This window comes from Hoplias malabaricus, chromosome 1 (assembly GCF_029633855.1).
Source record: "Hoplias malabaricus isolate fHopMal1 chromosome 1, fHopMal1.hap1, whole genome shotgun sequence".
NCBI classification, from domain to species: domain Eukaryota; kingdom Metazoa; phylum Chordata; class Actinopteri; order Characiformes; family Erythrinidae; genus Hoplias; species Hoplias malabaricus.
In genome coordinates this window covers 57,769,399-57,911,192 of record NC_089800.1, presented here as the reverse complement: position 1 = coordinate 57,911,192, position 141,794 = coordinate 57,769,399, and the positions used below count along the sequence as shown (strand labels likewise).

The 141,794-nt window shown below is 37.5% G+C and overlaps 12 protein-coding genes and 1 non-coding gene across 23 annotated transcripts in view; 8 read left to right on the top strand and 5 right to left on the bottom strand.

Moving 5' to 3' along the window:
• Positions 1-1,701: 1,701 nt before the first annotated feature.
• Positions 1,702-3,428, top strand: bdkrb1 (bradykinin receptor B1). The gene is made up of 2 exons (XM_066645939.1): positions 1,702-1,810; positions 2,233-3,428. The coding sequence occupies exon 2, from the start codon at positions 2,234-2,236 to the stop codon at positions 3,296-3,298; it is 1,065 nt and encodes a 354-aa protein (XP_066502036.1). The 5' UTR covers positions 1,702-1,810; position 2,233; the 3' UTR covers positions 3,299-3,428.
• Positions 3,429-14,099: 10,671 nt separating this feature from the next.
• LOC136664891 (psychosine receptor-like) lies at positions 14,100-19,319 on the top strand. Its single transcript, XM_066642373.1, has 4 exons — positions 14,100-14,221; positions 15,416-15,517; positions 16,023-16,067; positions 17,332-19,319. Exon 4 carries the CDS (start codon positions 17,342-17,344, stop codon positions 18,254-18,256), a length of 915 nt encoding a protein of 304 aa, XP_066498470.1. The 5' UTR covers positions 14,100-14,221; positions 15,416-15,517; positions 16,023-16,067; positions 17,332-17,341; the 3' UTR covers positions 18,257-19,319.
• A 4,429-nt stretch (positions 19,320-23,748) lies between these two features.
• On the bottom strand, positions 23,749-34,374 carry kcnk10b (potassium channel, subfamily K, member 10b). Its single transcript, XM_066686317.1, has 7 exons — positions 34,320-34,374; positions 32,013-32,422; positions 28,064-28,181; positions 27,314-27,474; positions 26,917-27,109; positions 25,919-26,061; positions 23,749-25,381 (listed from the first exon to the last, which is right to left on the bottom strand). Exons 1-7 carry the CDS (start codon positions 34,372-34,374, stop codon positions 24,719-24,721), a joined length of 1,743 nt encoding a protein of 580 aa, XP_066542414.1. The 3' UTR covers positions 23,749-24,718.
• Positions 34,375-38,634: 4,260 nt separating this feature from the next.
• On the top strand, positions 38,635-44,219 carry spata7 (spermatogenesis associated 7). Its single transcript, XM_066684624.1, has 11 exons — positions 38,635-38,863; positions 39,770-39,862; positions 40,028-40,075; positions 40,182-40,297; positions 40,385-40,836; positions 41,029-41,074; positions 41,723-41,829; positions 41,922-41,972; positions 42,308-42,385; positions 42,727-42,784; positions 43,312-44,219. The coding sequence occupies exons 1-11, from the start codon at positions 38,821-38,823 to the stop codon at positions 43,801-43,803; spliced, it is 1,584 nt and encodes a 527-aa protein (XP_066540721.1). The 5' UTR covers positions 38,635-38,820; the 3' UTR covers positions 43,804-44,219.
• Positions 44,220-47,432: 3,213 nt separating this feature from the next.
• ptpn21 (protein tyrosine phosphatase non-receptor type 21) lies at positions 47,433-65,981 on the top strand. Of its 4 annotated transcripts, none has more exons than XM_066667969.1 (21): positions 47,433-47,474; positions 49,413-49,588; positions 50,741-51,023; positions 51,776-51,945; positions 52,089-52,186; positions 52,945-53,012; positions 53,097-53,167; positions 53,619-53,706; positions 54,865-54,953; positions 55,861-55,948; positions 56,107-56,186; positions 56,300-56,407; positions 57,139-57,199; positions 57,357-57,441; positions 57,635-59,064; positions 60,223-60,363; positions 60,830-61,048; positions 61,243-61,371; positions 61,493-61,727; positions 62,288-62,448; positions 62,844-65,981. In XM_066667969.1, the coding sequence occupies exons 3-21, from the start codon at positions 50,844-50,846 to the stop codon at positions 62,970-62,972; spliced, it is 3,630 nt and encodes a 1,209-aa protein (XP_066524066.1). In that variant the 5' UTR covers positions 47,433-47,474; positions 49,413-49,588; positions 50,741-50,843; the 3' UTR covers positions 62,973-65,981. The 4 variants fall into 4 exon arrangements, with proteins under 4 accessions (XP_066524066.1, XP_066524058.1, XP_066524075.1 ...); XM_066667961.1 differs by having other exon boundaries at positions 47,451-47,603; XM_066667978.1 differs by lacking the exon at positions 49,413-49,588 and having other exon boundaries at positions 47,451-47,603.
• Positions 65,982-66,529: 548 nt separating this feature from the next.
• Positions 66,530-73,389, top strand: LOC136694415 (akirin-2-like). The gene is made up of 5 exons (XM_066667948.1): positions 66,530-67,252; positions 69,285-69,428; positions 69,698-69,847; positions 72,510-72,581; positions 72,687-73,389. The coding sequence occupies exons 1-5, from the start codon at positions 67,078-67,080 to the stop codon at positions 72,695-72,697; spliced, it is 552 nt and encodes a 183-aa protein (XP_066524045.1). The 5' UTR covers positions 66,530-67,077; the 3' UTR covers positions 72,698-73,389.
• Positions 73,390-74,461: 1,072 nt separating this feature from the next.
• On the bottom strand, positions 74,462-83,806 carry orc3 (origin recognition complex, subunit 3). Of its 2 annotated transcripts, none has more exons than XM_066667930.1 (20): positions 83,705-83,806; positions 81,436-81,490; positions 81,217-81,314; positions 80,982-81,126; positions 80,737-80,841; positions 79,169-79,326; positions 78,927-79,051; positions 78,677-78,836; positions 78,459-78,572; positions 77,491-77,624; positions 77,310-77,373; positions 77,097-77,213; positions 76,912-76,991; positions 76,617-76,750; positions 76,305-76,393; positions 76,086-76,183; positions 75,441-75,582; positions 75,225-75,341; positions 75,055-75,134; positions 74,462-74,710 (listed from the first exon to the last, which is right to left on the bottom strand). In XM_066667930.1, exons 1-20 carry the CDS (start codon positions 83,726-83,728, stop codon positions 74,605-74,607), a joined length of 2,145 nt encoding a protein of 714 aa, XP_066524027.1. In that variant the 5' UTR covers positions 83,729-83,806; the 3' UTR covers positions 74,462-74,604. The 2 variants fall into 2 exon arrangements, with proteins under 2 accessions (XP_066524027.1, XP_066524034.1); XM_066667937.1 differs by having other exon boundaries at positions 74,490-74,693.
• Positions 83,807-84,684: 878 nt separating this feature from the next.
• znf292a (zinc finger protein 292a) lies at positions 84,685-98,022 on the bottom strand. 3 transcript variants are annotated; one of them, XM_066667903.1, is made up of 8 exons: positions 97,870-98,022; positions 94,809-94,963; positions 94,565-94,643; positions 94,061-94,196; positions 93,725-93,927; positions 91,615-91,751; positions 91,339-91,477; positions 84,685-91,245 (listed from the first exon to the last, which is right to left on the bottom strand). In XM_066667903.1, exons 1-8 carry the CDS (start codon positions 98,020-98,022, stop codon positions 85,072-85,074), a joined length of 7,176 nt encoding a protein of 2,391 aa, XP_066524000.1. In that variant the 3' UTR covers positions 84,685-85,071. The 3 variants fall into 3 exon arrangements, with proteins under 3 accessions (XP_066524000.1, XP_066524005.1, XP_066524014.1); XM_066667908.1 differs by having other exon boundaries at positions 94,809-94,983; positions 97,870-97,983; XM_066667917.1 differs by lacking the exon at positions 97,870-98,022 and adding an exon at positions 97,043-97,140.
• Positions 98,023-102,544: 4,522 nt separating this feature from the next.
• cga (glycoprotein hormones, alpha polypeptide) lies at positions 102,545-103,118 on the bottom strand. Its single transcript, XM_066667889.1, has 3 exons — positions 103,012-103,118; positions 102,710-102,897; positions 102,545-102,619 (listed from the first exon to the last, which is right to left on the bottom strand). The coding sequence occupies exons 1-3, from the start codon at positions 103,106-103,108 to the stop codon at positions 102,545-102,547; spliced, it is 360 nt and encodes a 119-aa protein (XP_066523986.1). The 5' UTR covers positions 103,109-103,118.
• Positions 103,119-108,261: 5,143 nt separating this feature from the next.
• syncripl (synaptotagmin binding, cytoplasmic RNA interacting protein, like) lies at positions 108,262-116,699 on the top strand. Of its 3 annotated transcripts, XM_066667859.1 has the most exons (13): positions 108,262-108,471; positions 110,249-110,409; positions 111,042-111,160; positions 111,988-112,095; positions 112,401-112,514; positions 113,049-113,225; positions 113,349-113,484; positions 113,612-113,817; positions 113,922-114,071; positions 114,179-114,300; positions 114,405-114,765; positions 114,975-115,001; positions 115,223-116,699. In XM_066667859.1, exons 2-13 carry the CDS (start codon positions 110,262-110,264, stop codon positions 115,262-115,264), a joined length of 1,710 nt encoding a protein of 569 aa, XP_066523956.1. In that variant the 5' UTR covers positions 108,262-108,471; positions 110,249-110,261; the 3' UTR covers positions 115,265-116,699. The 3 variants fall into 3 exon arrangements, with proteins under 3 accessions (XP_066523956.1, XP_066523973.1, XP_066523965.1); XM_066667876.1 differs by lacking the exon at positions 110,249-110,409 and having other exon boundaries at positions 108,265-108,471; XM_066667868.1 differs by lacking the exon at positions 114,975-115,001 and having other exon boundaries at positions 108,266-108,471.
• Positions 116,700-117,720: 1,021 nt separating this feature from the next.
• On the top strand, positions 117,721-133,441 carry LOC136694346 (sorting nexin-14-like). Of its 3 annotated transcripts, none has more exons than XM_066667830.1 (30): positions 117,721-117,884; positions 117,999-118,140; positions 120,470-120,590; positions 120,963-121,036; positions 121,120-121,198; positions 121,289-121,332; positions 121,426-121,513; positions 121,758-121,842; positions 121,981-122,137; positions 122,227-122,302; positions 122,386-122,430; positions 122,584-122,664; positions 122,846-122,960; positions 123,051-123,206; positions 124,015-124,139; positions 124,435-124,493; positions 126,249-126,389; positions 126,968-127,100; positions 128,733-128,919; positions 129,364-129,447; positions 129,569-129,669; positions 130,121-130,232; positions 130,358-130,398; positions 130,492-130,611; positions 130,721-130,844; positions 130,964-131,128; positions 131,858-131,953; positions 132,281-132,372; positions 132,456-132,512; positions 132,604-133,441. In XM_066667830.1, the coding sequence occupies exons 2-30, from the start codon at positions 118,010-118,012 to the stop codon at positions 132,640-132,642; spliced, it is 2,928 nt and encodes a 975-aa protein (XP_066523927.1). In that variant the 5' UTR covers positions 117,721-117,884; positions 117,999-118,009; the 3' UTR covers positions 132,643-133,441. The 3 variants fall into 3 exon arrangements, with proteins under 3 accessions (XP_066523927.1, XP_066523934.1, XP_066523943.1); XM_066667837.1 differs by lacking the exon at positions 126,249-126,389 and adding an exon at positions 124,882-124,908; XM_066667846.1 differs by lacking the exon at positions 126,249-126,389.
• A 970-nt stretch (positions 133,442-134,411) lies between these two features.
• On the top strand, positions 134,412-134,497 carry trnay-gua (transfer RNA tyrosine (anticodon GUA)). Its single transcript is given in 2 exon segments — positions 134,412-134,448; positions 134,462-134,497. It is a non-coding gene; the product is annotated as a tRNA-Tyr (tRNA).
• Positions 134,498-137,355: 2,858 nt separating this feature from the next.
• The window catches only part of LOC136706322 (otoferlin), a 20,311-nt gene continuing 15,872 nt past the window's right edge, over positions 137,356-141,794 (bottom strand). The window contains exons 34-41 of the mRNA XM_066680150.1: positions 141,759-141,794; positions 140,481-140,623; positions 140,236-140,324; positions 140,020-140,118; positions 139,670-139,911; positions 139,311-139,489; positions 139,060-139,160; positions 137,356-137,655 (exon numbers count right to left, since the gene is read on the bottom strand). The exon at positions 141,759-141,794 is cut by the window's right edge and continues 125 nt beyond it. Coding sequence (XP_066536247.1) covers positions 137,475-137,655; positions 139,060-139,160; positions 139,311-139,489; positions 139,670-139,911; positions 140,020-140,118; positions 140,236-140,324; positions 140,481-140,623; positions 141,759-141,794 — 1,070 coding nt within the window. The 3' untranslated portion in view covers positions 137,356-137,474. The remainder of the gene's footprint in view (positions 137,656-139,059; positions 139,161-139,310; positions 139,490-139,669; positions 139,912-140,019; positions 140,119-140,235; positions 140,325-140,480; positions 140,624-141,758) is intronic.

Below are 141,794 nucleotides of genomic sequence, written 5' to 3'. Positions count from 1 at the left end.
CAAAATACTTTGTAATGCTAGATAAACTTTTACATCCCTGTAAATATGATCTATTGTGGATAGTCATGTTTAATCACACACTTAAACATTTAGATTTTGCTTAGATTCTAAGATCACCTTAAAGGATTGTGACATTTTTATGTTGGTAACTTATTTCTGAAATATTAATTCATTCATTCATGCAGGGACTCGCTGGTTCCAGAGTTTACCCAGAATCACTAGGCGTATAGAGGGAACACACCTTGTGGCGGGGCACCAGTCCTTCACACACATGCACTCACTCCTCACACATGCACTCACACACTCACCCCATGAACACTTTTGAGGAGTCTATATACCTACCAATGTGTGCTTTTGTACCGTGGGAGGAAACCAGAGAACCCACATGGACGCAGGGAGAACACAGCACACTCCTCACAGACAGCCACCCAGAGGAAACCCAAATGGACGCAGGGAGAACACACCACACTCCTCACAGACAGTCACCCGGAGGAAACCCACGCAGACACAGGGAGAACACACCACACTCCTCACAGACAGTCACCCAGAGGAAACCCACGCAGACACAGGGAGAACACAGCACACTCCTCACAGACAGTCACCCAGAGGAAACCCACGCAGACACAGGGAGAACACAGCACACTCCTCACAGACAGTCACCCGGAGGAAACCCACGCAGACACAGGGAGAACACAGCACACTCCTCACAGACAGTCACCCAGAGGAAACCCACGCAGACACAGGGAGAACACAGCACACTCCTCACAGACAGTCACCTGGAGGAAACCCACACAGACACAGGGAGAACACACCACACTTCTCACAGACAGACACCCGGAGTGGGGCTTGAACCTACAACAACAGGACCATGAAGCTGTGTGACTGTGACACTACCTGCTGCGCAACAATGCCACCCTTTCTCAAACATGCATTTTACATACTGAGGGATTACTCCATATCAGTAATCCTTCTAATATTCTCAGTCGGCTGGTTCCATTTATGAGGGGCATGGTAGCTAAACGCTGCCTAAGTGCATTTGTTCTGGACAGCACCTTTCTTAGTACGAATACTACCTTAGTAGACAACATTTTCAGACACAGCCTTGGTCTTGTCAGTTTTCCCACTGTTTCCCTTAGCCATGCCCTCACCTTTGAACTAGGTCACATGACCAACTCCAGTTCACAGGTGTGGCCGTGGCTAAGTTGTGTCCGACCATTTATGCCATGTCAGAGTAGTCGAGCGCTGAGGTTCAATGATAATGTCTGAGTTGTCACTACCACAAGGGCATTTACAAGTGAGGTTCACCTCAGCATATGCTTCTGCTTACTTGCTCTTCACACTCACATTCTGACACTCCCAGTATAAGATCTTTAAGTGGCTGTTAAATGTGGTTGTCAATATAGCTTAATATTATTTTTGTGCAGATGGAATAAAAAAAAAAAACTAAAACATTTTTATTTGTCTCCCAGACTTACTTTGTGTGTGAAACAAACAAAATGTTGAGAATTAGTTTTTTTCCATAGGTTAAATAATAGAAATGTTTAGATACATGTAAGCCCACTAAAATGTTATGTCCTGTTTAATTTGCTGGAAAAAGTGTAAAGCTTGAACTATAAACAAGATAGCACTTTAGACTTGTGGGTGTGGAAGAATGCAGTCTTGTACACATAGCTGTTCACTCTCTACTTCACTTGCTCTCTCAAAGGAGGCTCTGCACGGAGCAAAATCTGGGAAACTGCACTTCATCTAAACATTGTGGATTCATATTATCAATATAAGCAGATAAGGCGCCATAAAACGTGCTCACGAGGTGAGTAAAGTTCATGATTTTTTTGTTTCTTTGTTTGTTTATTGCCTTGGGGAGTAATGATTTACATTTGTGTGTTGTGCGGCTGATAGAGAAAATATTTTCCTAATTTACATAGTTTACAAACACATAATTAGGAGTGTAAAATGTTAGCCTACAAGTGAATAACTTAAGCAAAGATGTGCACAGCAAATTCACCAGTGTTACATCAACACTTTGAGTGTTAAATTAACACTGAAGAGTGTTGACCAGTTTACATTTTTTACACTAAAAGTGTTGATTTATCTCTGGTGAATTTGCTGTGTGATCTTAAGCAAATTTGCCATAACAACAGCTCTGGAACATATTGAGCTCTGAAGTTCAATAACATGTTATGTAACTTCTTAAAGATGTTCTCTTCAAAAGTTGCATTTGTATCTCTACAGGATGACCCACGAAGAATTTGTATCCATGGCAACACCACAGTTCCAAAATACCACAGATCCTCCTTCACCTCCTATGCTGTTCAACACATCAGACTGGCACCTAGTTTACACCATCGTACCTCCATATATCTTTATCCTGTGTTTGACTGGGATTCTAGGTAACACTTTTGTTCTGTTAGTGTTCTTCTTGCAGAGGAGTCACTGGACAGTGCCTGAGATATATCTGGGCAACTTGGCTCTAGCTGACCTGATCCTGCTGGCAAGTCTGCCATTCTGGGCCATGAACATCCTCAACTATTTCTGCTGGCTGTATGGAGAGTTCCTCTGTAAACTGGTCAACCTTTCAATTGTTGTCAACATGTACGCTAGCATTTACATGCTAGTGATGGTGAACTTGGACCGATATCTTGCACTTGTGCTGACGATGAAAGCAAGATGGTTGAGGCGGAAACGCAATGCCAAAGTCATTTGCTTTTGTCTCTGGCTCTTTGGACTGGCCTTGGGCATACCCACCACGATTTACAGAACAGTGCAGTATTCTCCAGCACAGAATCACACAGTCTGTGTTATCATCTATCCTTCAAATGCCTTGAGGCTGACCCACAGCCTCCAGCTGAACTTGCTGGGCTTTGCCCTGCCTCTTCTGGTTATTGTCTTCTGTAGTTTTAATATTGTTCGAGCCCTGCACAAGAGAAGGGAACAGGTTGGCAATGACCATAAAGCCACGGTGCTGGTGTGTGCTGTGACTCTGCTCTTCCTCCTTTGTTGGGGCCCGTTTCACATTATAACCTTTCTGGATATGCTTTGTGATCTCAGTGTCTTGGATGAGATGACATGGTACCACATCTTGGACATCGGATCTCAGTTTTCCACCTATTTAGCATTTCTGAACAGCTGCCTTAACCCACTGCTGTACGTATGCACAGGCCGCTACTTCAGAAGGAAAGTCAGCGAAATCTATAAGAGGAGAAGAAGCTCGGCTGGATCTGTGGTCACCACCCTGCAGCGCTCAGTCGTGTCAACTTACTTCCAAAGGCTTGATCAGATAAAACCAGTCGTCTTGTAGGATAGGATCTACAGCATGTGTACATTACTATATATGGAAATAAAATGCTAACACTGTAGCGTCAAGATGCATACAATACAGAGGATCCAAGACAGAAATATTTAGATAGACATTATACAGTGCCGGAATAATACAAACCAGTTCTTTGACATAATAATGTTTGTCACGGCAACTTGTGTGTGGTTGGAACACAGGCATTAGGAGGGATATTAAGCCGTATATACAGATACCCTACCCTGCAGCTAACTTCTAACAGTCTTGCTATTCGGTATCAACTCTTGAATGTACTGTGCATAAATGTCTGAACTGGGTTGTGTAGACTAAAACCCTGAACTTACATTACCTTTTACTGCATTACTGAAACAATAACTCAAGTAGAAGTAAAGTATCTATAGATCTTTAGTAAGAGTAAGCACTGAGTTCTCAGCAGAGCTGAAGAGGAGACAGGGATAGGGGCAGTAAGGTGCTAAAGGTGCTTTCAGGTTAGTTTAAAAGTAATAGTTCATAATAATGATAATAAATCACTTCCCTCACCAGTTGTTTACTGCTTTGGTAGGGTGCGGAATCTTAAGCACGCTGAGTTGCACAAAGACAATATATACACAGTTGTAGGTTAGTACTGTTGGCCAAATCGAATTAAAAAGATTTTAAAACTGTAATATATATTTCAGCATAATAATGCCCATTTATTGAATATAATTTAATAATTGTGTTTATGTCATTTTTTAATTAAATATCGAATCCTGTCAATAAAACTTTAAAACAACGATGCTTTTTGGAACTTCTAGCATAGCATTAATCATAAAAACTGAAAGTGAGTTCCTTCTCTTTTTTTTTTTTTTTACAAAGCAGTCCAGGTGCAGTTCTAAATGAAACCCAAAACAGGAATTGGGAATTAAATATTACTCCAAAGTGGAAGAGGGTAAAATGTTTATTTCCTCACAAGAATACTTATATAACAGTGGATGTGGAAAGTATAACCTTACAAAATACATCTTCATGAAAATTTACGAAAATGAGTTACTACTCTCCTCTTATTCTGGATTAAGAGAATTTATGTTAACATGATTTCTTTAAAATGTTATATTCTCAAACATATTCAATGGAATACTTTTTGTATTTTTGTTCATTAATAAAGTGCATATATCACATTTGTTTTGTGTTTGCTGTAACGTTTTTCTTCCCAGAACTTTGCTATAAAGACTGTTACCGATTTGTCTTTAAAGGCCCCATAGCAAAAATGTTTAGTCTCAGAAGCTTCATTAAGGAGAGGTCACATCTGTGTTACAAAAAACTGCCTTGCGCTGGTAGACTTTGTTTTCCTCTCAGCAGTGAGGAAACTCTGAATAGAAGAACTCCAAGGAGGTGAGGAGTGAGAATAAACAGGCCCCAAATACACACTGTTACCACAGGCACAGGGCTCTTGTGTTTCTGTGAGGTGTTCAAGCAAAACTAAATATAGGAATTTTATACAGAGAATAATTTTTAAATTGTGATTTTAAATTGTCATTATTTCTGTAACAGCTTTATCCTATTCAGTGTCACAGGTCTGTAGCTTAAAATGAATGAACAGAGCACATGTCCATCACAGAGAAGCACATATTCACACACTTCCAGAGCTGGACAGGAATCATGCCATTACTCAGACCACACACATACACACAGCTACTGTATATTATGCAAGAATGTGATTAATATGGGTTTTAAATGTGTACATTTAAGTCAATACAAAATACTCTCTATAATTTCCCACTCATTAATTACCAGCACATTCACATTAACTGTGCTCTGTCCTAAAACATTTTTTCTCTCCTCCACATGAGCAGGTGCTGCAAAGTGAAATGAACATTTTTAACAATACACAATGTATACTATATTATTTAACAAGTTTAACGTTCTTCAATTATTATGTAAACTTAATATAAGCTGTACCTGAAGATCTGCCTTAAATTGCAGGTGTTCTGTGCTTTGATTCTGTTTGTGTTTGTACAGCAACAAATGTAACATCTATACTTTTACACAGAAATAAAATGCTAATTATCAATTTATATATATATATATATAAATTTTTTCCAGCAAGTATCTGTAGCTTCACCAAATAATGCATGCTATTTATACAAAGTGGCTGAAGTTTAATGCCAGCATAGAAATAAATAAATAAATAAATAAATACGCAACCACAGTCTTTTACTGGTCTTTCCCGGCTCTCCTTCCTCTTTAAAATCCACGCTTTAAGACCACTCTATTTTCATACCAGTACTGCCAGAGCTTTGTATTTTAGTGCATGTGTATATTATGTGTGTAGGCATTTCTTTACTTTCCTGTCAAACATTAAAAACAAGTTCTATATGACAGAATGACACAGAAGCACCAACAAATAAAAAATTAAATCAAGGTTTTTGATATGAAAGGTCTTTTAATATAAGCGACAGTAAAACGATTATGATCAAAACAAAATCCCACTCAAATCTTTCCATTTCCCTTGTTTCTATACTGCCCTGATCACAGAACAAACAAACGTGGGCAGGGCCAAGGTTTCCACTGTCCTGATGATGAAAAACAGGCTGAGAATAAGACAACAGAGTGGGTGTGTGGCTTCTTTGCTCAGGACACCTTTGCTTCATCATGTATTCACATTGAACTTAGTTGTTTGCTGCCATATTAAAGGAAGAATTTCACCTACAATGAATGTGCACAATGTTTTCCTTTGATTTTCGGTTTTAAAAAATAAGACTCCTGACCATTGCACATAAAATACTTTCAGCTCAAGTAATTTTTAATTGCAGAGGCTTACTGAGAAATAAAACCCATGAAAAATGTATTGACTGTAAAAAAATCACTAACTGTGTATCTTCACGCGTTTTATGGTGTACTTTCTCTGGATTTAAAGTGTATTTACCCGATACGTACAGTGTACCTTCCCGTTACTTCCTTATATGCATCAGTACATCTAAAATACTTACCGCGTTTTAATGTGTACATCTTCTTGTGTTTTATGGTGTACAATCCAGCATTTTAAAGAGGAATAATTTCCGATATTTACCATGTAATTTCTCAGAATTTATGGTATAATTTCTATGTGTATGACAGTCATTGTTTTTTGTGTTTATTCAGCGGGCAAACTCAATTCACTCACAATCCAGGGATTTATTATGCTTCTAATAAATTCTATTCTATACTTCATTGTATGGTGCGGATTATTTATGATGAGCAGGTTCTGTACTTTTGTCCTGCAAGGTCTGTAGGTTAAGTTCTACAGCAGCTCATGGCAGGATGAGTAGAAAGGAAGCTTACCTCTCATGTGCACAGCTAAGGCTTGTATTCCAAGGTCATCCAAGGTAAAAAAATGAATCTGAATGCAGTGATATAAATATTATATATTTATAGATATAGTTTAATGACACTATAAGGCATGTAAAGTTTTATACAAATGTTTTTATTCAGTATTATAGAAACCAGAAAATAAGTGCTGCTCTCTCCTTCTTTCTCTGTAACAACAGTGAAACAACAGGGAATGGGCTGGATTATGTAGTGGACCACTGTTATCCATTTTTTGTTTTATAAATACACAAAACAACAGAGAGTGACCTTTACTTCTCTGTTTTGTTGTTCAAGATTTGCTCTGCCATTGGATTGAAGACACCCACACACCAGAGTAGTATAAAAGAGCCTTTTTTTTTTCCTTGAATGCATAAAGATGGTTAAACAAGCCTCATCTCCCTCTGTCACACCTTCTCTTAAAATGGAGTTTCCAAAGAAAACACAAAAGTAAACATATAAGAACATATAATTCACTCCATATTAAAAATGTATACTAATAATTAAATGTGAGAAAGCACATGAGTTTCACAACGCAACTCAAAATTCTTCCACAAAGTGCACAAAAGACAGTTAAACCAAATATATTGTAGTATCACTTTAAGCAAATTATATTCAACAAAGAACATAAAACAATCATGTACAAACAATTAGTACCTGCAACCTCAATTCAGGGCAGCATGGTGGCGTGGCAGGTAGTGTCGCAGTCACACAGCTCCAGGGGTCTGGAGGTTGGGGGTTCGATTCCCGCTCTGGGTGACTGTCTGTGAGGAGTGTGGTGTGTTCTTCCTGTGTCTGTATGGGTTTCCTCCAGGTGCTCCGGTTTCCTCCCACAGTCCAAAAACACACATTGGTAGGTGGATTGGCAACTCAAAAGTGTCCGTAGGTGTGAGTAAGTGAGTGTGTGTGTTGCCCTGTGAAGGACTGGCACCCCCTCCAGGATGTATTCCCGCCTTGCGCCCAATGATTCCAGGTAGGCTCTGGACCCACCGCGACCCTGAACTGGATAAGCGGTTACAGATAATGAATGAATGAATGAACCTCAATTCATATTTTACATTCCACCTTAAATGACACTTTAACGTACTTTGCACTCATTTTTGTGAGTAAGATAAAACATGCAGATATTTTTACAGATATTTCTGTTCCTGGAAGCAGGATATAGTGTGTTTGTACTGTAGATCCCTGTGTTGCTGTCAGTGTCCTCTCTGAGAGGCTGGATAAAAATGTCAATGTGGCTTAAAATTGATCAGAAAGCAAAGGCAAAACAAGTGTGAAAATGCTGTACTCAGTTATTTGATCATTATTTCACATGAAAACAATTGATCAGTTCATTTCTGTGGTGGAATGAGAGGTCAGGAAGGCATTGAAACAGCTAAAGATTTCCAAACAGCTTGCTCTCACTTGTACCTCCTTTAAAGGTTTTATATTCAGATAATTAAACCCAAAGGGTATTGACTGAAGTGAGCTATTTCCCTTTTCAACTTATTCAGTGCGTATATTGTACCAGTCAAATAAACAAGAGAAACATCATACTGGCACGTAAAAGATTTTACTATTGCTGTGAAACACAGTACAAACACAGTGCTATTACAGTGTCTGGAACCCAGTCAATTGAGAGTAATTAAGTACATAAATAAAAAGTATTAACATTAAAACTGCAATGGGTACTAACAGAGGTGTTATTGCATAATTAATATATAAATAAAGGCTATTGAAACTCCACCCCTTTTGACAAGTTTCTCTAATAAGCCCATTTATTTACTTATTATTCACTGTGGTGAACTACATTATCCAGCCCGCTCCCTGTTGTTTCACTGTAGCTAGAGTAAAACTACAAAACTACAAAAACACAGAACCTAGATGTCTGATATATTTCAGCACTGAGGTACTGTCTGTCCAAAACACTGAGTCTAGGAGAGGAAGCCTTATCACCCTATTCCATAATCTATCCATGTGAGCTGCCACCACAGCTGCAGTCAATTCCATGCAGGAAATCGTGACTAGTTTTAAGGGCATCACCCTAGACTTCCCCGTTATGAAGGAACTGTGTGTGTGTGTGTGTGTCTGTGTGTGTGTGTGTGTGTGTGTGTGTGTGTGTGTGTGTGTGTGAGCAACTGTTACACAGCAGGTAGGTAACAGCACCATATTCTTTCTCACTTGCATCTGCAAAATGGTGTAACTGGTCATTAGTCATCTCTCCAAAGACTGGAGGTTTTAAACATCATCTGATGCTAATGTCCAAGAAATGAAATTCTTCCACCCAGTCTTTCCACTCTTGAGCAACTGTGAGTGGTATAATGTCATCCCACCCTACCACTCTGGCACAGATCTTGAAGAACCTTCTTGGCTGTGAATATGATGGGAGCCCAGGGGAGCCCAGAGGGTCATAGAAGGAGCTCACTGTGGGAAAGATTCCTCTGCAGGTCAATGGTCTGTTTAGGATGGATATGCAGAACTTAAACACATCTGACTGCACACACCACTGCACTCCCAATGCTTGCTCAACAGGCAAGAGATCACAGTCCAAGTCTAAGTCTTTAAGTTCCTTTGCTGTTTCCTTCTCAGGTATTATGGCAAGAATGTGGTGGCTGTTACTTATCCACTTTGTGCACAGATGTCTCCAAGGTCCTTGTAAACCTTCCTCTTCGGGGACAATTGAAGCAAGACAATCATCCACATAAAAACTGTATAGGATGGACATAGCTTGGAGAAGAAGTCGCCCCAAACAAATCTCAACAGGTCAGTATTTTTCTCTGGCACATCCACCTGGTGAAACATGGCTTATATGTCAGATATCAACACAACAGGATTATTGTGAAGATCAGAGCGTTTAACTATATATGGACAGTGTGTGAGGAGTGCCCTCTAGAGGCCAGCTGGTAAAAATTGCATTAAAGTAACTGGAAATTTCCGGTGTGTTTGGTTATGTGAGAGACTGTATTGAAGACATTGGGAATGCTGTGTTTCCAAAGACAGGATATGTAGCAATTTTAACTTGATGCCCAAGAAAGAAAGCAATATTAATGAATGTAGCTCTGTGATGTTGCCTCTCCTGGATGTCACACACGAGTGTTCACCATTTGTCTTGCAACATATATGGCAGCTTTTTAATCACATCAAGCATACTGCTAGGTGTGTTCAATTCAGAGAGGCCACGAACCTCTTCCATTGCATTGCAACATCCACATAAGAACAGACTATACGCCTGAAGAGACTTTCCATCCTCTGATCTGATTAATGGCCATTAAACGGCAAAAAATACTTTGCTCATATAAGCAAGCAACAAAAACTTTGTTCAGATAAACAGATGCAATCCCATGTTCATTTCCAAAATGATCATACAGCAGAGTCTTTGCTTTTATATAGTCAGCACCATCAGACATATGTTGACAGCTCTTGACGAGTTCATTGGACTGCCCCTTGGTATACTTTGCAATGCCATGCAGGCAATCGTCAACATTGCTGGGTTTTGCTTCTATGACCTGTTCGAATGAACGCAAGTGCAGAGGATTGCCATCAAAGACTGGAATGTTGTTTTAGGCAATGATGAAAAACTTTGTTGATAGACCAACATATTAGATCATTCACTTTGTTTCTCTTACTTGTTTTACTTTAGGCTTTGCATGTCCAATAGCTGTATTTTCTTTTGCATTTACATTAAGTGTCTGTGGAACAAAGTTCTCTGCATCAGCATTCAGGATTTCAAAAGTTTTTTCCTTTGTTTTAAAACATGATTCCATTCCATTGGAATTCTGTGAAGTGGTACTCCACGCCATGGATCCAATTCTCAGCACATTGACTTTCACAACAGTTGCGGCTATGTCTGCTTCGAGCTGAATTTGTTCTTTCTTTCTCCTCAATCGCTCCTCCTGTTCTTCAATTTCATGTTTTTCTTTGAGCATATGTTGACGTGCAAGCAAGGTAGCCATTTCGGCTTCTGCCTTGAGATGTGCAGATGTGGCTGATGATGCCCTTGAGCTTAACCTACTGCCTTGATTTGATACACTGTCAGATGGCAACACATCATCATGAATGTCATGCTGAAGATTAAGAGACAATTGTGGTTCCCTTTCATCATGGTTTTGAAAACCCATTTCCTACTCTGATGGGGTTTCCTGGGATGGCACAGTGTCAAAAAATGTCCTGCTTAAACATTTATCAGCCTCAGAAAGCCATATTGTAACATCCTCAATAAAGCCTTTATTGTACTTAGTGATGCTTGAAAACCATGAATTTGGTTTATCTTTCTCAAGTGCAGTTAAAGGCAGCAGAGATTCATGCAATCCACTGGCATCCTCAAACAGATGTATTAATTCGTCAAGCTGTGATTTAACCTGTGAATCATTTTTATCATCTTTCATTAGCTCTTTTAGAGACACAATTACCCTTTTCTTTTTGTTTACATGCCTTTTTCTTCCTGTCTGGATGGTTTCAATTTAATTTACAAGAGCTTTCCCAGTAAGAACAATTGATCTTTTATCCTGACCTGGTTTTCCAATGACAGATGTAGCTTGTGATCCGATCATTTTAAGCATTCAAGACAAGGAGCATATGAAACCAACTTAAAGGCAACTTCAATAGCAACTGCAATTTCTTAACAGCTTGCTGAGCACACACAGAGCCACAACACATACCAAATGTCCAATAAACTTCAGACCTACACACAGCACTAAACAGCAGTAGCCACGATCCAACAACAAACAAAACAACAGGTCTGTCACAACAACAACATATTCTTGTGGAAGTAACCAAACTGTGTTCAAACAAGCAATAGTCAATACAGCATAAGCACAGGTTATATACCACCGCTGTCTTCCCCGTCTCTGTCAGGCAGGCTGTTTCATTGGCTTAGTGGCAGTGGTGTGTGTGGGCTCACATTGGCATTCAAACTGTGCACTGAATCTGGGAACCTCAGTTGCAGTATTTTTTGCTGGCAACTTTTGGCGACTGTCCAAGAAACTTTGGAGTCACAGAGGGGAAATTAATGCCCGATACACTAGCTGTTCAAACAAAAGTCTGAGCTTCAGTTAACATTGCTTTATTTTGGATCAAAATCCTCAAGTATCCGAACATTAAAAACGTCAGTGCATCAGTCCAAAGACATCCATGATATACAAAAGGCATAAAAATCCAAATTCAACCATTAATTCACAGGCAAAAAGTTCACATCAGCAAAAGCTACAGCAAACGGTAAACGGTCAGCAAAAAGTAGGCTTCCCCCATTACCCACTCACTACCCACTCTCAACTAGCGAATGAACAGGTGATATTAAGAATCACTACATCCACCACTGCCACTTGACCCAGTTATTGCACATCATCACTTTGGTGCACACAAGACCTAAAAACCAAGCCTACGCCTGTCCACAACAATAACATTTGTATAAAACTTTGCATGTCTTATTATTGTGTCATTAAAATATATCTATAAATATATACAATTTATATCACTGTATTCACATTCAGTTTTTTGTCCTTGGATGACAATACAAGCCTTCCATACCCAATGGGCTTAGTTCAGTTGATTATGGAAGGTCGTTGGGGTCAGAACATGTTGGGCTCTACACATAAAGTATAATTTAATGTTAACATGCAAAGATATTTACATGTTAATGCATTTGAAAATGTTAATACAATATTATTTTGCATGTTAACACGTTAAGTTTGTGTATTTGGATTTTTTCGCTGTTGGGAATGATGATGTTCATGATTCCTGATGCTTTACTGTCACCTACTGGTGTATGGTGTTATTGCTGAAACAACATATATTCTGAGCAATGTCTTTTCGGGGATTTTGTAAAAACATAAACACATTATATTGTTGAACATTTTAAAGCATAAAGCATTACCCACACATGTCATGAGCATATATTTTTTCAAAGAGACTCATCAAGGCTGTTTCTCAATACAATGCAATAAACAAACTGTATTTTTGACTATTCAGAATTGCTTTTAAGATATCTTCAAATACATTACAGATATCTTGAACTTATTTGTCTTTTGTACTTCCAATATCTTAAATGATAATATTGATTGATATGTGAATGTGATTCTAGATCTTAAATTATTATCCTGACTTGTCAAAATGTACTTGACTTACATAGCCCATTTTAGCGCCATGTAAAATTAGCCAGGTCTGCATATTATAGTGGACTTTAGTTTTACATTTTCAGTAAAGTCACTTAAAAATATTTGTAGTCGTGGGCTGCTTTTTTGAGCTTGTTTCTAAAATGTTATTGCCTTTTTGGGCTTGCTAGATAGAGGTAATTCCCATGAAAATAAGCCAATATTTCCACAGTATTGAAGTCATGTTCATATGTTGCCATCTATTGGCGAGAAAATGCAATTACTGTACCATTTAAGATGGAACAGAAGATCTGAGGAAGAAGCTGGCGAATAAGAAGCCAACTTCAGCATTGTAGATTTTTTTCTATATTTTGCTGACATGTAAATAAACTTATGTACAGTTCTCATTAATGGAGCATCGGCTGGTGTTATTACGATGTAAGCGTCACATGGGGGGACTAATACACACAATGACTACAATTCAGATATCTGAAAATGATTGTAGTAGTTTTAAAGTCCCTCATTTTCTACCTATTATATCATTTTCTAGCCATTAATTTCTATTCAATTTCTTTTAAATTTCACTTTGAAATTTGTCATTATGTCAGTATCATACATTACAGTAGATAAATTTAAATGGCTGTATTTTTAAAAAGATGCATAATTTCTGAAAACAGAGACCACCATGTTATACAGGAAGGTCAGCCAAGTCTACACACTTGGTATATCAGAAATTTTTACTGTCAGGTTTTTTTTTATTTCACTTTGAACTTTGTCATTACGTCAATATCATACATTACAGTAGCCAATTTAAATGGCTGTTTTTTTTTTAAATCCATATTTCCTGAAAACAATCACCACAATCTTATTCAGGAATGTCAGCCAAGTCCACACACTTGGTATCAGAAATTTTTACTGTCAGGTTGTTGTTTTTTTTTCAATTTCACTTTGAACTTTGTCATTATGTAAATAACATACATTACAGTCGCTAATTTAAATAGCTGTATGTTTAAAAAGATCCGTAATTTCTGAAAACAGAGACCACCATGTAGTTCAGGAAGGGCAGCCAAATCTATACACTTAGTATCAGAAGTTTTTACTGTCAGGTTTTTTTTTTATTTCACTTTGAACTTTTATGTAATGTCATTATGTAAATAACATACATTACAGTAGCTACTTTAAATGGCATTTACAATTTGAAAAACACGTTCTTTTTATGTAGAAACAAATAAAATCCGCCATTTTTAAAGCATTTAAAAACAATTCCGTAAGCAAACAGAAATATAACGGTAATAAAATACAGAAAATATACAATATGTTAGATATCAAAAGCAGTGAAAAACAATTGCCTTTTTCATCAACTCTTTTGAGCTCGTTGGCCTTCCGTATCGGCAGTCGCCGTGTAACAGAGAACGTTTTCCTTTAGTGTAGTGCTGTGTGCGGCAAAAGTGACAACATGAGCAGTCTAGCTTCACATCGTAGAACAATGTGAACTATTTAAGGCCTGTCAGCAACATATTGTACCATTTATAGGCGTGTAAGTGACATTTTTAGCCTCAGACAGCTGATTGCTCCTTAGCGTCTGATAGCGAAACCAAGAAAATTGAGTGTCGGATGGCTTGACCGCAGTGTTGTGGTCGTGTGTATTTTACAGATCAGGAGAAGTGAGGCATTTGAGAAGTTTAATGTGAAGGAAAACAATAAATAAAATAACGATAGCAAAGCCATGAAATGTGTAGGAATGTTAACAGAAATGATGTACATAAAAACTAGATCCAAAATTTAAGCAGAATTTTAGGGGCAACCCCAACCAAAATTCAACATACTTCTTAAAATGTCTACAAACTCATGGCTCATTTCAATGTTATGTCGACGTCAAATTCACAACCAAAATCTCGCATACGTTTATAATGTTGTAAATTAGTTGTATTTGGGCTATGTGACGTCGCGACCAGAATCCAACCAATAAAGTCCCATCGTTGTGTGCCCACTCGGTGTCATTGCTGGTGGCGGTACTGCTAGATGTTGCTAATGCCATGTCTTTTTTTATATTTTGATGTTTAACTGCAAAGTAAACTTGTGTATAAGGTGTATACATTACATTTAATTTTATATTATTATTATTATTATTATTATTATTATTAATTAAACAGTGCTATTTTAGAACATTTCCTTTTGGTTTTCACCGTAATATCTAGAAAAATGTAAAAGAAATATTGTATGCCTACAAACATGTCTTGTGCAAGCTCTATAACCACATAGATTTTGCCACAGACCACAGGATTCGGGTTTGGCAGCTTAGATAAAATTTGCATGCATGAGACACATATAGTGTAATTGGGGTGTAGTGTAACTGTGATGTGCACTTACGTTTTTAAACTCAAAAAGAAAATGCATTAAATCTCAATTTTACATTCACCTTTTACGGGATTTTACTTTCACTTTCGGTAACGTCGTGACTTACTAGCTCAATAACTATAGCTCTTATAACCTATTACCCACACATAAATGTAACGATATTTCGGTGTTTTATATATAAACCTTCGCTTGGTATATTTACTGCAGTATATGTTGCAATAAAAGATGTTCTTAACCAGTGGAAACAGACAAATGTGACGTACTCTTGCAACAAGTCATCTTCCTCTACCCTTGTGGGTAGAAAGGAAATCTGAAAACAGCACAAAAAAAAAAATCACACAGGAAGTAAAAACTCTTCCCATTTCTATTTCAGACGAGCCACGAGCTGAGAAGAGTCACAATGCTGAGATGCTTTATAATACTTTTTAAATCCTTTTTCACATTTTTTTTTTACTTTTTCTGACTCAATAACCATGTAAGTTCTTCCTGTATTATTGATGTGTTTATTATTTGCCATTTTTGTGTATTTGACACCTATAAATAGCAGGAAATTTTTCTTGTAATGTTCTGATCTGTCTAGTCTGGCTTTCAGTCAGACTGAAGATGGGTTTAAAGTATCCATTGTCTGATGTCATATTATTGTAAAATTAACTTATAATTGTCAAGAAGTATGGAACTGTGTCCAATCAGACAACATTGAAAAAAAAATGAAATCTGCCATACCTAACTAACTAACTAACTATATAAGTAAATATTTTGGCTACCTAAACGAACCATGTTTAAAATAAAGATTTTGAGTGTAAACAACCTTTTACGTTATGGGACGGTTTACGCTTTTATAAATGTGGTTCATCAGGAAACTAAAATGTTTCTGTATTTATGACAAACAACTCTTTTTAGAATTGTGTGTAAGTGTTTTTGTGTCTGTGTCTTTGTGTGTCAGTTTGTACAAATTTTTAGAAGTAAACTTATTTTCTTAGCTTTTAGGCTCATACAGCTACCAAGTGTCAGACCAGTAAAGACAGGTGAGAAGATCATATTTGATTAAATACAATTGTGAATTTAATAAATCGCTTATTAAAATTGATCATGTTAATGAATGTAGGTGTCGCAGTCACACAGCTCCAGGAACTTGGAGGTTGTGGGTTCAATTCCCGCTCCGGGTGACTGTCTGTGAGGAGTGTGGTGTGTTCTCCCTGTGTCTGCGTGGGTTTCCTCCGGGTGACTGTCTGTGAGGAGTGTGGTGTGTTCTCCCTGTGTCTGCGTGGGTTTCCTCCGGGTGACTGTGAGGAGTGTGGTGTGTTCTCCCTGTGTCTGCGTGGGTTTCCTCTGGGTGACTGTCTGTGAGGAGTGTGGTGTGTTCTCCCTGTGTCTGCGTGCATTTCCTCCGGGTAACTGTCTGTGAGGATTGTGGTGTGTTCTCCCTGTGTCTGCGTGGGTTTCCTCCGGGTGACTGTCTGTGAGGAGTATGGTGTGTTCTCTCTGTGTCTGCGTGGGTTTCCTCTGGGTGACTGTCTGTGAGGAGTGTGGTGTGTTCTCCCTGTGTCTGCGTGCGTTTCCTCCGAGTGACTGTGAGGAGCGTGGTGTGTTCTCCCTGTGTCTGCGTGGGTTTCCTCTGGGTGACTGTCTGTGAGGAGTATGGTGTGTTCTCTCTGTGTCTGCGTGGGTTTCCTCTGGGTGACTGTCTGTGAGGAGTGTGGTGTGTTCTCCCTGTGTCTGCGTGCGTTTCCTCCGAGTGACTGTGAGGAGCGTGGTGTGTTCTCCCTGTGTCTGCGTGGGTTTCCTCTGGGTGACTGTCTGTGAGGAGTGTGGTGTGTTCTCCCTGTGTCTGCGTGCGTTTCCTCCGAGTGACTGTGAGGAGCGTGGTGTGTTCTCCCTGTGTCTGCATGGGTTTCCTCTGGTGCTCCGGTTTCTTCCCACAGTCCAAAAACATAGGTTGGTAGGTGGATTGGCGACTCAGAAAAGTGAAGGTGTGTGTGTGTGTTGCCCTGTGAAGGACTGGCGCCCACTCCTGGGTGCGCCCAATGATTCCAGGTTGGCTCCAGACCCACTGCAACCCTGTACTGGATAAGCAGTTACAAATAATGAATGAATTAACAATTCTTAATCTGAAATCTGCATACTACATATTTTACATTCTATGCACCTCTTTATATGCATAGAGTTATGTATACATTTAAAGAAGTGTGTTTATCCAGTTTATTTCTAAAACGTCTCGTGTTCAGACTGTTTTTGACTATTTTAATAAACTGGTTATTTAGCTTGAATGCTGTTTCCATTTTTCTTCAGCTGGCAGACAATGAATATTACACCTGCTACTACAAACTTCACTGAAGAACCAGAGTGCTATCCCATAAATGAACTGAGACACGTCTTCTTCATTCTCCATTTGGTGGTCATCTTAGTAGGAATCCCTTCCAATGTATTTTCTCTCATTGTGTCTTGTCAGCATATCAAACAAAATAATGAGCTGGGTGTCTACCTGTTTAACCTGGCTCTGTCTGACCTCTGTTTCATCGCTGGTTTGCCTGTATGGATGGACTTTACATACAATAATTCCTGGCGCCATGGCAGCACACTGTGTACTGTCTGTGTCTACTTCCTCTTTATTAATTACTACACTAGTGCTCTGCTGCTGAGCTGCATTGCTATAGACCGCTATTTTGGAGTTGTTCACCCACTTAAATTTGCTTTCTTTCGTACACCCAGCACTGCTACCACAGTTAGTATTGTAGTATGGATCTTAGCTCTCATATTCAATGCCATTACCATATCACCAAACAATATCTATGATGACGATGCAGAGGTTTGCTTGGACATTTTCCCACTGTCCCCAGCACAAAAAAGAGTGATGGTGGCACGCTTCACAGTGGGTTTCCTCCTGCCAGCTGTGGTGATAGTGTTTTGTTACTGTAGGATTTGTGTGGAAATTTCTTCAAACAAGGCCATGAGTCTTCCTGAGCGCAAGCGAGCCTTCAGGCTCCTGGGCAGTGTACTGCTGACTCTCTGCATCTGCTTCGGCCCCATACATATCTCCATGGTACTAAGGGCATTTCTGGAGGACTGTGAGCCTCCCACCTGGCTCTACATTCTTTATAAGTTTGGTGGGGCTCTCTCCACTCTCAACTGCCTGGCTGATCCCCTTTTGTACTGCTTCATTACAAGGACTGGACGCACATGGTTCACCCAAGTCTTTATGCGATTTCAGAGATAAGGATGTTTATTAATAAACGGTTCACATGCAGTCATTCGGCTAAAAATGACATTTGCAATGTTTCCCTTAACTCCAAATAGTCAAAGACCACAGAACATCGCTATGTGCCTCGATCTGCTACTGCATGCAGAAATCATCAGAGCGTCAAACACCTTTTGTCTGTTTTTTTTGTCTATTTAGCCTTTTCTAAAAAGGCTATTTTGTTAATTAACCATTGAAAATTGATTGTATCCTGTACATAGGTTTCCTTTTCATATTTTAATTTTTTTCTATGTATATATTTTTCTTGTTCAATTCTATGAAATTTGTTTGTATTTATATATAAATTAAATATAGGTACGTTATGGACAGGGGAATGAATGATATGTTTTGAAATAGTTTAAAAACTGTTACATTTTTACTTCAATAAGTAAAGGGTTGGATTTCCATGATATGGGCACATTACTTTTTTAGGTCACTTTTTTAGAAGATGAATACATGGAGAAATTCTCAGCTCCAGTTTGATTACCTGAAAAGCAGTAATAAAAGTAGAGAAAACACAGGAGCACCCTGAAATATACAGACACTTACATTTTTTAACCTTGATATTCATTATCACAGAGGAGAAACGGTCACTTGCACCATCAGACTGCACTCTTTGACTGTGAAGGAACAGTTGTCTTGGCTGTTTGCCATTCACTTTCCCATGAGCAGTGGAGCACTATAATGAGTCTTAAACATTGCCAGTGCCTTTAATGTATGAGGTTAAGTGATGCAGCAGTCTCCAGCCCTGGCCAAATGCCCTACCTTCTATCTCACAATGTGCAATATCAGCAGATTTCTGGAAACTGAGGTCTAGTAATCTTCAGTTGTCCTTGGTAATAAAATAAGTAGTTTCATCAGGAAGGCATCTACTGTGGCATATAACCCCTGTTAAAAAGGGAATATCAGGATTCATTCTTTAGTCAAACTGCACAGCTATTTTGTCAGATACAGAATGGCTTTTCTATGTGAAAATTCCTCTTAAACTTGTATTACTTTTAAGAAAAAGTGCTATGTTAATGATTGCTCTAAGCTGCTGGAATTACATTCGTTGGTAGAAGGATATTTTGTACTGAATTGCAATAATAAAATATTTATTTGAATTCCTTGCTTTAAAACAGTATTATGCTTAAATAATCAACATCAACATTGATTCAGTCATACAAAGTAGTTGTTTAGTGTGAACTGGTGGTTTCCAGCTTATGATGTTAAAGGTTATATATATATAAAAATACATTTAAATCCCCAAATTTTCTCTTTAAACTATTGCATATATCAATGTCTTAGGCATAAGAAGCACATTCTGAAACTTTTTATGCCATAACTTTCTGTAATTTATAACGTCCAGGGTCATTGCAGGTTCAGGTGTCTAGTTTCTACCAGTGAACAATTTAAAGTCTGTCTGTTTATTTGAAATGCACCAGTGCACATCAAATCACTTGGAATTTAATGTGGTTTCACTTTAAAGATTTATAGAAATGAAACAAAATTTGGAATTCCCCTTTGACCAACGGGAAGGTGTAACACATTGTAGAAGGCTTTTCTTACATCTTTGGCTTGTGTTGTTTCTCCAAGAAAGAAGGTGTTACTGGTAATGATGATTCACTTGCCTCACACATTAGCAGCTACAGTCACAACAGCTCTGGGATTAAGCCAAAAACCAACAGCAGCACAAGCCACTGTACATAACACACCAAATAATCAGCCAAGTTAAAAATAAGAACAAGAGCTGTGAATACAATTAGTTAGGATGGAAATGCCATTACATAACAAAGCATAACACTTCAGGAAATGTTAAAACATTGGAATGACTGCAAGAGTTCGAAAGCTATGATTTCCAAAGGTTTCATAATGCAATTTCTGCAGTGCTGAGCCCAGAATATGAATGGCAGAGGCTCTATTCTCTCTATTACAGGTCAGTGAGGCATCACAATGGTAATGAAGCTGTAAAAGGGTTAACAGAGCAATCAATAACTTCTCCTATAATTCTTATTTCTTATTCATGATATTAAAAGTGGCGGCATGGTGGCGCAGCAGGTAGTGTCGCAGTCACACAGCTCCAGGGACCTGGAGGTTTTGGGATCTATTCCTGCTTCGGGTGACTCTCTGTGAGGAGTGTGGTGTGTTCTCCCTGTGTCTGCGTGGGTTTCCTCCAGGTGACTGTCTGTGAGGAGTCTGGTGTTTTCTCCCTGTGTTTGCGTGGGTTTCCTCCGGGTGACTGTCTGTGAGGAGTGTGGTGTGTTCTCCCTGTGTCTGCATGGGTTTCTTCTGGGTGCTCCAGTTTCCTTCCACAGGCCAAAAACACACGTTGGTAGGTGGATTGGCGACTCAAAAGTGTCCGTAGGTGTGAGTGTGTGTGTTGCCCTGTGAAGGACTGGCGCCCCCTCCAGGGGGCATCATTATTCCTGCCTTGCACCCTGTGATTCCAGGTAGGCTCTAGACCCACCGCGACCCTGAACTGGATAAGCGCTTACAGATAATGAATGAATGAATGAATGATATAAAAGTGTCCTGGACCTTTTTTTTAATTACTTAATTACCCTTGCTCTTTTCTACACCCCCACATTCTGTCATTCAGTGATATAGTCACCTCAGTCATCATCAATGTGCAGCATCTATCTGGATGATGATGATACGACAGCCAATCTGTTCAAGTATGCTCCCCACACATCAGCTAATTGTTAGCAATGTGAAAGACCAAGGCAGGAAAGACACCCTGGACAAGTTGCCAGTCTATCACAAAGAAGCGAGTCTCACAATATTGACAAGTTTCATGGCAATTTAATTGCATCAAGCCGTGTGTGTGTGTGTAAGCCTGTTTCCACCACATAAAATAATAAACAAAAAGGCACCACATTTTTTGCTATCTCAATATTTTAAGACACTATCTTATTATATTGAGATACTAAGTCAATACATTGAGAAATCTCAATATATTGACTTATCTCAAAATAATGAAAAAGTACCTAAATATATTGACTTAGTATCTCAAAATAATAAGATAGCAACTTGCATATTAATGAAAAAAAAATACTGGGCTTTTTTTTAATGTGGCGGAAATGGACTTCCATATGTATGTGTGACGTGGGCTAGGTGTGAAGCGAGACATGGTGTTCTGGGAGGGGTTCACAGTTGCTTGCTCCTTCCTGCCTAGAAATGTGGCTTGTTGCAGTGATGGTTGAGTCTCTTTTTCCGAACTCCTGTGATGTTGCAATATCCACAACAATACTGTTTACTTTGGTAGCTCTAAGGACAATTACTCAGATCACAGTGTACTGGATTTTTAATACTTCCAAGAAACCCCCCACCTCTGGAATGATCTTCCAGAAAATGTTCAGGACTCAGTCACGATCTTCAAATCTAGGGTAAAAACTCATTTGTTTAGATTAACTTTTGGTAGTTGATGCTCCCCCGTAGATAACGTCAGATTGTCGGCTGATAACCGATAACGGCAGATCCAGCCACCATCAATTACTTTGGACCTGCCCACCCTACATTAATGTTTTCATGGACTCCTAACTATTATTACTAATAGGTTGACCAGAGGAGGATAGGTCCTCCCTTGTGAGCTTTGGTTCCTCCCAAGGTCACCCTTGGCTTGCTCACCTGGGGATTTTTACATTCTTACTGGAATTCTGTGAAGCTGCTTTGTGGCAGCTGTAAAAAGCATTATGCAAATAAATTTGATTTATGAATAAGTAGTTCACAATACTCATTTAAGTATTACATGTAAGTGTTCCCTTAAGGTTTACTTTTGTGTTTAAAATGAGTACTGAAAGACTCACTTACCACAGTTCTCTACTGTAAAACCATAGATCTACAGTTAATATCCAGGCTGCCAGCCAGAGGGGTCAGAGGGTCCTGCTGTGATTTAAGGCAAGGCTGATCCTGTAGAGCCCTGCAGTAGTTTTCATTTTCAACTGGTTCTTTCAGGAGAAACAGGTCAAGGTCCTTTTAGTCTGGCAATCTTTCTTTCCAATTGCATAATAAAATTAATGGTATTGTGGCACTGAGTCCTAATTAATGGCTACAGTTTGCCGTTTGAGCTTTACAGTGTGTGTGTGTGTGTGTGTGTGTGTGTGTGTAGGAGAGAGAGAGAGAGAGAGAGAGAGAGAGAGAGAGAGAGAGAGAGAGGAGAAATGAGCTGTGTATATCAATTCAGTAACAGCAGTAGTGTCATTTTTCACAACTTATTGCTTCAAAATTACATGGAAAATAATAGCAAAGCTAATTTTCTATACCTCACTCCTTCCTCATGTACAGTCAATTGAAAGCTGAATATTTTCATTTCAGGGTACACAAAAATCCTAGATAACATATTCTACTGAAGCATATACAATGGAAGACAATGGAAAATAAAAGGCCATTTGATATGTTGTTATTTTGGAGACCCTAATTATTATTATTACTCTGAATAAAAAAAAGACATTTTTGGACTTCACAATCATCTCACAATGACAAGAATCACATAAAAATAACATAAGACAATAGGAATTGAATAGGAATTGTTCATTCATTCATTCATTATTTGTAACCCGTATCCAGTTCAGGGTCGCGGTGGGTCCAGAGCTTACCTGGAATCATTGGGCGCAAGGCTGAATAGGAATTGTCCTCTTGCTAAGTCACAATTATGGGATCCTAGTCACAGTAATCTCATGCCATTAAATTGTATAAATTATACATAAATGCCCTACCAAGTGCAATTTTATATCATATGTCATGAGAAATAAGTATGACCTAACCATGATGTTGCTCTTTACCAAATAAATAAATAATAAAGATCCAAGGTCGAAGCTGAAGAAATCAGGATGCATGATGTCACTGACTTTTACAAAGCCACACTTGATCATCAGTATCATTTATTTTCCAAAGGCACTCACTACATTTGATGCAGTGTTTGCACAATGACAATTAATCTCAATTTACAAATTTAAACTCATTAGTAAAAAAAGTGTACCACTAATGACATAAGCCACTTCAAAACTGAAAGACATAAACTGATGTGCCCATATCTCATTACATTGCTTTTCCACAACAGCATGCTCATTTTTAAAGAGAATTCATTTATTAGATCAATTTTATCTGGTTTCTCAGATTAAGCTGTAAACAGATGATTCAATAGGAACTGAAGCTCTTAAGCATTCGGTATGACAGTAAAAACTGATTTCAGATATTTAAACAAAAAGTTCTAATTACACTGCAGTAACAATTTTAGTTATGACTCAGGTTCAGTTTCCAGCTGGTGGTCATGTGGGGTTGTGGCCAAGGGTGCAACTTTTACATTCGTATCAGAAGGCCATCAGTGTGAATCAATGTGGTCAGGTGTTACAATAGCCACTATAGCTGGAAAATGCAGTATTGGGTTTCATACAACTGTAGATAAACCTACTTCTAAATTGGAAAATGACAGTAATGTTTTTGTAAAAAAAAAATAAAATGCTAGAAAATAAACATACATTTAGAAATTAAAACAAAATAAAATATATTTAGACTATTTTAAGATATTAACTCTGATTCAGATAGTGTGTGTCAGTCTGATATGTGATGGGATTGTTTCAAAGAAAATTTTACTTTATGATCAAAAATAAATCGGATGAGTGGTGCATCAAATGAACAGTAGACAGAAGAGTCAGACAGGTAGGTGTACAGTCCACATTTCCATGCAAACACGCCATCTGGTGCGATGATGTACTCCTTTGATGTTCTTTCACAGTTGCTCAGCTTTTTACCCTGGTTTGGATAACATTTTTATAAGAAGTTGAATTATCCTTGTTCCTTGTTAGATATAAAACACCTCATGGAACTGGATTGTAGTTATTTTACTCACATACATAATCACTCACCCACAGTTAGCCTAAAATTCCTTACAAGGTTGTGCCACTCACTCACCTTTAATAACTAGTTACAAGGGGGTGGTATTCAGTGCTCATTTTGCATCAACAACATTAGTGTACTTGTTCAAATATTGATCCATTGAACAAGTGAATGCGGTACCTGTGGTGTATACATTGTCATTCTGTTGATTTCGGAATAAACAGATTACATATAGTAATTAATTTTTGTTGTTTTAGTTATGAATTATGTGTCTGTGATATGTTTTGTGTAAATGTACCTCCCAGAGTTGGCTGCACAAAAAGTGCCAGCAGCATTTTCTTCCAAAGGAAACATTGGTCAACCACTGAAAGTTTAGTCATTCTGCACTAGTCTTCAGAACCTGTGGCACCAAGACAGGAAATATTTCTCACAATGTAAAAAACATAACATGCTTCATTTTTGAGGGGAAGCTCACATATTTGGCAACCAAAATGTAGCATTGTTTGGAAACTGTGGCTATTGTCTAATATTCATCTGAGAGAGTCAAGCCATAGCATACAAAACAGAAAGGCACATTCTGTGGCATTACTGAATCGCTAGCCTCCCTTTTGAATACAACATGTTTGTCTATGGCTGATGTTCTCTCTCTGCCAGCATTTTGTCATTCTGTCTTTCTTTGGCCTGAGCTGGCACAAAACCATTCTGCAGCTTGAGCTGCTTGGCACACGGGGACAGATTGGAGAAAGCAATGTTTTCTTCTTTCTCCATCATCTCCTCCTCCTCACCATCCTCTTCTCCAGCTTCATGTCTCTCCTCTGCCAGCGTGGTGTTGCTGCTGTTGCTGCTGAGCACCTCGCAGGCTCTGGGGCGGAGTGTGTCCTCTGAGATGTTTCTGTTTTGTTCTCTGGTCCTGTTGCGCTTGGCCAACTTGGTGAGAGAGCCGAAGCGGTTGAAGATGTTCTCCTCAGAGGATACCTGTTGGCTGCTGGGTTTGTCGTACTGCTCTCCTTTCAGACGGAGGTTGTTGAGCTTAGTGTCAATACTCTCCTGAGAAGATGTTTTGAAGCGGCCTCTGTCGAAGCTGGTGAAGACAGCCCTCTTCTCGGGAGACAGCATGTCCAGGGAATGAGCTCTCTGTTCCAGGCCCAGACGCCTGCGCTCCATGCTGCGGATGGTGGCTGCCCGTTGAAGTTTGTCATGGATCTCCACACTGAGGCGCCTGCGAGTCTCTCGCAGCTCCGCACGCATGTTAGCCTTCCATTCGGCAGCGTTGGCCTTCCATTCCCCAACCTGAGCCACAGACAAAACCAATTTTTTGCATTAAACAGAATTTTGTTTATCATAATCATTACATCCAACTGAAATGCCAAATTGATCTATCATGCCATGACTCAGCTAATACTCCTCTAACCACATTGTCTAGCTGTTTTCAGCTTTCACATTGGATTAAGAAACCTCATTACCACAAAAGAGCTCATTTATAAGAATCCCATATAACAGCCCACTTTCTCTAACTCACTCTTGTAACAACATAAAGTTGTTTGTACAGTAATTAACACATATGTACATAATACTAAATAAGTACAGTTCTCATTTTCTTGCTTGAAATAATGTATTAATGTTGAAAGATTTGCTTTTTTTAAAATATCACAAACGGACCAGATGTCATGAAATGCACAAATAATGAGTGATTGACAAAAAAAGAGAGGAAAAAAAAAAGAAAACAAAATCAAATGAGTTTATAGTATTTCTTAAAATATTTCAGATTATGGTAGACTTTCAAGGCAAGGTAAAAAAAAAATAATAAACAGGTAATTTATATCATACCTCCTCTTTAGTCTTCTTGGAAAGAACCCTGAGCCAGTCTCCAATCATACTTAAAACAGCTGCAAAATATGCTAAACCCACTAAGATCCAGAACCAAACCAGTGGCTTATACCACTTCATGTATTCAATCCTCCTGTCCCCACCTGAAAATAAAAAGATCATATGTCAGTCCTTTTATAGCACAAGCACCTTTATTACTTCTCAAGCATTATCTGATTAATTGGGCTATCTATGTTGACCATGTTTATAAAATTTCCAAATATTACACATTTAAAAATATCAAAGATCAATTCCCTAACTATGCTTCATCAATAGGAGTGGAATAAATACGGTATTCTTCTACTGTAACATGATTAGAATTGTAAGTTGCCCTTGATAATAGCATCTGTTAAATACCATAAATGTAACTGTAAATGTAACCCTACAAACCCCATTTCCAAAATATGAGTTGCTGTGCAAAACATAAATAAAAACAGGATATATATAGACACATATATATCCAAGTTCACCTCCTCGTTTCAACAGTCACAGGTGTGATCTGTACTTCCAAACTTATATTATGTATTGTAGATGATAAAATTCCCAAGTCTTGTACTATTTTCTTTATGCTATTTTCAATATACAGTTTGAATGATTTACACATCCTTGCATTCTTTTATGGAAATGGGGTTTTCTATCTCTGGATTGTTCTTTGGATAAAATGTATAATCTATACATTTTAGCAAAGTAATATCACTTCATGCATAACATGTTCAAAAGTGTGACACAATTTAGTGTTTCTCTTGGGTGAGGAGCTACATTTTCTTAGTAGAAGTAGATTTTGACATAGTTTAAATTCTTGTCTTTCCATTTCTTACAGGATTACAAATGGATGCCCTACGTGGCACCTCCAGTGTTGTGCACAATTATGATTTGTTAAAATTTTGTGCTTTAAGGATTTTATTATAAATTCTAAATAATATTTTTAAATTTGCACTTTAAAATGATCTCTGGTTTACCTGCTACATAATCCCCAATGCCAACAGTTGTAAGAGTAATAACAACAAAGTAGATGGCTTCCAGCGCAGTCCAGCCTTCAATGTGTTTGAAGATGACAGCTGGAAGAGTGACAAAGACGATGCACCCCGCCAGGATGAAGAGTATAGTGGAGGTGACACGGATTTTGGTCTGACTAATCTGTCTGTGTCTCTGCTGCAGATAGAATCAGACACAATATGGAATTTTAATGTGACATGCTAGAAAACATAAAACTAAATTTACTATAACAATATAGTAAGCAGACACTAGGCTACTGTTGTAAGTAGCACATCACATAAAATCAAGTCAAGAAATAACATATTCATCTTGAATAAATAACAACAAAGAGCATCTTCAGGGAATTAAATCAAATCTTACCCGGAAAACTTGTTCCACCTTTAAAATGCTTTTAACAAAAATGGTCCCTAGCTGATCACCAATGCCAGCCAATAGGAACCCAAACAAAGGAATCCCAAAAATGGCATATAGGATGCAGAAGATTTTGCCACCCTCGGTGCTTGGTGCAATGTTTCCATAGCCTGTGTTTGAGGATGCAGAAGAAGCAAGAGGTTATTTTAATATTCCCTCCAACTGAGCAATACAGCAGCTATTGATTTACTCTTTAGAAACAACAACGTCATTAGAAAGAAAATTGTGGGGTTGCATTCAAAGAGAGTGGCAGTAATTACAGGCTGCTGAGATAAAAATAATGCAAGGCCTGGACAGTAGGAAAACAGTTACACTTCTTGCCACAGGAAGATGAACTGAGAAGTTTCCTTGTTTTTAATTAAGTGGCAGAAAAATATATGCAGTCTCATCCACATATCAGAAATTAGTCTACGAAAAATAGATATGCATCACAAAGAAAACCCTGCTTTCTTGAAATTTCCCACTTTGTTAACTCTATACTCTTGGCTATATCCATGTATGAATCTAAATTTGTTTTGGGTTTTGTGTGTTGTTTGATTTTTCTTTAAAAACAACAAAAAGTGATATCACAGTTTTACAGGTACTAATACCATATTCTGAAATTACAAAATGGAGATGTGATCTGAGATGTATGTTATATTAAATGCTGTGTCCTAAATGTATTTTTTTTTTTTTATCTTCTGTGAGTAAAAAAATTACCTATCGTGGTAATGACTGTCCCAGCAAAGAAAAAGGCACTGCCAAGGTCCCAGTGGCTGGAGTTATTGGAAGTGTCTCCAATTGGACTCACCCCAGCACTGACCGCATCTACTGCATGCTGGAGAAAGAAAGAAAGAAAGAAAGAAAGAAAGAAAGAAAGAAAAAAAACATTTGACATAAATGAATAACCCTAACAACCCTTCCTTACATTTGTGTCTTTGTAACAGATGCTATATTTAACCTATTTCTATTTATAACATCAAACAATAAACCACTCAGATACTTAGATCAGTTAACATTCTAATTATAATACATGGAAACATGCATTGTCCTTCCTGTGCTAATGCTGCTGTAGCAAAAGAAGTATCTTTTCTATTCAACAGCCAGGCTTAGGCAATCTATCGGTATGAAGTTACATTTATTGGCTTCATTGTTGTCATACAATAAGTTGAAAGAAAATTATTCCCAGACCTAATACTAACCAGATTATTCCGTAATGTTATTGCAATATTAAAACTACCTCATAGCAAACAGATTATTTATTGATCCAATTATTTGTATCATTTTCCCACGTCCAACACCATCCCTTAGGCTTTGACCAATGTGTTTTTGTGCGTATTGCTTGGTAATTGGTCTCACAGTTTCTTCATAAATTATAGTTTCAAATAGAACTGAGCACCAGCTGTATGTGGAGTAGAATAGATCACATTATCCTTCCATTTAAATGAGGATGATTTCCACATCTGTCTGAATTAACCCATCTGATTCATTGTGTTGTACCTGGGGCAGAAATATTAGCGAACTCTGAATATAATTATATCCATCCATCCATTATCTGTAACCGCTTATCCAATTTAGGGTCGCGGGGGGTCCAGAGCCTACCTGGAATCATCGGGCGCAAGGCGGGAATACACCCTGGAGGGGACGCCTGTCCTTCACAGGGCAACACAGACACACACACACTCACACCTACGGACACTTTCGAGTCGCCAATCCACCTGCAACGTGTGTTTTTGGACTGTGGGAGGAAACCGGAGCACCCGGAGGAAACCCATGCGGACACGGGGAGAACACACCAACTCCTCACAGACAGTCACCCGGAGCTGGAATCGAACCCACAACCTCCAGGCCGCGTTTAAAAAGCAAATGATATCCTTTGTTGTTTAATGTGAATTCCTAAACATCACGAACATCCCTTATGAATGCTATTTATATTCTGCTGTGACAAAATCAGTGCAGTAAATCCTTTCTGCTTCCCACACACAGTCACTGCTGACTCTGACAGAGGGTCTTGCTTATGAAATATTTACTGTTTGACATGTTCAGAAAGACAGGAGAGGCTAGCTTCTAGCAAGAAAGCATGCTATTTCTTTATCTTTTCTCTACAAGTTTGTTAATGTGCAATGCAATGCAATGGCAAATGCAAAAAAATAAAACTGAAACCTTAGACAACTTCTGTTAAATGCATGCCTTTGAGCCACATCTGTGGTGTTTGTGAAAACAAATGTCCTCTTATGGTCAATTGCTTAATTCACCCTGGATCTTTCACTTTCATTGTGTTGTGTATCATGTTTTCACACAATACATTTTGAATATTGCAATCAAAGATTTGAAAATTGTTATTCTATAAAATAAAATCCAGTATATGATCAAATTCTGTATTCGGGTTTTCTGCTGTTATGCAGCTCTGGTTACAGATTAAAAATCAAACAGCTACTTCTAAGAGTAACTTAAAAGACTTAAAAAGCAGAGAGAGCAGAGAGTGTATTGTTAACAACTTGTTGGTACCATAGTGTGAAAGTAGAGGTAAGTTGAGGCAAGCTGATTAAGAACGATTTTTTTTCATTCTGAGTCACCTCTCTACCATAGGACGCAGGTAGAAAGGGTTTTTGTTCCATGCTAGCATCTTTGAAGACAGCAGGCATGCGGGACCTTCTGAGTCACCACTGCTCAAAGCTCCACTCAAAGACCATTTTTCATTCACCGCCCCCATCAAGCAGAAGAACACTGCATCACTCCAGCTGGTCTCTCACTATGGTATGCAGGGAAGACAACATGACATGACAGTCATAGCATCCAGTGCAGGAAAGACCAAGCCTGCTGCAGATGATATTATCTCATTGGGTTTCCATCCTTGTTGTGATGTGATCGCTATACGATAAGGCCTGGTAGTATGAAAGCATCCTGTGATGGGGGAAACTAGTAATTCCACATCCTGTGACCTAAGAATGGTTGACGTCTAGTCTTGCTCTCCAACAGCCTTGGCCCCAGTCGAACATATAATGGATATTATGAATCCAGTCACTAGAACATCACCCTCCACAATACGGCCATTGGCTTGAACATTCATTGCAGTTTAGAACTCCAGAGTACACTATAGAACTGGAACTGTAATCACTGACATAATAGCTTGTTTGGAAGGACAAATATATAGTAGGTTTTAGATACTTTGTTCCCAGAAATAACATTAATAAAGAAATAAAGACATTAAATCACTGAACCTTGCTCATCCCAATAGAGCCCTTGATTATCATATTGGTTGAGAAGAGCTTTGTTTCATATAAAACTTCATAAAATGTTATTTGAGGTTATGATATGAAAGAACCGTTTGCTGCCCTGAAGAACTTTATAAAGGATGGTTATTTCAAAAAATCTTCTTGTAAACAAGATTGCATGAGCGTGAATGACGTTTTACAACTCCATATATTTGGAAGCAAAATTTTCTTCACTTTCTTGAAAGAAAAAAATATCAGATATAGTCAGAAATGTACTGTTCATACTCTGTCAATATAATGAAGCAAAGACACAAATGTGAGCCTGGAGCTGAGTGATAATGGCACTACCTGTTGCCCAACCATTGTCATCCTTAAAAATGTTCATTTAACAGCATGTGTATTTAAATAAAACAATAAAAATGTGTTGTACTAGTGCATCATAATAGACGATCAAACAGACAATTGAACTTTAATAAAGTGTGACCTTTTAAGTCATATGTTTACCTAAATCAGAAGGTTCTGTATTTGCATCACAGTAAAAGGGAAAGGATCTTGCTATGACATATGTTTCCTTCTTTACAGGAACCTTTCACACACATTTGTTCAGTTCACAGGTGTGTGTTACCCTTAGACGAACTCCCTTTTGGAAAGTAAATGTATTGAGTCAGTCTAAAGTTAGAGTGAAGACTAATGTGGTTCCACAGAAAGTTATATAAAGGACATAGCTTTCCTGTCATTGTTGATATTTGTTTCTGATCCTCAGTTTGAGATCCCCTGTGTAATGGCTTTGATCATTACATAAGAAGCACTGCTGGGACAAATGTGCCCAAAGTCAGGATTAATATATGGAAAGCATCTCTATAAATCAGGGAAAGCAGGGCTATTCTCATCCTAAGGTATTGTTTGACAGTCTACACATGACATTGGTTATTTATTAGGGCCCTATGCTGGGTGGGATGATGATAACAGTGGAGCCAAGAGGCATCCTGGATTTCAGTATTCTCAGCTGGAAGACACTTAATTAGGCCCTCAGGGAATTTTTAATACACATGAACTCTATTTACTATATGACCATACTGAGCAGTTACAAAATATGCCAATGTGTCTATTAATGTCCCATTCCCTATTTATTTAGTAAGTGCTGGTAAATCCAATTTCAGAAAATGTATAGAAGTTCTAATTTTTTCTCATCTGAAGCAACAACAACAACAAAAATAGCTACCCCCTGTTTCAGATACAGCCAGAATGTAGATAATGTAGAATACAGTATGTAAATCAATTAAAAACTACTTCATTGTGCAGCTTGCTGTGTTTGATGTGAAAAAGTCTCTTGACCACTAATGATTAATTAAGGATATGTGAGTTTGATTTTTGATTACAAGTGTTCTAGGACTTAGGTTTTCAGTTCCTATTGTAACATATTTTACTAGAAGGGTAACTGCCACTAAGCATACCTTAATTAGAGCTTCAAGCTCTTCAGAGGACACGCAGGGGTTCCTTTGAAGGAACAAGGCCTTCTCCTGTGTGATGGTGTTCTTTTGGTCACTCTCATAGGGCTGCTCCAGTGCCTGGAATGCCAGGCCACCTACCACCAGATAGACAACCACAACCACAAACACAGCTAGCACAGTCTTCCACTTCATTACAGAGTGTAGGGTTGAGCCATCCACTCCAGCATCCATGTTCGGCACTATACTGGCTGAGCGAGAGGAGATAGACAGGCGTGGCAGAAGACAGTGGTCATGTCCCTTCAGTTCGCAGCCCACTGGGTTCTGTATAGCAGTCACGCTGGACTGGACCAGAGTGGCCTGAGCAGCACCAGGCTGTGCCTTCTTTGGTGGAGCCATGTTTGTCTGAATCGTCACTAAAGAGAAGGAGAAGGGGTTTATTCAGGTGATAACTAAGTGAAAGGGTGAAAATAACAATGTGTACCGTGATTTGGCGCAAATTAGTTACCACACAAAAAATTAGACAGACAAACTACTAAATATAGTAATATATTAAAACTCATTTGCACAGGCTTGAGGATATATCTGATCCACTGCCCAAATCTTCTTAAATCAGAAGACTAACACTTTATATTGTCTCTCAGTAGGTTACTATTTTGTTTACTGTATGTAAAGATATAATCCACAACATTTCTTTGGATTAAATTAAAGCTGCAATTAGTGTCTCCACAGGCCACACAAGGTTGCCAAAATACACCAGTTGCAGTAAAACATTAAGCAGCATTAAGTGCTTAGAGAGCTATTTAAGGTTTTGTTTACCAACAAAGGGAGAGATATTTTATTTAATTGGTCTATCTTTGAAATTTAAGTGGAATATACAATCAGAACAAATACTAATACCAGACTTCAGTCTTTCCAATAGGTAAGTGACCTTCACAAGAGAATGATCAATCAGTATCCTGCCTGAGTCACTGATTTCCAAATGAGGCCTAACATTGGTTTTAATAGAATTTATTGGGAATTACAGGGAGTTGTCATCAATGGTTGAGGACAAGGTAAGAGAGATGGCCATTTTTTAGATTCTGAGGGGAGCACAGTAAAGCCCCCCTTCCCCAGCTGAGTGGAACTGTTTCCCTTTGTGGTACACAATGGGGTGGGGTCCAAGCAGCCAATGATGTAATCCTGAAGTCACCCAGTTCTCATTACATTTTGACACATAACCCAATTGTTAAATGTACTGGGAAAATCTTAACAGAATACATAATAAATGGGCAGCTTTCACTAAGGACATAAGATTAGGTAAGGACAACTGTAGATAGTTTTATGACAAAATCACTTATACTGGCTTAGGTGAAGAAAATATTTCTCATGTATTTTGGATTTTTTTTTATGTTGATTCTGACCATTTTAAAATATATTTTGTACCCAGCATATATTGCAACTGTTACCCAATACATGTAGTAATGCAATTAGTAATATAAATAAAACAAGACATAATTATTTGCTTGATTGGGTCTCTTAATTATCAAAATATGAATTTGGCCAGTCACTCAAGGACAGTCAGCAAAGCTGAGCTGCACATATCTTCCCAGAAGACATAATGCCTGTTAACTGACACCTTGCCAACTTTAAGTGGTCAATAAAGTCCAAAGGATAATGGAGACATTAAGCAACCAGACCGTCAGCGCTTAAGACAGCACCTATGGCATGTATTAATTTATTCATGCATCATCTATTCAACTATCATATCCCAGAGGTTAAAAAAATGCAAATTATGTAGATATAAAACCCACACTGAAAAACCACCCATTTTCACACTGCGTTTAGTGTAAGGATCTACAGATTTGGCCGGTATGGGTTTCAGTGTACTGTTTTCTGGACATTTAATATAGCAGATAATTACAAATTCATAAACATATTTGAAAATGTAAACATATAATAGAGAAGTGAAACAACTGCAAGGAAACATTTACTACTTTCACCCCCCTATCGATGGCCATATGTTATTTTAAAGAAATATTAAGCATCAGATAGACCTAAGATTTTTCAGGTCTGTCTCTTCTGTGGATGTTGTCATAAGATTTAAAGGCATCAGAAATGTCTATAGAAATAACGTATCCCTCAGCACAATATGTTGTAACGAATGAGAAAAGGCGAAAAACAATTAATGCACTATTGAAATCTATGATAAAAATGAAGAAAGGTTAATAATAACAGCAGCGTAACAACCACCCAATGATTAAGTGAGAATTCACCCAAAATCTTCAGAAATAAAATCCAAAAATAAAACTATATGAAGAAATAAAAACTAACCTGGCTCTGGCTCCCAGTTCACGTGCTTCCTTGGAGTCTCTATTGGAAATTTCATTGTAATTCTTTCCCAGAGCGGGGTTATGGAAATTAATTAAATGTACCTATGATATGAATTATATTTATCTGAGCTCGTAACGTTAAGAAAAAGTTTTATTCTCTTAACAATAGAAAAATATATGCCGGTTGCTCCTCTTCTGATTTCTCCTACTCGTTTTGGTCGCTAAAAGCGTTTTTATTAGCTAAAGGGCTTAACACACCACCACGAGCCGGTCGCTATTTTATTGTATTCCACCCGTATTCCGTAAAACTCCGCTGATTCGTCGGACTGCTCGCGCGTGTGAACTGCAAGCACATCAGAGCGAAGAGTCGGGGCAGACCGACCAATGATCTTGAAATGGAGGTGGGATTTGACGGAATACGGGTACGAAGAAAATACTAGCGCATGCGCACAAGTAGCTTGTGCTGCTGCGGGAGCGTAGTGGTGCACGCCTTTTTACAACCGTTTAATAGTAAAATTAAATACAGTGCAAACTAAATAGATAACACAGCAGTCAACGTGGGACAACGTGAAATAATCCCACAAATCTCTATTTTACAATAATAAGTGTGGTGTCGGTGGCCGAGAGGAATGCTCAGGGCTACACCTAGTGTCAAATTATATTCATCCATCGCCTTTGTTTCATAGACCCCCCGCTAAGCGCAGCACATACAGAAAATAATAAAACAACCGTATACGTTAAACAAATGGTTTGTGATGAAAAATAGAGAATAAAATAAAAAATATTCCAAACCTATTTTACTTACTAATTATAAGGTGGATCCCAGCGTATTTCCCCGTGTAGGCGCATCTAAGCCCCTGGACTCTGAGTGGGGGGCGACAGAAACCTTGGAAAAATATGATTGCTTACGTAGGCATATTATTAACTGATCCTCATTGCCAGCACATACCAAAACCTGTTATTCTAATGGGTTTTCTACAAAAGACACCTTTTATGAACATTATCTCTGACATATACAAGATTTCTGTATGGAAATTATTGGGAAAAAAAAAAAGAAAATACCCAATATGATTGTGCATTGCTTAATGAGAGAAAAATTGGAAATATGAAAGTTGAAAACATATCTAATTCAAAGATTTACAGGGTAAATTAAACAAAGCATTTCTTAAATTAAACTTTTTTACTTTATTTATTTATTTCATGCTTATCTCCATCTTACTTAAACAACACTAGCTACAGGGTGTGTCGCAATCACAGCTCCAGGGACCTGGAGGTTGTGGGTTCGATTCCCGCTCCGGGTGAATGTGAGGAGTGTGGTGTGTTCTCCCTGTGTCAGCGTGGGTTTCCTCCGGGTGACTGTCTGTGAGGTGTGTGGTGTGTTCTCCCTGTGCCTGCGTGGGTTTCCTCCGGGCGACTGCCTGTGAGGAGTATGGTGTGTTCTCCGTATGTCTGCGTGGGTTTCCTCCAGGTGACTGTCTGTGAGGAGTGTGGTGTGTTCTCCCTGTGTCTGCGTGGGTTTCCTCCGGGCGACTGCCTGTGAGGAGTGTGGTGTGTTCTCCCTGTGCCTGCGTGGTTTTCGTCCGGGTGACTGTCTGTGAGGAGTGTGGTGTGTTCTCCGTATGTCTGCGTGGGTTTCCTCCAGGTGACTGTCTGTGAGGAGTGTGGTGTGTTCTCTCTGTGTCTGCGTGGTTTTCGTCCGGGTGACTGTCTGTGAGGAGTGTGGTGTGTTCTCCGTATGTCTGCGTGGGTTTCCTCCAGGTGACTGTCTGTGAGGAGTGTGGTGTGTTCTCCCTGTGTCTGCGTGGGTTTCCTCCGGGTGACTGTCTGTGAGGAGTGTGGTGTGTTCTCCGTATGTCTGCGTGGGTTTCCTCCAGGTGACTGTCTGTGAGGAGTGTGGTGTGTTCTCCCTGTGTCTGCGTGGGTTTCCTCCAGGTGACTGCCTGTGAGGAGTGTGGTGTGTTCTCCGTATGTCTGCGTGGGTTTCCTCCGGGTGACTGTCTGTGAGGAGTGTGGTGTGTTCTCCCTGAGTCCACGTGGGTTTCCTCTGGGTGCTCCGGTTTCCTCCCACAGTCCAAAAACACACGTTGGTAGGTGGATTAGCGACTCAAAAGTGTCCGTAGGTGTGAGTGTGTGAGTGAATGTGTGAGTGTGTGTTGCCCTGAGAAGGACTGGCGCCCCCTGCAGCGTGTATTCCTGCCTTGCGCCCAATGATTCCAGGTAGGCTCTGAACCCACCGTGACCCTGAATTGGATAAGTGCTTACAGATAATGAATGAATGAACACTAGCTACATAATTTGAATTTGTTGTTGGAATTAGAATGAATATTGTGCAGGTAATATGCAGTGAGTACGATGGCTGAGTAACTCCACTTTGAAATTACAGTGTTCAGACTTGCAAATTCAGACAGACGGGGTGTGTTTTTTTTGCCACCAATCCCATCAGCTTGCAGGGCAGGGCTTTCAATGCCAGAAGCGGAGGAGTGGGTGGATACTAAATTAATGTAATTGTGTGGCGTGTTGGTGCTTTCTTGTAGAGGTTGATGCGTGGTCATTTGGTGGCTTATCCTCCATGGAAAAACACACGGGAACATGTCATAAGGTGTTTCCGAGACCGCTATTAAGCGGGAGAGCACTTAACTTCTCTTTGGCAATCATTCACTCTGGCTCCCTGCGCACATGTGCACTGCACCAAGCATTTAAAGTGACCTTTGCAAAAGTTACATATAAACCTCATTTTAGATAATAGGGTAATTTTTCTAGTAACTTCTAAATATGTCATGTTGAAGAAGAAAGATGGAGTTTTCATAGGTTTAATTGATAACAAGTTTGGGCTTTTATATCACTTGGAATAACTTTACAAGTCAGTGACTGGATTATGCAGCAATTTAAAAAACTGCTGAAATTCTCCTTACATTTTAAATAGACGCTTGCACAGTGTAACATTTCCAAACCCATTTGTGGAAAAACATATGGTGTAAATCAAGTGATGCTCTAAAATATTTGGTGTGAAATTACACATAAAACTGCAGTATAGATGATTATACAATTATAATTTTGTATATTATAGTTATATTAATTGTATATATATATACAATTGTATGTTATGTAATATTTTGCTGTAAAGTGAAAATACTATAATAGAGGAATTCTTCAAAACCTATTGTCTTCATAGGGAAATTCTTTGTGTAATAAAATAATATTATTACAATAATTTCTAAACATAAAAACGTTATATTGTCATTTATTTTTCTTTCTATTATGCACAGTCTTAAAATATAATCTTTGTTTTATGGGAAGCTGGGAAATTCAGACTATCAGTGAGTTAGTATATGATGATTTTTCAGATCTGTGCTGCTGGCTTGGATATGAACCACCTACAGACCCCCACCATAGCATTTAATTATGCATGAAGTTGTGCCATGCCCTTCTTAAAACTCAGCATCTATTAATAATGATAAAGCAGTTCAGAATGACTTAATGACTATGTGCCATTCCGTACATGAAATATTTAAACTGCCATCTGAAAACATCTCAGCACACCTGCATACCTTTTTGTCTTCATTACAATTTAAAAAGAAAAAGTGCAGCCTTCACATTATTTGACAGCAGTCAACTCTGCCTTTATCAATATTACTGAATCATAATCTTCCAGTTATTCACCAAGTACAAGTTTTTCACTCAGTCAGATGATCCAGAGTGTAAGTAATCCAGGGAAATTCAGCAATAACTTGAACTGGTGCATACAATGGTGTAGTATTTAAAGAAGGGTTAGAAATCTTAGGATTTTTGTAACTCCTCGACATGTTCTGGTGATCAGATTATATTTCCAAAGGTACCCATACACCTTCTTATTCTAATTTCTTTAATTGTGTCACTTTAACGTGAACCCATTGTTTACACTGTCTTTCTAAATCGCAAACATAGTTTATATAATCTCCCCAGCACTGGTCTGTGGAGCAGTGGACAAGTATTCTCTGGAATGATGGACCTACAACCCAGATGATTCAGTACATGGCCTCACTAATGTTCTTTTGGCTGAAGACTAGCAAAAACTCATAGCAATATTCCAATATCTGTTGTATGGCATGGCCTGACCATGACTGCAAGAAAGTTACCCTAAATGTCTAACTCAGCAAAAGAATATATATATATATATACACACACACAAATACACACATATATATATATATATATTTGTGTGTTTGGACAGAAAGGTGTTGGTGAGTTGGTGGAGGCTGTATGAATTATTCATAAGCGCGAGTCCATTACGTGACTCCGCACAGCCATACGCGTTACGTATTTACGGACTCCTAGCAACCATCATGGCGCCGGGGAAGCTATCTGCAGCGCTACGCTAGCGAGGACAGTGTTGTGATCTTATAGCAAATCAGTTATTAACATTATTGTCAGTACTTTGAGACGGTGTGGAGCTTTAATAATGCTTTAGTGTGTGCATCTACAGTAGGAGGTGTCTGTAAAGCAGATGATGTGGGCTTCTTTGTATGGGCTACTGGACTGAATCTCCAGTCATGGAAACAAAGCGAGGTAAGGATAAAGTAGAAGAGCTGATAAAGAACTATAATCCAACCACAGCTGAATGTAAAGGGTTTAGCATTCTCTACTTACACGCTGATATGAATGCTTCTCACACTGGAAGAGAAACTATTAGGGTTTAGAATTAAAACACCAACGTAAAATGAAGTACCAATGAAGTTTGGTTGAATTTTCTGCTTCTCATGATACACTCTGGTCTTCTCACAGTGGAATGATGGCCAGAAGTACTGATAGACTGATGGTGACAGTTATGACAGTTTACATAACTTAAAAATGTGCCAACAATGTTTTTTTTTATAACTCCAGTTATAGAAAATAATTTGCTTTTCACTTGACTCTTTATTGTGTAAGTTTATTTTGTTATACATAATCTCACACTGACTGTCTCCTGAGAATGAATGATTAAGTAAATTAAGTTTAATAAGTGAGTTACTGAGTTACACAGTTGTAATACTGGTAGTTTCACTGCCACAGAGCTCCAGGGTCTGGGGACCTGGGTTCAATCTTCTTCATCGCTGTGAGGAATTCTGTGTGTCCTCCCACAATCTAAAAACACATGTTGGTAGGTGGACAGTCTGCAAAATTATCCACAAGTGTGAGTGACAGGGTTAATATGTGATGCCTGGGTTGGACCAGCATGCTGTCCAGGGTGTGTTCCTGCCTTGCACTCAATAATTCAGGGTAGGTTCTTGACCCCCTGGGATCACCATCTTTAATGGAAAGGCTACAGAAAATGAATGAATGAATAAATGTCTGTTATTGGAAAATCATTACATTAAGGGTATTCTCTGACATTGGTAGAATACTCTACAGACTTCTGTTTCCTGATTGTCAGTTCAGCTGTATGTATATAATTAAGTGATTTTATGTAGGTCAATTGTTGTACTCATTTTACAGCAGTCTCCTGTGGCTCGACTGGAAATTTAACATCTCAACACATTATTAAAGACCATATGATATCCCATTACAAAAAGATATACTCAGCAAAAGGTAAGTCTCAGATAATATCAGAATGTCAGTATTATTATATCTGCTACAGTCTATAATAATGATACTACATTCCATTTTTTTTTTTTTTACAAATATCATGTCGGTGCTAATTTGTCTCTAATCAATTTTATATTTTATGCTTTTCTTGCCTTTTATTGTATCTAGCTGCAGTGGACTGTACCGTACCCACAAGTATGTGTCGCAACGTAAAATGTAAGTACAAGTCCCTACTCACTTGTGCCTATAACAGTAGTAATGTGTAAAATCATGAGTTCATATTATTCCACATTATATACTTTGTTTCTGCTTATGTATACAGACACAGACCAAAAGCGACGTGAGCAGCTAAAAAAAGGCCTGTCTAAGAGGTCACAATCAGAAAGATCACTTTCTCAGAGAAGCATTAGACTGGACACCTCTTGTTCAACCAAAAATGTAATTTCCGTATTTTTACCTTTTTTTATGGAAGGAAATAACTGAAAGTATTCTCTTTTTTTCACTGACATATTTCTTTCCTATCAGAGCCGGCCACCGGTTAGAGGTGAAGAGAGTGGACGCTTAGACTTGGGTGGCTCTGTTATGTCTTCACCCAGGTTCAGCACGTCCTTCCATTCTAAGCAAATTGTCTATTCTTCACAACTTACTGGAAGCCCCCAGAACTATCGACCTGCGTCAGAATTAAGCTGCAGAAGCCCAAGCTCTCAATGGCGTAATCTCACTTCTTCATTTACCACATCCACGAGTCAAATGAAACTGAAAAGTTTTCAGGATCCCATGCAGAAAACCTACAGCGGCGATGTTATGCTTAAACATGCTAACTGCTTCACAGAAGAAAAGCCATTTACCCCAAGAACTCTGAAATCGGAATACAAGTCCACTTTGTCTAGCTATCGGTATTACACACCTCCTACTAAGAAAGGAACAGAAGGAAAGACACAACCTAAATTTAATAGAAATGACATTTACCCTGGAAGGTACGGCCAAATTTTAGTACTTGGTTTTAAAACAATTATCATACATACTAAGTAATAAAGTATTATGACTAATCTCTGACCTGATTGTTGCTACATCCTTATGTAATAATTTTAAAATGTATATAGTGTACTTACATATGCTCATCTTAATAAATACATCCAAGCTAATAGCCTTGTTGTTTATCCCTGCAGGATGCACAGTAAACAGGAAATTTATACAGGACAGGACTCATGCCAGGTAAATTTACTAGACTGTTGTTGTTATGCTCTTCGACACCATCTTAGTGCTTTTGTGTACTGACAATATTTGAACAAAAACAGCAACAACTACAAAAAAAAAAAATAATAATAAATAAAAAAAGCATATGAAGATTGCTTAATCATTGGGGATGTATGTCGATATATTTGTGTATATATCACAAATATATGGTGACTTCAGCATGGATGTTTAGATTTGACTAACATTTCAAACTGATTGTTGTTGATATATTTTTTCTAAATTTAAATTTTTTTTAAAAATTGTCAGAATAAATATTAGTTCCAATATTGTTTTATGGCAGTGTCGCTGTCACACAGCTCCAGGGGTTGTGGGTTCGAGCCCTGCTCCAGGTGACTTTCTGTCAGGAGTTTGGTGTGTTATCCCCATGTCCGCGTGGGTTTCCTCCGGGTATTTCTAATTTCCTCCCACTCACCAGTAGGTGGATTGGCTACTCAAATTGTCCAGGGTGTGTTCCCAGCTTGCACACGGTAATTCCGGGCAGGCACCGGACCCACTGTGACCCTGAACTGGATAAGCGTTTACAGACAATGAATGAATGAATGAATGAATTTTGATTCATCACTGTTTATGATAAAGTTTTACAATTACTTTTGTTTCCCTTCTCAGCCATACAATCTTGAGCAGGAGTGGTCGGTTGAAGAATCAAATGATTTTGGACACATAACCACAGAAAATAAGTTCAGAGAAAGTGATTTTCTTCTTTCTTCCTCAAGGTTAATGCTAATTTCTTGACATAATAGCAGTGTGTTATATAATACAAGTACATGTTACTTACAGTGTAAAGGAAATTATTTTTGTGTTGCAGGGTATCACCTGAAGGAATGAGGTCTCCTATAATGAGAAAAGTAACAGCGGAGTAAGAAACTTGTATAAATCTAATACATTTCCCTTTATACATATAGTTATTCCATTTACCTTAAATATCTTCAGTACGGTTCTGCCCCTAAAATATATGAACAATTGCCACAAGTCAAATAAATACAATTTAAATACAGCTTAAATATCTAAAATGATTTGATGGACTACTGGAAATTATTCTAAATCATGCAGTAGCAATTGATTTTATAGATATGCAGTAGAGCATGTTCCACGGATCCTGTTATGTAATATTCTAGCTGAATATAAATCTTTTTCTGTGAGTTACAATATTTTCATGATTTTATGCTGAATTTCCATTGTTGCATTTGTTAGAGAAGAAGAATTAATGTACCTGGAGTTTATAACTGATGTGACAAATGACATTATAGCACGAGGAATCTACTCTGACAGGTTGGTGAAACATTTTTGACGTTTCATATCTGTTGTTGGCAATAAACTTCATTATATTTAATGTGACAGTCCAAAAACACACGTTGGTAGGTGGATTGGCGACTCAAAAGTGTCCCTAGGTGTGAGTGTGTGAGTGAATGTGTGAGTGCGTGTGGCTGGAATGACTGACGTGGGCCATGATGGGGTGACTGGCGCCTACTCCAGGGTGTGTTCCTGCCCTGCGCCCAATGATTCCAGGTAGGCTCTGGACCCACTGCGACCCTGAATTGGATAAGCGCTTACAGATGATGGATATTTAATGTGTATTTGACATTTTAATAATGATGTATATCTTGTTGCAGGGTACTGGAACGTGCATTTGCACGTCATATCGATATGAATAAACATTGTTTAGATGAGGTGAGTGTTCCAAAGTACATTTTGCTAATTCTGTGTTCACCTGGTTAAACTGTTTTTTTTGTGATGTTATTATAAACTAATATTAATTAAAAAGAAAGGGCTGGCAGTAGGGAGAGTAATTTGTTTGTTTGTTTGAGAGGGATGTGGACAGAATTTACTCCAGCAATTTATAAATGCACACATTTTTCTTTATTTATGGCCACAAATACTTCCCATGTAAATTAGAGTCTTTGGTTTTTTTTTCTTTTTATTCAATGTGCATCTTTCTATCCACATTATGTATAAAACATTAGTGAGATTCAAAGAAAACAAGAGAAAGACGGTTACGTTGTGGTAACAGTTTGAGAAATTATGGACACAAATAAAAGGAAATATTGACACAATCTAAAAATAATGAATGAAAATGAAACAGGTTTTAAAAATTGTGTCCATTACCATCTACTCACAACCCACCACGCTCAAGTCCCTCCAGTACTCAGCACAACTCGACTTGTCTTATGTTCATCTTAATTTTCATTCCTTATAAGGTCAAAATGCGCCACCTTCTGGAGATTCTGCGAAGTGATCTGCAAAGTCCCCCTGCTGCTCCTGTCATGGCACTTGAGAAGACAGATGGAGACAGTCTCTTGTTGTGTAGACACAAATATTCAAGCCTGGAGCAAGAGATGACGTTAGCGACTACAGACGATAGCATTTTTTTCTCCTGCAAACACTCGGATAAGGACACGGAAGAACTAAACGGCCGTTTCTCTGAGAGGGCTGACCCAAGTAATCAAGGAGATCAAAAAGACTCAGAGCTTGATCTGACAAGGAAACATTCAATTTTACAAAGTTTGGAAAACCATCAAACGTACAGTGATTACAAATCTCAAAACTCTACAGCAAGTGATGAGCTGGGGGAGCAGCTTGATGAACTTGGGAGAAACATGGCAGAGTCTCTGAGTGTTTCTGAGACTCGTGGCTCACAGGAATGTATAAAACAAGACTCAACAGTAAAACTCAGTGATGATGAGTTCTGAACTGTGTCAGTGTTCAGTCATCTTTTTATGAGCACACTGACACAATGAAGATAAACTGCTCAGTATTTTAGAGAGGATGCATATATTTCTTATTGATTTTAGTTTATGTTACAGGAATATGTTTATCAAGCATTCTGAATAATTCAATCTTCACTGATGTGAAATGTGAGAGTCAATATAATATATTGTGGTTGTGATAGGAACCAAATATTCAAAATATCAAGTGCCTCAGAAAGCTACCTTAGCAGTTGTTACATAAAATGTTTATAAACATGGGCTAAACACCATGATGTTATTTAATAAGTGTTCTGAGATTTGTTTTTATTTTTAAAATATATGTAAGCATCTGTTTACAACTCAACATTTTTAGATTATCTTCTATTTCACTGTTATCATCATTACACATAAAACGCAGAAGACACAGCTTTTTTGTGGTTTGTGGTTTTTGTGACCATCACTGAAATCTGAGTTTTTACATTACAATGTACCATACTGCATCAAACTCCTCTTCTGTAGATTTTTTAAACCAGTGGAACAAGCTTTTAAATGGGCAATTCTGGGAACTGTTGCAAAATAACCTGCAAGCATTGATCAAAAGCTCTGATGCAAAGTGTTGCCATTACTGCAAATCAAGCTCAAAAAAGGGAAGAGTCTTAGCCCATTTTATTAGTATCTTGTTTACTAGAATAGAAACCCCCATAGAAGTCCCATTTACTCCATAGTTTTTTGTCATAGCTTAAATTGGTTCCAGTGAACTTTTAATAAATATATAGCACCCTCCATTATTATTTGGACAAAAACACATTTTGTGGATTTATTGTACATGGTGGGCCATTTATATGGATACACCTTAATAAAATGGGAATGGTTGATGACATTAACTTCCTGTTTGTTGCACATTAGTATATGGGAGGGGGGGAAACTTTTCAAGATTGGTGGTGACCATGGTGGCCATTTTGAAGTCGGCCATTTTGGATCCAACTTTTGTTTTTTCAATGGGAAGAGGGTCATGTGACACATCAATCGTATTGGGAATTTCACAAGGAAAACAATGGTGTGCTTTGTTTTACCATAACTTTATTCTTTCATGAGTTATTTACAAGTTTCTGGCCACTTATAAAATGTGTTCAAAGTGCTGCCCATTGTGTTGGATTATCAATGCAACTCTCTTTTCCCACTCTTCACACACTGATAGCAACACCGCAGGAGAAATGCTAGCACAGGCTTCCAGTATCTGTAGTTTTAGGTGCTGCACATCTTGATGGTATGGTGTGGTATATGGGGTACAAAGATAGTGGGGCTATTCTTCATCAGTGGAAACCTCAATGCCACTGGATATGCAAAATTGCTGCATGATGATGTGTTTTCCCTCTTTATGCACTGAAGCTGGCACCTTCCCTGAGTTTTTCCAGAAAGATGGTGCTCCACCACATTATGGGTGTAAGGTCCGAGCATTCCTAGATGAACAGTTTCCTGGAAAGTGGATTGGTCATCGTGGGCAATTTGAATGGCCCCCAAGGCCTCCCGATCTGACCCCCTTAGACTTTTTATAAGTGGTCAGAAACTTGTAAATAACTCATGAAAGAATAAAGTTATGGTAAAGCCAAGCACACCATTGTTTTTCTTGTGAAATTCCCAATGAATTTGATTTGTCACATGACACACTTCCCATTGAAAAAACAAAAGTTGGATCCAAAATGGCCGACTTCAAAATGATTACCATGGTCACCAACAATCTTGAAAAGTTTCCCCCCTCCCATATACTAATGTGCAACAAACAGGAAGTTAATATCACCAACCATTCCCATTTTATTAAGGTGTATCCATATAAATGTTATTCTGTATACTCAACACGTTATTTAAATGAAATGTTTATTCTGCATCTCAGTTGTTTTTTGGCCAAGTGTATTGTTCTTGCACAAGACAGATAATGAAAAGAACTCCAGTCTGGATAATCAGTTCCAGGAAATTCATTCATTATCTGCAACCGAATCATTGGGCGCAAGGCAGGAATACAATCCACCTACTAACGTGTGTTTTTGGACTGTGGGAGGAAACCAGAGCACCCGGAGGAAACCCACGCGGACACGGGGAGAACACACCAACTTGTCGCAGACAGTCACCCGGAGCAGGAATCGAACCCACAACTTCCAGGTCCCTGGAGCTGTGTGACTGCGACACTACCTGCTGAACCACCGTGCCGCCCAGTTCCAGGAACACAGCCTAAATAAACAGAGCCAAAATATTATTACATTTATTGAAATTAATTGTTAAGTAGTAGAAACAGAAAATGAGACCACAAAAGCTAATGATTATTAGTGATTATGTTTATTTAAGAAGAAAACACTATTTTTAGCTGTTGAAAAGTAAAAATAAAAAACGCTAGATGCCAGAGGATATATTCCCAGAGTTACTGAGAACCTCTGGGCAAACATTTGAGCAGCCCCTCATTGCCCCAAGTAGCACTGCTTTGCTTATAAAGCTGGATAAATTGATTAAACTTCAGAATATGTTTACATTACACCCTATATTTATTGCCACACTCAGATGGATGAAAATATAATTTTTCAAAAAATGTTCTTTAATTTGGTATGAGCTTTTTTGAGTTTAAGTGTTGCACATTGCTTTGTGCAATGACATTGTGACTAGATTGATCATCAAGGCATGATAAATCGTTGAATTGTGAGTTCGATTCATTAGGACTTACATAGGAGTAGAATCGGTTCACTGAACTGAATCAAAGTTCCCGTCGCCTATAGTCTGCCTGCGCGGAATTCCTGGTGTCTGATGTAACTTACATCGCGCTAAAGTGCGGTTCTACAGCATTAGGCAAAACATGAATACAGTGTCGACTGTACTGAGATTGATATATTTTGGTGTAGATGAGCTACATGCGTTATTTGGACACGTGCTGTATACCAAACCCAACACATTTTAGTATTTGAAAATAGATCCGCGGATGAATCCGCCTACTAGGGCTGTTTGATTTTAGAAGGTTTGGAGTCAACTCCGATTCTGATTCAATGTGACGGGAATTAGTGTAGTCGATTCTCCAAAGAAATCTCATTGCCGAAAACGTTGTAGACAATACTGGCATAAATAAGGAGTACCGTATTAATTTTGTTCATCATCTTTATTTTTTAATTATGCGAGTTATTGGCAATATTTAAATTAATATCTAAATTATTTTAGTTTGTAATGTTGACCGTAATGTGTATGTAAAAACAACAACAATGTTGTGTATGTTGTAAAAGGACACTTTATTTTCAAACTGGCTATGAGCACATGTCATAACATAATACACGGCATACAAAGTACAGAATATGAAGAATCTACAGAAAATATAAAAGAGTTCAAGGGGCTAAAGAATATTTGTAATAACAGAAATCATTAAAATTGGGAAATGTATTAGTTATTTTTACTGACAGATAAATTAAAAGCTAAAGATACAGCCCAGATTCTTTAAGGGCAGCAGAATATGTCTGAATAACTTATTATAAACGAGAGTTAGGATAAACGGGAAACGTCTGTGTGGAATCGATTCAAAACATAGAATCGACTCGTTGGAATTAGGGATTTGATTCTTTGTAGAATTGACTCGCAGCTCTAGCAAAGGAGATTTTTGGACTCCGGCAGGAAATGAAGTATGGAAGCAGTAGCCAGAGTGATCTGTGAGTGTAACATGTGTGAGTTCGCACAAACTTCAGAGAGTTTTGGACTCCGTTCCCAGCTTAGCTGTTGTCTTCAGCCCAGACTCACGGTGTAGAATAAATGGTTATTAACAGTAGAACGAGCAAATGGTGAGTTTCTGTGTTAATAGCAACGGTTAGACAAACACCAGCTCGTTTTAACGGTATTGTAGCTAACGTTAACCAGTTAAATGCTACGACGGCTAGCTCAGCGCTAGGTTTGCTCAAACAGTTTTGTATTCCACGGCTTCTTTGTCTCAGAATAAATTATTCTGAACCGTGGACTGCGCCTAGGTGCACATTTTGTTTTCACCGCTCACTTTTCTGAAGTTTACTTTTTATTCGAACTTTCTGTTCCACCTTAAATGGTGCAAAAATAATTTGATAACTGAACATTTTAAGGTGGTATAGAAAACTCGAACAACAAGCAAACCCGCTTTTTTGTTATTCAAAGTTCATTCGAACAGCAGCTTATTGATGAATGTGGGTGATACATGGAAAGGAAAAGCATGTAAGTACTAGCTAAGTTAAACGACCCTTATCAAAACAGCAGTCGGAGATGAACAGGTAAATTAACGTTACTGCCTACTGTGGGGTGAAATCCAATAACGTTACTCTACAGTTATTTGGTTTCGAATCTGTGTATTCTGTTTTGTTTTGTCACTAACAGCACATTTTATTTGCGGGAATGAAAGCCATTCTACATAAACACAATGGGTGGATTCAGGTTTAAAGCTGATTTATTGAGAACTAGTTAGAGAATATTTTCTTTCCAGATTTTTCTCCAGGTTTTGGATAGGTTTGTCTAATTTCATCCCTTGGTTTATTATAAATTAGTAATTAAGTCAAACAAGGTGTTGGATTGTAACCAAAAATAATACTTAGTTGGCTTAAAGAGAGATTTGGAAATGGTTAAATTGAACGTAAATATTAAGGAAACAAATACATAAAACTGTAACAGATTGTCTTCAAGACATTTATAACTATTTGTTTTAATGTTAATGTTGTGATATTTTTGTTTTTCTGAGCAACGCTGTTCCCAGGTGAACTTTTTTAAGATTTCAAAGTTTCCACAGGTGTCTGCGTCTGACATGTTTTGAATGCTGTACGTGCTGTAAGGGAGTCAGTGAAGATTGCTGATAACATGCTGTAAATACTCTAAATGCCTCTTGCTCTTGCAATCCCTTACATTGTTTCTGGCTGTCTGACTAATAGGTCAAACAGTTACTTAGTTTGCTGTCCACACCAAAGACAAGCATTTTCTTACTGTCTGGTTGATGTTAATTTATCATGTATTTTGATCATCTTCACTTTTTGTGAAGATATCATTTTTAATCAATCCTCTAATGTTTGAGGTTTTAAAAGTTGGCAAATACTCTTAAGCTTAGTTCAGTGGCATGTTTAAATGTAAAGTTAATCTAGAGTCCATTTTTTTCTGTATAAATTAATTAATAAATCTACTGTTTTATATATATATATATATTTTATTGAAAATGGGTATGGTAATTGAATGCTAAGACAGTAGAAGTTTCTGTAGTTGAACTATAACTCCTTTTTTACTAATCATGGTTGTAATGACGACACAAAACCAGAATAAACTTAGTTTGATGTAAATTGATTTAGATATAGGGCTGCACAATACATAATTTCAGCATCATAATCATTGTGCATGTGCAATCATCAGTTTGAGGGACATGCAATGTCACATGGTGCATGTCCGCCAAATCTTGTGGAAAGGTGCAGGCTTTAGACAGCTTGAAAGGGTTTTTTTCTTTTATGTCTGTATATAACATACATGTGTTTCTATTTAAAGTTGATAGAAAAATCATTGCTCAATGTGTGGAAAATGATGTAGTGTTGATGGGGCTGGCATTGAATTTACCTGTATGGTTCCATCTTTTTTGTCTTATGGAAAATCAGAAAAGGAAATAGAATCTGCAGACTCTGTACTACAACAGCAGACAAAAAGAAGGGGTTGGGGAATGGAGGAAATTCAGCAAATAGCTGACAGAAAATTCTAGAGGAGCTGAGAGAGATGCACCCAGCACCTGTCTGACTGTGCATACAAAATCATTCGAAGAGCTGCAGTGCTAAAGGTCTGAGACCTCACATGTTTTGAATTAAAAAAATTGTATACATATATTATGATTTTCAACATGTATCTGCTTGGCAAAAAAAAAAAACAGATTATATCTGTCCATTTATTTTACTCCAATCTTAGAGACACATTGTTTGTTCTTAGTAGTTGTGACAATTTGTATTAATATTGTTAGTTATATAGCAGCAAATAAATGTGCTGTATCATTTATTTGTTGCTTCCGTAAGAAGAAAGCTGAAGAATTTGGCGGTGATGTATGTCTGATTAGTCAGATTTTGTACACATTGGTAACAATGCTGAAAAAGATTCAGGGAGAATTTTTCAAATATCTACATAACTAAATTGGTACGATGTAAATAGTCATTTGTTATAGATTCTGCTGTTCCAGAAAAATATTTCCAATCATAATTTTTCAATTTATAGCCTTTTAAAAGTGAAACTTATTTAACTGATAAAACTGCTTTGTGCCTGAAATGGCATTCATTTAAGATAAGGATTTAGTATCAAATATACCCAGCTTATTGAAGATTTGTATGTGAAGGGAATTGTGAAATGTTTTTTGACCTGGCTGTAATTGACCTTAAACAATATTACATATTTAAGGGAAAAAAGTAAACAAATAAATTTTTTATTTAAATAAAAAAAATAAAGTTTACTGGTCATTTTGGATGGGCAGGAAAATGGCTGAATTATAATATAGGTATTATACATCTTGTTTCCTGTCAAACATTTTGGAAACAAAGACAAATCCCTTGGGTGTTACTTTACAATGCATCTCACAGTAAATAATTAGGATTTTCTTTCACTGCGACCATTCATTCCAATTCAGCAAATTATGCAAAAATATTTTTGAAAAGTTGGTCAGTCCTCTTTTAAATATCTGAGTACGAGTGCTGCATAAGTTTGTAACCAGGGCGTTCAGTTAAATCACCGCTCTACTGACTCCTATATTTGAGAACTGTGGATGTTTTATTTTTCATTTTGCAGATTTAAATACGGCAGAATTGAGTGTACATGTGTGTTTATTTCTGTATCTGTATAGTTTACATAATGAAAAACAATTGACATTTTTTTTTTGCCATATATGTAAAGTTTTGCCATAAGAATGCTTTCTAATCAGTTTTGGTCTGGTGACTTTTTTTCTCCTCAGTGATCCTTATGGAGTCTGCCACACTCATTTGCCAATGGCTTGATTTTAAAGTGACGCTGATTTAATAATTCTGACCACCAGAAGAGCACATTAATGGTGAAACATGCCCTTACCATTTGGATTAAAACTTAAGAGAACACGAAGATATACAGTCTCAAGCAAGAGCTGTTTGGTGACACGCATACAGCTGCTTAATGGTGAATTTGTTGAGTTTACACTTTCTGTGGAGAGCACAGGCCAGGAATGTCTGGATGCAGTTGCTCAAAGACTCGAGTTACGTGAGGTATGTAATTGTTTTCTGCTTGTTTTTTGCCCATGACCTCAAGTCAATATGTGTATGTTCATTATTAGCTGATGGCACTTGCCTAAGGCCTGACTGTCGACATAGTCTAAAGGTATTCTATACATACCTGCAAATTTCATCACACTTTGCATCTAGCTTCTATTTAGTTGCATGTGGTAATGGCTTAGGCCTTATTGTTCAGACCATTAAAATGTTATTTTATTTAGCATTTCGTTATCAGTTAATTAGCTAAAAAATAAGCCAAACTCACTAAACGGATCAGAATAGGGCTGTTTTTTCTTCAAAGGCTCCCTTGTCTCCATAATATGTAAGCGTTTGCTTTTGACCCCACGTGTGGTGGGAGCACTCTGTAGTTTTGCTACATCATTTATGGCCAAGGGCCATTGGAAAGGCAGTGATGGTGGTGTGGTCAGTCTCTAAGCAATATGCCAACCACAGACTCTTGACTTACTATGAAACCTTTGAGAAGCTTAGCAGTGCTACATGTCTGTAGCTTAAAAAGTTAAATGCTTAAAAATGCAACAATCTTGTTTCCTCATTCGCTGAGTAGCTGAGGCATTTTGAGATAGAAACAAGTGAATTATTGTGGAATGTTTTCGAATACAAAGGCTCATAAATAACATTTATGTGGAAAGTATGCTTGATCATTAAGTATTCCCTGCTCTGCCTTTTCCAAAACAATAGTGCAGTATCCTCATGTGAGTCTTGCTGACATTTTGATCGTTCTGCAGATAACTTATTTCAGCCTCTGGTACTTCAACAAACAAAACCAGCAGAGATGGATTGATTTAGAAAAGCCACTGAAGAAGCAGCTTGACAAGTATGGACTGGAGCCCACTGTATACTTTGGAGTTGTCTTCTACGTACCCACTGTTTCCCAGTTGCAGCAAGAGATAACCAGGTTACTAATATGCTTGAATTGTTTTGACAAGCATAATTTTACTCTTGCTATATTCCAGCATCTTTTCACTATAAAAATAAATTTAATTAAAATAACAGTTTAATCATGTCATCTTAATTGGTTTCCCATCCCCTTTCGAACAGATACCAGTATTACCTTCAGCTAAAGAAAGATATTCTGGAGGGTAGGATTTCATGCTCAATTGAACAGGCCATTCGTTTGGCTGGCTTGGCTGTGCAAGGTATCCTGACTGTAGATTTTGTTTAGTTTTTTTGCTACAGTGATTGTTTCTGTTGATGCAATGTTATTTCTCACTATAGTGCAGCTCATGTTCATTAGGGCCATAATTATAAAGGTAATCAAATGGAAACACAGGTGTGTGGAGCTGGCTAGACTTGTAGGCTTGACATTACCAGCTCCAGATTTTGCCCAGGATCAGAATCTCAAACACTGCTGGCAAAAATATATCTGGCAGCACAAGCCACTGGCCTGGTGTTAATATAGTAGTTGAACTAACATCACTCAGTGATACAGACGGATCCAAACTGCTGCCCCATGTACATCTCACAAAGAGGGAAAGAATGCCACTGTTACACTGACACTGAGAGCAAAGGCTACTATTTGCACATTCAGAAGTGTCCTTTACTTTAGTATAATTTAGGTCAGATAGATCAAGTGTTTAACACGCTATTTTTGTGTATTAGCAATGCTGTGCATGGAAGCTAATAGCTGTCCTAATACTTTAGATTGTCAGCATAGCTTGAGAACATTTCTGACAGGATAATTGGAATTGCTGTAAATGTTGGTCTGCTATGGTTACAAAGGCTAAATTTGTTTCCTTACGCAACTCAATTTCATAGACCTTCCTAAGAAATCTACATGTCACAAAGTGCTATTTCTTGTCTGCACAAATGTTAGTTCACAAAACCTTTAAAAATAAAAGCTAAGCAGATTTGGTCAAGTGGTGAAGAAATGTGATGATGTTCTTTCTCATTCTAGCTGACTTTGGAGACTTTACACGCTATGATTCGCAGGAATTTCTACAGAAATTTGTGCTTTTCCCAATTGTAAGTATGGTTTTATTATTTAAGTAGGTTTTATTTTATTTTTTTTAAATAATTACCTTTCTCTCCCTACATTCTTCCCTCTAGGAATGGATTCAAGATGAGCGAGTTGTTGAAGAAGCCACTCAAAAAGTTGCAATTCTTTATCAAAGCTTTCGGTGAGAACCTGCTTGTTTATTTGATTGAAAGTTTATCATTTAATCGTGTAACATTTATAATCAGAACAGACATTGAACCGTCTTTCTTGTTAATTCCGTAAAGAGGATTTAGAATGCTGTCATCTGGCACCTGTTAACCCTTGCACTTCAGAACCATCTGCTTGGGCTACGACTTTGATTTATAGCCAGGGAAATAACCACTTATGTTTGATCAAGCCTATATCTGATCTCTTTTTAATCTTGCTGCTTTTTTTCCCCTTTTGCTGTGAAATCATGAATATTGTGCTTCATAGTACAGTTAAAGGGTTTTTATAGGAGTGTTTAATATGCACGATTAACTGTTGGTCAGGTTACATTGGTAAAGCAGACATGTATTAAGATAAATGTTTAACCATCTGTTGATTGTGATAGTTGATGTGTTTGTATGTTTCATTTCCCACTTTATCCACAGAGGCCTGCCAGGCCCCGAAGCAGAGATGCTTTACATGCAAGAAGTGGAGAAGATGGAGGGTTATGGTCAGGAAAGCTTTCAAGCAAAGGTAGACTGCTGTTTGGTCAACTAGTTCAACATAAGAAATTGTAGAGAGAGAAGAATGCATATATGTTTAGTTTATATAAGCAGAATCATTTGCATTGTACATCGACTATTTTTGCATCTAACATGAATTCCAGAAATGCACTATTTTGCATTATTTTGGTTTTGGCCAGTTTTTGTTCAGCTTTACAATTTGAATTGAGGGCGCTGTGTAATGGCGCTTTTCCACTGCATGGAACCTACACAGCTATGCTCGACTCGACATGGTTCTTTTGCTTTTCCACTGGCCAAATCTGGTAACTGGTCCCTGGAACTGGATACGTTTTCAGTACCAGCTCACTATGGGTTCCAACCGTGTCAAATAGGTACTAAATGGTGACATGTAATCCCTGCAGTGCACTGATTGGCCAGAGAGACATGTCAATCACCACAAAATGCAAAGCTCATTCAAATTTAACACGAACTGCTGCTTGTTTAATCTTTTAAGTTACAGCAGCTTTCTCATTTATTTTTATTGGACTCACGACGACAGCTCGTAGCTTTCCCTTGAGGTGTTTTGAACAAATTTTTATGCTCCTAATGTCCAGTTCAAGCCGAACATGCAACAAGGAAAACTGATCTGCAAAAACGTGAATGCACAATGAGTAAACAGCACCTAACTTTAACACTGCCATGATTATGGTTTTCAAAGCCATCAGTTCCTGTGAGAGACAGGGTTCACCAGTTCCAATTTGTGGGAGAGCCCTGCCAGTGGAAAAGCGAGCTGAGACGTGTCGAGTCGTGTAAACCTGGACCCATGCTGTGGAAAAGCACCATGAGAGTACACATGAATGCTGCTGATACAACTATAAATATTTTCTATAAATCAATGTAGTAAATTTGCCAAACTTGTTCAGAATAACATATGAGGTTTTCGTCTGTTTACTTATCCCACATCAAGTAAGGTTTGGGTAAGTAGAAAAAACATAAATAATAATAATAATCATAATAAAATCAAACTCACTTGTCAATTTGGCATTAAAATGAGTCAGTTGTAAATGTTCATTATGAATCTGTTTTTAATAAATATTCTTGTCTGTAAGAACTTCTTTGCAAATAAATAAGTCTAAAGCAAGTGTGTGCATTCAATGATAAAAGTATTTTTACATTTTCTACTGTGCAGGACACTCAGGGTGCAGATATTCTCATTGGATCCTGTCTAGAAGGCATTTTTGTGAAGCATAAAAATGGACGGCCACCTCTTTTATTCCGGTACGATGCAAGCTACATTATTTGGTTGCTGTTTATGTAATTACATTTAGGGGTTGTTTCCCAGATAGGAATTAAGCCTAGGCCTGGACCACACAGCACTTTGACCTGAGATTTTTTCCATTGAAAGGATTTTATAGTCCAGGACTAGGCTTAATTCCTGGGAGACCACCCCTTAGAGCAGGGGTCATGAATAGGCAGCCCGCGGTCAGAGTCCAGACCTGGACCTGTGACTGATAAACTATTAAGAGCTGTTTATTTTTTAACAGAGTGTTTGTTTAAATGGTGTGACTCCTAGTCATTACGGTTTATGTGTAGTGCTCCAGGAAATTACCAGACTCATAGCATGCGTTTCTGCATATCACACATGAGTCTACTCTGCCAATCAGATTTGTACATTATGATGAGCTCTGTGACTCAAATGTGTGACACACACAGAGCAGGGCTCCAAACACTGCTGTCCTGGGGCCAGTAAAAATAGTCCAAGGGACATGATAAAAGCTCTTTTGGGACACGTGCAGGATGACAGTGTTATGTGAGGTAAAACCAGAGACTTTAAAAATAAGGGATTGATTACGGGTTGAAATTCTCATAGCACTAAACATGGATTCCCACCTTCCAACAAAACCAACAATCTGATTGGTTGTTAATGTAAAGCTGTAAGTCAACTGCAATTACAATGATTTTAGTTCTGTTTAATGCACAACATTAAAAAAAAAATGTACCCAGCGTATTTGATACATTGTGACAATACTAGCCCATTGTATGAGGAAATTATGATTTAATTATGTATTGTGAAAATTATTTTTTAAAAGGTTTTGCTGTATTACTAAACTTATTTCTAATTTTATTTGAAATAAATTGTGTGCATTCATGTAACCATGACCCTGTATTACTTTTCCCCATAAAGGTGGAATGACATTAATAATATGACTCATAATAAGTCATTCTTTGCCCTGGAGCTGGCCAACAAAGAGGACACCATTCAGTTTCAGACAGTAAGTCCCTAATGTCCCAGGTAATTCCAGCTGTTATCTCAGATATTTTATTTTTAATTTAACATAGTTGTATGCGCACTGTGAGTCTTCCTGTCTCTACACTTATGTCTGTTTATTGTAATGAATGGGTCTGACTTGTGTGTTTTCTGTCGTTTTAGGAGGACATGGAGACTTCCAAATATGTGTGCAGAATGTGTCTAGCAAGGCACAAGTTTTATAAGATTAACAAGAGTAGTCTGTAAGTGTGGATTCCAGTCAATCTCATTAGTCAGGTCATCTCTGTGGGAGAATTTGTGTGTAGGTGTGTGTGTGCATGTCACTCTTCATCCCTGTCCCTTTCCTGTCTCCCAGAGAGGAATCGGATGCCCCGCCTTCTGAGGGCTCCCAGAAGTCCATTCTCACTCTTTCATTTCCTCGCTTTCCAATGCTCTCTCGTCCCTCTGTGCCTTCTAACAAGGGGTGAGCAAGACTGCTTCAGCAGTCACCAGCACTTTCTGCTCAAAGACCTCCCTTTAACACAGCTGCTGAAATAATTTGTAGACATTTCAGCACCCCTCTTTTGGTCATATGCAGTTGTGAAAATGTCTGCTTCAAAATGATTTCCTTGGTCAAACTGCAACTGGTGTTAACTACGTTCATAATATTTTTTAAAATTGTGCCTGTTGTGGTTATAACATTTTTTTTTGTTGATTATTAATTTTGTTTGTGAATTAATAACGTCTCTTTTTTATTATTCATTATCAGCCACTGTGAAAGTTTGGTACAGCTTACATCTTTCTACTTAACCGATAATACTTAGTAGCTCCCAAGTAATGACCTACACAGCTCTTGTTTAAGTAAACAAAATCTTGCTAACAGGTTCCCTCTAGAAGTGTAGAATTTTCTCTAATTTCCTTTCTAATCATTTCTAAATTAGTAATAGGCATTCAGCCCAAATGTGAAACATTTATATTGTTCCACTGAAAAGGCCTTGCATCTTTTTTTCCCTCGTTTTTGAGCTATGCAGTTTTTTGTGAATTGAAATAGTGTGTACTAGTCTGTGGTTTCAGACCCTCTGGTAGACTCACTCTTCCTAAGTTGATGCTGGAAACCATGTTATTCCCTTAACTGTCAGTGAGGGTTACAGTTGATGGCTTGCCCTCTGGTTTGTTTCACTCTTTCTTTCTTTCTTTTTTTTTTTTTTAACACAGCCAAACTCAGCCTGCCCCTGTGAACCCAGTCAGACAGCGCTCCTCCACAAGAATGTCTCTGGTGGGCATGATCTAAATGATTAATTGCCTATATTTTTTTTCACTTTTCTGTATTTCAACTTGGAAACAAATGAACTTCTAGTTAGGTTCATGTGATTTATCTTTGAACATATGGTGAGTTAAGAAACTGAACAATGGCCCTCTTGTTTTTACTGCAGCCCAAACCTCAGGCCTACATGATGCCGCCACCACCTCAGTTGCACTACAATGGCCATTACAGTGAGCCTTATACATCATCTCAAGGTAAAAATAAATCTCAAATCTTGGGACTTCCTTTTGGGATGGACAATATGGCAAACATAACTTTGTGATAATGCAGTATTTTTTTTAATGCACAATATATTTTTTGCAAACTGTTAATGTTTATACTGTTTAAAAGGTACATGCTTTGTATTTTGTAAATAACAACCCTGGCTACCTGTTCATGTTTATACAGACAACCTTTACATGAACAATCATAACGGGTACTACTACCATTCTCAGACAAGTTTGGACCGCTCCCCACATGAGTACAATGGAAGGATCCGGAACGGCAGTGTGTACAGTGCTCACAGCACCAGTTCCCTCAACAACCCCCAGCACTACATGCAGCCGTCCCCAATGTCCTCCAATCCCAGCATTACAGGCAGCGATGTCATGCGTCCTGATTATGTGCCCTCTCATCGTCACAGTGTCCTTATTCCGCCTTCCTACCGTGCTACGCCCGACTATGAGACAGTTATGCGTCAGAAAAATGCAGGCCTGATGTCTGCAGCAGAGCGCCAAAGTCACTCAATGAGGAACCTTAACATTAGCAACTCATACGCCTACAGTCGGCCTGATCCACTGGTCTATAGCCAGCCTGAGATCCGGGAACATGGAGCAACACAGTATCATCTCAACTACAGCTTCCACAGCCCTACATCATACCCACATCCTACTGAAAGGCGGCCAGTTGTAGGTGCTGTCAGTGTACCTGAGCTGACAAATGTGCAGCTGCAGCAGGTGCAGGATTACCCTGCCCCCAACATCATGAGGACTCAGGTGTACCGACCACCCCCTCCATATCCCTACTCCCATCCTCGTCCAGCCAACAGTACCCCAGACCTCTCTCGCCACTTCTATGTGAGCAGCAGCAATCCAGATTTAATCACTAGACGCGTACACCACTCTGTGCAAACCTTCCAGGAGGACAGTCTGCCTGTGGCCCACTCGCTCCAAGAAGTGAGTGAGCCGCTAATCACTACCCGTCACACTCACATGCAGAAACGCAACTCTATCGAGATTGCTGGCTTGACATATGGCTTGGAGAACATTAGGCTGAAGGAGAGGGCAGTGTCTCTCTCCACTGCTGAGACACCAGCACCAATTGCTAATTCGCTTGCCTCTGCAGCTTCTGGCTCTGACCTCAACGTCTTCCTAGAGAGGACCAAAGCTGAGGAGGGAGCCTTAAAGGAAGATGTGTGTTATGGGCATAAAAAGTCTCTCTCTGATGCAACCATGCTTGTCCACAGCAGTGGAGATGAAGAGGAGTTTGAGGATGACAGTGGCAGGCACACTCCACAGTCTCAGGATGCAGTGGCTGATCCAGAGCGCACTGTTTTGGGACATCCTTTAGTAGAGCCCCTTCCACCTGCTTATCCCTTTGCTCCAAGCCTAGATCCAATGCTCTCTGGCCCTCTGAGCTTCCAAACCCATTCTCGAATCCAGGAGCATGATGAGGTAGGACCTCTGTACCCACTTACTGAGGCTGGTTCAATCCTACCCTCAGTTTCAGAAGGTGACCTGAGCCAAGGGCGGTCAAAACACAAGGGTCAAATCATCAAAAAGAGACCTGTCTCTGATGTGCCTAATACCAGAAGGAATACAGATGGCCTCCCACCACATGTAAGTACTTCCTCTAGTGCATCCGAAAGTACTGATAATGCAGCAAATTTTTAATGCTTGATTTAAAAAAAAAAAAAAAAATTGTATACTTCCATGATTAATTCATAATTATTTTTGCCGGACCGCATTCTGGAGGCATTTTGGTTAACTGACTGACTCCTAATGTTGAAATCCTCATGCACAAGTAGGAACACAGGGGGAGAAGGACGTGTGTGTGTGTGTGTGTGTGTGTGTGTGTGTGTGTGTGTGTGTGTGTGTGTGTGTGTGTGTGTGTGTGTGTGTGTGTGTGTGTGTGTGTGTGTGTGTGTGTGTGTGTGTGTGTGTGTGTGTGTGTGTGTGTGTGTGTGTGTGTGTGTGTGTGTGTGTGTGTGTGTGTGTGTGTGTGTGTGTGTGTGTAATATTGGATTTGGTGGAGAGACATTTTGTGGCGTTAGTGTGTTTATACAACTCTATATAGCTGTGCACGGGCACCTTAAAAGCTCACATACTTTACTGTAGTTGCATGCGGGCACCTTAACTTCACATACTTTACTGTAGTTGCATGCGGGCACCTTAACTTCACATACTTTACTGTATTTTGAAAATGAGAACTTTTTTGGCTGTAGCACACAGATCAAGTAGAACTGAATTTGTACAACTTTTTTTTTTTTTTAATTTTACTTATTTGACAGGTTGTTTACTTAAAAGTTGAGCAAGCTTTTGTTGTTGAATATTGGTCTAATTTTATGATCAATATTGGACTGTCTATTCTTTACTTGGGTTTCAGAGTACTCCTATATTTATTATGCCCCTGGAATTCCTTGCTCCAAATTTTAAATTACCAGCCAAAGACAACTACTCTTGCGTCTATGAATTCAAAGAGTCCAAAATTGTCTGATAACTCTTTGGTTGCATTAGTTGGAAATATGTCTTATAGCAGTCCAAAAACCGCCCCCCCCCCCCCCCCAGTATGATTCCTGAATACCAAGTTGTTTCTGGGTCTGGGAGGGGCAGCCTGGTAAACTCTGTACCTGTGACATGAATGTTGCCAGACGAGTAAAACATGACCAGCTGCATTTCACAAAAGCACTTACAGAACTAGTGAACAGCAGTATCCTCACGTTTCGAGAGCTGATATCTTCTCTGAACTTCGTTCTCCCACTCCCACCACCCACATAGGGCATGAAGAAAGGGGTTCGGTCAGAAATAAAGAAGATGGGCCCGCTAAAGCTGGCAGCTCTCAATGGATTAACGTTGGCTCGAATGCCTGTGCCAGATGAAGGGAAGGACGAAACAGGAAAGGACTCCAATGATGAAAGGGTAGGAGTCCAGGACCACGGATTACTGTTTTGATTAATGCTAGTGAAAATAGTTATACAATTTATAGTACCCAGAGCTGTCATGTGGCAGTTGCAAATGTCCTTTAGTAATATAGATGTTATGTTTTACTTCTCATAGAATAAACAAATCATAAGTCAATTATACTGTTTTTTTTTTTAAACAAAAGTATATTTAGTGCATATTTTTAAAATTATATTAAGTAAGGACAAGGGGAGAAAATCTAGCCATTCACTTACTACAATACAAACTAGCCAGATAACCCAGATTTTTTATTAATTTATTTATTAAAACCATCAAATGTTACTCATTGGTTATTCAGAGCTTTGAGTGATTTTCAAAATTAAAATCAATAAATATGGTTTTCAAGATCATTATGATAACTGTTATGTGGCTGAATATTTTTTTTTTTTTTTTTTTTTTTTTTTGTGTTTGTTTGTTTCCTCAGTGTAAGCTCCTGGAGCAGAAGTTGGAGCAAGGCATGGTGTTTACAGAGTATGAGCAGGTGCCAAAGAAACTGCCCAACTGTGAGTCTAGCATTGCACAACTGCCTGAAAACGCAGAGCGGAATCGCTTCCTGGATGTGCTGCCGTATGACGACACCCGTGTGGAGCTTGTGCCCACTAAAGAGAACAATACTGGTTATATCAACGCCTCACATATCAAAGTAGGCACGCCTAAACATCAAGGCACAGAGTATGTAGCAGAAATGTGGTTGACGTGATTTCACGTAAATCTACTGTTGATTGAATTATGTTTTTCCAGTACTCCTTCCTCGTGCTGTTTTTGTCTTATTTTCACTGAAGCACTGGTGAATAAGATACTACTCTGTGATACTGGATATTATGGCTGTTTTTCTAGGTTACAGTTGGGGGAGAGGAATGGAGCTACATTGCATCCCAGGGTCCCCTCTCCTACACATGCCAGGACTTCTGGCAAATGGTTTGGGAACAAGGAGTCGCTATTATTGCAATGGTTACTGCCGAGGAGGTGTGTATAATTGACATGTTTGTGGTGACACTCTAAACACATTACTTCCCTGTTAGAGCTGGTGTGTCTCTCAGCACATTTTTCCAGTTTGACTCCTCCTGACATGTCTCTCTACCTAAAGGAGGGAGGTCGAGAAAAGAGCTTTCGTTACTGGCCTCGTCTGGGTTCCCGTCACAACACGGTCACGTATGGACGTTTTAAAATAACCACACGCTTCCGCACGGATTCAGGCTGCTATGCCACCACAGGCCTTAAGATTAAACATCTCCTGACTGGCCAGGAAAGAACTGTCTGGCACCTGCAGTACACAGATTGGCCGGACCATGGGTGTCCTGAGGACTTCAAAGGCTTTCTCTGTAAGTTAAATGCTTAAAACACACACTCTCAGTTGATTACATTTTTTGGTTCTTCAAATAAATAATAGGAGTGTGTGATTTCACAAATAATTCACAATGTTTACTTAATATGCAGTATGCATCAGGATGTTTAGTTTTCTAGGGATTGATATATTGGAAGAGAAGGAAAAAACACTGACTCGTTTAAAAATAAATAATGTATTAATATTGTTTGTATAGCGTTTCACATATTGTATCTCCTTTTTCTAGTTAAACAGGCCTCTTTATTCAATTCTTTTGTAATTGAACACATTGTCACCTGGTGTTTTGTAACCCTTATATTGCCAAAATGCACATTGTTATAAAATATATAAATATTTAGATAGACGTATAAACCTCATTGTTACAGAAAATTATCATTCACAGGTACAAAGCATTTTCTCAATAAATTTTGCTGGAATTGTTACACAATGTTTTTGTTTCCATTGTATTTTACTGAGTAGGACCAGTTGCTTTGTAGACCCTATTGCTTTCAGCCTGGTAGAGAATTTGCTCATTAAACTGATGTAACTCTGTCCTAGCATACTTGGAGGAGATTCAGTCTGTGAGACGACACACCAACAGCACCAGTGATCCAAAGAACACAAACCCTCCTGTGTTGGTGCACTGCAGTGCAGGGGTGGGGCGCACTGGTGTGGTCATTCTTAGTGAGATCATGGTAGCCTGTCTGGAACATAATGAGGTACATACACACATTGTTAAATTTGGAATAAATGCTGGAAAATACCTTTTTAATTTAATTTTTTTAATAGAAACTTTGTCAAGTCTAGTTTGTGTGTTTAAATTACTGAGGTGTGTGTGTGTGTATATGTGTATATATATATATATGTGTGTGTGTGTGTGTGTGTGTGTGTGTGTGTGTGTATATATATATATATATATATATATATATATATATATATATATATATATATATATATATATATATATATATATATATATATATATATATGTATGTGTGAATTCCCCAGTGCTTTTCATTAGAATATTACAATTCACTTTTTTTTAAACGCTGTGAATTAATTTTAAAACATTTGGTTGAATTCCTTTTAACCAGGTTAACCTTTGTTCTTCTAGATGCTGGACGTCCCTACTGTTCTGAAGTTGCTGCGTCGGCAGCGTATGATGATGGTGCAAACCATTTCCCAGTACACCTTCATCTACAGAGTCCTTATACAGTTTCTTAGAAATTCCAGGCTTATATAAGCTCTGAGCTTTAGTTAAGCTGCCACAAGCAGGGAAAACCTCCTCTTGTGACAGTTGAAGCAGATGTGTAACCATCAAAGGATATCTCACTGAGGGTGCCAAAGGACATTGTCTTGGGGGAGGCTAAGATGGATTGTAATAAATTGAGCGCAGTCTCCTCAGTTTCACTACTGAGCACTTTGAGTATTAATGAAGGATCTGGGACAGTTATAACGGATGCTGCAAACCAGCATATGCTGTCTTTAATCAGTATTATTCCGAGATTTCACTGTGGAATATTACAATATGATTTATTGTTAATGAATCACAGCACTTTTACTGTACATGGCAAATAACACTAATGCTGCATCTTTATTGTTAAATATGTTACAATATAGATTACTTTTTAAGTAGTTTTTTTTTTTTTTTTTTTTTTTTGCCCTCTCTCTCTCACTTTCTCTTTTTTTTAATGACTATCTTGGTTGATAGTTTTGAGTGAAGGTTTACTGGGCTGAAATGAAAGTGTTTAAGGTTCAGTGTGGATTTAAGTTTGAAAGTAAGGGATGATACAGTGCATCTTATGATGATTGCATTTATCAGAGCTAATTATAAATTTTCTCAAAATCACGTATCAATAGGCTAAGGCTTATAGAATCGTGTGATTTGCATAATATGTGCAGTTCACAGATGATGGTAGGCTAACATGGGTTTTGCATGTGTGCCATGCAAATTTCATTACTCCTGCATATCTGAATTTAGGACACAGCCAAAGACTGGTTATGAGGTGTGTGTGTGTGTGTGTGTATATATAAAAAAAAAATTAATTGCTAACACCATTTATTACAGCATTGCATTCAATAACTTATAATGCTCCATATTCTAAATATATCAAAAAGATTTCTTTTGCCCAAGTGCAGCTCTAGCTGTTTTTTAAATACCTGCTATATGACATATTTACAACTAATGCAACCAAAGAGTTGTCAGACAATTTTGGATTCTTTGAATTCATAGACGCAAGAGTAGTTGTTTTCTCTTTTTTTTTTTTTTTTTTTTTTTAATAAATGAGCTAGCTCATTAGCAGATGACAATTGTAATGATTTACCAAAGAATTTTACCTTCTGAGACAGTTGAGGATGTTGTCAAACACTGTGAAACTCTTGTTTTCTGCATCAGAGTAACTAAAGAAGGAACTAATTCTATGATGAAAATGTTCTGGGGCAGTGTAATCCCTGTGTGTACTCATGCTATATAACCGTAATATCTCATCATGCCTTGAGATCAGCCAACCATCAAGGTGTTGCAGCTTTTTTTTTTTTTTTTTTTTAAATACATTCCATGACAGATTTACAGCATGTTCCTGTACCAAAACACTAATGTTCAAAGGTTTGGAATCACACATCATATTGATATTTCCTTGCTGTTGTAATTTGAGTAAAAGATTTTACATAATGCAGACTTGGGTATAATAGACTAGAACCATAAAAGATGTATTTTTACTATTTTGACTTGACTACTTCAATGAATATGAGATATCATCCACATTGTATACAGGTATTTTATTTTCCCTCACAGTCATATTCAGAAGCACCTGCAACTCTTTCTGGATACATTCAAGGCAAACTCTTAAGTTGTTCAAGAAGTTGCACTGGGCTGTCGTATTTTAAATATACACTTTTTTTTTTGAAAACAACTCTCACAAAGATCCTTTACATTTGAACTGTTGTGTAGAGGCAGAAATTTTGCTTAGATTTTGCGTGAATTTGCTGTTCATAAGGCTTCTGTGTTTTCTAAAAGAAAAGTGTTTCATACACATTTTAAATGTGACTGTTGTCAGACCAAATTGGGACAGCTGGTGTGAATTACAGACCTACTTGAAATCAATCACAAGATTTGGTCCAAAATATCAGTCTTTTTCTAATGTCTGTTGGAGAATGCAGCTTTTAAATCAGAATATGGCAGCATCATCAGGAGGTTTCTTCTGCTTGGTCTCAAGTATATTTTGTTGCATACACAGAGCTCTTACTGAACTGAACAGCTCTGAAGCAGCATGGAAATTATATTTGCTATGCATCTGCACACACAGGGATTAAGATTGTTTACTTATAGATTAAAAGCCTGTTTCATTCAGTTTTCCATTCTTGGCTGGTTTTCTGAAAATTAAGAATAGTCTTGTACAGAAAATGGAGAATCTTTCTTGATGGTTGCTTTTAATCTATGGCTAGATTTTATGAGTTTCTATAAACCTGACCTGTTAACTAAGTTTTAAGGATAATCTGGATTAGAGAAACCAAAATCAATTGTCTTATTTTTGTTAAGAAACAAATATTAGTATAATGCAGTGGGAAAGGATTATTTTCCAGGATTGTGTGTTGAAAAATATTTATAAACATTTGATTTAAAAAATAAATTATTAATATATAATACATCATGGAGAAAAGAAAGTTTGATTAAATGCATTACCTCATGTTTAAGGATGATGGTACCTGTTGTAACGTTGCATACTGAGATAGTGGGAAATTTTAAGTGCACAAACCAATTCTCTTGATTGAGTTATCACTGCCAACCACCATTCTCATTTATGATCCTCATCCATCTCTTAACTTTTGGACTACGCAGTGACCAAGATGTAAACCACAGCCATATTTCAGTTATAACGTAAGTGGTGCCAACAAACCTGAGCTTCCTATGGACTTGTGAAATTGGTCCACGGGAAATGATTACAGTGCTGGTGTAACTCTTGAAATCGAATGACTAAACTCTGAAACTATCTTCAGAGAGTTTCTCCTTTTGTATTATAATACATCAATACTGGAAAATGTTATGTGCAAATTAAGAAAACTGGATGCTAAAGGCCCTAGTGAGGGCTGTTTTTTTGTCTTTAATATGAGAGTTAATAACATGCTGTTTGTTTATTAAAAAAAATTCTCCTTATTACTTGCATACAGATGGTTAAATTTCTTGCCATTAGCAAAATTATTGCCCCAGAAACATTATGGACAGATGTAGCCTACAATTAGAATTAAAATCCCAGTGTACATTACTTGTATAAATATTCTTTGAATAAATAAATATCTTGAATTGTATAATCTAAAGTTTGTCCTTTTAATCCCTTATAGATATTCAGCTAAAAGTTCTACATTCTTGTTGGCCTCTTTCTCAACCTCAGTATCCTTACATTTGTGACTGGTTATAAACCAAAGCAATGTTGTCCTGGAAATAGGTGTCTCAGCTGGATTACATAACTTTTTAGATACAGATATAACAGTAACGTCTAAACTTCCATATTTTTTTTTAAATATGCCACCAGGCCTGGGGGGAAAATCGAAGAAAATTGTATTTCCCATGGTCATTCAACACTAGTACTGCAATTTAGTCAAATAGAAGCAGGCGTAATGCAGGGAATAAGCCTATGGTGTAGAAGAAAACATGGCGCTCAGCTGTTTAATGTGAAGTAACACATTATACAGTATATACCACAGATAATTGTGCTCATTAAGTGTTAAGAATAGCACTTGAGTAAAACCTTTATTGTTTTCGTCTCATTTTTTTCTCCTGCTTCCTGTCAGATATTTTTTGGTCTCTGACAGGCCGGGTATTGCACTTTCCAAGAGGTGGCAGTAAAAGACTTTTGATCTGTTTTAGGTCTGTTAGTAACAGTAAAGGAAGGAAGAAGAGGGAGGACCTATCGTCAACGACATGTGGAGAAAAAAAAACAAACTCTGTGTGGAGAGATAAAGCCCGTTATAGGGGACTGAATCTGACGGTACGTTGAGTGGGGTCTAAAATCGTCGCATTTGCTGCTACGTGACTGTTCCTGTTCGCCCTTAGAGCGGCGGATTCACCACAACAACACGAAGACCAACGACAATATCACATCTACTTGTCGCAAGAAATACATTTGTTTGGTCAGGAAAGAGCTATCCACCCAGCTGCAAAACGAGCTGAAGGCCCTTCGGCTGGCCGGCTTAGCTAACGGCAACTGAACGTTAGTCAGTCAGATTAGCCTAGCTAGCGGCCGGTTTGCTAGCTGAGTTATTTTTCGCTGACCGAATCTGAGGGGACATTTAATTTTGTTTACAGCCAATTCAGTGTACAGACCTCTCGTTTATTTTCTGACTTTTCTACAATGGCTTGCGGGGCTACACTGAAAAGAACCATGGATTTCGATCCATTGCTGAGTCCCAGCTCGTCGAAAAGGAGAAGATGCGCCCCAATGTCCTCATCTTCATCTTCATCCCCCAGAAAATACCTTCGCCATGAGCCGTCCCCTTTCGGAGAGTTGTCCACGGCCCTCGCCACAGGTTTGCAGTTTTCACTTTAAAATGTCCACCTTTTATATCAAGGCTTAACAGTGCTAGCTAGTCGTTTCATGAAGTTACTACAGTCACGAAGACCCTGTTCTTCGTTTTCTTGTTTTTGTTGGTCTTCGCCAAATTTAGACAGCGCTGATCACCCTATAATCCTCGAGCGTCAAACACTAAACTTTACACATCAGAAATATATAACATATTTTTGTGCTTGTGCCTTTTGAACCGAGCCCATGTATCTATGGTTGTCTTACAGCGTTTTTCCAAAAATGTTTGCCCATAGGAAATAAATGTGGCAAGAGAAAATGTAAATCAAACTTTCATAAATTATGTCATAGCCTGACAGACATTACATACAGGCTAGCATACACATTAACAACTACCTGGGATACCACTGCCAATGTTTAGTAGCCACCTGGGATAACATAGGCTGGCAACACCATCTGATTTAGCGTTACCATAGCAACCGACTAGCAAAATCTCAACGATCACTTGAGGGTCGAATGACAATGGAAAAAACTGACATCGCAATATTGTGTATCTGGAATTTGGAAAGTATTAAAGTCCTATCTGGTCATTGATTAAACCCCTAAAACTCACATGTGTCGTATGTTTAGAAAATACATACAAAAAAAAGTTATTTCCCTGAATATAACCTTCTAATGTCAGCACCTTTACTTTCATTCAGTAATTGAGGATCTGAGAATATTAAGTTGATTCCTCCTGCAGCTTAAAAAAAAACACCCAAAATGTGGTGGGATAAGGTTCTTGTTAATTATGTGATGTGTTTTTTAAAAAGAAGAAATACACTAGCTGTCTGATTTTAATTGGTGTTGACTGCTAATACCTCTCACAATACACCTCCTTGAACACCACAGGGTATAAAAAACCAGATTTACACTCAGAATAAATGTTGTGATTTTGTAGAGGATAGTGGCGTGCACCTGCATAGAACATAACAACTATAGCTATGCTATAAAAGCTGATTAAATAACTTTTCAATCTGGAAACCTTTTAAAAACCTTTTAAGTTTTTGAATTTTAAATAAAGTAGTTTTCAGCGCTCCACACTCAAAACAGGTGAGTGCTACTCTTCTGAAGTGAGAGAGAATTTGGGCAGTTTAATACACTGGTTATCTCACAATGACCCAAATGCTTTCATATTATAATCTGTCAATCCAGGTTAAAGTAAACTGATAAAGAATAATTAAAATTGGTGTTTTGCTGTGAATGTAGAGTCTGTGTGTCGCTCACCAGTAGCAAGTTATATTTATCCAAGAACCCTCCAATTCAGGTAAACTTATATAACAGTCAGTCTGTTGTAGGTTCATCATGGAAAATAAGAACTGTGCTGGTTTTCCTTTTGTATGAAACAACAAAAAAGTAGCATGACATGTTTGATTTAATTTGCCTTACTTGACCATGAACACCCTTCAGTGTGACTGTTGTACACTGTCCACGTTGTAATGACAATGCTGAAGGAATATATTGTTCAGCCTTTATTTGCAGTAACAGCAAGTATCTTCTTAACCTCACATAAGAACCTATTAGAAACACTGTAACAGCCAACAACCTAGCAGAAGTATTATTTGCTGAGTGTGTCAGGCCAACGTAAATTACATTCACATGTTTCTTTTTAGCCCCAAAATGTGTCATACCTGATAATATAATGGATATGATCTTAGATTTAAAATGGAAAAAAATAATTGATATAATACAACAGAATATAGATATTGCATATAATGTAATAATTTATTAGAAATATTAGAAATTGCTAGAACATAGTCTAATATTCTTTGTAGGAATCCTTGAAACTCCTTTAATATTACAGTAGATACTTCCCTTGAAAGAAACTCAAGGATTTACTTTTTGGGAGCCTAAGAATCCAAAGTGGTTCGGCACTTATACTGCAGTAAATGTAGGCTAAATCTCTGTAGGAAACCAGCTTGTAAAGTAGGTTGTGTTTGTACTCGGGCACTTACACATATTTACTAACTCTTTGCTAACTTTTTTTTTTCATTAAACAGAGCAAATCCTCCATAACATAAAACAAGAGTACAAGCGCATGCAGAAAAGGAGGCATTTGGATGGGAGCTTTCCACAGAGTGAGGCTGGCGGTTCTGCTGAGGCTCAGTCTCACTCGTCTATTTTGGGTGGAACCAGCTTTCCAGGTAAAGTCTGCTGCTCTTAAACCAGCCTCACACATTTTTGTTCTCATGATGACTATTGGAATGTGACCATATTCAACAAATGTCTTGACTCTGGTGTGTTCAGATTGCATCCTTCAGCTGAGATTGGGGTTCAGATTTCACCAGAATACAGTTGCTAGGCTTCATTTGCTGCTGTTTGGCAGACTTGCTGTGTATCAGTTGAACCCCATGAGGAAAATGATTTATAATACATATCAACAATGTTTAACACAAATTGACAAATTTTACAGATACATTCTCTGGAGCTGTGTCACCAACAAGGAAAGAACAACCACTGTTTACTTTGAGGCAGGTCGGAATGATATGTGAACGTCTCCTGAAAGAACGTGAAGAGAAAGTGAGAGAAGAATATGAAGAGATCATGACTTCAAAGTTGGCAGGTTTGTGTTACATTGGCAAATGTGTAATAGCAATTGGCTTTACAGGACATTAATTAACCTCCAGGGTGTGTTCCCGCCTTGTGCCCAACGATTCCAGGTAGGCTCCGGACACACCGCAGCCCTTAACTGGAAACGTGTTACAGATAATGAATGAGTTACTTTATTAATCCCCATGGATAAACTGTGGTGGGCATTCTGCAGCTGCCAAAGTAGGAAGCATTAATAGGCAGCATTTGGAAAGGCAGCATAAGGTGCCTTACAAAGCAGCTTCTTTATTTTGGCTGAATTCTGAAGGCAGTATGACATGAATGCTTCCTGGGGGTGGCGATCACTTGATGCATGTCAGAGTGCCGGGTCTTTTGAAAACATACATAGTGGCATACACGTCTCGTCCTAAAGTCGTCTCCTTTCCTCTCTCCATCCTGTCTCTGAGGTAAATCCCCAGTAAAATCTGAGGTAAACTAAGTGGCTAACATGATAGCTCAGAGTAAACAGAGCTCATGAATACAAAAAGCGCTAGATGTGATGACGTATGCTGGCTTTGAAGAGTATCCCGAGTGTTCTGCCTAATGAGGTTCGTTCTTGGTTCAAATGCTGCCTAAAGAGAGAAATGTCTTTGAAGGTAATGAATAATTACGCAGCTGCCTTCAAAATGGAATGCACTTTTATTTTGTGCATTTAAACCAATCTGTGGTAGCGAATAAACAAAAATACAATATTGAGCTGCACACAGTAGGGACATTGAGCACAAACGCACAAACTGAAGTGAGCAATCAGCCATGGCACCCAGAGCACAGCCGGGGTTTAGGTGCCATGCTCAAGGGAACGTCAACCATGGATTAATCTTTCCTGCTGGTACTGGAAGTTATATGGAAGCAGATCTGTCTCATCAGACTTTGAAATATTACCACCTTTGAATTTGTAGCACTGATTTTTTAAATTATTTTTTTTGCACTGAAATTATGCGGTGTTCTCCCCGTGTCCGCGTGGGTTTCCTCCGGGTGCTCCGGTTTCCTCCCACAGTTCAAAAACACACATTGGTAGGTGGATTGGCGACTCGAAAGTGTCCGTAGGTGTGAGTGAATGTGTGTGTGTCTGTGTTGCCCTGTGAAGGACTGGCGTCCCCTCCAGGGTGTGTTCCCGCCTTGTGCCCGATGATTCCAGGTAGGCTCTGGACCCCCCGCGACCCTAAAATTGGATAAGCGGTTACAGATAATGGATGGATGGATGGATGAAATTATGCGTCTGAATATAATTGCTCTTGAACAGAACTCGTGAATTTTCAAGAAAACGTCTTCACTGTTATTATTCAAGGTTAAAAAAAAAAAAATTCAAACAACATATTTCAAAGTTGCTCAAATTCAGTAAACGAAACTCAGATATCAAAATACAAGTCAAAAAATTCAGATACATATCCGAGACACCAAGGATGAGCAATCGATTCATTAGGATTTTCTTTTTCACCTTAAATGCTGCAGTAGTTGCATTACGAACACAACTTCCATTAAATTACATTGTACAACCTATGTTTATAAGTAATTTCTTCAGTTTTATTTGTATAAGCTCCATCTCTCAGTGCTGTTCAAATGAAAGTCAAATGTCCATATGTTTAAATGTGTTTAAAAAGACAAAGGCTTCCATGGGGTGTTGTAATTTTCACAGACTGTATCCCCACAGTTCATGTTCATCCCCACATTCTGTCACATCACATGCTCTGTTCACAGGGCCATTACAAAACATCTCCACAGTAAAATCTCTTCATCTTCAGGACATCTATAGTCTGTTATAATGTGTCTGTAGTGAGACTTTCAGATTTTTGAGACACTTTGAAAATAAAGAGATAATATCCACCGAAGGAAGCTAAACGTGTAGTTTTTCCACGGTGTGGAAGTTGTGTTCGTACAGAGTGTGTGCGGTGACAGAATGCAACTACTGCAGCATTTAAGGTGAAAGAGAAAATCCTAATGAATCGATTGCTCATCCTTGGTGTCCCGGATGTGTATCTGAATTTTTTGTAACTCGTATTTTGGCGTCTGAACCGAATTTGAGCAACTTCACAATATATTGTTTGAATTTTTTTATTTGAATTTATTAACCTTGAATAATAACAGTGAAGACGTTTTCTTGAAAATTCACGAGTTCTATTCAAGATCAATTAAATTCAGATTCATAATTTCAGTGCAAAAAAAATTTAAAAAAATCAGTGCTACAGATTCAAAGGAGGTAATATTTCAAAGTCTGATGAGACAGATTTGCTTCCATAGAATTAAACAGTGACCCTTCAGTCTCAAGCTCACATTCTTATGGCTGACATGAGTTTTCTTGTACAACTGGACCTGAAAGTGAATGGTGTTAAAGAATTGTTCAGTTAAAATTATGCTTCAGTAGAGTTCTGTAACTAAATGTCATTACAGTGGTGGCAAATGTAGAAACGTCACAGACATTGAAGCAAATTTTGAGAAGGAATTGTATTTTAGGAATTTGAATTTGCCATCTCAAGTGGAGTAAAGAAAGTTTCATTCTAATTGAAATAGAAAAAGGGCTGATTATCCACTATTTAAATTGAGTTTTACGCTGTTATTATCACAGATCTAGATTCTAAAGTTAAAGTGTAGTTGCTTGAATTTGATATGAATGTGGACATTTTTATCTTTTATTCTAGAACAATACGACACCTTTGTAAAGTTTACACATGATCAGTTAATGCGGCGATTTGAGGAACAGCCTGCTAGTTGTGAGTATTTCTTTTTCTCTTTAGCATACTAATCAAAAAACACACTACATTTACACAGAAATATACCACGTTCTCACTTTGGGGTTTGTCTGTGTTCTTTTAAAGATGTGTCTTGAAAACTCCAACTCTGCGCCAGGATGCTGTTCGACTTCGAACTGCTGCAGTTTGAGCTGAATGTTCATCGATTACACCAGACCTGGTTTGAAATTAAACTGCTACAGTGACACTCATGCTGACAGAGGCTGCCTTTAGAAGTTGTCAGTTCATATTATTGTTCCTTGTGAACCTGGGTGCTTCCTCTTGTAAATGTATACGGACCTTTTATGTCTGTTAATCTGCCAGTGGCCTACTTATAATCAATACCACGAGCCTTCTCTCACATTTTGCTCGCATTCCAGAATAGTGTTTGTTACTAGTAGCCTATACAAGGTGTCAATGCAGATTACATTGCATTTTTTTCTGAAGTCATTTTACATGTGCATAGACATTACGAACAAAAAATTCATATACCTCCTGCCAATATTTTCCACTCTCAATCCTTGAAACCTGTGTGCTGCACAGTCGAGCTGTTTCTCAAATACAGCAGATAGAAAACGGTTGAGCCAAGTGTGATATTTTTATTTTTTTGCATTAGAGCAAGCCCACCATGCTGGGATCAGAAAACACTGCTGTCTGCTATACATAGTACGCTCTTGAGATTCCCTCTGTCACACGTTTTTATTTTGCTTTCCTATGTATTGATATAGACAAACCCAAGCATTAAATCGTTTTATTAATAAAGATGTGTCTGTACTGAATAGTTTTCCTTTGTTCTCAAAAGCATTTTAAGACTTTTTTTTTTCTAAATGATCTTTAGAATAATGTCACATTGGGGACACTTTTTAATGGAAAACTGGCATAAGTTTCCATTTTAATATTTCAATTGTAATTGAATAAAATTAATTTCAAACATGGAGTATATCATTAATATACAATTACGATATTGTACACGTATAAAAGACAAATTATATATTTATTCCAAAACCCAGTGCCAGTTTTTTTTTAAATGTGCAAGGCCTTGGAGCTTCCCTAAAAGTTTGCATATTTCTGTTCATAGTACGTGTTTTCCCGTATAGCCAGGCCAAATTTGGTGGTACTAGTTTTAAATGCTGTAGAACATGAAACTGTTGAATCACAGGTGTTTAACAAGGTATTTATAACTGAATTTGAATGAGAGAGACTGTGTATTTTGTGACAATGAAACAGATTAAAGGGCAGGTGTGACTGCAGGTTTTCATTCAATTAAGCAGGAGCACACCTGATTCTACTTGCCTGATCAACTAGTCTCCTCTAAACAGTTATACAGGGTCTGCTCCTGTTTGGTTGGAATGAAAGCCTGCAGCCTCACAGGCCCTTGGTGGATAGTGACCCCTGGATTAACCAATTCATTTGTCAGTGAAATGTGAAATGTAAAAGTTGTGTAACAGCCAGATAGTAGAAAGGGTTTAAAAAATGTTCATGACATTGTCCTCCATTTAATTAAACACAAAGTAAAAGACTGAGAGCTAGCTTTCTGAAGTTTGAAATGGCAGGTCTGGGTATACCTAGGTCTGACCATGTGAATTTTGGTGGATGTAGCTTAAACTGACCAAATTAAAACAGTTTGAAAATTTGCTTGAAAGTTCAGAGATAAGTTTCAATCCATTTCTATGGGTGTGTTTTAAAAGTATAAACGAACTATATAAAACACTATTCCATATCAGGACTGATGTTGCAAAGTTGGAACCATGTCAATATCTTGAGAAATGCAGATTTGGCAGCTCAGAAAAATCAGGTGGAATAAAAGAAAAATAATGTCAGTCATGACACATTAAGCCTTCAAAACCATTTAAACTTGAACACTTATTTCTGGTTTTATTTTTTCCTGTATTCTTCTTTTAGTGTAGTAAGTATTAAATATCAGCAAAGGCAAATATAACAAAATTGTGTTTTATTCACAAAACAAACAGCAGCCCACTCTTAAACACCACCAAACAGGTCTCCGTTAACATCCTCCCCAAGTCAGTCTTGCCACATGGTCAGTTTTCTGCTTTGTTGATTTCACAAATCCCAGGAACTCCAGCTCTGACACAGCTTGAATAAAACGAGCACTGTTTGGTTAAGGTAATATAAAGAGAAAGCTGTTCAAAAAAAGTTTCATTGAGGGTGGGTGTATGGGTAATTAATATATATATTAGTGTGTGTGCATATTCTACAACTTCAATTAACTAGCCTATACAATATCAGCAGTTTGATATATTAGTGTCATTTCAAAGGGTTGGCTGCAAAATCCTGTGTCTTAATGCGTTGATAGTGTAGTTACCTACAAATACACATAACCATACTTTGCACTATATTTCATCACACACTGGAACATTTTCTATCAAAATGTGGAGAAAATGGCCTTAGACTCCATCATTAACCATAAACAGAGGAATTGTTAAGTAAAGGATACTGTCTGAGTTCATCTACTTTGCCATAGTCTTCTGAGTCAGGATCTTTGCCTTCAGCAGCTGAGGTCACTGTTGCATATGCCTAAAAACGAAAATGACTGTCATCAATTTAAAAAAGCAGAAGAAACGTAGAATCTACCTCGATTATTGTTTTCCTACAAGATGTTCAAACCTCAAGCCAGTCATACAGGTTAATGAGCCTCCCACACTCAAGATGGAGCTTGTAGACAATACAGATATCTGGAGCAGCACTGGATACTGTGCCAGTATCTGTTTTCAGGCTTTCGTTCTACAAAAGCAATAGAACAGTTTACAGTAAAAATACTTGTGTTCTGCAGAATAAATCTGTCAATTCTATAAAGCAGTGTTTCCTAATCCTGGTTGCTACCTTTAGGTAGAAGAAAGGATGGCCAAGTGCTGTCTGAATGGACGTGCGGGGGGTAGCATTAAGATGTCTCCGCAGGACCCCAGAGGAGCTGTAGTAGCACACCTCATTTAGTGGCTGTGTTTCTGGTGGAGTCAGGTGGCTCCTAAACCAAAATAAAAAAAAAAAAAGACTTTTAATCCATATAAATACATACTAAAATCATCCATATTTTATATATATATATATATATATTTGTTTGTTTTCTTGACTGTTCAACATTTAATATTTTACTGCCCAATCTCACCTTCACATTATGCTACTTCAATATGTTTACTCTGGTCTAAGTAACTTTTTACCAGAACAATATACAATTTACTACAGCTGGTCAACCCCCTTAAAATATTTTTATATTCCAGATTGAGTCTTTGAATTTGTAAACTGCAGTGTTGCCAATATTCTTTACATAATCATTTTCAGGTTACACCATATATAATAAGGTTTCCATAAAGCATCTTAGCACAAAGACATTTTATCAACAATAGAGTCAGCTTTACAAGGAAATCCTCTAACATCCGTTTCAAGATGTTTTTGAGGGCTGAGTTCCAGTTATCTCTTTTGACTGACAAATTATATAGCATTGTAAAAGTGTGTGTGTAACGGACTGACCTCACAAGGCCATCAATAAAATCTAGTGCCTCGTTTCTCAGAAGTTCAAACGGACTCATTTTTTTTGTTCTCCTGGACCCTTTCATCTCCAAGAGGGTCTAAAGAAGAATGAGGATGACACAAAGTAAACTAGATCAGAATATGAACGTCAAGCTTTTCTTAGAACAGTGGTTCTTAATCCTGGACCTCAGGGGCCACTGCCCTGCACGCCAACGTTACCTTCTGAAGATGGTAAAGATCAGTTTTCTTTTGAAGCTCCTTTCCTGGTGAAATGACCTCCTCCCCACACAGTGTCTCTATGGACATGCCTATCAGACAGGATGGTGGTGTATTAGTCTAGTACCAAAATAACAACTGTGTAATCGGACTGCAAATTGATCAAGACTTCAAAATACAATTGCAACTATTCTGACAAGGCTTACATTCCACAAGGATAAAACTTAGAATGGTAGTTTAATAAATTTAAACTGTAAACAAGTATTTTTTGTTACAGTGAAAATAATGAAAAAATACTTTCTAAAGACAACTTACCGTCAAGTTGCTCAAATCTGACAATGTATTGTTCCAGGTGCTCTAACGTACTTTTCATTTGTTTGGTCTCGCTGGGTTTTAGAATGTCAACACACTTTCTCAATGCTGCAACAATCTCATCTTTTGCCAGCAACCTGTTATTGTATGGTATATGCCAATTGTTCAGAAATCACAAAACATCCATTACTATAATTGGTAAATTAATATATATTATATTTTCAAAAAAAAAAAAGACTTCTTCCTTCAAAAAGTAATTTTCTATTCGAAAGTTTGCGCAGACACTGAAATTTCTTACCTCAAAAGCTGCATTGCTGATTCATACTCGTTTGTCTCCCACACATTCTTTTCCAGGCAGGATATATACAGCTCCCGTATCTAAAAGCATAAGTGTTTAATGTGTTTTAATAATAACAACAAGTGCATTTCTTCCCAAAGGCATTACAGTAGGTGTAACTTAATGAATAACTCCGTAGTTCTTACTTGTCTTCCTAGAGGATACTTTGGCAAAGATGATGTCAGAGAATACAGGCAGCGCAGAATGGGGTAGTAGTTCTTATGGTATTTCCTAAGGTCTTTCAGAAACTTTTGGCAAACTTCCTATAAATGTTTCAAAACATGCTTAGTGAGATGAAAAAGCGATCTAAACAAATATTGTAATATAAGTGTTATTCCATGTACAATGTGAAAAATGACCTTAACATGGTCATCACTGCTGAGAAGCTGTATTTGTTCCTGTGGATCTTTAGTCTCCACATATCTGTGGTGCGTGGGGGAGGAAGCATAGAAAAAGATGAACCAGTGATCTGGAAGAGTTGGTTATGAGCTTTTTCACAGTGACTGACAGGGGAACTGAAGTACCATAAAAGTGTATCACCTCATGAAAGAGGGAAGATGACGAACCATCTCCACATCCTGGTGGCTAAATTTCTGAACATAATCCAGAGCTTTTCCTTTCTCACAGCAGAGCACACTGAGGGGCTGGGAATAAAAATGCTCCAACAGGGCTAGCTATGTAATATAAAAGTAATTTATTAAACATATACCTTCACATATATATACACACACACACAGCCAAAAGTATTCGCTCATCTGCCTTTACGTGCATATAAACTTGCATGACATCCCATTCTTAATCCATAGAATTTAATAGGGTTTCGCCCGCACTTTGCAGCTACAACATCGCATTTGTGAAATCATACAATGATGTAGGACAGTCTCTGCTCCAATTCATCCCAAAGGAGTTTCATCGGGTTAGGGTGCAGGCCAGTCAAGTTCTTCCACATCAAACTCACTGATCCATATCTTTAATGCAGCTGCTCAGCCATGGAAACCCATTCCATGAAAGTCTCTATGCACTGTTCTTAAGGTAATCTGAAGGCCACAAAGTTGAGATCTGTAGTGATTGATTGTGCGAAAAGTTGATCTCTGTGCACTATGCACCTCAGGATCCGCTGACCCTGTTTTATGTGGCCTACCACTTTGTGGCCGAGTTGCTGTCGTTTACAATTTCTTCCAATGTGTTATAATACCACTCGCTTTTTACTATTGAATATTTAGTAGCAAGGAAATTTCACAACTGGACTTATTGCACAGGTGGAAAATGTTACCACTCTGGAATTCACTGAGCTCCTGAGAGTGACCCATTCTTTCACAAATGTTTGTAGAAGCAGTCTGAATGCCTAGGTGCTTGATTTTATACACCTGTTGCCATGGAAGTGATTGAAATTGTAATTCAATTATTTGGTTGGGTAAGTGAATATTTTTGGCAATATAGTGAATGTGCAGTCCTATTACAAATTACAGACAATATAAGACACTGTTAAGGTTGTGGGGTCTGCTCACCTGCAAGCCTTTGACAAAGTTGCGTACAGAGAAGTCATGGTACAGGAAGATGCTCACCAGCACATGCAGATCCTTAGCACTTAGTTTGAATGGAAATTGTGAAGTAAGAATCAGCTGTTTATAAAAAAAAGACACGAGATGATAGCAAGCAGACATCAGAACACATTCAGCCAAATTTTACATGTGTTTCATTTATTGTGAATATTAATACTGAATACCTTGTCAATGACGGTAGCAAGATGCTGTGTACAAGACAGCGACTGAAAGAGTTCAATACACAGCAGAGAAGACACAGAGTGAGGCAGCATGTGCTGAATGGTGCTGGGTGATGTGGCGATTCCAAAGATGAAGATCAGTGGAAGCTCATGGATGTAACGACTGTTTAAAATATTGTGGTTACATATTTTTGCTAAAATATTGCTGGAATATATAACAAAATAAGAGGCATATCCAAATAACAACACACACCTGCAGATGAGGATGAAGTCCTGTAAAATGCGTGGATCAAAAGCTTCAAAATCTTTAAAGATCACTACAACTGGTGGACTGTGTGAAACATAATTTGCTGTCTTGCCCGGAAACTTGTGTTGTTTCTATAAAAGTCAGCCACAAACAACCTTAGGTTTTCAGCATCATATTCATGTTTCCCCAAATGTCAGCACAGGTTAAAAATATGTGCAATATGAGAAATATAAAGAAAATCTCCTTACATTTGTTATAGCTTTATACCACCGACAGAGTGCACTGATTGTACAGGACACCTTCTGTGGTACGTGGATGCCAGAGTCGTCGTCGTCGTCATCATCTTCCGCAGACACTCCTACACCCATCAATCTTTCCAATACCTTCTGCATCAGGTTCTTTAGAGCTTTGTCAAGACAAGAACATTTCTACACTTAATGAATCCATATCAAGGATCAATGAATGTTGAATGAATGATGAATTTATTGCTATAGGTTATCTGTAGGTATGGGGCAATTAAGATTTTAAGCCCTTTTTAATATCACTTAGAGACAAAATTTAACACCACTTTCACAACAGCAAAAAGCACAACACCAATTCTGAGTTTACTGACTTTACTGCAAGTATGTGTATTGTGCATTTCCTGATGAACCAATATATAAACACAAGATACACGCTTCGTACTGACTGCCTTGAAATTAGCTTCAAAATTGGAGTTACTTAACAAGTTTTCATTAAATGTGCATTTCCCCATCCCTACAGTACTGTCTCCGCTGGCTAAAAGCAATAAATGAACATAACTGAAAACCGCGCCTGTCTGAGCCACAAATAACGCATAGTTCAGCCTGCCGTAAAAACGGTACGTTAACTTGCATAAAAAATCTGGAAACAAAAAATAGAATCAAAACAAAACTGTATTTACTGTAACATAAGATTTTTTAAAGCCTTTTGGGAGATAGATTTAAGACATTTAAAGACAAATTAAGGTCTTTTATTTGATAAACAAATTTAAGGTAGGGATGCAGCAATCTGATATTAGGATCGGATATCGGTCCCGATATTAACAAAAGGAGCTGGATCAGTTATTGGATAAAAAGGCTGATCCATAAAACCGATATTCTGAATTGCACTAAAAGTCTTTGACAGTCAATCATGGGACACATTTAAACACTGTGGCTTGGTGCTGCTCATTACACGCTATTCACATTCATTTGATTTTTTTTGTGTTATGTACACTTTGCTTTTGTTGATCTTTGTACTGTGTATTATTACTGTAAGCATTTTGTGTTTTTGAAAAGCACTATATGAATTTTATTTATTATTATTATTAGCATGCTTACAGTGTTTACTGACTGTATTTGACCAGGGTCTTTGTTTATTCTCAGGTTAAATTGCTAGATTTTATTTTAGATTTCTTTTTACACTAAATATTTAAAACTAAAATTGATTACTGTGTTTGTTTGACAAAGTGAAGCTACTTATTTCCATGTTTGGCTGATAAAGTAGATTAAAATAAATATAAATGTAAGAAGTTTGACTGCGCCAAGGTCCTGCACAACTGTTCATTTCAGTGACAAATAGCATTTCACTATATTTGTGTTAATTTGTTATATTTTGTTAATATTTTTGTTAGTAATGTTTAAATCAATCCTTATGCCTTAAGTCTCTCCCAAAAGGTGAGGTATATGGTTTATTAATTCAACAATGGTATCGTATCGATATTGGAACTGAAAAATCGGGTCGGTGCATCCCTTATTTAAGGATCCACGGATTCCCTGTGTTAATGAGGTTTAATAATAGGGGAATAAATACACACCTGCACATTCTTTGGCCTGTACAGACACAGCAAAGGGGGTAACAGACTGCTGCAAAACATCAGACAGGCTTTGAAATGTCATGTCATGGTCTGGAACATTCACACCTGCAATAATAAAAGACGTATAACTATTATATTCTTTTTACTTTCCCCATAAACTTTGATTTTTGTACAGGGATTACTTTAAACAAACATGAGGGGGAGACAAAAGGAAGAAAAAATAAAAAAAGAACAACATTACACACCAAGCACCAAGGCAGCTGTTGGAATTTCACTGGCCCTCATGAGAGATGCCCAATCCTCTGATCCTGATTGGAAGTTCAAGGTACATTTTTTGATGAAATCTATAAGGCTATCCAGCATTTTCTTGTTTAATTCATCTTGCAATAGCTGTTTGTGAGAAAATCATAATCAAATACATTAAATCTCCACAAAGAATCATTGTACATTATGAACACAAATGTGGAAAAAGTTACAGACCTCTGTGTCTGTTTTAATCTTCTCCCAAAGCCTCTGACAAGTGCTAAAACGTTCCTTTCCATACTCACTTTCAGCACATCCCTCAACAAAATACTCTCCTGTACAGTAGAAAAGGAACATTTATAGTGTTATGGTTTTATAAAATACAGGAATGTGTGCATAAAACAATGGGAAATAGGCTGCATCAGTGCTGGGTAAAACCTTTTGTCCTCTACTTACCTATACCTACAGCGCGCTTTCTCTTCTTAGAACTGGGCTTGAAGACAAAGCATCCCTAAACAAAAAAATATGTAATAATAATGTACAGCGTTAAGACAAGTTCCAATACTATATTCATGTACACTTTATTAATTAAAGGATCCACTGATTATAAAGGTGATATATACATAACACACATTAACCACACTGAACATTAACCACATATCAGGTGATTATCCCATTGAAACGACAGCCCAAACTTTGTTGAAATTGGTTTCTAAATTCCTTTTGATTACATGTAATTCCCATATGGGTTTTTTTAGGTTTTTAGGTAAAACAAACAAAATATGGCCATTCTGACCGATAATTCAACAAAATAATTTTTGACTATTGATTTGATCTACAGAATAAAAACACAAGATTTTTCTCATACAGGCAGTCAAAAAAGCGTCCACAGAGTTCAATAGCAAAGTGGCGAAGTACAGCAAAACGAGACGAGCCATTGGATAAATGCTGGGCTTTGTCCCGCCCATCGGACGCTCAGCATCTCTGGGGGTCTATGGGGCAGTGGGCTGGCCTCGGCTGGCCCGGACACTCAGCTTCTGCATGATGATTGGATGATCTGTCTGAGGCCTTTTTGTTCTGCAGTGAGATGAGCGAATCAGCGATCCTTTGGTGTAAAGATCCGTGGGAGCATTACATTTTCATTCTGTTCTGAGTTGAACCGGAGACTGTCTTAAACCTCTTAGCGGCATTTTCTTTGTTAAAAACGACTGCTTGTGTTTGGAGACTGACTTTTATCACCCTTTCTGACTTCTATCGCAGTTTCTGTCCAGCGGGTGCTGCTGAGCCCCTCCACCATCACAAAGCACTCACAGGCGAACACACTTCACATGGGCCAAGGCCGTTTAAGCAGCCTAGCTCTGCAGGCCATTGAGAGGACACTAGTCAAGTCCCTGGAAAAGACGCATTGTTGGTACGACAGGGTCACAGATCATTTTCTTGAAAATGAACGGAGGGTAGAATTTACGTATAAATAAACCGACACATTTTATGATGTAGGCCGAAATTGAGCTTCCCCTCCTTGAAAGACCAGCATCCACCACTGATATATATATATATATATATATATATATATATATAATATAAAAATTACCATCACAGAATTCACTGCTGAAAAAAAAAGCAATTTTTTTTATTTTGAATGAGATTTAACCTCTCACGTTTTTAATGTATATATAGAAGTAGATACACATAATTAAATAAAACATGAGTAAATTAATGTATCTTTAAAAACATTATACAGGTTTACAAAAAGAGGAGGATTTGGAAAGTTCATTTCACTATGAGTTTGTATTGACACTGCATTATTTAGCAGTAGACTATTAAAAGAATGTACATAACTTATCAATGTGAATGAATTACGCCTCAGTATGTGTCACACAGCGTGACAGAATAGTGATGCTTGTTTGAAACAAAATTATGAAAAGCTTTAAAGCTTTTGATTGTTATATGATAATATGCATGTTTACAAATTTGAATGTATTAAACACCAGAGTCTTTTATTGTAAAAAAAAAATAAACTTCCCGTTGCCATGGAGATCAGCTTAGTATTGCTGTCTTCGTTGCTCACGTAGGGCTCAACGTAGCCATAGGTCAGCGCTCAGCTCACTATGTTATGAACAATTCAGATGACACTTAGGGACTACGTTCATGAAGGACTTATGTTTCATGTCAGCTACAGTGTGTGATGTAAGTCCTATTATGAATATGTAAGTACTCCCCGATTTGAGGCCTCCCATTGGCAGAAACTTTAAGAAGCGTGTAAACGTGTCACTTTTGTTCACATTATCATGACAAAATTTTACGTGTTAAAATGAAATTTTTTAAATCACGTGTTAACGCGCATGTGTTCACACGTTTAGAGCCAAAAGGCGTTCCATACCAGAGCCACGCGACATACAGTCTGAGCCTGTGCTACAACTGTAGGCAACATTTTTAGATAAACAGTCAAATTTAGTTAACGTTTTAAAGAATGAGTGGGTGATACCGGCTCGAACACAGCACCAGGTTGAAGCCAGTGACGAATGTGTGTGTGATAAAAGTAAACTGATAGGTATATTCAGCTCTGCGGCATTTCTGTTATTCCTACACTTTATTTCTCTTTCACAGCCTTGTAAATCCCACTTCAGACTGAGAAACTATCTTATAAACTCTATCGTTAATTCGGCATAAACTGAACCAACACCCCTGAACCCCCCCCAAAAAAACACAAAAAAACTAGCGATACCTTTGAAACTGACGAAGTGCTCATTTTCTCCGATAATTCCCACACGGCGTCACATCCTGTTCATTCTCCCGCGCTAAATACGTCAGAGACGACGTGTTCGGCTATGTCGAATACAGAGCTCCTCCTCCTACGTGCAAACTATTTAAAATGCTTAAGAGCAACTCAATAAAGCATGTGAACTAATTAATTCCAAATATTAATACGTCTTTCACACAATTATTATGAATAGATGTTACCAGGTGTGCTATGTAGCTCTTCCCATAAAAATATTATTCTTATTAAAATATTTGCTGGCAAGAAAAAGTGAAGACAATTCCTGGTACTTTTAAATCTGCTCACAGGGCTAGAACAAACCGTTTCTTGCATTAAAATCACGATCTGAAGCAATTCTCAAAATTGCAGTTTTTCTATCATACGTTATTAAGAATGTTGCTGTAACAAATGTGAGGAAACATCCTGACGGTGATTGTCTTGAACTGACTGTTGAACAGAAGCAACCAAGTCCAACTTCCTTTACCCTGCTCATGCAAACTCTCACTAATCTTAGCAAACTGGCAAAGTACATTCATACGATGTGTGTTTTTTTTTGGCCAAAAATCAATTTGATAGAAAACAAACATCATATAAATAGCAGGGACAATACTGAGAAACTTGTACAGCTTACACAAAGGCTTGAAATAATTCAAACTATTCAGCCCATGGTGTTCGAAAGTTCAGAATTTTATAATATTTCTTATTAATAATTGATTAATATGATAGTCCTGCACAGCTTCAAAGGCGCATCCATTACACAGATAAATGGAACAAAATCTGAGGGATAATTTTAAAGTCAATGTGTATAAACAAAACTGTTTCTAATTCAACAAATACTTCAAAAGAGGTAACTTCAAATAGAATTAACAGACTAGGGGTGGGGGAAGAGACAAGCGAAGCATTACTGAAATCATTCAGATTACTTTTATTGAGTATCATGTGGAAGACATATACATTAATATACACAACAGTGAAGTAAAAAATAAATATATACTTAAAAAAAAAATCCCATAGGGATATATCAAAACATCTTTTCAGCATGTGTGTAAAATATTCAATTTAGCAAACGCTAATCCTTAAAAGAGAATTTATGTTATAAATACAAATGCTTCTACATAACATTTAACTCCTAATGTACATAATGGTATCTCAAAATTTTAAATGTTTTTTGTATAACAACTTGCCTGTTTTGTCTCCCCAAATCAAAACAAACCATGCTTGGAAAACCACTGATAAAATGTTATCTGATGTAACCTGTCTGCAGCATGTAACGTTATCTTGTCCTGAGTGTTAACATTTAACAGAGACAGAGTCATCAGTCACAAACCCAGTCATCAACTGCACAGCCATTTCTTCAGAAGGACCATGGGCTGCATGTCCTGCAGTTGTTTCAGCAAAAGATCAGCACCATTAGAGAACCTTTCATCCATAATAATCTTGACATTATTTACAGACTCCAGCTTGAGAGGATTTCTAAAATAAATCTCCTGTTTTTTGTGGACATGAACGTCTTTGCACCTAACTCTAGCATTCTGAGGACGAATTGTATGTTGCCGTTTTAATGGCATTCTCCTTCGGTTGTTCTCACTCATTTTCCTCTTGAAATTGTTTCTGGATGGAGAATCCTCAAATAACTTTAGAATGGATGCCTCCAGCCCTGATGGACTGAAAAGCTTTTGCGCAACACCACCCTCTGCTGGCATATCTTGACAAGCAGCAGTGTTCGATGAACATTTTGAAAGCTTGGTCTCACAGTTAGCATTATCACCACCATTTCGAAGACTTTGTTTTCTTTCCGGGTCAATTTTTAAATGCTGTGCCTTGCGCTGACGTCCTTTCTTGCATGAAATATCTGGCACTGGCGAAGCTGATGAGTTTTCATTACCCAAACTTTCAGGCTGAGGTGACTGGGTGTCCTGTGATTTAATCAAAGTGCTTTCCCCATTAGCTTCTTCGGGATCAGTCTTAGCCTCAGCTGTGACTGTTGAAGCATCGTCTGATTTATTTACATCTTTAAGTTGTAATCGTGAAATCTTCTTGCAAAAAATGAAATGACTCCTCTGATCTTCAATATATCGTTCTGAGAGACCATGAGTCATGTAATGACTAAATATATGTCGTTCTGCATTTAAGACTGAGTCACATCCCACAATCATACAAGGATACTGCAAAGGAAACTTCCCAGTGCACATAGCTGATGCCTCATCTATGGACTTGAGTGAGGGCTTCCCAAAAACTGTCCAATGGTTACGAGCTAGTTCTTCTTTTTTCTTGGAATATTTCTTCTTCAGTTTTGGTTTGTTGCTTGCAATATTTTCTTTCCCATTGTTGGGATTTATTTTTGGTGGCCCATTTTCTGCCCCACCATTTTTTTGTTTCTGTTTAATGGTTTCAAAAGTCGCATTGTGTTTTTTCATGAGATGTCGCAAAAGATTTGACTTGGTGGTATAGACCCGGTCACAACCTTCACATTCACATTTAAATGTGAGGTCTACACTCTCAAAGTCACCATCAGCTGAAACTCTTATTGCCTTGTGGTCATTCTTAATGTGATCAATGTATTTCAAATGACAAGTGAAGTTAGCAGAACATTTCGAATGATCACACTGAAATGTGCCAACTTCAACACCTGAAAGCAAAGCACTTGCTTTTTCTAATGTACATCGATGTAGGAAAAGATAATGCTTCAGTAAGCTGGTAACTTTTGAGACAACTTTTGAACATTCATTGACTTGACATTTGAATTCTTGCACCTTATCTGCACCTTGAATTTTATCACCATTGTTACTTTTTTCATTTTTTTCACCTACACTCTCAGACTGATGCATTGCTTTGTAATGCAAGATCAGATTTTGCTGTATGGAGAAAGCAGCTACACATCCTTCATGGACACAGCGGTATGGTCTGTACAGACTGATATCATCACTTTTTTCATTTGAATCACTGTCAACCTGAACTCGTTTCTGTATTTTTTCTCTTTGAAGGACTTCATCATTCACTTTACATTTCTTCTTTTTGGGCATGTCCATTTTTTCTGCCACTACTTCTTTAACAAGTGGAGATGTGGCTTTGACAAGTTGGTCCAAATCAATGTCACAACCAGGAGGAACGACCTTTCCAGCTTCCAGTTCTTGCTTTACTTCAACTGAAGCCAACTGCACTGCATTTGAAGTATTTCTTGCACTGTAAGGAACTTGCAGTGGTTTTACAGCCTTCTCTGATATTATGTCAAGACCACAATCTTTTGGTGTGACATCTACAACCATGCAGCTCTTTCTTTCATTCATCGGATCATTTTTAAGACTTTGATGTTCACTTGCTAAATCTGTCATTTCCCTGCCTGCCAAAGATTCTGCCATTCCAAAAACAGCATTTGATGTAGATTGTGTTTGCACAGGCAAAACACTTTGTTTCTGTCTGCTGACCAGGCTGCTACTAGATTGATTTGGATCAGCATTTGACTTTTCTTTCTTTTTACGCTCTCTGCCAATTTTCAACCTAGTCAGCTCCTCCTTTGATAAGTGATGGACATTTTTATAGTGGATTTTAAGGCCTGTGGTTCTGGTAAAAGTTTTTGCACACAAGTGACAAGCATATGGCGATAAATTGCCTGGATTTTTCTTCAGTTCATTTATCTTGTCATCACTGAAGTCATGTATTCTGCTTAGATGTTTGAACAAAGCTTCTTTCGTCATTGCACCATAGACACAGCCAACTTCAATACATTTGAATGGCTTGAGGAAGTTCTTCCGATCACTTTCTCCCTCCATTTTAATTTCATTTTTCCTTTCATTTGCAATTTCAGTGTTAGGCATAAAATGATTCAAGGCAATTGTCCCAACGTTTAGCATATCTTGAAAGGCAGTGGATCCAACTTTTAATGTGTCTTGGGTGAGCACATCTACTAAATCTAGACGTTGTAATGCTCTTTCAATTTCTGACATTTTACCGTCTTCACCAAAGGCAGTAATGCTAGTTTCTGATCCAGCTGTCAAATCTATAAGGTTTCTCAAATAAGGTTTGCTTGATGAACTTTCGCTTTGACTATAAGGTGCTATGAAATTCTTGTATGGTTCAGCTGATGATATATCACCATTCTGAACACTGCAACGTGCACCCTGCACATCTGGAAAGTGGACGCTGTTAATTACATCTGATACTTGACCATGCGTATCATTCCTGGTTAGAGATGTCTGGATGATCGAAATGTCTGGATCATTCAAGAAATCAAGAAACGATGTGGGCAATTCAGCAGTAAGATCAACTTCATCTATTGGTCTGCACTGGGACCGCTTCGATAAGTGACCACCAAGGGACTTTGTGCTAGAAAATTCCCTGTAGCACCTGCAGCAAATGACTTTCCCATCTTTTATAATCGCTGGCCATTTTGTCCTCTTTGACGATCTAATTTTCTTGGCTTTCTTGACATCATCAGGAATAGTAACACTCATATCATCTGGAGACATGCATTCAGTTGTGACTGGTGACAGTTCTTGAGCAAGCAAGTCAGTATTCTGTTTGTTTTGCAGTGCTGTAGTATTGCCACTTGAAACAGAGAAACATTCTGGTTCTTCTTTGCAGACAAGTAATGGTAATGCAAGATCAGTAATATTTTTAATGTCTGATGAGAGCGCATGATCTGTGTTATTAACAGTAAGTTCCTTGTCTGTCTTTTCAGGGGTCTGTTCTGAATTGGGGCATGTTACTGCTGGATAAGAAGAAAAGTAAGAAGAAAAGTTTTGCTCAGACACAGAATCACTAACATCAGAAGGAATCACATTGTGAGGATTTTGCCTGATTTCCATGTATTCCAGATCTTCATTCGAGGGTCCCTGTGTCATCTCACAAGTTTGATCACCATTAAGAGCATGCAACACCCTAAGAGAACTTGACACATATTTAGAGGCTTCATTCATCACACTTGAATGTGAGTTTATGTTCACTGTAGGTGGAGTAGTATCATCAGTTAAAGGTGGAATAAATTCCATTGCCTTTTCCGACAGCAGATCTGTGGGCGGTGTGTATAGCGGGTAATTTTGTAAGCTGTCAGGTATAATCCCTGTAGGAAAATGATTCTGCTGGGAGTAATCTGAGTTATAGGCATCAAACAAAGGTGAGGTCCATGACTGAGGTGTCTGTGATTGCATTAAAGTAGTCTGAGTTACCGGAGCTCCACTGTGAGTGTTTTCAAACTCAGAGCTAAGTTTGGCACCAATAGACTGAGCACTGATAGCACCAGAAGGAGATAAAAAAGGATCTGTAGTCATCGGGTTGGTCAGGAATTTCTCCCGTTTTTCAGAAGACTGCTGGGACTTTGTTGCTTTAGAAAATTTTATTCTTTTCCTGATAGTTTTAAAGCTCAAAGTTTTGTATTCCGATTTTTTTGCAGCAATTTCTGCAATCCTCTTGTACTTCCTTGATAGCTTCCACTCCTCAAATGCTTCAAAATGCACATTCTTAACATGTCTTGACAGACTTTTTGTAGTGCTGTATTTCCGTGTGCAGGTCTCAAATGGACAAGCATGTATGAGATTATCTTCATTTGTTTGAGTATTTTGTGACACTGTCTCTACATTTTCCACTGTCTTCTGATCAGTTTTATTTTGTTTCCCTCTGAATGAAAACAGCTTTTTATCTTGAAAGACAGACTGAGCCACACAATCAGTACTTTTGAGTGCTTTCAAGAAAATGGGATCATCAAAACTGATTGAAATGGGTTTCAGTTTTACATGACATGGCACAAGATGAAACTGGGTTGGACTACTGACACCAGACTTCTCACAAGCTGTTTTCGGAGTCTGGGTCTCCTCGTAAGAATGCTCAACAGAAGGATCCTTAGCTGGTGACTGATCATGTGTAACTGATGATTCAGTTGTGAAAGAGAATGAACACTTAGGCTCCTCTACAGCATCCTGAATGGCATTTAACATGCTGTCAAGAGACTGTTGAATTTCCAGTAGACTTGAATCTTTCTGAACTTCATCAGGTTTGTTTGAAGAAATCTCTAGATTGTCCTCCTGGTTTGGTATTTCACTTTCAAGTTTTGAAACTTCAATACTGGAAACTTCTTCGTTTGTATGCTCTTTCTGATGCAAATTAAACTGAGACAGAGAATAGAAGATTTTGCCACAGTTATGGTATTTGCAGGTAAACGTGATGTAGTGCTGTGCTTCGTGATCATACAGTAAGTAAGTCTCATTAAATGTTCTCCCACAGTTTGGAAACATGCACTGTGCCTGAAATTCTGTATGCACTTTTCTGTGCATGAGAAGTTCCGCATGAGAATGAAAGCTACATTTGCAACCCAGTTGAATGCAGAAATATGGCTTTTCACCACAATGCATTTTTAAGTGATCATTTAGGTGTGTGACATTAACAAACTGTCGACGACAATACTGGCAAATGGCTTTCTGACTCTGTACTTCAAGAAAATGTGTAGCTTCCTCTTCATTTTTGTGGGCTTTAACATGTGCAACCAAGTTCCTAAAGTATTTGAAAACTTTTTGGCAACTTGTAACAGGACAGGAACAATCTTCAGTGTTTTCAACATCCCGTACAGGATTCCCCCGTTTTGGAGAGCATATTTTATTTTTGACTTTTCCAGCAGTGTTAAGAATAGTGTTTGACGATCCTGCAAAGTTAGGACACATGTTCTGGCCAACTTTTATAGATTTCTTGTAGACTTGTTTACTGTTACTCAGTATGGATTCTGTGGGAGCTTTCTCTTTTGTATTCAAAGCAGCAAGTCGTTCTTTGCACGACTGTTTAACATGTGATGCTACATGGGGCTCTAGAATCGCCCTTGTCTCAAATGTCTTTGTACATATTGGACAACGAAATATACCATCTTGGACATGCTTGAGTGCATGCTTCACTATCCTGTGTCCAAGGAACTCCTTATCGCACAATACACAATACTGCATGTAAGCTTGCCAGTTGCGAAACCTTGCTGACACAAATCCCTTTTCTCTCAGCTTCTTCATGTCCCTTTTTTTCTTTCTCTCACCTTCAATTTCATGAAGACCATCTGTTGGACTGAGGAGAAAGTTTAGATGTTTGAAATCTTTGTCTTCAGAATCCAGCAATCCTTCATTGTCCTCGCTGTCATTCAGCTTATCTATGGATGATACAATAGATGCTTCCTCCCCCATCAGAGCAAGGCAATGACGCTTCAAAGTTTTCCAGTCCCAGAACTCAGGATCAAAAGGCCACTGTGTCTTCAAGGCCAACAACAGATCACAACGTAGTGAATTTGGAATTGGGAGACTTTCCTCCTCAAGCTTTTGATCAGGTTCGTTGAACAGTGTTTCAACAGCATAGTATGAATCCACAGTGGGCTTAGCAAGAAACTCAGTTAATTGACAAGCTCGTTTTACTTCCAAATCTAATGGCAACAAGCAAGAGATAGTTTTGCAAATAGTTGTACTGCAATCTTCAGTGTTGTTTACTCCCATTTTTAGAGCCTGAATGCACATCTCAATGCACACCGGAAGTCCTTCATTCTGAACCTAAAACAAACAAAAAATGATATATGACTACATTGTTTAACATTAAGTATACACTTTAAAATTAAATACATTAAAAGAAAATCTTTCTCTGACCTCTGCTTGGACAACTTTGATGAAAAGAAGGATATGATAAACACTCCCAGACAGTTGTGCTAACAGTCGACATTGATCCAAAAAAGCTTGTGCTGACTCAAGCCGTATTAGAAGCTTACTCCAAAACAGTGTCAGTTCCCTGCAAATGAAATGGGGGAATTTTTGTTCTAGCAACCTTATATATTATTTGGCACACTGTAAATTATGTAATAACTGTGAATACCCAAATCAAAATCATATATATATATAAAAAAAATAATAATAATAATACCATACCAGGCACAATAAGCATCCCCCTGGAGAAGCTGGCGCTTGAGAAAAGCAGTGCAAAGACTAAGAGCACCTTTTTCATTTTCCTCAGATTCTAAATTACAAATCATATCCAGGGCATCTTTGCAGTCTATGTCCTTTATCTGCAAAAGATTTTGAAAAAATGTTTATTATAAATTAGCAATAGCTATCAGAAGTGTACTATTCATAAATCATAATGTAAGGATGGGAAAATAATCACTTCTTACAAACACCAAAATTTTCTTTTAAAAATGATAAATTATGTTTATGACTATGAATTGATTTGATTTATATATATATATATATATATATAAAGCTTTAATATAAAGCTACCACAACCACAGCTTGACAGTGACAAAATTTAAATGAAAGACAATTTCATTAAGAATAGATTTTATTGTATCTTCCAACCCTGAATCTAAATGAAATTCCTAAAGCAATGGTTCTCAAACTGTGGTATATGAAGCAGCGAGATGGTACGCCAAATGACCTCGAAAAGTGTACTACTTAATTAAGGAATTTATTAATAACTGAAAATCTAAAGTTATGTGTAAATTACAATGTTTCAGTTTTCATAATTATGCCTCAATGAAATTGTGTTGTATAAAAATACAAATCCTCCAGTTTTTTTAGAAATCAGCGTAAAGAAAGTCCAGTTTCAGTTGCTTACTGGACATAAGCAAAGGCTAGAAACAGACGTGAGCAATTTGGATTTCTATTATAAAGCAAAAACGAGAAAAACAAGCCGAGACCAAACCAGAGAAATACTCTGAAGCCCAGAAGGATTAAATCCATAGGCAAAATTAGAGAAAAACTAAGCGAGAATTCTGTACACATGAAGACAAAATAGAAGAAAACACTCGGCTGAAGGAAACCCTAATATAAGGTTTAATACAGCGCCGCCCCTCCTTCACCTACTGCTACAAGCGCAAAGAGCTGCTGTGAGCAGCAGCTTCACCTGTAGCCTATTAAAGCAAATAACTGAAATTAAATTGACCTCTTCTCATTGTTATTTTTTTAAAAACTCTTATTGCCCATACATTTTATGTTCTCATAAATGTATAATTGTGTTTAAAACATTCAGTTTAGGCCTATAGTTATTTGTATTGTCTTGTATACTTTTTGGTAATTATTTTAGATAATTTGTGTTAAGCACGCATATTTCAAATAAATAAAAAGCAACAAAACATGCAAAACATCAAGCAAGATTTTGCCTTATGTCCCCAGCACAGAGGAAGAACTGGGGCAAACGTTTCTGTGGTAAAAATCATAGATGGTACTTGGAGGTTTTGGTTTGATAATGGGTGGTACTTGGACTAAAAAGTTTGAGAACCACTGACCTAAAGATTTACACCCCAATGAGCAATGTCCTGACAAGAGTACTTTGTAATTCTACAGTTACAGACTGCAGTCCATCTCTTGTTCTGCATACTTTTGTTTGCTCCCATTCACCCTATACTTCTAATGATCTGGACCTCTACAGAGCAGGTATGATTTGGGTGGTGGATCATTCTCAGCGCTGCAATGACACTTGAGATGTTTCTGTTGCACTGGTACAAGTGGATCAGACACAGCAGAACTGCTCACATTTTTAAACACTGTGTCCACTCACTGTCTGCTGTTAGACACATCTATCTCATTGGTCCACCTTGTAAATGTAAAGTCAGAGAAAGTAGTGTTGGTCGTTCTCTAGTATTCTAGTGGGCACGGGGCACTGTGAGCTGGATCTTTTTTTGCTCCTTTATGATACAAGAATAGACCAAGAGGTGGTCATAATATCATGGTGTGTGTGTGTGTGTATATATATATATATATATATATATATATATATATATATATATAATTCTTTTTTATAACAACTAACTATTATTATTATTATTGAAATAAGTGTGGTGCTTATTTATATACCTTTATATATATATTTACAATATATAAAAAAATACAAAATAACTACAGTAAACAGTTGACACACAAATATGTACATATCTTTTTACCTTCTAACAACTGAGTTCATTTAATAGCTGCTGCAGAAGTACTTAATATTTCTGAAGACACAAACTGTCTAAATATTAAATAGAGTACACTAAACTCTCACCTCCTGCAAGATCTCTTGCTCAGATATTGTCTCACACAGGCATACAAGGTAAATCTGTCTGAAATTCTTCTTTCCACCAAATTCTGGAAACTCTGCACATCTTTTTGCAAGTACTGCAGCTTTTTCAAAACTTTTCTCTTTGATAAGGTGCTTTATTCGCATATCGAGTAGTGTAGGTCCTTCTCGAGCCAGATACTCCTGAACTGTGGACAAGACAATTAGCAAACATTAACCTAAATGTTTTGAAGTAACCGTATCTGTAACCATGCAAGTACTAGGTGCTGCATCCTCCACACACACAAAAAAATTAATACAACAAAACTATTTATGTTTGACCTTTTTCAACTTCTGGTGTGCTGTCTGACAGAAGGCTACATAAAGTCGCATTGTTCCAAACTCCACTTTCTTCAGCTAGAACCATCAGTGTGCTAAGCTGCAAATTCCCATTTGCCCCAAGAATACCATGTGCCACCTGTGAAAAGACAACTTGAAACAGTTGAACACAGAATCTGCTACTAAATTTTTGCTACTTAACACCCAATAAAGGGCTCAGAGTTTGTGTCATGGCCAATAAACAGGTTGGAAATTCTTACTTTGAAAAGACAGTGTTCATGCCATAAATATTAAATGCTTTAGCTGACTTGAGCAGGACAACAACCAATGCTGTAATGAGTTCAATGAAAATTAGACTTGGTATCCCTATTTATAAACCATAATAGGATCACATCATTTTATCTATAGCACAACTACTATGAATTTACAAAAATATATAATAATAGTTTCAACTTCAAATAGCCAAATGTGACTAAAGTACAGTGTAAAAACAAAACTGTTTCTAACCTTGACAGAGGACTGAAATTCTTCCCATAAGGCACCTGGGACTTTCTCGGAGTGTGAAAGCAGTAAATCCAAACAACTCCTAAAAATGCAATTTAAAAAAATATATTTATTTTATGATTCTTTCAAGGGGCATTAAAATGTAAAATATTTTGCAACACAGAAACTTTCAATAGTTTACTACCAATATATTGAAACAAGTTAACCAATATCCATCAGAAAAAAAATTGAAATCTTTTATACTCACAAAGCTAACTTTTCAAGCACAACTGTGACATGTTCACATTCATGGAAGAGAGAGGGGGTGGCTTCGGCAAAGCACAGTATTGCCACTGTGTACATCTCCAGTAAAGGCAGTGGATCTTCCTCGGACTTCCATTGGCCTCCATATTCCACAAGTATCTGATAACAGAGGGGAAAGACTTTAAATGATTTATAGCATCATCAAAAGAAATGTGCAATTGGTTGCTGGAAGAATCTGACACTGAATCAAAGGATGGTGCTGACAGCATTTTACCAATATTGAATATTGGAAATTTAAAATAAAAATATATTGAAAGAACCTAAAAAAAAAAATAAAGCAATCATAATGAATTTACTTTTTTAAAAACAGATACACAAAACAGCTCCAGAAAAGAGAGACGAGAGAAATTCAAAGAACAGAACATTATTCATTCTTAAGTAACTTAAGCACTATTGAGATCAGAAAAAATATTGATTATATATATATATATTTATATATATATTTTACACAATACGTTGATAATGTAATTATTCTGACAGACCTGATTTATTTTAATAAATTTAAATATTTTATTTGAGTAATCTCTACAAAAACCCATTGATTGTACCATAGGAGATCTAGTGTTCAAGTTCACGGTCAGTGTACAGAGCTCATAAAAATTAGGCTTATATTTTGCTTTACTTTTTTTGACCTGTTGGACAACTATGACAACCACATCTGTTTCAGTTTTATTTGATGCTGCTAATCGAAATTAAGCTAATAGAAAGAAACATTATATTGAATTATGACAACGGAAGTATGATATTTATATCTTGAAGAAATTTCCTTACAGTGATGCCCATGTAAACCATTGATAAAACAGCTCACTCACAACTGAAACAGACATCAAACTTGATCATTTTAAGCATCTAAGTTAATAGCATGACTTATTTTACAATTTACAGGACAGAATTCTTGTTTCCTGTAATTGTCTAAACCATAATGACCTTTGTCCAATTTTAAAATGCCTGTGTTTTTACTACATATCAGAGTAACAGAGGGTGGAGACAAATAACCACAATGTATTTCACTTCCCCCATCCTGTCATCTCCTATTATCAGAAGAAAACATTCAGCTACATTAGAGACACTACCTGGCCATATGTTTCACTCAAAAATATGCAGCAGTAATGGAAGGTTGATGTTATGTTTTCTATTAACCTTTTTTTAATGACTCTCTATAAACTGACTATCACTGTAATATGAAATATTACTTTACAAATTTAGGATAAAAACAATTTAATAAATACATGTAAATGCTTTCTTCAGTTTGAAGATATCATGGATAGTTTCTGGGCACTGTGATTAAAGGGAGCACAGGGAATAAAAAATATATTTAACTGTGCTCCCAGAATGTGAGAATTGTACTAATGACAAAAGATTGTACTAATAGCAAAAGTACAGTTTTCTTACTTCCAAGTACACTTGGGAAAATCTTTAAAATGTATGTTTGTTTGTTGTTGTTTATTTGTTTTTTTTAAAGAAATGGCTACTTCAGATCACTGACAGAAGGAACTTGAGAATAAAGTGCCTTGATTTAATTGACATAAAGCTCATTTTTATGCCATACCTTAAAAGTATGCTGTGATGTGACAGTGTATTTAGGCTACCTAACTCAGTAGCACTGTTTATCTATCCAATTGTCTATCTATCTAAGCATAAAAACTATTACTGAATATTGTTTTTAAGAATATGTTTTCTTATGGGTTTGCTATAAGGGCATCACACAAATAAAATATCACATGAAACGCACCAGGTCAACATTAATACATTTTTTAAAATAAATATATAAATAAAAATGTTCAGCACAAAACCCTATTTTTTAAGATGTTTTCCAAACAAAAAACAACTGACAAGAGTTCAATGTTTTCAGGATATTTCATGGCCCCATTATTAAATGTGAGAATAAAAGTAAACATCTGTACTTGAGCTTAGTGATTTTTTTATATATAATACTTAAAACTCACTAATCCATGCACTAACAGTGCGCACATTTGTTTTTATACAGTTGTGTCTATCTAGGATTCATTTTAGTACGAACTGTAAATAGTTTATTAATTTTTCAGTTAACATGTCTGCTTATGGACCTCTGCTTTTTGCCCAGCCCTAATCCCACTCTGCCTAGCTCGACCTAATTATAATAAAATGTGTGCAGAGCAAAATCAATGGAGCTTGCCAAACACCCTTAAATTCAATCACCTGGTCACTGCGTCCATTCCTCTAAACACCATCCATCATGCACATTCACACCAAGGAAGACAAAAATGGCCAGTGAGCAAAAGCAAACAAAATATACATATATGTCTAGAATATCTGGCATTGATCTTTGAATTTTCGGCCATGCATCTCATGGCAGTCCTGTACCGCTTCATGGAGTGATTGCAAAGGCGTAGCTCGGAGCTCACAAATAACACAAAGTCAGGGTCGTTCTAAAGGACATCACGGTGCAAAGGGGCTGCATGTGCGACCGCATTTTGGGTCGAGGCACTCCCTTATTATGAATGCAATTAGCGTAAGGTGCCACAAAAAGCTAAGCCCAGCTAGCCTCATAGCCAAGGAGCTACCAACAAAGGGGGCTTGGCAGACTACCTGCAGCAAATTGGGCTTCTCATGCGTATTTTCCGTTCCACCTTAAATGGTGCAGCGCTTACACTGTGGCGCCCAAGCCCCGCGGCTCCAGATTATAACCGCTGCACAGTTTAAGGTGGAAATGAAAAATCGGACACGGAGATGGCGAAAAAAGAAGACAACATACCTGCAGCACCCTACTGCTAGCCTAAGACCTACAACAAAACAACAAACGGTATCCTAGAAAAGTCCAGTGTCTACAGCATTGTGCACTAACCCACAGACTGCTACTGGACGGTTGGTTTTCCCAACGTAAACACACCCGTACACTTAGCCGAGCAGCTCATTTTTTGTCCCCCTCCGCCAGCCAGGCTAAGCTAACCAAACTCCTCTGCAGTGATGGAGCTGTAACGGCAGTGAAAGTGAGAAAAGAAAAATCCTGCATGAAAAACACTCACCTGGCAAAATTCTTGACAGAAGCTGTCGGAGGCGTGTAACGGTGATTGGGCACTGTGTTTTAATGCCGCGGTAAGGACGTTAAAACGCTCTCTGAGGGCCGCCGTCTCTCCTCCTGTGCCTCGCGTTCTCTCAGCTGCCTCTTCCTCCGCCATCTTCACAATCACAGTCAGCGCCGAGCGGAGAGGGGACTCACTGCGAGTCGGTCCATGTGAACCGGACCCGTCCCTCTAAATCGAATCGAGTCACTCTTATTGAATCTCGTTTATGTCCTTGTTACTGCCAAAGGTATTTTCCGTGGTTGAAAAATAACTGAACGATGAAGCAGATATATCACAACACGATAGTGCATTATACAATATGCATCAGATAGGCATTTAAAATCCCTTTCAAATGGGGCTTTTCACTGACAAACTAAGATACCAAAGTATTTAATGCTATAAAAACAAACAGAAAGATGTTCTGTAATGGCAGGTGACAGTGTCAAAAATAACTTTTGTAACTGCCACATCTAGACTGGTTGCCAGTGACTATGAGCATTTGCTATTCACTGAATTAGTTTTTGAAGGAGTTCTCTGAATATCTGCCCAGTTACTGTGTGAGTACACATATGCACCTGTCTGTTCAGAATGTCAACTAATGCCAGCCTGACTCCAATGATTTGACGGAATGAAATCACGAGTATTGCACACACTTGATCTTGATCCTTCAGTATAAGGAGGATAAGAGGATAACACTCACTCATCTTGATATTATGGTACTCAGTCTTGTTGAACATTAAGTGTTTAGTCTTGGCTCATAGAGGCAATAAAGAGACTGGAGAGGATGTCAGGCTTAGTCGTTTATAAGGTTTTTAAAAAACTAAAATAAAAAGTAGAAATCTTTAATACTCTCAGCAAGTATTTAAAATAAAAATCTGTAATATATTTACTGTACTCAGTCATGATGAGTAATCTGACATTAAAGAAATATGTTAAGCTGAAGCACTGGCATCTGTGATAATAGTGCTGAAGTCAGTATATTGTTCTTTCAGCAGCCTGGAATCCTGCCCTCTGTCCACTTCCAGTGAAGTTGGATCACCCTGTGTTATCAGGTAAGACACAAAATAATTAAAAACACAACATGCTGGAGCCATGGAATCAAGCACACAAAGATTACATTAGATTCTACCAGACCTAAAAAGCCTCTGCATTGTTCCAAAAAGCTCAATGACGAGAGATGAAGTAAAACAAGAGGAAATACAGGCAATGTATTTGAAAGATGTGTGTTAAATGTGTAAACTCAATGGTCTAAGTGTTTTAAACAAAGAAATTAAGGAGGAGATGACATCAGCCTTGTCTAGTGGCAAATTTTAAGATGTATATTGACTATAAAACTTGTAAATGCAGGAAAATGTTTGTCTTATGCTAGCTTAGGCATTTCAGTGAGGAGATACATTTGTGATTTTAAAATCACAAAGTGTGGCATAAGAGTTATGTTTGGAAAGCTAGTACTATCTTTAGCCTCACACAGTCACCTAGCAGCAGTGTAGCACCAGGTAGCGTCATAGTCGCAAAGCTCCAGGGCCCTGGAGATTGTGGGTTCAAGTCTGGGTGACTGTCTGTGAGGAGCTTGGTGTGTTCTCCTTGTGTTGGCATGGGTTTCCTCTGGGTGATCTGTTTTCCTTCCACGGTCCAAATGTTGGTAGATGGATTGGCGACTTAAAAGTGTGTTTCACCCTGTGAAGGACTGGCGCCCCCTCCAGGGTGTGTTCCTGCCTTGCACTCAGTGATTCCACATAGGCTCAGACCCGTCTTCAAGAACTTGGACATTCATAGCTAAAAATAATATGCCATAATAAACCTATTACACAGAAAATGTAAGTCATTGCCAACTCCAGGCTGTGCTCCTGCCTTGCACCCAACCTTTCCAAAAGGCTCTGGACCCACTGTGACCCTGAACTGGATAAGTAGTTACAGACAATGAATGAATGAATGAATGTAAATAATTTCACTAAATTATTTACCTACACTAGTGAAAGGCAAAAAAGTAAAGGAGCTGCCCCAATTTTCACTATATTTACCAGCTTCATATTTGACTTTACATTTCCACATTAAATATTTTACTAAACAAGGCTGATATTATACAGTTTATCTTCCACCTTAAATGTCATTTAGGCAGATGTTTGCTTCTTATTTGTGATTTTTGTATTCAAACCTTTATTTATTCCTTCCTACCAGCTTTTGTTTGTCATTATACACTACCTTATTTGAAATTTTCATTCTACATTAATTAGGTGACTGTGAGGCTAAAGATAACGTTTGAAACAAAAATCTTAATTCACACATTGTTCATTTAAAACACACACTCCACAGAGTGTACACATTTCTGTCTATAATTGTATAGTTTTTAGTAACTTGCTCACCTGTTCTGGAGAAGATTAACTATCTTGGTGTTTGTCTTATAGTGCTGCTGGGCTTTAAACCATCTCCATCTTTCAAATGCATTGCCAAAATCTTCTCTTGTTTCTCAACGTCTTATATTTATTCTCCATCTCTGATGATGGAGATTTTTAGATGGATGCTAAAGCTTTTCACGTCTGGTAGAATATAACATTATCTCTGTTTACTTGCTCGTTTACATGGCTGCAGCATGCTTTGTTTGTCTTCTATTGTTCCACTCCAGACTCACCTCAAAGAAGAATATATTGGCTATAGAACTGCTGTGACCAATTAAACTTAAGTATTAAGCATTATTCCTTAATCTCTGATAACACATCTAGGATATTGTATGCACACTGAATATATTACACAAACTCATTCAAGCTATAGCATCAAAAATATTTAGCATAAGATGCATCCGGGTGACTATCTGTGAGGAGTGTGGTGTGTTCTCCCCGTGTCCGCATGGGTTTCAGTAATCAATGTGACCTCCACACTGTGAGAAAAATTGTCACCTTGTTGGTACTTTTTGCTGTCACTGTGGTGGTACCATCAAAGGTTAATTCATACAATTAGTTAGGCAACCTAATTGTATCTTTTTCTATTGTAGATTTTAAAGTTGTGTTGATTTCATATGCCCCATTTCATCTCCAGGACTTAAATTATATTTTTAAAATTTTACACAATATAATGAAAGATTATAAATATTCACCTTTCCTTCCGTAGAGGAGAATTTAATATACATTTACTGAACAAAACTGGACTTTAAACGTTGTACCATTAAAAGTACACTTACACGGTTTGTACGTTTAGTGACCAATAATGTTCCTCTACCGTACCTTTATTTTCTGAGCGTGCACCCTTGAACAAAAGTGAGTTTTTGAGTCAGATGTTTGATTCAAGTAAAGCGAGATTCCTAAGGAGTCGGATCTGTGAACTGAATCGAAATTGCGCGTGTTTTATTTGTGTGAGATTCGGCTCATACTGACCTACTGACTGAGTTACCAACATATTTTCAGATGTTTATTTGCTCTAAGTTGCAACAGAATGTGCCAGTTAATCAATGTACTTTGTTATTAGATGAATTTGACCTTGACCCTGCTCAGTATACATGGTCTTCGTAATTATCATTTTTTGGTTTGTAATTATCAATGTGTGCTTGACCGCCATTTCACTTGCATCTTCAGGGCCATTTCACAAAGTCGTGGTTAAATGTTTATAAGGGCAATCCAATCCATACTTTCAACACTTCTGCAAATATATTTCAGAACTGTGAATTGTTGATTAACTTGATGACACAGATTTATTTTCCAGGGATGGCAAAAACAAGGGGTTGTGAATACAACAATACAACAACACCTTGCATGCATTTTTATTAAAGGATTTTAGAAAGCTGTAAACAAATATCTCTGAATTATCATTTAACTGCCACTCGGGCATCAGGCAAGAGAACTGTAATCATTTCAGGAAATAACTAAATGTGGTGTAAATTTTAAAGGCATTTAAAATTTCAGATGTCTGGTTCCTTTCACGGTGAACAATCATGACTTGGTAAGACTGGATTAATTTTATAAGAAACTACTAAAGACTTTTTTTTTTGAAACCTGTTAACACTTGTAGAACATTCTGTTACATTATGCAGAATTTGAAAAAATATATATAATAAATTAAATAATCAGTCTAACATCCTTTTAAATCACAGCTTTTGTTACAGCAATATACTTGTAAATTCATGCAAGATTTAACAAAGCATAATTGTAATCGTATATTATTTAATATTGCACTACTTACCCATTGTTTCTTTTAAGTCTATAATACCTGTATAGTAAAAATAACATTTCACCAACAACCCAAAATAGTAATAGTGTATCTAACAATATTCTCTTTTGTTACAACACATTTAAAAAAGAAAAATAGGTAATCTCCATATAATTACAAACACAGGGTGATGAGTTAATCACAATAAAAAAAACACAATAGCTGGTTGCAGCAGTGGCTTTATTTAGAACATTTCTGATCTCATTTAAGGCCAGAAATTTCCATATGAAAATAATCACAGTTAGTATAGGCTTTACACTAGTTCTCTAAAACAATGAGGAAAGCAATTTCACACGGACACCAAATGAAACTTTAAGCACATTTATCCTGCACATGAAAAAAAATTGTAATTTTTGCAGACTAACTTAAGTGAAACAGTTTATTCACAACATAAGGGCTGTTTTATCTGCTTGTAATTATGGCTTTTAAGGTTTGACGTCTAGGATTTATGATAGTAGCATGTACTGCAGTGACAGTCTGTGTGGTTCACAAGTTTTACATCGTTGACAATAACCTGTGGAAGCAGAAAAGGTAGAATAAGTGTGCTGAAGAGTACTGCTGTACTGTTGCACATAAACACTCATTTTGCTTTAATTAATTTTACCCGTCTGACTTCTTTGGCAACGCAGCATGTGGCCTCTGAGGTGATGTTCTTTGGGACCAGCATAGTCTTCTTGGACCTGAGAGGAGTTGGATAAGCCCTGGAAAAGCAGCATCCCATGCACTGATACACAGGGGCACCAGGCTTTGAGAAGATGTTGTTCTCCTTCAGTTTGCACTCCTCACATCCAACTTTTTTAAATAAATAAAAAATTAATAGTAATTGTATGGTAATAATCAATTCACAGTGACTAAATATCAGCTCATATTTAGATCTGTTACTTTAAAATGAAGACATGGACTTACAGGTAGTCATATCATGGTTTGGATATAGTTGTCCAAACTGAATTAGAACCGACAGCAAAAGGATGGTTGCTCCAGTGTATTTAATAATCAGGATCATTCTAGCTAGAATTGTTCTGGAACAATTTGAAAACAAAGTTCATTTAAAATAACATTTCTGATGTGGTATTAATTTCCAGTAACTATCTACTGGTACAAAATCTCATTTAGTTATATGTCGATAATATGTTAGCCATTTAGATATATTACCTTTGTTCTTCTTCACCTCAGGAGCTTCTTCAATTAAGACTTTATTATCTCACCTCTGGGTTTTATACCATCCTCCTCCTGCCTACGTCTGTCAGTTTGTTGAACAAAACCCAAATGTGCTCCCCCCATAGTGTGACTCACAGTCCTTCAGCTGGTGCTATGATCCATTATGTGAATGAAAGGAATTATTGCATATGCACTGAGGCGATCAATATTTGAATGTGGCAATACATTGTCCCTGATTGTGACCACTAGCTGTGGATTACTATTTTAAAAAAAATAACTTGAATGTAGAAATGTGTAACCAATGAATCACTGTTTTTGACTAGCACAGGGTAGTGTTGGAAAATACAGGGTGGTGTTATTTCAACTCACACCTAATATATTTATCCTTTTGTTTGGCGCTTGTCTGAGTTCAAAAGCATTGCTAATGTTTTAATAATTTAGTAAGCACTAAGTTATTTATGAATATGGTGAATTGGCAAAATCTCTTTTAAATGTATTGCTTTACATAGCAACTAATTTATCATATTAGATGTATTTAGTCACATAAAATTCTTCTTTCTTTTTTAGCAAATTACATAGGCAAATTCACAATACAGTTGTATGTAATAATAATAATGATAATAATAATAAAACTAAAAAATTAAATTACACTTGTTTGTCCTGGTCACTGATATGTTAAGTGATAGTAAATTTAATCAATTACAGTTCAAATGCATAAATAATTAAGGACCTATTACTCAATACAAGTATCATGACAGACTGAGTGAGGAATTACACTGAAAAGTGAAAAGGGTTAGGGTCAAACAGACTGAGTAACGTAAGTATATGTGTAACAAAAAATTGCTAAATGTTTGTGGCACATTATATTCATACATTATTATGCACTGGATTCTATTCAAATTCAAAAGAAGTGGCTGTTAAAAGACACTGTATCATCTGCCATTTATATGATATTGTACTAAATATTGTACACAAATAAAAAGTTAGATGTTTGATGAATAGTTCAAGAAGCTGAATAAAAATTGCAACTGAAATGTCTTTTCTCCTGTAATTTTAATTAACGCTCATATCCATCTCCATTGTAGTTTTATTTACCAGGAATGAATATTTGTGAGACCTACTATCTCTTGATCTTTCCACTGCCGGTAATCCACTTATCCTTGGTTGTGTAGGAGACCAGTGTTTGTCCTGAGACAGCTGTAATTTAATACATTCTGCAGCAGATGGAACACAGTATCTAAGGTTAAAAGATTTATTTGGTTTCTGAATATTAAATGCAAATTGACATATGTTGACAGAAATATAGCTGGTAATGTTCTCAGCTTAATATCTTTGGAAATCTGTCCTGGTTGACTAATTTTATGTCATGGCAATTATTACTTAATATAGTTTTTATAGCCAAGAAGACCAATATTTTCTACACTTTTAAATATTGAGGTGCTTTTAAATGTTTAAAGGCCTTTATTTGACATAAAGGTTCTTTACCAATTTAAAATTTATTAGCAATATTTTTTTTAAGGGATCAAAAGTGCTTCTTCTATGGCATCATTTGAAGAACACTTTGTAGCACCTTTATTTTAAAATAGTGTAGCTTTAAGTGTGAATGCCAAATATAGCATTCCAGACTGTAATTTTGTATAATTTGTCATTTACATTTCACAGTGTCTGGTGGCCACTGAGTGATCTTACTTATATATAACTTAAATTAGTTACGTATATTAGCTAAATGTAGCTAAATGTATATAGGCCATAATTAATACCGATGCATTTCAAAATCAAAACCTGAAAGATTTAAATCAGCTCCAGTATTTAGTGGCATTAACTATAGATGCATGATTTCTGTGTAACTGCTTAACAGAATTTATTACAAATTAATTACATTTATGCCATCAGTTGGATGTTTACACAATGACAATTAATGTCAATTTTACATTTATTTTAAATCATAGCTGCATTTGTTTTAAACATAGAGGCAAAGCCAAATTTCTCTGGTAAAACATTTTTTTTTTTATTAATTTTAATGAAGTTCTAATCTTTATATAAATAAAAATATGTAATATGTACTGCTGTAGTATGAAATATATAATGCTATTTGGCAAAAGTACTGAAAAAAAAGTACATTGACTCCTCTATCAAACGTAACTAACCTTAGGCCTTAGCAGTTGTCTTTTAAAATACCTGACTAATTTGGTGAGTAATGAAGGATCAGTAGCTGTGACTAAAGAATCCAGAATGAATTACAGGGCTCAGAGACATTTAGTACAATGTATATATGCCCAGCTGAGTAAGTGAGAATAGCCAGAGAGTGTGATATGGCTCAATAAACCCTGGCTTGTGTGTTCAGAACAATGTAAATGAACACTTCTGTCCACACGATGGCAATATGGAGTACGACTTGCTTTTCACAATATTTAGTGTTTTAATGGGATTGAAAAAATATTTCAGGGCTGTATTATGCATTTCACTGTATTTTGAGATATACCGAAATAAATCAATTGACAATTTATTTACACTGATGGATGCCTTGCCATTGTGTGAATAGTAGTGCTCTACTGATTCCTAAAATGGAAAATTGACCATCTTTTGCCAAGACCTTCAAAACGGGGACCACTATATACCAGGGCTGCCCAGTCCTGGGCTTGGAGATCTATCATTCTGGCAATCAAATGCCACTGAGGACCTTCACTATCTGGTAGATGTGTGTTTGTTTAGAAGTGGAGCTAAACTGTGCAGGATGGTAGATCACCAGGACAAAGATTGGGCAGCTCTAATCTACACATTGAGTTAGCAGTGCATGGAAAAAGATTTTTGAAGATTGTAGGTTTACTACCTCAAACACAGCAGCTGTTCTTCACACTGTAAATATTTAATGATGAATGGACCAATAAAAATGTCAAAAAATATCTGGAATAAAATGATTTTACATTGACTTCCTTCTCCTGTAAAATTTCCATTTTGGCAGAAACATTTCTTTCATTGGACAGTGACAATAGGTAACTTTATGATATTAGTTAGTTACATTAAACTCAAGACATTTACAGGATGAAGCTATCTTCACTTCTTTGAAAATATTGCATGTATTTGAGTGTACATTAAACAACTGTATAAAACGATAATGTTTATCCACATTCATGTCCATTTTCAAATTAAAACTTGGATAATGCAAATACATTTTTGCTTTGTTAATTTTATTTCCCAATGTTTTGTGAAATATGCATGAAAATGTCAATGTGTCTCAATTTTTCCAGTCTACATTTATATTTGATCCCCGTGGCATGGAACTCAGCCGTTATGATGCTGTGAAAATGTATTTTAGAGTTAAAGATGGAAGATGAGAAAATGATATGAATTCAGACAGATATATAGATAGATCTCCTGAAAAAATAGGTAAAACTTCTTGAGGACACAGTTGTTGCAAAGCACAATATCACCCTCTTGTTATCTTCCTTTTAAAAGTTCATTTGCTATTGACAAACACATAACATGAGGCTACTCTAACAGTACATTACTTGCATATACACACACACACACACACCTACATATAGACTCATACCATACATAAACATTTGTTAATGTATTAACACAGGGCATTCAAAAGGGGAAATGGTAAAGATTACAGGGATAAAGAAAGAAAGTAAAAAAGTATATGGGGAATGGACGTGTGCGTGTGTGTGTGCAATCTTTCCAAATAAGACTGCAGAGGGGATCAATGTTTTGTAAAGAATTTCAGAATTCTGATGCAAGACATAGGTCAATTTTCCAAAGGTATACCATTAAAGCTACTTAGGAATATATCTGGATTTGCAAGATACCTTGTTGTTTCAAAATACACCAATGTTTAAAAGTCAAATGGTCAAATGGTGTCATAATCTGAAAAAGCATTTGCATCATTTAGAAGATAAACCGCATGAGACATAGCAAAGTGTGTGTTAATTATTTTTTGTATGGTAAAATTAATGTCTTGTCACAGGACCAAGATTTTGAACATATATCGGTCCATTGGCATAAAAAGGCTGGCACACCACTGACTGTAGACCACTGCTGGTCCACCATCGGATCACTCAGATTACTGTCCTGTACAGGATATAACTCATTTATAATCTCCTCAAACAGATTTTACATTCACAGAGACTTTTATTCTAGAAAACAAACTAATACAAATATTATCAACAACTATGAGAGATATAATAATGAGTATGCCTGATATAAAATGATTATGATAAAAATGTTGACACTGTGCTGGATTAAAATGATTTACTAATCTTATTTATAAAGGATAACAAAGAACCTAATGAAGGAAAAAATGTAAATTGGACTGTGAATGGAAAAGTGCTAAAATGTGGTATTTTGTCTAAAATTCTGTTTAATCACCAGCGATCCGCACAGAAAACTCTGGGAAAAACACTAGTGGACCTCCAACTTTGCCCTCAGTGGAACAACAGTGGGCTGCTTTGTCTCCTTGCTATCAGGGAGAAAACATGTAGTGCTATAGGTTCCTTCATAGGAAGGGAAATACCTGCTGGTGGTATTTCAGATTTAATTCCCACATCAAATGCTAAAGTAAATGGTAGTATTTTAAAAATTGTTTGTAGTCTGTACAATGAGGTTTGAACTTCTGTACTGACTGGTGAAATTGCCAAAATACCACATTGAGGAAGCATAAATTAGTAGTCTACAGTCGAAAATAGTATATATATATATATATATATATATATATATATATATATAGTGTGTGTGTCTGGGCACAGCATTTTAAGTGCTTTTCATTTTTATTGTATCTTCTTAGATAGAGCTTTCTTAATAAGGACATGAAATAATATATTTTATACACATTATTAATCGAGTATCTCTCATGAGACCCGTGCCGAGGTTGAAAGCGCGACCATCATTTGACCGTTATTCAGAGATCATTAAACTGGGTGGACTGTAGTAGTGTGTTTTTTAACCGACAGGGCTCCGTGGTTGGGTGTGTGAGAAACCCCGTAGACGACAGAGCGCGCGCGCGAGAAAGAGAGAGAGAAAAAAAAAACAGAAGAACTGGCGGCGTGATGCTAGCCGCCATTTTGCAGCCTCCTAGTTAGTGTGAGAGTGGAGAGCCGGACCAACGGCGAGGGATTCGGTCACTTTATTTTCCTCCTTTTTCCCCCAGCACGTTTCCCCTCCGGAGCCATCCGTACATTACAGTTTCAAGTTGTTAACCGACAGCAGGTACGAGCAACGTCTTCATCTCGGCAGGGAATTTGTTTAGCGTTTTAGCAGGGCGAAGTGATCTTTTGTTTTCAAACAAAAGTCGGGGGAAACTGACCGGCTTTTTGAAAATGGACTCCAGTGTGTGTTGGCGGCACGTTGGCTAGTTCAGATCGAGCTAATTTTAGCTAGTAGTGGCTCACCTCGGCCTCGTACAAATTGCAGTTCTTAGGAACTCAGACAATATGCGGTTGTTTTACGCTGCAAGTTCGGTTTTCGCCAGGTCTTTATTTGAATATTCCTTTCTGCCTTAAATGGTAGCTACAGGCGCCAGAACGCAACTCCGGCACCATTTAAGGTGGAACGATCATTTTGAATAACACATTGGTGAATAAGAAGCACTTCAGCATTGGGCGTTAAAATATTTTTTGCGCGGTTTGATTTGAGGTTGGGCTGCAGAAATAGCGCTATCTCCTCGTGTTGTAATTTGTTAGCAGTATTGGAACAACTGTGCGAAGCTTTTAAAGTGCTATTTTGCTGTTTGGCTGCAAGTAAAGCCTTTTAAATACGTGTACACTGAATTAAGTGCAGATCTGCGTCTCGCGCCGTTCTGTAACATTAGCAGCTCACAGTGCTGAAAGTTGAGTGTCCACGTTGCTCTTGTGCCCCGGCCTACGTTGAGGCAGGAGAGCTACTGTGGCCATATTTCAAGATCCAAAAAAGGGAAAGAAATATAAGCATTGAAACAGTCAAATCCCTGCCATTTAGATACTGAACAAGTTGTTTCATGTAGCTCCACAAAATACCCATTCTGAATGATATTACGTGAAATGAAGTGAGTTTGAGATGTCCGCCCATAAGGCTGTTAAGCCAACCACGTTTTAGTCAAGCTAAGCTAGCTAACAGGGCAAGCATTGAGCGGAGATTAGTGCGTTGATACGATTGACAGTGCACACAATTTCTAGGCACTGATATTGATAAGCAGATAGCTAACGCAGGCTTATGTGCATATTTCAGCTACTCTGTGCTCGGATACATGCTCTAGCTAATGTTAGAGGTGCGGCCTAGGCAAAGAACACGTGTAAAAAAAAATCTGGCGCTTCTCTTCACTACAGCCTCGCCTGAGAGTTGAACACTCATTATTCATCCAAAATTTAAGGTGCGTTTATAGCCTCGACATACAGTGCTGTGTTTCATTAACAAAATTAGATTGAAACATTGATCTAAACATTAAGCCTCTTTATACTCACAAAAAACTAATTAAATTAATACAGGCACTATTCAGAATGCATCGTTTTACTAATACTTTATTGTTCTAAATGACGTTTGCTAAGGGGATAAACCGTAACCACTTATACATTTGTCATCTATTGTATAAGGAGATAAATGCTTATTTAAAAATGTCGTATGTAGTGACAATGTAGTTTTAACCAGCAAAACACTCTTTAATGCCTAAAACACTTGCACAGTACTGTTAATTTATTGTCCGCGTTTACACTTGCAAAAAAGAAAAAAAAGGACAGCTTTAAAATACAGGTGAAAATGATGAAATGTTCCTGGTGTTATGAATAGTAACTTTGAATTTTATATTCAACCTGACTTTATCGCCTGCAGCAGGCTGTCCCTGTTTAGTTGTAACTGTTAAGGTTGACACCACTAGGGGTGTGTCAGGAATAAACTGGAGCAAAATTGTATCAATGGCCCCGAATTACAGAGAGGGAATGAACACAGGGTCAAGCAACAGGTTCCTTGACCTCTGTCCAGTTTTGGATTAATTTGGCTCATTGCATCTGCACAGATAACGGAGAGACATGGCCACAGAGCATATAAATGGAAACGGTACTGAAGAACCAATGGAGACTTCGGCTGCAGTTACCCATTCAGAACACTTCCAGACATTATTAGACGCTGGGTTACCTAGAAAAGTTGCTGTCAAACTAGATGAAATTTACGTAGCAGGTAAGGCCCGTTGAACATTCAGCATATTTTCACCCACTTCAGATTTCATACAGTTGCATGTGCTTTTAAATACAATTGTGGGAATTGGAACATTTAAAGCAACTTTTTGTGGTTTCCTACCAAAATGGGTACTGCAGTCACAAAGTGCTTTTAAAAAACTTCATAAAAGTAAATTGGCTACTTGGAATATTATCTTTCTCTGTGCTTACTGTAGCAATTTGAGGGAAAAAAACTGATTGGCAGTTTCACAGAAATGCAAAGTTAATATATAGGGCCTTTAAGCCGAAATGAACTAGTCAGGTTGAGGTCTTTTCATACAGTATCAGGGCAAGTGATTTTCAAAATGGGCATATGCAGGAACAGTAGAACAGCTGGTGGTGGTTTAGACAGGTGATGGGTCCTCATAAGTCAGGGTGGATGCTTGTTATATTGAAGTGCTGTAGATGACTGTGTCACATTAAACCATTACATTTGTTGTGATTAATTCTGCATATTTCTGCTCTACTAATCTCTGACACAGCTATGTCTATGTAGTATATGCTAGTATTTTTGTGTGGGATGTTTGTAGTGCAGAATGCAAAAAAAAAAAGCCTCATCCTTTTATTTACCATGTGACTATATCTCTTAATCAGGTCTGGTCTCGCATAGTGATCTTGATGATCGGGCAATTGAAGCTCTAAAGGAATTTAACGAAGAAGGTGCTCTGCAAGTCCTCCTGCAGTTTAAAGACAGTGACCTCTCACATGTTCAGGTATGTATTGGAAGAAATGTGAGGCATGTTCTCAGTTGTAATTAAATCAGCATTAATCTTTGAGGGAGGAGAGAAAAGTGTCAATGTTTCTTCAAGAAGTTCATATTTTTAAAAGTCTGATCACATTTGTTTAATAGTTTTCAAAAAAAAAATTTTCCTCTGCAATATTGTCAACATGTTGTTGCATTTTTTTGGTAATATTTTTTTCTGCAATGTAAGGAAAATTAGTGTACCTGATAATGAGATGTGTGGATGAAGAAGCTAATTAGAATGCATGTATTCTGTTTCCAAAGAAGCTTTCTCTAGACCTGTCCATCATGCGAGATGTTTTGGCTGAAATCATGGATAAAATGGGAACAATAGTTATCAGACATATTGATTAATGGAATGTGCACCTGGTTGTGTTCATATTTATTTCTTGATGGACAGCTTTCTATAATCTGGGGATATTTAAAATCTAAATCCTCCGTGGAATAGGCCTACTTTCTTAATGGGTCTTTTTAGGGGTGCAGGCAAGATTATTTATGAGCCTAATTTTGCCAGTCTCATTTCAAAACAGTTTTGGCTGAAAATATTTTAAATAATTTCAAGTTTGAAAGTTTTGTTCAGTTCAAATTTGAGCTATGTCTATGAAGCTGAGATAATGGTAAAACTAGGGAAGCTGAGTTAAAACACTTTTTGTTTGTAAACATTAATATGTTTAATTTGAAAGCAAACCTGACTGTAGGTTAAATTTGTCCTCTTAAGTAAAGGTAAAAATTTCTCTGCCACCATGGTCTATGCATGCAGAATATATATTTATTACCTTCTCTGTACTTTGTCAACAGAACAAAAGTGCCTTTCTCTGTGGAGTTATGAAGACATACAGGCAGAGGGAGAAGCAGGGGACCAAAGTGTCAGATTCTAATAAAGGACCAGATGAGGCGAAAATCAAAGTATGTTTACCTTTAGTTTGTGTGCTACTTTTGTCTACACTTGTCCAGTATCATTTTATTTGTACGTACTAATACAAAGAAATTGTGTTAATGGTTATTTGAATAGAAAATAAGATGTGAATAGCTGATTGACAAATTCAGCTTATGAGGAGCTTGGTAATTAAATTAGGAATTGTAAAATAAACAAGTTCAATATGTCTGGCGATTTTGAAAGGCACAACTCTAAAAGTAAAATTTATCAATGAATTGTTATTGTATGCCTGTTTAGTGCCAGTGGTTCAAGGTGGTTTTTCTTGATTTGCTAGGCTTTGCTTGAGAGAACTGGATACACGCTTGATGTGACGACAGGTCAGAGAAAGTATGGTGGCCCCCCTCCTGAGACAACCCACTCAGGTGCACAACCCTCAGTTGGCACAGAGGTAAGACCATGATCCCCATGACTTATCAATTGGCTGATTCTGTATTTAGCAGTTATGAGCAAGTGACAAATGTTATGCAATGTTATATTGCCATAACACTCTTTGAAATAGTGTCTGTGTCTTGTCAAGGATTAAGATATATCTATATAATAATCAGTTATCTTCAGTGGTTTTACATACATCAAGTTACTTTAATTAATATTATTGTGTGTATAACTTGTCAATTGGCTGATTCTGTATTTAGCATTTATGAGCAAGTTTCAAATGTTATGCTAATGTTATAGTGCCATAACACTTGAAATGGTGACTGTCTTGTTCAAAGACCTCATGGTTTTCTTGCTTGGGTAACCTTATAGTCAAAAGGATACGTGCTCTAGAGGCCAGAATATAAAACTGACACTATGGTGTCACTTTAGGAAAAAATAAGAAATCACAAGGGCAAGAAAGAACATTGCTTTACATATCAAATTTAATGGTTTGAAAATCTCTTGTACTTGAGTTATTTAATAATCTTAGTAATTTTCATTTTCTTAGATTTTTGTGGGAAAAATTCCAAGAGATCTCTTTGAAGATGAGCTGGTCCCCCTGTTTGAAAAAGCAGGGCCCATATGGGATCTGCGTCTAATGATGGACCCCCTTAGTGGTCTAAATAGGGGTTATGCCTTTGTCACTTTTTGCACTAAAGAGGCTGCTCAGGAGGCAGTTAAATTGGTAAGTAGTGGTATCAGTAGTCTGAGTTTTTTTTTTTTTTTTTAAATGTGTGACCCAAGATTGTATTTGCAGTTTACTTTTTGTTTTTGTCTTTAATTTTTTATCTTTTTAAATCTCTTCTAGTGTAACAACAATGAGATACGCCCTGGCAAACACATTGGTGTTTGCATCTCTGTCGCCAATAATAGACTGTTTGTGGGATCTATCCCCAAGAGTAAAACCAAGGAGCAGATAGTGGAGGAATTTGCCAAAGTTACAGGTTAGTAAAATGTATAACGTCCCTTTTTGTAAACCATCAATGTGTTGTGTAAAACATGCATTCAAATTTAAATTAATACAGAATAAATGTACTACCAATGTGTAATCCTCTCTCTGCTTTTCCTCAGAGGGGCTGAATGATGTCATTTTATACCATCAGCCTGATGACAAGAAGAAAAATAGGGGCTTCTGCTTTTTGGAGTATGAGGATCACAAAACTGCTGCGCAAGCTCGACGTAGGTTGATGAGTGGCAAGGTGAAGGTGTGGGGAAATGTAGTGACTGTGGAATGGGCCGACCCCATTGAGGACCCTGACCCCGAGGTTATGGCAAAGGTAACGTCGCAAGCAGACAAATGTATCATCACTATATTTTTAATCACAAATTTTATTTGCTCTCAATGTTTCCATGTTTAAAAATGTTTCCATGTTTATTTCAGGTTAAAGTACTTTTTGTAAGAAACCTTGCAAGCACTGTTTCAGAAGAGCTCTTAGAAAAAACATTCAGCCAATTTGGAAAGTTGGAGAGGGTCAAGAAGCTTAAAGATTATGCCTTTATTCATTTTGAGGAACGGGAAGGTGCTGTTAAGGTAATGCTTCATTTTTTTATTAATATTTTATATATATATATATAATATCTGCTTGTGTTTTTGCTGTATTTGTAATTAATTGTTTCACTTTTTATATTTCTCAATAGGCCTTAGCAGAAATGAATGGGAAAGATTTGGAAGGTGAACAAATTGAAATTGTTTTTGCTAAACCACCTGATCAGAAAAGGAAGGAGCGTAAGGCTCAGAGGCAAGCTGCAAAAACTCAAATGTAAGCTCATCTTTGCATTTATATGTGGCGTTAGACATTTCTATCTGCAATCAGTGTGTTCTGTGTGCTGCTTAATTTAAAATTAATTACTGGAACTCCTCCAGGTATGACGATTATTATTACTATGGCGCACCACACATGCCTCCTCCAAGGGCAAGAGGAAGAGGAGGCAGAGGAGGATTTTCATATCCCCACGACTACTATGGCTATGAGAATTACTATGATTACTATGGCTATGACTATCACAACTACCGAGGAGGATATGAAGATCCATACTACGGCTATGAAGACTTCCAAGCCCAAGGCAGAGGAAGAGGTGGTCGAGGAGCTCGTGGATCTGCACTCTCCCGGGGCCGTGGAACAGCCACAGCTAGAGGAAGAGCTGGTTTCTCCCAGCGTGGAGGCCCAGGATCCAGCAGAGGCACACGCGGGTCCAGGGGAGGAACTCAGCAGAGAGGCCGTGTGGTATGTGATGTGTGGGGGGAAAATAGTTGGTCAAGTAGCAGGAGGTATTATGATTGATTGACCACACGTTTGTATTTACTCTTTGAAGAGCACATTTTGCTGTTAGCTGTGTCTGTCTTCACCCTTTTGATTATGATTTAAGTTCAAGTGATATTGATCAAAATAAATTTTTGACTATTCCCTTCTTTCAAATTGCTAACACATACAAGGCACCTTGTGGAAGAAATGGACCAAAGGTTTGCATGCTTTTCTTTCAGTCTCTGTTCGTCTCAGATATTGTATGCATAGTGTACTTGTTCATGGTCTCTAACATTTCAGTATATTGTTCCCCAGTTTTTGGGCTTCCGTGATATATTTTAGACTCGTGTGAACACATGCATCATGCAAATTAAGCTTGCATAAATTAGTTAAGGATAGTTTTCGTTTTTTAAAAGACCATTTTTTTCCCCTCCTCCAGCAGGGAAAGGGGGTCGAGGCTGGTCCTGACCAGTTACAGTGAAGACTGACTTGCTACATGGGGTTACACCAGAAGCTGCCAATGTATATGATGGTAAGGTCGAGGCAATGGTCCAATGATATTCCAGCCTTACGGAAGCATATCTCCCATACTGCCACCCCTGAAGCCCACCTGAACCTAGTGAAAATTGTGGACTTAATGTATTCATTAAAAAAACAACAAAAAAAAAGTCTTGTATTCAAAATGTCACTCTACTCCCTATAAACATGCCCCAAATTTATAAAATGCACCAGTTGAAATAGTTTGTGAGGTTCAGACTTCCTACAAGATACTAAACTAAAACTTTTTATTTTTTTTTTATTTTTTTTTTATTTTATTTTTTTTTTGCACTTTTTAAGTTTGAGTTTGAAGTGGCTCAAATGAGCTTGATGCTAATGTATATTTTTGTGCTAACTGTAATTTTATTGTCGGAATATCCATGTTTATCTAAATTTTTTTATTTGGATGAAGAGGACAGGACATCTGCAGGTTTTTGGTGTAACCACCTTGCATGGATAAGTCAGGCATTCCAGGAAAGTGGTTCTTTTCAGAACTTGTCTTTAAAGGGTTGGTTAACTACCTCAGTACAGAGGATTGAACTACCCTGCCTGTACTGTAAATAGGGAAACTTATATTGATGAAAGCAGGGCTTGTTTCCTATGAAATATGCATTAGAGCAGCTGCTCAAAAGATGTACTTAATGTAATATAGTCATTTTGCTGCTGCTCTGACACTGCGAACAGTCAAACTGGGCATGCAAAATCTCATATGATGAGCCTAAACAAGCCCTGCTTTTATCTTATTTTGAACTGAATTAGCTGCCTTGCTTCTTCAGATTATGTAGTTACTGGTTGTATGATTGTATGATAGTTTTGGAATAAAATGTTACTTTTGTAAAGGCTTGAACATCACAAAGGCATCAACTGCTTTTGGTAAGCCCTGCAGTGTCCCTTTTTTCTTTACGTGGAAAACTTTTTTGGATAGCTAGCTCTGTAAGGATCATAGAATTATGCCTTTTACCATCATCCCTTGTTTTCAGGTTTTATTTTTAATCATGATTCATGAATTGGAATGATCATGTTTTGACTCTGGGCCAGCCATGTTTCTGTAAAACAGAAGAAAATCTAGGTTGTACTCTGTGCCCTGTGTGCACGAGCCTGTGGCTGTGTTCTTTGGGACAAGACAGGATCATTCAATGGAAAAAGGGATGCTGCAGCTTTGGTTTATATTCCATATATAGCAAACAGCTGACTGAACCATTCAACCGGTTTTGTACACAGTTAACTCCCTCTTGAAGCTGTATCATTACAACCTTTTGACAAGATGTTAGCAGTTTTAAACTATTGTTGGTGGCCAACAACGTTTTTGCATTCCTGCAAATAAATTGTTTTATACTGTAAAATGAGGTGAGTGTAACTTATTTTTGTAATAAAGTTTTTGATTTCTATCTGTGTCCTAAAACTGTTTACTATGATGTTAATAGCCCATAATAGGTTTACCTACCTGTTCTCACTGTTAATTCTGTGTTGTTCAGAAAGTGATTATTTTTTTTTATTAAAAAAATAAGATTCAAAAGCTATTTTACATTCAGAAAACTATCACAATGCCAGTTATTTAATGCTTTTTGTAAACAAGATTTTTCACCAAATATTTAGTTGGTTGGTTTATTTAAAAACTACATTTTATACAGCACTGCTTCACGTTCAAATATTAGATGCTTTCTGTAGTGAATATGTTAAACTCCTTTAAAGTGCACATGTTGCTAATGCAGGTGCCTGATTGCAGACTTTACTCTTTCCTCACCTGATGACGGATCCTACCAGCAATATTTCAACATGTAAAGTCTTCCCAGAACAGTAGAGGAAAGAAACTATTAATGCTGTTGATATTGGAAGATGGGTTAACTGGGCAGGTCTTTGCAAATATGGGCATATAGTCAATCTAATGGCTTTTAGATGATGCTTATGAAGATGTTGCTTATTCATTATAGTACTGCAGTGATTTAGTAAAAGGTCAATCCCTTGATGCCATGTTGATTAGAATCAGTGCAGTTGCTGAAAATGGATGTCTGGATTAGGGAACAGGTTGAAGGTTGAGCTGGCTATTCCACATATGATTGGCGTTGTAAGTTGGTAGGGGTACATCATTGCTTGTTCGGTAACTGCAGGTCCGCTTCCGTTCAGTAATGGCAGATTTTAGCTTTTGTTCACACCAACTGGAAAGAGGGAGGTCCACATATTTTGGAGCATGTCTGTGAACGTATGTACATAACAGTAGAAAAAATAATTTGTGTTACTTGTGCTAAAGAAAGGGGTTAAAGAATCCTCTCAGTCCCTTGCCTAGCTTCCAAAAGTGTGCGTCCACCATGGCGCCGGAGGTGACGTCAGAACGGGACCAAACCCACACGAGCGTCTGTTGTGGACCGTTATAAAGCGCGTCGGGACTTGGAGTAACGTTAATGACCGAGCGTCCTTTGGGCTTCCTGCGTTATTTTCGTGTACGTGAAAACCGACGCTTAATCTGCTTTAGTCCATTAGATAACTGTGTCCAGCGGTTTGCTGAGAGTGAGGTTTTTACAGAGCGATACAAAAAAAAAAAAAACAGCTTAGGCGTATTCACTCAGGTACGACACTATAGTTGCAACCTTACATCTACTCTCCTCAAAGATGCCTTAGTGAAATTAAAAATGATCATCTCAGAGCTACGACACATTATCTCACATTTGTTTTCTCCTCAGCGGCTATCAAAATGTCCACTCTGAGGGATTTTTTAAGAACTTTGAAGCTGAAAGTGGACCTTATGAGAGAAGTCGGCCGGCAGTATCCCGTCTTCTGTTTTCTGCTTGTTCTTCTGCTTCTAGCTACTGTGCTGTTGAACAGGTAAAAGAACAACTGATCTCACTTCAGTGGTGGGCAGCAGTATAAACATATTTGCTTTTATCGGGATAAATAGCGCAACGTTGCGTCACATTGCTTTTGTGCTTGTGAAACCATTTAAGAAAGAACTCGGACCAACCGAACAATCACTGCTACATAGAGCACCACCGAGCCTTCCCAAACTGTGATTGTGATGAATAGCTTTCACTGACCAACCTCTAATCCAGTCGGTATTATAATTTGCTTTTGAAAACAGACCTGTAGTAAAATTTGCTGGCTTTCTGCTCAGAAGCAAGGGGCAGTATGACCGCAGACCACCAGCAAAACAAGCACATGTTGTGTGTGTGTGTGTGTGTGTGTTGTGGTGGGGAAGGGTTCTGGGACACTGACCAACCTGTGACACACTATCCTGATTATATGTAAGATACATTTTCCTCGTGCTTCAAGTATTGATTTAAATTATATAGAAGACCACATTCACTTGATGTAAAAACTCAAAAAGTTACAGAACTCTGCTTCTCGCCTCTTTATCTGCACCTGTGCACATGAGCATATTACTCCCGTTCTGTAACATCTCCACTGGCTTCTTCTAAAACATTGCATACCATTCAAAACTATTCTGCTCATATACAAAGCTCTTCATAATATTGCTCCTTCTTCTACTTGTCTGATCTGCTATTTCTCTACAAACCAACTCAAACTCTCAGGTCTTCCTCTGCTGATTTACTCATAGTCCCACATTCCAATATATGGTGACTGTGCTTTCTCTAGGCTGGCTCCCTGACCCTCGAAGGCTCGTCCTTCACTCAAATATCAAACAGGCAAACTCTGTCTCCACTTTTAAGTCTAAACTTAAAACCTATTTATTTTTTATTCATTATAACTGTTCTCAATCTTAAACCAGCCCTGTTCTCATACCTGTTCTTACTGTTTGAATTTTGAAAAAATAAGCATATATGAATTCTTGTAAAGTCTTATATAAATATAATATATTATTATATTTATTAAAAAGTGACAGAATTTTGCTGACACTAATGTAATCTTAATTTGGATTACTATAAAATTGCTTGATTATATTGTTTAACAGTAAAGTTACTGAAGAAGATCCATAAGCTAATGGGTGTTTTTATTTTTGCTGTAGCTGCCAACAGCTTGCTGAGATTTGTGATGAAAAAATTATTTTAAACGCATTATTTTAACGATTTATATGCCGTAGAAATGCAGTTAATTGTATTGTTTCTTTTAAAACTAGCTTATACCGCAGGTTTAATGGGCAATCATCTAAAAAGGCAGGAGACACACAGATTTTTACAAATGGTCAAGTAGCTTTTTATTTTGGATTTAGTGGAGCACCCCTTGTAAAAAACAAGCTGGGATGCAAGCTGGGACTTGATCAACCCTGGATGGGTTAGGTTGAGGGTGCCTGGTTGATGAAATTCCCAAAGCATGTGCCAGTAAATTTTTTTGCCATATTGCCTGTCCCTGTCTGCTTCCACTCTTTTCATTCATTCATTATTTGTAAGCGCTTATCCAGTTCAGGGTCGCGATGGGTCCAGAGCCTACCTGGAATCATTGGTTGCAAGGCGGGAATACACCCTGGAGGGGGCACCAGTCCTTCACAGGGCAACACACACACTCACACATTCACTCAAACACATGGACACTTCTGAGTCAACAATCCACCTACCAACATGTGTTTTTGGAGTGTGGGATGAAACTGGAGCACCCGGAGGAAACCCACGCAGACACAGGGAGAACACACCACACTCCTCACAGACAGTCACCCGGAGGAAACCCACACAGGCACAGGGAGAACACACCACACTCCTCACAGACAGTCACCCGGAGGAAACCCACACAGACACAGGGAGAACACACCACACTCCTCACAGACAGTAACCCGGTGGAAACCCACACAGACACAGGGAGAACACACCACACTCCTCACAGACAGTCACCCGGATGAAACACACGCAGACACAGGGAGAACACACCACACTCCTCACAGACAGTCACCCGGAGGAAACACACGCAGACTCAGGGAGAACACACCACACTCCTCACAGACAGTCACCCGGAGGAAACACACGCAGACACAGGGAGAACACACCACACTCCTCACAGACAGTCACCCGGAGGAAACACATGCAGACACAGGGAGAACACACCACACTCACAGACAGTCACCCGGAGCGGGAATCAAACCCACAACCTCCAGGTCCCTGGAGTTGTTGGACTGCGACACTACCTGCTGCTCCACCGTGCCACCATTCTTTTCATACTGCCTTAAAATCATCCTGATACTGTCTTCTATGTTTTATTTGTGTTTCAGGTATCTTCATGTAATCATAATATTCTGGTCATTCATAGCTGGAGTGGTTACCTTCTATTGCTCATTAGGCCCAGAGACACTGCTCCCTAACATCCTTATAACAGTGAAACCAAAGAAAAAGGTAAGCCAATTAGAGCTAGGTCTCAAATTCAAAATCTTTATGGCATTCAGTATTGCCAATACCATCGGTTTTGTTATTACTATTAGGAATATCTGGACTGCTGATTGGATGTCTGAAGTACATAGCTTAGTCATAGTATAATTGTCAGTACTTCTTATATTCTTTTGAGTATTATGCAGTTATTACAATAGTCCTGATGTTTAACTCAAAACCTTTTTGTATTTAAAGAAGATCACAATGTAAAGATACCTATACTGTATGATCTTATAAATATCTCAAGTGATTCTTGGCTATAAAGCCACCTCTTAGTATCTTGATCTGTGAATTTACATTAGTACAAATGTTTACCTTTTTTATCGCTTTTCTTAACAGCCAGAACTGCAAGAGTTGTTTCCTTTAGCTCACAGTTGTGCTGTCTGTGGGAAAGTTAAATGCAAAAGACACAGGTAAAATTCTAGAAGTTTACATTATAAAATTTACTAATGTAAAGGACAAATAAATAACTGAATTGTGTCACCTCTTGTGTTAGGCCAACTTTGCTTCTTGAGAACTATCAGCCATGGCTGGATTTAAAAGTGCATTCTAAAGTTGATACATCGCTTTCAGAGGTTTGAGTACATGACAGTATAGCCGCATTTCATTTAAAATAACTTTATTGATGCAGCCTTGAGTGGTAACAAAGTCTATTTTTTCTGCAGATACTTGAGTTAGTCCTTGAAAACTTTGTGCACCCTTGGTACAGGTATTTATACTTTATTTTGTCCTTTTGTGTCTTTACATATTAATGCATGGATTTTTATTTTTGTAGCCTGATTTAATAAATCTTTTTTGGTAGGGACATTACAGATGATGAGGCATTTGTGGATGAACTTAGAGTGACTTTGCGGTTTGTAGCTGCGGTGTTGGTCCGCCGAGCTCAGAGAGTAATGTACCATTTTAATGTGTTTCTGACTTTCACTTGAGTTTAACTGGTGTTGCATATCTGGCCAGGTACTGGCCGTGTATTCAAATAAGAGGTCATTATATGGTCTCTGTGTGTATTTTGGGTGTGCATGTAGATTTTGAATGTGACTGGTTAGGGAAAACCCATAATTTCCACTGGGTAAAACATAGCATGTGTTTGTTCCTTAAAGTTCTAATTGGAGAATCCTGTGTTTTTATTTACAGGTAGATATTCCATCTCTTATAACGCTGAAACTACTAAAGGTTGCTATGAAACACATAGAAATTATTGCCAAAGCAAGACAAAAAGGTATTCATCTCTGAATGAAGAAGCTAATTACAGAATAGCACTCACTAAACAATTTGATTGGATTTTAATTTACTCTTTTTGTATTGATAATGGTTTGAGGTTCAATAAATCACTCAATAAATTTCTTTCCTGTTTTAGTGAAGAACTCTGAGTATCTGCAGCAGGCTGCATTGGAGGAGTATGGTCCTGACCTACATGTAGCTTTGCGCAGCAGAAGGGATGAATTGCTCTATCTTCGCAAATTAACTGAGATGCTCTTCCCATACATTTTACCCCCAAAAGCCACTGACTGCAGGTGAAATAGCTATATCTGAACCCTCTGGTGTTGGCAATATGCCCTTTCCCTTTTCTATCCTGTTTCTGCATGCCTATTGTTTTTTTCAGATCTCTTACTCTTCTGATAAGAGAGGTTCTTGCTGGCTCTGTTTTCCTTCCCTCCATGGATTACTTGGCTGATCCTGTGAGTGTGGACGTACATGTAGCCTGTTTCTTTAATGATTTATTTTTTCACTGATCTAAGATATTGTTCATTCTCTCTTTTAGGACACCGTAAACCACTTACTGCTCATTTTCATTGACAACTCTCCAGTAAGTTTTAGTTGTATTATGCAGTTTCTGTGTTATTTATACAGAATTATAAAGTAAATTATAATCAAAAAATTGAAAACTCAAATGTTCTTAATGGTTTGTTTGTGTATGTGTATAAATACTGTACTGATGGTTACTCATATCTCAATTTAGCCAGAAGCTGCTACTGAACCTGCCTCTACACTTGTCCCATTCTTGCAGAAGTATTCAGATGTGCGCAATAAAAAGCTTTCAGTAAGGGCCTTTATTTTTGTCAGAGTCTGGGAAACATGTTCTTGTCAATATTACTATATTCTATTGGATTCAATGCTGTATATTAATTCTAATTTTATTTGAATACATAAACATTATATGTCAAACTGCAGGTATCTTCTGTGCATTTGATATGCTTGATACTGATTTCTCATATTCTCAGGGGCTAAAGTTAGAACTTAAAGAGATTAGGGAACAGCAGGACCTGCTATTCCGCTTTATGAACTTCCTCAAACAAGAGGGAGCTGTTCATGTGCTCCAGTTTTGCCTGACAGTGGGTAGGTGTTTATTAATAAACTACAATACTTGCAGATATATCTCCTACTCTTATTTGATTTAGCTCATTTAAGCTTTGTTCAATATTTTAGAAGAATTCAACGATAAGATCCTGTGTCCAGAACTGTCTGATCCTGAAAAGTTATTGCTACATGAGGAGGTGAAAAAGATATATCAAACATACTGCCTTGATGAGAGCATTGACAAAATTCGCTTTGACCCTTTCATTGTAGAGGAAATTAAAAACAGTAAGTTTTTTGTTTGTTTGTTGGCTCAGAATATATCATTTAATCTCTTAAACAGCAAGCTTAATTCATAAATGGATATTTTTTTACAGTGGTTACTTTTAATTTTTATGTAGCTACTGTGAATCACTCTGTAACTACTGGTGGTGTAACTATACACTCTAGATGACAATTTGAGTTGATCTTTGTGAAATGTGTCAAAATAATTTGTAACTTTGTTCATGTTGTTGGGTAGCTGATGTGATTTTCAAATATTATTTTAATCTCACTGGCTGTGTTTTTGTCCAAAAACACACGTTGGTAGGTGGATTGGCGACTCAGAAGTGGCCATATGTGTGAGTGAATGTGAGATTGTGTGTCACCCTGTGAAGGACTGGCGCCCCCTCCAGGGTATATTCCTGCCTTGCACCCAGTGATTCCTGGTAGGCTCAGGACTCAGCGTGACCCTGAACTTGATAAGCGCTTACAGACAATTAATAAATGAATGAATGAATGAATGAATGAATGAATGAACTCATTTTGAAATTTGGACAAAACATTAGTTTGTTTTGAAATACTTAGCATGTTAGTTAAATGTTGCTTTCCTGTCAAAGTATCCCGTTAAGGAATTATTTACACCAAACATTTTTAAAATGTTTGTGAGACTGTACTCATAGTAACTACTATCAAACTTTTGTGTTTGTTGTGCAGTATTAGCAGTACAATTGATATGTGTGTACATTACAATGTTTTAAATTTTCTTAAGTTTTTCACAAAAGTTACAAAACTTTTTTCTGATATGAGCCCATGCATTACTCTCTATTCCTACCAGTTGCGGAGGGCCCATATTCTTGCGTTGTGAAGCTGCAGACTATGCGTTGTCTCTTTGAGGCCTATGAGCATGTCCTGTCCCTGCTCGAGAATGTCTTTACTCCCATGTTCTGCCACAGTGATGAGGTAATGAATAAAGGCTGTGCTTTTCTGTCACATCTATACACTCTGCATTTCACACATATTGCTAGTCGCATCACCCCTTGCCACATGACTGATCTAATGAGTTCAATATTGGTCCAGGGCCATGCAAGTACCACAGTCTCACTGAGCCTACAGCTATGAGATATTTGAAGTGTGTAGTATGGAATGTCTTACTTAGGATTATGTAATATTGTGTAACTAGGGTACTGAGATTTAAGGATTAGCTTGTACAGTTGTGGCAAAATGCCTGACATTCATGCACTTGTTTCTGTTTCAGTATTTTAGGCAGCTGCTGCGAGGGGCTGAATCCCCAACAAGAAACTCCAGGCTTAGCAGGTGGGTGGGCTGTAGTTTGTTAATAAATCAGAATAAGAAGTTATTTGGCAGTTAGAGTTGTTCTTTGTCATAACTAAAATCCATATGACTACCTTAATGAGTTTGTGGTTTGTTTCTATTGTATATTGTCACACAAGCCTGTTGGGCTCCACTCCAACAGAATGCACTGGCTGAGCTTTGAATCCTTTCTAATCTACAGTGTGTTCAAAATCTTCTTTATATCTCTTTACCAGCCATATTTATATCTCGCCAGTGTTATATCATTCTGTGTGTGGAATGTTTTAATTATTAAACTAATTTTAATACAATTTAAATGTTGCCATTTCTTTCTTTATCATGGGGTTTAGTGTTAGAGGCCAGTTGTAATTCCTTGTGCCCATTATTTCAGAAATAGCGTGAGTTTGGATGACATCCGGTGAGTATGTTATCGGCATCATGCTCAACCAGTAGCTCTCCACAGCCCACCTAATGCTGCACGCAAGAAACTTGCTAGAATGCAGAGAAAACTACATAAAAAATTTAAAGTCACAGCTGCTCTGGATATGTATATTTCACATAAAAAAGTCCTGTACTGTAACTTTAAATTTCACAAACATCCTGAAACCGTTTTGTTTCGGTGCCAAATCTCAAATGTTATTTCAGTATACATGCTTCAAATTGTCCTGTCATACACCAGTTATGGTAACTGACAAATTCCATGGAAAATTTTGCTGAACATGCTTTGAGATAAAAAAAAAAAAAAATGAATGCAGAATTACTGTAGTACACTATTGTTTGGGTACCATTGTCTGTCAAATACTCATGAAGGGGAATACGGTTGACATAAAAAGACAAAATCTGCATAATTCAGCCATTAAGATGTAAAAAGTGTAATTTAGAGTGGTTTTATGTTATAAGCTCGGTTCTATGACAGAGCAAATGGTTTGGAATGGGTCGTAGATTCTAGGCATTTATGGGCAGGCGTTCTAAGTGGAGCATTCTATGGCAAAATTGTGTCAGAAGGACACTTCAGATTTACTTTTATTTTTTTATACATGAAGAACCATTTTGGATACTAAATATTTTCATTTTAAAATTTAGAATGCAGATTTATCAGCACATTATATTTTTTACAAAGTATATTTCAAAATTATGTAAAAAACAAAAAAAAAAAAAAAAAGAATAAAACAAAAAAATTATTCTTCTTTAATATGATTTAGGATTACAATGTTAATCAAAATATTGTATTGCATTGTAGTCATAATGGTCAGGTCTTCTGTCTCTTACAACAATATATTTAATTTAAACAATATATTCTAATGCATACTTTGTTGCCATACTGCCAGGCCCTATTTGTGGCTCTCACTTTCTCTCTCTCTCTCTCTCTCTCTCTCTCTCTCATATATATATATATATATATATATATATATATATATATATATACACACACACACACCTCTGGTTCCTATCACCAACACTGTAAAGAAATCAACAGCATTCTCTGCAATTAATCGTTTCACATGAAACCACTCTGGAAGACTTTGCTTACATCTCAGTACAGATATCTGTAGAATTCCTATTTAATAAAAGCTAAAACATATTTAAAAATAAAATGTAAAATTCTATTTAATGAAATCTGAATTAAAAACGTTCACCTCAACACCTTGCGCGACAACACTGGCCCCCTCACCTAATCCTATCTGTCTCTCTCTCATACCATGGATTATGCTTTGTGTGTGTGTCCATTTTGGTGCTCCAATCGTCTGTGGTCTCTAGCTCTACTGACTGGGACTGCACCCTCAGCCTCGAGTCTGCCTCCACCTCCCCTGGCACCTCACCCGCATCTGTCTCCCCTCACTTTTCATCCATACTTACCCTTCCATCCGGCTCATATGCCTGTCGTGCCGCAGCGCTGAAGTAAGTGAGGGTCCATCACAAGCCCTGTCTCCCTCAGATGGGGCCTTGTGATAGTATCCTTCCCTGTGTATTTGTGTGTGGTTATATCAGCATGATGGCCACACCATGAGCAATGACATCCTTTATATATTCTGTTGGTGTAGATATAACACAAAGCCTTTATTGATATGAAGCTTGGTTGTGAATGTTTTCAGAGGTCATTTGCCCTTTAATGTAAATGAAACATTTGTCCTTCGGTAGAGACAAATGCTCATTTATTTGATCATTTCCTTTTTAAAGTGTGCAGATTGTTGTATGTGTTTTTGTCAGTATCGTCCATGCATTTTGCTTTTCATCTGTGCCCTTTTCATCTGCTGGATGAATCGATTGAATAATGCAACCTGAACTGACTGATTTTTATGTTGTTGGAACTCTCATTACTCAGTGTCTTGAGTAATGCAGATATTGTGTCTTAACATGGATAATTCTTCAAATGTCTATTACAAATGCATGTTCTGTTGCATGAACTATGACCCTCAGAAATTATAACCTAGTTCTCTGTATTTTTCCGTGATTGTGTGCACGTGTGTTCTGTTCAGGAATACATCCAAACGAGGAGAATCTTTTGGGATTAGTCGCATTGGCAGCAAGATTAAAGGGGTTTTCAAGAGTACCACTATGGAAGGGGCCATGCTGCCCTCTTATGGACTTGCAGAGGGAGAGGACGATATGGTTAGTAAACTCTCCAATGACTTATCAGATGTACCAGTTCTTTAGAAAGCATTTAGAGATGGCACACCGACACTGATAGGTATTTGTACTGGTATCAGGAGATTATTTAGGATCTCATATCAGAGGGGAAAAATAACTAATTTCTGCTTTATTCAAGTTTGCTGTGTTCTTAAAAAAACTTGGTATTGTGCCTGACAGTTTCTACTGACAGCATATTAAGTTTAGGGAATAAGGTATGACCCAACTGATAGCTTCATTTCCTTTTGTTGATTTTCCAGCAGCATCATCTCTGGCGTTTGAATCTCAAAATGGGTTTGAAGTTTTTTCTGATACCCTAGTTTTATTTTGTGTGCTCCAAGAAGTTAGCTACAGTATTTTTTGTAGTATCAGTCATTTTTACTAGTCACAGTTTACTAGTATTTGATAGTAATAGTTCATTTTGATGTTGTGTATTACATGGCTAGATTTGTAGTATAGCTGTGTATTTATACTATTCCCCCCCATTTTGCTTTTTCCCAGAAGATTCTTTAACTATATCTACTATAGTTAGGTAGTAATAAATTGCAGCCTTCTCCTTTCATCCAGAGGTTATTTGGTTATCAGAAACAAGAAAGCTCTGGAAAGTTCTAAAGTTAACGGCCACCCTGGACGATTAGACAGAATTTGTAGAGTAGTGAATGAAAAAAATGCAATCCTGTGGAAGCCGGGTGTAAGAGGTTTCATTGGACTGCCTCTTACACTCAAGCTCCTAGGAATAAGGAGACCGGGGAAACATTGACTGACTCCAGGGCCTTCACTGAAGATGTGACCGGGTTGTAACAGAAGATCTATAGTATTCGTAAAAGCTACCTGTGAAATATTGTCATAAAAATTAAATTACTTTTGCACCACTTGAGATGAGCTCATTAGCATCTCCACATTGAATCGATGTGTGGCTTTCTCCTTGTGTAACCTGGCTTCAGGTCACATTTCTTGACTGTGAACTGTGTTATGTGACAAGGGGTTTCCAAAGTTCTCCTAAGCCCATTTGGCTATATTTATCACAGTAGCATGAAGGTTTCTCATGCAATGTCATCTGAGGGCTCAAAGTTCATGCACTTCAGAAGTGCTGCCTTACACAGTAGTCTGACAATTACATGAATCTTTTAAATGTATTGAAAGATTTAATTCTAAGGTTCAAATGTTATTTTTTAAAGAGTTTGACAGTTCTCTTACTAAGATTGGCACAAAGTGGTGAGAAACCACTCATTTTTTTCTGCAAAGTGTGAGCATTTATTGGAAGCTCCTTTAATACACAGTCACAATACCCTCACCTGTTACCAGTTCACACACTTAAGAAATAATTTAAGATTAAATGTACCTTGAATATTCTGTAAATTATTCAATATTATTTAAGTTCTATATTAGTTTATAATACAACATTTTTAGTGAAAACACAGAATATTTGTGTGTGTGTGTGTTTTTAGCATTAACACATCACAGATTCTAGTTTTTATTTCTGTCACTTATAAAATGTCCCAACTTTTCTGGAAATAGGCTTTATAGACACCTAAACTTAACCAAAAACGAACTGCATACTGTATATAAAAATTTAATATCATAATTTTCCATCTATTGCATTTGATCATTTAGGTAGAGGAGGCCATTATGGTCATGGAGGATGACTTACCCATGGAGACCATCAGCACACCAAGCACACCGCGAAACCTGTCAGCCTGGAGCATTACTATTCCCTATGTGGACTTATTTGATGATGAGGTTAAGAAGGAGAGGATTCCCGTCTATTGTATAGATGTGGAGAGGAATGACAGGAGAGCAGGTGGAGACCAAAGAGTGTTTTTTTTTTTTTAGACAATAATGATTTATTAGCTTATATACGTTTATACTGAGATAACTTAAAAACACATGAGATAAGATTTGGTATTTTTGCTTCTGGGATCACCCTACAGTTGAAGACTGTAATTCACTTTTACAGCACTGTCCTGAAATCAAGGGGGGGTTTCTACCCCCTGACCAAAAGTTGCTTAGTCCAGTTTCTGTAGTGCTGAGTTTCTGCAGTAGCTAACCCTAGTCCAAATAGCTTTATTACAAGTCAGTGAAGGACCACAATAATTTTGAAGCTGTAATTTTAAAGTAAAAATCCTACATAGTGTTGCTTTTATTGGCTTCTCAGTTCCACAGTAATTTTTTGATTTGGCACAGTCAAACCACTGCTATTGGAAAATTTTGTGTATATTTATTTATTTTCTCCTTTGTGTTTTAGTGGGACATGAAACAGAACATTGGTCTGTGTACCGAAGATATCTTGAATTTTACGTTCTTGAATCTAAACTTACAGAGTTTCATGGTAAGTAATTTTTTTCAGGAGTGGATGAGTTGTTCAGGAGTTGTTTTTTGAAGTTTCTTTCCAGTCTTGTCTTAGAGATATTAATCTGATATTATAATATTAAAATATTAATATTAAACAGGATCATTCCCTGATGCACAACTTCCTTCCAAGCGGATAATCGGACCGAAAAACTATGAGTTTTTAACATCCAAGCGTGAAGAGTTTGAGGAATATCTACAGGTAACAATGTTAAAGATTAGGGATATGCAAATCTGTGTAAATTCTTTGGACCAGTCAACAAATGTAATTAATCAGTGAAAACTGTTAACACAAACTCCAAAAATCAAGTATTCAAGCCTTCAAAAACCAATTGCAAAACATTATTTATGAGATTTTACTGGTTAAAAACAAACAGAAATGCCATGACTGCCAAGTTCAGTGCATTTCAGTGACTCTCAAAAGCCATCACAGTTCATTCTTCTATATGATTTTGCCTGTTCAATATCCTCACATCATCATAAGTTGTCGTTAGAGAACACTCAAAAAGTTGTCTGTATTAACTGATACTGGTTATGAGTCAGCAATCATTGCATTCCAAATACACATCTCTGTGTACAATATACATGTTTCTGTCCTAAAAATTGTGTATACCATGCGAACACATATACAGATGCTTTTCTGTTTACTTCAGAAACTCCTACAGCATCCTGAGCTGAGCAACAGCCAACTGCTTGCAGATTTTCTCTCTCCTCACAGCATGGAGTCTCAGTTCCATGACAAGATGTTGCCTGATGTCAATCTTGGTATTGTCATTGATGATTGTCATTCAAGTCAATAACAGTTGAGCAAGTAAATAATATGAAAGCTTTTTTTTTTGTTTTGCAGTGTCTTAATGTTTTCCCTTTTTTTTTTTGTTTTTGTCTCATAGGGAAAATAATCAAATCTGTGCCTAGTAAACTGATCAAGGAGGTAAGTTACCACTGAATAAACCGTTCCAGGAGGACTTGTGAATCTTTTGAATATTTAAGTATAGTTTTACTTCACTTTAAAATCTTTCCTTAGAAAGGGCAGCATCTTGAGCCGTTCATTCAGGCATTTTTTAACTCATGTGAATCACCAAAGCCCAAGCCCAGCCGGCCAGAGCTCACTATTCTTAGCCCCACGTCTGAGAACAACAAAAAGGCAAGCTTCTTCAGTCTCATGTAGTTTAGGTAACATGCGAATGTAAAAACATTTGAATGTATATTGTTGGAACTTGTGTGAAATGTCAAATTCACCTTGTTGTTTCTAGCTTTTCAATGAATTGTACAAAAACAATGCAAACCGTTCAGAAACCACAGAGAAGAAGCACAACCAGAATTACTTCATGGAGATGATCAAAGTGGAAGGAGTATACGATTACTTAATGTTTGTAGGTAAAAGAGTATTAAGAATGCTGCATTTTTGTTTAAAATATATAGAGTTACTACCCTGACAATTATGAAATCACTTTAATTCACTTATTTCTGTTAATAACGTTTTATGCTTGTGGCAGGCCGAGTGGTGTTTCACATACCTGATTGGTTACATCATTTATTGATGGGTGGGCGGATTCTCTTCAAGAATACACTGGAGGCGTATACGGACTACTACCTGCAGAAGAAACTAGATCAGGTTTTTCAGGAGCATCGGGTGGTTTCGCTCATCACACTGCTCAGAGGTATCAAACACAAACAAAAAGATCGTTGTTTCAGAGAGTGATTACATAGTTTACGAGCGATTGTGTCACTGCTGGTTACCACTCACTGACGTGACAGGTGCTTACATACCTCATCTGCTAGCTTTGCCCTGTGTTTCAATGCGATGGATTCTCCTCTCCCCATGTTATTGCAATTTTTCATTTTTTGCTCTTGAAGAAGATAGAAATAGATGGAAGTAATATTTGCGTTGCATAATGAGATTGTCTTAGCGGCTGATGAACAGTTTTGATGGTTGAATGTTTTGAAAGAGTGAATTTGTATTTCATAATACTGACTTTACATTCTGAAATAATTGTTTATTTCCTAAAATTTGAAGTTATTATTTCAAAACAATGTTTCAAATTTTTTAATTCTCATTATTTTGATATAATGAATAATTACTTTGAGATATTCAGTCAAACATTCAAAAATATAAAACATTATTATATTAGAGATTTTAAGGATATCTTTTGAGCATTTAATTTAATAAACATTAGCTTTCAGTGTAAAAAATATTTGACTTAATCTGAAGGATAGCTGCTGTGTTCAAATAATATAATAAACTAAAAATCCACAAAAATCGAGATATGTTTTTCATCAGACAGCAAAGACATTATACCATGTACTTTAAGCCATTCGTTTAAAAATTGTTGCCATGTGTGTTTTTGCGTTGTTTTGTAATGACAAAATATTAATCTTCATGTCTCTAGATGCTGTGTTCTGTGAGAACAGTGAGCCACGCTCTTTAGAAGACAAGCAAAAAAGAGCCAAGAAAACGTTTGAGGAAATGAGCAACTACATACCAGGTTGACAGCAACATTGTTTAATACAGTTCAGTTCAATTCAGTTTATTTATAAAGTGCATTTAAAAGCCAAAGCTCACCAGAATTGTCAATTGATTGATTTATGGGGTTACAGACAATGAACAAATGTACAGTTAAATGATGAGCTGAATCAGATTTTACTTCAGGAGCTGAATCTTGATATCTGTAAATTCACATAAGTATATAAAATACAATTAAACAGCATCAGATTTACCTTAATAATTTAGTGTTGTTTTAAATAATATCTGGACCAACACGTTTTCTTTTAAATGCCATGTTTTTGAATGAAGTTGGTGCTTTCTGTGTTAGATTTCCTTGGAAAATGTATCGGAGAGGATGCTAAGTTTGAGGGAATACGACTTCTCTTTGATGGACTTCAGCAGCCTGTTCTCAACAAACAGGTAAATGGTCACACATTCTGAACATTACCATGAACAATACAAATATGATAATATAATAACAATGGTGCCATATTGTCTTGCAGTTGACATACATCTTGCTTGATATAGCAATTCAAGAACTATTCCCTGAATTAAATAAAGTAAGTCATACTCTGTTCCTACAATAATACTAGACCTAATTGTGTAGTAAAATGTTTCAATTTGTTTGAATCTTTGTACAATTAATTTCAGGTACAGAGAGAAACGTCTGTTATAGCCCCATGGATGTAGAAGAACCCCCAAGAATGATGACACATTCTCACATCTGTTGCATGTACAGCTTTCTATGTAAATATGACAAGAAATACAAATAATACAGTGATCTATTCCAGATAGTGTTAATGACCTACGAAACATAACCTTGCACGGTTACCTGCACCAGTATTTAAAACTCTAAGACAAAGTATTGACACAGAGTAGTGACATACTGAACTGGATTTTGTTGTTGAGACTGATACTAAACAAAAATATCAACGCAATACTTTTGTTTTTGCTCCCATTTTTCATGAGCTGATCTCCAAGATCTAAGACGTTTTCTATGTACATAAAAGGCCTTTTTCTCTCATATATTGTTCACAAATTTGTTTAATCTGTGTTAGCCAGCAGTTCTCCTTTGCCGAGATAATCCATCCACCTCACAGGTGTGGTATATCAAGACTAGACAGCATGATTATTGCACAGGTGTGCCTTAGGCTGGCCACAGTAAAAAGGCCACTTTAAAATGTGCAGTTTCATCAGACAGCACAATGCCACAGATTTCACAAGTTTTGAGGGAGCCTGTTATTGGCATGCTGACTGCAGGAATGTCGACCAGAGCTGTTTCACGTGAATTGAATGTTCATTTCCCTACCATAAGCTGTTTCCAAAAGTGTTTCAGAGAATTTGGCAGTACATACAGCATTCTGCAACTTCGCACAGCCATTGTGTACAGTAAAAGTAAACTGCACACTTTAGAGGGGCCTTTTATTGTGGCCAACCTAAGGCACACCTGTGCAATAATCATGCTGTCTAATCAGCATCTTGATATGCCACACCTGTGAGGTGTATGGCTTATCTTGGCAAAGGAGAAGTGCTCACTAACACAGATTTAGACAAACTTGTGAACAATATTTGAGAGAAAAAGGTCTTTTGTGTACATAGATAAAGTCTTAGATCTTTGAGGTCAGCTCATGAAAAATGGGAGCAAAAACAAAAGTGTTACGTTTATATTTTAGTTCAGTATATATATCAGTGATCTTCAGTCATTACACGTCTGTACATCCACACCCAAAACAGGGGGGGGGGGATTATAATAAAGAGGGTTGCAAAAATATTGAACAATGTATGAAGTTTTGAAATGGTTGGCATTTTTGTTTAAAATTTTTAATATTTGGATTTGAAGTCATTATAACTTTAATGTAAGCCGACTCTTATTATGACTGATACATTTCATTTTATTTTATCTAATCCGACAAATGATTAAAAAAATAATGTGAACGAGCAAGTGAACCACTAACCTAAATGTGAACTTATGGTTTTAACTGGTACCTTGGTACCCTTCCTTTAAACCTTGCCATCAAATGGGATACAAGATGCTGTTGGTATGTATGTGTAATAAAACATTTTATATACCTAGCGCTGTGTGTTTAACCGCTTAAGACCGCTTAGTCAACCGATACATTTCCCAAACTTCTCACGCAAAATAATTCAGTGGTGAAATAGGTCACCACAGACAAACTTCACAGTAATTTTACATGTCCAAACTGCTGAGTGTAACTACAGTCTCTGACGGACTGACGTCTTATGCGGGTCACTGACTGCTAAGCTAATGTAGCTCGAAATACAGAGCTATGCGCAGCTAAAGCAATGCTTTCTCAAAACGGCAAACTAAGTAAGCAACATCAGATGTTAAACACAATATTGAACCTACAATCAAGGACTGACATAACAGTAAGAAAATATCAGCCAGCAGTTGGAGGTATTGTTCATTTTAAGGCTTTATTGTCATGAAAAGCCCGTGGCCTTCGATAGCTCAGTTGGTAGAGCGGAGGACTGTAGTGGATACATAGACATCCTTAGGTCGCTGGTTCGAATCCGGCTCGAAGGAACGTATTTTAGTCAAAAATGTATATATGCAAAAAGATCTTTTAAAAAACCACCAAAACAAAGAAAAACATTTATAACCTCGCAGAGTGTATTGTTCAGTGAAAAGGGGCAGAAGCAATATATTTAACTGTTGTATGAGACAAAGCTTTATCTTGTTTGGAACCAGAACAGTTTATGATACAATGGTTTATTTTGCTTATTTAAGATAAACAATGCTATTCATTCAAAGAGGTAAATTTAGTTCACTCAAAAAAAAAGAAAAGAAAAAGAAACTGATTAATGCTAACCCAAAGGTAGTACACAGGCCCAGTATGAAGAGTCTCATTCTGAAAGCTTGAACACATAAAGTGGAAACATAAGACAACTGACTGCAACATTTTTGCACAAAAGTGTCTTCTAATTTAAAACACGTGGTAAATACTTATGTGCAACACAGCATTGCCCTAGATGCAATAAATGAAAGGGGAGGGGGGATCGAACGGAAAAACCATACATGTACCGTTGTTTTTTCGTTACACTCCCAGAAGTTTCTTGGCCATGTATCCAGGCATGCTGTAGAGGAACAGGGCCACGATGGCGAGGAGGAGCAGAGCCAGGACAATCTTGATAACCAGCCATTTGTACTGGTTACAGACAAGATGCCGGATTGCTTTCAGTGGGATCATGAACCACAAGAATGTAGTGTCTGGACGGCTGTTGGGATAAAAGAGTTACACAGTTTAGCTTAATATTATTTATGAAAGTTAATTAACTATTTTTATTTATATATTTGTATCAGAACAATGTTTATTTGTCATGTATGTGTTAGAAATTTGTTTTGGGATTACGTGTATACATGTCAAAGATAATGTTATTTGCTGTTTAGTGGGTAAATATCCATAGGGAATTTTTTCTAATGTAATGTGCAATTATTTGTCATTGTACAACGAAATGTGTCTTTTGTCTTTTGCATTAAGTGCAGTGCACTAGGGGCTGTGAACACACACTGAGAGGAGCGTTTCGGGATTCAGTTCCTTGCTTATGGGCACTTAAGCCATGGATGTTCCCGCCGATCCTGGGGATTGAACCAGCAACTTTCCGGTACCAAGCCAGGTCCTCTAACCATTAGACCAATATAACACGAGGTCCGAACATATTTTTATATGACAGCTTTACATATATATCATTTGCTGGGTTTCCAAAGTCTTTTGTGAAGAAGCCATACTGTCCCTTGTAACTAAATATGGTACATACAGATTCATTTTTTTACTGATTTATTTTTTCTGATTATGTAAGTTTAGCAAGGCCAAATTGAATGCATTGAATATTCTTTCCTTGTTGGCTGACTGAACAATGACAACATCAATGAAAAATAAAAAACAAACAAATAAACAGTTTAACATGTATTATTATGTATTAACTTGCATGTATTTTGTATGTTCATGAATTCTTTTATTATTCAGAGACTATTGTAGTTTTGCAGATATACACAAGTGAAGATATGTTAAACAGTGTGCTTTATTCTCCAGAAGCAGAGGGAAGTGGCATCAGATTTTGATGTACATGCACAAAGTCACAAAGTCACATACACAAAGGTAAGTGCCTTTTTCTGGAAGACATACAGAGAGTAAGTACAGTGTTTTTTTTTAATATAGAAATGGTCCAGAAATAATCCCAAATACATGTACACTGTAAATCCTTTTGTAAGTCACACGTGTGTGTTACCTCAGTTAGGTAACACAAATGAAACCTATTAAATCTATAAACAATCTAAATTCATTGCAAACCATGTTTTAATATGAAAAATGCAAGACATGAGTTCAGGCTAGGGGTCACAAAATCTATCCTTTTAATACTTTCAAAGTTTAATTAATTAAATATCTCACAATTAAAATTAATTTCTGGCTGCTGGATTTATTATTATTATTATTATTATTATTATTATATTTAATTATTTGATTTATTTGGTGGGGGTGCAGTTTCTTACATATTAATCTAATTCAATGGCAGTATATGAAGTCTTTCTCATCAGGACTATAACGTTTAAAAATATGCACATTGCTGTATTAGAAATTGTCAGTGTACTCATAAATAAATACATGTTCCATCACAAATATTCGTTCATTATCTGTAACCGCTTATCCAATTCAGGGTCGCGGTGGGTCCAGAGCCTACCTGGAATCATTGGGTACATTGGGGAATACACCCTGGAGGGGGCGCCAGTCCTTCACAGGGCAACAAGCACACACATTCACCTACAGACACTTTTTGAGTCACCAATCCAAATCACAGCACCCGGAGGAAACCACAGCACACAGGGAGAACACGCCAACTCCTCACAGACAGTCACCCGGAGCAGGAATTGAACCCACAACCTCCAGCCTGGAGCTGTGTGACTGCGACACTACCTGCTGCGCCACTGTGCCACCCTCTATGATTGCCACCCAACTATGTTTAATGCTATTTTTTTAGCAAGTGCTTTTTGTCATAGAAATATGAGTCTTATCTGTTTTTATGTAGTACATGTATTATTGACTGTACTCAAGTTTAAATGTTGACAGAATGACTAGAGACTCAGAGCTACTTATAACTTTATAGAGGTTCATTTGGGCAGCATCTTAGATTTAAAAAAAATGTTTCATATCACATACATCCATCACAAACATTACTGAACATTGCACTAACAGCCTACAATTTTGGGAAAAAAGGGCCTTAGACTTACACAGTTGTTTAATTATTTTTTTTTGTTTGTTGTCATGTCTCAGTTTTATTTGCGATATCTACAACCAGGCAAAACCAAAATGTATAAGTGCCAAATAGAGACATACCTCGCTAAGTATTCACAAACACTTTGAGAGTTACTGTTTGTGAAGGGTAGACATTCTTTCAAACAATATACATTTTTTTACTGTCACAGAAATAGAACATTCACTTAAGTTTTAAAGATATTCCATAAAAGGTGAGGCCAATTTGAAGTGAATAATTAGTATTTTTGCATCTTAGGCACCAAGTAATTTTTTCACCATGTATCCTGGCATGCTGTAAATGAATAAACCCAGCATTGCCAGCAACAGCAGAGCCACAACAAGTTTGATAATTAGCCACTTGTAGTTGTTGCAGATGAGATACCGGATTGCTTTTAGTGGACTGATGAACCACAAGAATGTTGTGTCTGGACGGCTGGCAGGGGAAAAAAAAAATATCAGCAAGGATATAATATAAGATTGTTATGTTTGAGAATTCTTAACTAAAAGACACCCCCCCACACACACATATATAAACTGTATTACATTTTATATTAATATAGGATTTTTCTATTTATAGTCATTTTAATTAGCTTTTAGCTTTGTATTTAAATGTAGTTATAATGCAAAGTCCATGTTAACAACTCAACTTAACTCTGGTACAACTAATTAAGCAAATTAATAGTGTACATTTACAATTAGGCTTTAATTATAGCACATAGTAGAGATTTAATTTTCCCTGAACACATTTGAAATGAACTCCTGTCATTCTATAGCTTGCAATTTCTTTCAAAAGATATAAAGGCTTTGGTTTATAATGCCTTTATATCTTTTACTTTTAGGTCACTATTGTGTGACATAAAAGTCAAATATGAGCAAAATGACGTATTTAGAGCTCTACTTACCATATAATGTAGGTGGATAAAAATCCGGATTGGATGAAGAAATGATCATTTCATATGTGTCCTTAATGTAAGGCATTTCTGATTGATGCAATCCCATAATCAGCTTAGTTATTTATTATTATTTTTTTATATTATTTAGCCTGTTTATTGTTCTTTCAGCTTTTGTGTTCTATTTTACTACTATGTTAAATATTTGTACTTTTTTATTCAATGATATTTACACTTCCACAGCCTTTGTAAATCTCTTGCATTCTTGAGGGCAGAGGTTCCACATTCTTCCTTTGATATACATGAACTTGCAGGCCCTTCCAGGTGGCTTTCATGCATAGAAGACCAGGTTAATTACTTAATATTATTACCTGAATTCAGGACTGAATCTATACAAAAAGTGAGTAACCAGTGCAGTTCAGAACTTCTGTATTGAATGTGTCCAGTTATAGTTTTTGTGTTGTCTCCATAATGTGGTGTAATAAATTTTAATTTTCTTGATTAAGCAGTGCGTAGATAGTACATTACTTATAATGAATTATTATACTTAGCGACAAAACCTGCACCGTATGTCCCTGCTGTCATTTGATCAAATCAGCATCACCGCAAAATGTATGTGTTTTTACTGTATTTCATTATATATTTTCAAATGAAGTGAACCTCATTCAGTAACCTGTAGTCTGTATTCCTTTTATTGTAGCTCTCAATTGTAATTTTACTTTTCTAAGTTTATTAGTTTAACAGGTTAATTCATACTCTTATTAAATTATATGATTGATTGAATTTGGTAACAACTTTAAGTCCTGTGCTATTTGCATATTTCTCATTATAACTGTAACACTGAGTCTACAATATTCCTTAATTTATTTCTACATTGGTCAGTGAAGAGCAGACTAAAACAACAACAAAAAATGTATAATTAATGTAAAGGTATGATCAGTTCTTACTTTGGTTTCTCGAGAGGTTCTGGCTCATTACGTCCTTCACCAACAGGACTCTTTTCAGCCTCTTCGGCAGTGAGCAGGTGGAGCTCTGCCTCTACTTTCCCCTTAAAGATGAATATAATCTAAGTGTTAAACTGGACTCTCAAAATTATTTGCAAACACTAGTATTTTATATTCAAACACATGAATGTCAAATGATTTGGTTTTAAAATGAGAAGCTTTTGTAGTTTGTAAATTATATCGTTGTCACATACCGTGATTTCCATTTCATCATTTTCATCTCTGGCTATAAATGGCCACCAGCCTTTGATTCTTTTCTGCTTGAAGATGTTAACCATTGGCATTTCTTGTTCATTGAGAACCATGTCAATGCTGCACTGTTTTGCTGTTTTTGCCCCACGTGGAAATCTGTTCAAATCTAGTTCAATTGCACCTGAATGGATACACAAATATTTATATAAGAAGAACTATTCATGTCTGAAGTAATCTTACTTGGGAAATTTAACTTAAATGTATTCCATGACCTGATAATTACTCAATGTTTTGGATCATGATTTTCCCTGTACTTGAGCTGAGAAGTTTTAAACAATGGAAAAACAATTGTGTACAATACCCAGAAAATCATCTGCAGAGAAATGATCTGCATCCCAAACTTGTAGGTTCAGACGAGCAGGGATCTTGTACTCAGTTTCATCCCAGGAGAACATGGATTCTTTTTTTGAGATAACAATTTTTTCTTCAGCCATTAGATAGTCAAAGGGGTAAATGAAGCGCCAGTTAAAGTTGCCCTCCCCTGTTAGGGAATGGTAGTGAACATCTGTGTCTTGCTTGTCTTCTTGTTGTCCTTTAAGCCATCTGGAAAACCCAGTCAGATTTCAAGACATAAGGGCAGTAGAAGGAATACAGCTATGAAAAAGGACAGCAGTAATTGCAGCTGTTTTTAAAATAGGAAATGCTTTGTACCCTCTCACAAAAATATCACTTGACTTCTCTCCTGTGAATATATCGTCGTCTTCAAGAACAACCTCATCTGTATTCCAAACGATCACCCTGAGCTCAAACCTATCAATAAACAGATGAGTTATAAACTTATTTTTTCTTGTGTGGTCAATTCATGGACAATATTGAAATGAAATATGAATTACACCCAGAGCAAAAAGAGATAAGGTCTGAACCTACTTCTTTGGTTTCCTTGGTGAAATATCAAGGGCGGGTCCAGGTGCTGGCATATCCTTTGGAAACATGTCCACCCACATCTCAATTCTCCCCTACACAACAAAAGGAAGTGAACAAATCATACATTGTTTACATGAACTAACCAATTAGTATTTGGATATAACTTAATCTTCCAGAAATATATTTAAATATATATTTATTTTTAAACAGGAAATATTTTTGCATTGAAATTTCAGGGTCACACTGACTTGCTCAATCCCAGGTTTATCCGGGTTCAGTAGAGGTCGTGTCTCCACATGCTCTGGGACAAGTGAGCAGCCCACTCGTGGAAAGTCCTCCCAGTGGTTAAGAACAGCCAGAGCAAGGTGTTCATCTGTCTGTTTTTTGAGGCCTGTCAGAATAGATTTTTATTTATTAAAGGTAAGCAATGTTTTTCAAATTCCTGTCTTGTACAATTCCTTTTATAAGTTTATTACTTGCTATAGTAAAAATGTCTTCAGTTTATATCAGTTACATCTGCAGAGTGAATATAATTATTGCAAACTATTTACTAGAAGGTGTAAAGTGTAAGGGCAGCACGGTGGCGTCACCCAGCTTCAGGCTCCTGGGGTTGTGGGTTCGAGCCCTGCTTAGTGTGTTCTCTCAGTGTCTGCGTGGGTTTCCTCTGGATGACTGTGAGGAGTTTAGTGTGTACTTTCTGTGTCTGCGTGGGTTTCCTCCGGGTGACTGTCTGTGAGGAGTGTGGTGTGTTCTCCCTGTGTCTGCGTGGGTTTCCTCCAGATGACTGTCTGTGAGGAGTGTGGTGTGTTCTCTCTGTGTCTGCGTGGGTGTCCTCCGGGTTACTGTCTGTGAGGAGTTTAGTGTATTCTCTTTGTGTCTGTGTGGGTTTCCTCTGGGTGACTGTCTGTGAGGAGTGTGGTGTGTTCTCTCTGTGTCTGCGTGGGTTTCCTCCAGATGACTGTCTGTGAGGAGTGTGGTGTGTTCTCCCTGTGTCTGCGTGGGTTTCCTCCAGATGACTGTCTGTGAGGAGTGTGGTGTGTTCTCCCTGTGTCTGCGTGGGTTTCCTCCGGGTGACTCTCTGTGAGGAGTGTGGTGTGTTCTCCCTGTGTCTGCGTGGGTGTCCTCCGGGTTACTGTCTGTGAGGAGTTTAGTGTGTTCTCTTTGTGTCTGTGTGGGTTTCCTCTGGGTGACTGTCTGTGAGGAGTGTGGTGTGTTCTCTCTGTGTCTGCGTGGGTTTCCTCCGATGATGTACACTGTCAGGAATTTCCACATTTGCAGCACTTTCAAATACACATTCATTTCAGAGGAACAAAGTGAGAACTCCATCATTAAAAATAATTTACTAAATGGCTAAATGAGCCTTTTTTGTCAGATTCACCCTACTTCAGATTCTCAGTTTCCTTGATACATTGACTATATTCAAAGCTATGAAAACTTAAGAATATTCATGTCTTTGTACAAGGAAAATCAAGTAAATCCTTTTAATTTAAAATAACAGGAGGGTTTTCTTCCAAACACCCGCATACCATTTTCATCTTCAATTTCAGTCGGTCCTGTATAAA

Coding starts and splice junctions, on each gene's coding strand:
- bdkrb1 (XM_066645939.1), top strand. CDS start 2,234: ATGACCCACGAAGAATTTGTATCCATGGCAACACCACAGTTCCAAAAT.
- LOC136664891 (XM_066642373.1), top strand. CDS start 17,342: ATGAATATTACACCTGCTACTACAAACTTCACTGAAGAACCAGAGTGC.
- kcnk10b (XM_066686317.1), bottom strand. CDS start 34,374: ATGAAATTTCCAATAGAGACTCCAAGGAAGCACGTGAACTGGGAGCCA. Junction 28,182..32,012: donor AGCTTGAAGCTCTAATTAAG/GTATGCTTAGTG, acceptor TTCTTTCTCCAG/CATGCAGTAGATGCGGTCAG. Junction 25,382..25,918: donor CCAAGAAGACTAAAGAGGAG/GTATGATATAAA, acceptor TCTGTGGCTCAG/GTTGGGGAATGGAAGGCCAA.
- spata7 (XM_066684624.1), top strand. CDS start 38,821: ATGGGCTACTGGACTGAATCTCCAGTCATGGAAACAAAGCGAG. Junction 41,075..41,722: donor CAGGACAGGACTCATGCCAG/GTAAATTTACTA, acceptor TTCCCTTCTCAG/CCATACAATCTTGAGCAGGA. Junction 41,830..41,921: donor TTTCTTCTTTCTTCCTCAAG/GTTAATGCTAAT, acceptor TTTGTGTTGCAG/GGTATCACCTGAAGGAATGA.
- ptpn21 (XM_066667969.1), top strand. CDS start 50,844: ATGCCCTTACCATTTGGATTAAAACTTAAGAGAACACGAAGATATACA. Junction 51,946..52,088: donor TTGCAGCAAGAGATAACCAG/GTTACTAATATG, acceptor CCTTTCGAACAG/ATACCAGTATTACCTTCAGC. Junction 61,728..62,287: donor GGACTTCAAAGGCTTTCTCT/GTAAGTTAAATG, acceptor ACTCTGTCCTAG/CATACTTGGAGGAGATTCAG.
- LOC136694415 (XM_066667948.1), top strand. CDS start 67,078: ATGGCTTGCGGGGCTACACTGAAAAGAACCATGGATTTCGATCCATTG. Junction 67,253..69,284: donor GTCCACGGCCCTCGCCACAG/GTTTGCAGTTTT, acceptor TTCATTAAACAG/AGCAAATCCTCCATAACATA. Junction 69,848..72,509: donor CATGACTTCAAAGTTGGCAG/GTTTGTGTTACA, acceptor CTTTTATTCTAG/AACAATACGACACCTTTGTA.
- orc3 (XM_066667930.1), bottom strand. CDS start 83,728: ATGAGCACTTCGTCAGTTTCAAAG. Junction 81,127..81,216: donor AGATTAAAACAGACACAGAG/GTCTGTAACTTT, acceptor TCTCACAAACAG/CTATTGCAAGATGAATTAAA. Junction 76,184..76,304: donor ATCTTTACCATCTTCAGAAG/GTAACGTTGGCG, acceptor ATTCTTCTTTAG/ACCCTCTTGGAGATGAAAGG.
- znf292a (XM_066667903.1), bottom strand. CDS start 98,022: ATGGCGGAGGAAGAGGCAGCTGAGAGAACGCGAGGCACAGGAGGAGAG. Junction 91,752..93,724: donor AGCAAGAGATCTTGCAGGAG/GTGAGAGTTTAG, acceptor AATCTTTTGCAG/ATAAAGGACATAGACTGCAA. Junction 91,246..91,338: donor TCAAAGTTGTCCAAGCAGAG/GTCAGAGAAAGA, acceptor TGTTTGTTTTAG/GTTCAGAATGAAGGACTTCC.
- cga (XM_066667889.1), bottom strand. CDS start 103,108: ATGATCCTGATTATTAAATACACTGGAGCAACCATCCTTTTGCTGTCG. Junction 102,898..103,011: donor AAACCATGATATGACTACCT/GTAAGTCCATGT, acceptor TATTTAAAAAAG/TTGGATGTGAGGAGTGCAAA. Junction 102,620..102,709: donor TTGCCAAAGAAGTCAGACGG/GTAAAATTAATT, acceptor CTGCTTCCACAG/GTTATTGTCAACGATGTAAA.
- syncripl (XM_066667859.1), top strand. CDS start 110,262: ATGGCCACAGAGCATATAAATGGAAACGGTACTGAAGAACCAATGGAG. Junction 114,072..114,178: donor AACGGGAAGGTGCTGTTAAG/GTAATGCTTCAT, acceptor ATTTCTCAATAG/GCCTTAGCAGAAATGAATGG. Junction 115,002..115,222: donor GTGGAAGAAATGGACCAAAG/GTTTGCATGCTT, acceptor CCCCTCCTCCAG/CAGGGAAAGGGGGTCGAGGC.
- LOC136694346 (XM_066667830.1), top strand. CDS start 118,010: ATGTCCACTCTGAGGGATTTTTTAAGAACTTTGAAGCTGAAAGTGGAC. Junction 121,843..121,980: donor TGCCAAAGCAAGACAAAAAG/GTATTCATCTCT, acceptor TTCCTGTTTTAG/TGAAGAACTCTGAGTATCTG. Junction 127,101..128,732: donor CAGAGGGAGAGGACGATATG/GTTAGTAAACTC, acceptor TTGATCATTTAG/GTAGAGGAGGCCATTATGGT.